The sequence below is a fragment of the Python bivittatus genome, unplaced genomic scaffold, assembly GCF_059951505.1.
Source record: "Python bivittatus isolate LINGU-HERP-01145 unplaced genomic scaffold, Pbiv_v1 ctg000570_np1212, whole genome shotgun sequence".
Taxonomy (NCBI): Eukaryota; Metazoa; Chordata; class Lepidosauria; order Squamata; family Pythonidae; genus Python; species Python bivittatus.
The window spans coordinates 25390262-25495415 of NW_028277097.1; the positions used below are offsets into that span (position 1 = coordinate 25390262).

Genomic DNA, 105154 nt, shown 5'->3' on the forward strand with positions numbered 1-105154 from the left:
TCTGGCATGCAAGATACAGATTAATGAATTTAAATTAAAGACAGATTCCAGTTGACAAACTGCTTGGGAGTAGTAATGAAAGAGGGTGAGCACTCTCATTTCCTGCTTTTGAACACGCAGAAATATTTTTTTCCGCAGCGGTAAAACATTACATTGGATTGTTAGAAGGTTGGTGCATGTAGACATTTTTATATATTAAGACATTTAGATGTTTAAACATTTATCTTTATAATAAAAGCAGGCCTAGCAAATGCCAATATTCCCTTTCCTGTATGTATGGTTAACTGTATTTTAGATTATCAAAAGGTTGCATTCTTGAGGATGAGACCTTTAACACTTTTCAAAATCTCAAGGATGTGTTAATTGCTGACATGGTTTGCCTCTTCCTGACTGGAAAGGCAGCAACTCATGTAAGCAGATAAACTGTCTTGACCTGATAGTCTCTTCTTGTTCAGATGACCCCTCACGAAGAAAGATAAGCGGTCCTGACCTTGTTTCTTAGGGATGTATGTTTACATATGGCTGTTAACACTCAAGGTGATAGAAATTAGTTTACATACAGAAAGGAAGAACCTTATTTGGCATCAGAGAAAGGGGTCCTGGGTAAGGGGAGGAGTATGGATCAAGGTAACTGGCTTTGATTGGATCAGAAAGTCATGACATCTTAACGTGGGTTTGAATGTAACAGAAGGTATATAAGGTACTGTGGGGAGGGGGCCCAGTGCGGTCGCCCACCTAACTGCCTGCTGTCATTGCTTCTGCACTTGGGTGAAGAATAAATCTCCTAACTTCATGCAATTTGTCAGTGTCTTTACTCCCGGCTCAGAAACGGACTTGGTAAGATAACTTTTTCTTCCAACAGGATCAAATGGGCTTTTGGGCTAATCCGCAAGACCTGGTTACAGATTGCATTGTGCCTCAGTCACAGCCTCTGTTCACGTTCCATATGCATTGCTTCAGATCACTTTTTTAGTTTGCAATGAACTATACACTAGACTAAGATATAGTTTTAGAAGAGAATGTGGAGTAGCTAAGGAGTGTGCCAAGGTTGTATACTATCACTTTATTGATATGGAATAAATATGAGAACTGCTAGACTCAAAAAAAAAAAAAATAGAAATTGGAATTAAAACTGTGTCAGCCATCTCAGATATGCTAAGAGCTGAAAGCAAGGAAAACACGTGCAATCTCTTATTAAAAGAATAGAGTGCAAATCCAGTCTAGTGCCAGTATTTTAAAAGCTCAGATTACGTCAACTGGCCATGCTAACCCAGTATGAAAAGGTGAAGAAGCTAAAGTAGTAACAGACTTAATCTTCCAAGGCTCAACAATACAGAGAGAAGATTTTATATACTACATCTATATATCTACGTATGCACATGCACGCACGCACAGAGCTGGACTCCTGAAGTTGGTGCTGATCCTTAGCAACTGCACCGACAGACCTTCTCCAGGGTCATCTGTCCCCACCTGGCCCTTCAGGTCTTCCAGAAGTGCATAATTGAATCCACCCACTTGGCTTCTGATCATCCTCTTCCTCTCTTTCTTTCTACCTTTCCCAGCATTATAGACTCCCAAAGAGGGCAACATCTTCACATAATGTGTCCAAAAAATGATAATCTGAGTCTGGTCATTTGTGCCTCGAGTGAGAACTCTGGGTAGATTTGTCCTATTATCTATCTGTTTGTTTTCTTGGCTGTCCACGGATTCTCAGGGGTACCCTCCAACACCAACGTTCAAAAACATCAGTATTCTTCCTCTCCTGCTTCTTCACAGGGAGAACCACTGCCTGTGTGATTCCGATCTTTGTAGGTATAGACATGTCATGGTATTGGAGTCGTTTGGAGTTGGGTGGCATTAAAGCAAGCAAGCAAACAAACAAGCAAACAGAATGTATTTTCCAAGGCCTTCATTGTTGCCCTACTGAGAGCTGGTCTGCAGGGTATTTCTTGACTCGTTGACGCTCAATCTGACCTAAACAGCAGAAGCTGCCCGCCACCCCAGTACTTTCATCGTTGCCAGCTCTAAGGCTGGTTGCTGTACCTGTTGGTCTTAGTATTTGTTTGGTCTTCTTCAATCATAGCCCCATTTTGTTCTCTGCGCTCCTTCACTTTCATTCCTAGAGCCTACAGCTCATTTGCACTTCCAGCTATCAGAATAGCGTCATTGGCATAGTGCGGTTATTGGTGCTTCTTCCTCCCGTTAAACCACGCTCATCTTCTTCCGAAGCAGGCCCCCTCGGCGCATAGGCTGAACACATCTCAGGGGAGCGCATGCAGCTTGGTCTCCCTCCCTTGCGGCTGGCAGCCAGCCTGCTTTGCCATGTTCCATCTGGATGGGGGACTCCTGCCTTGCGCATCGGTTTCCACAGCCTGCCAGGGTCAAGCACACGCAACAAAAACGTTCAGTGTTTCTCCACCATATTGTTAAGCTTTTTTCCTGAAATTTCAACTCTGCATAAGAAATTTAAGCTTGAAAGTACCATCATTTTAACAGCTGCAATTTGACTCAGTATATTCAAGCACTTTTTGTGCCCCCTTTCATTTTTTTCCCAATAGGAGTAAGATTATTTCTGAATAATTTATAATTTTTTTTTGTAACAATAATTCCTAAATATTTGAAAGATCTATATGCCACTGGCATATTGAGTTAACTAAGTAAGGTCATGACGGAGAGTTCTGACAAAATGTGGTGGTCCACTGGAGAAGGAAATGGCAGCCCACTCCAGTATCCTTGCCAAGAAAACCCCATGGACAATGTCAAAAGGCTAAAAGATATGATGACGGAAGATGAGCCCCTCAGGTCAGAAGGTGTCCAATATGCTACTGGGGAAGAGCGGAGGGCAATTCCAAGTAGCTCCAGAAAGAGTGAAGCGGCTGGGCCAAAGCCGAAAGGACGTTCAGCTGTGGATGTATCTGGAAGCGAAAAGAAGGTCCGATGCTGTAAAGAACAATATTGTATAGGTACCTGGAATGTAAGATCTATGAACCAAGGCAAGCTGGATGTGGTCAAACATGAGATGACAAGATTGAACGTCGACATCTTGGGAATCAGCGAACTGAAATGGACGGGAATGGGTGAATTTAATTCGGGTGACCATTATATCTACTACTGTGGCCAAGAAACCCATAGAAGAAATGGAGTTGCACTCATAGTCAATAAGAGAGTGGGAAAGGCAGTAATGGGGTACAACCTCAAAAACGACAGAATGATCTCAGTGCGTATCCAAGGCAAACCATTCAACATCACAGTAATCCAAGTCTATGCCCCAACCACTGATGCCGAAGAAGCTGAAGTTGACCGGTTCTATGAAGACCTACAACACCTTCTAGAACTAGCACCAAAAAAAGATGTCCTTTTCATCATAGGGGATTGGAATGCTAAAGTAGGAAGTCAAGGAGTAATCGGAATAACAGGCAAGTTTGGCCTTGGAGTACAAAACGAAGCAGGGCAAAGGCTAATAGAGTTCTGTCAAGAGAACAAGCTAGTCATAGCAAACACTCCTTTCCAGCAACACAAGAGACGACTCTACACATGGACATCACCAGATGGTCAATACCGAAACCAGATTGATTATATACTTTGCAGCCAGAGATGGAGAAGCTCTATATAGACAGCAAAAACAAGACCAGGAGCTGACTGTGGCTCAGATCATGAGCTTCTTACTGCAAAATTTAGGCTTACATTGAAGAACGTAGACCACTCAGGTATGACTTAGATCATATTCCTTGTGAGTACTCAGTGAAGGTGATGAATAGATTTAGGGGATTAGATTTGGTAGACAGAGTGCCTGAAGAACTATGGACGGAGGTCCGTAACATTGTACAGGAGGCAGCAACTAAAACCATCCCAAAGAAAAAGAAATGCAAGAAAGCAAAATGGCTGTCTGATGAGGCTTTACAAATAGCTGTGGAAAGAAGGAATGTGAAAAGCAAGGGTGAAAGGGAAAGATATAAGCAACTGAATGCAGATTTCCAGAGAATAGCAAGGAGAGATAAGAAGGCCTTCTTAAATGACCAATGCAAAGAGCACTGAAGCAATGAGCACAAAACTGAGCAAACTCAGGGAGGCAGTGAAGGACAGGAAGGTCTGGCGCGATATGGTTCATGGGGTCACGAAGAGTCGGACACGACTTAACGACTGAACAACAATGAACTTTCTCTATCCCACCCCTAATTCCCAGCCAGCTCCCCCATCCGTTGCCTGTTAGACTGAATAGGAACAGTGCCCATCATGGACTTAAAGGCCCCCATTTTCGGCCTCAGTTGGGACAGCTGCTCGTGTTCCCTTGACCCCCAGCCATACCTGTGCCTTCGAAATGCCTATAGACTTAATAATCATTCTATAACTATGATCAAACATGTATTTTAAGTATTTTTATTTACTTTCCTTTTTTAAATAATAAAGTCTGTTTCTTTGCTGTCTTTTTCAAGTCCATTTATCTTTTCTTCTCCTGAATAGCAGGACAGCCATTCTGCATGCATCCAAGGTCGCCTTCTGATAATTTTTCATGGGGTTCTCCTTAACCGTTCATTCCAGAGCATAGGCGTAATCTCCTACTCTTGAGGCCTGAAGACAATTAGCTTAAGTGTAAACACTTATATCTTATTCCTTCTTTATTAAGTTATTGAAATATCTTCTTTGTAAAGTAGCTGGACTTGCATCCTAGAAAAAATGTATATCTTCTTCCCATTTTATGTCCTCCAGCTCATGAGCCTGATGCACAATCATCTCTCTCACCTGAATGTTGACAATTCTTATAACATTTTGTGATGTTTGCATTCACGTGAGCCCAGGATGTATATTCTGTAAGCATGTTCCATACCTTCTCAGTAAGTTGTACATCTGGTGCAAGTTTATTAATTTGTGGAATATCCTAATAAAGTATTCTTTTGTGTTCTCCTGAATGCCTCTAATCCTCAAATTTACTTGTTTAATTTACTTAAAAGTTTTGTATGGCCAACCCATCTTAGAGCACGACTCTGGGCAGCTCACAATAATAAAACCAAAGAACAGTGAAAGCCACTAAAAATGGTTCTTTGTTTCTGACTGAACATCAGCCACATCCAATGTCATGTTTATATTTTTGAGTTGTTTCAATATCATGATCGTTTCTGTAGTGGTATCATAAGCCTTACCAGCTGTCTGAGCAATCCATGTTTGACCATCTCCTTGAATTGCTTTTTAATATGATCAGACATACTTTCAAAGTCTTTATGAAGCACTGTAGCTGATTTCTCCCATTCTAAGTTTAATTCCTGCTTGAGTCATTCCATTGATTATTGAATTAGGACAATATTCTGATTTTGGTCAGACTGATGTTTAGTTTTCAGTCTGCTCTCTGGAGATCCTGCTCCTCCTCCGTTCCTCCTTTGTTCTGGAGAGCAGTGCCCCTTCAACTCTCTCTATTCCCTTCCCCTTCCTGAACATCTCTGTTAACTATTCTTATCAGCTAGTGAACTTTTTAGCCAACAGATTGTGACATAGCTGGTTCAGGAGGCAAGCAATCAGCTTGGCATGCTACCTTTCCCCAGGGCTAGCTGCTCCCCCATTCCTCAACCTTGTCTAAAATCAGCATCTCCCTTTCCACGGAAGGCTCTAATTTGTGTTGGATATCTTAAGCATTATTTTGCTAGCACATGGAATTAAAGATATTGTACGATAGTCTTGTTTCTTTCATATTGGCTGCTATGTTGTTCTCCAGGTTAGAAATTTTACTCATTCTTCTTTTTCTGTAGAGATTCCATCAATTCCTCTAGCCTTCTGACTTGGAAATGGCCAGAGTGCTGCTGTAGCTTCATCTTCTAGTACAGGTAGTCCTCAACCTATGACCATTCGGTCAGTGACCGTTCCAAGTTACAACGGTGCTGAATGAATGGTTATGATCGGTCCTCAGAGTTCTGGCTATCCCAACACCACTGCAGACATGATTGCAACCTGGGTGCTTGGCAACCTGTTCACACTTACAACCAGTTGCCAATTGCCCTGCAATTGCCAGAAAGTCAATGGGAAAACTGGCAAGGAAGGTCGCAAATCACTGGGGTTAGTTTCTCCCACTTGCACACCCTCTCCTAGCCCCTCTGTGCTTGCGCTGTGCCAGCCATTCATGCACCCCAACACACCCTCCCCAACCCACACTGCACCCCCATGCACTCTCCCTGACCCACATGGAGCCTCTCGCGCAACACTGTGCACACTCCCTGACCTGTGTGGCACCTCTGGTGGACCCCCTTGCATGTTCCCTGGCGTGCATGGCACCCCTTGCACCCTCGCTGACCTTCCCCGACTGACACACCTCTAGCGCACCCTTCACATGCTCCCTGACCTACAGTGCTACTTGTGCACCCCTTCGTACCCTCGTTGACCCTCCCTGACCCACACGGTGCCTCCTGCACACCCCCTTGGACCTTCCCCCACCTGTGACACCTCTCATGCACCCTCTTGCACCCTTCCCAACGCACTTAGTGCCTCTTGTGCACCCTACCTGACCCTCCCCTGCACCCTCCCCACCTGGCAGTGGCCACTTGCCTGCCTGCAGGCCTGGGACTTGCAACTTTTTGCCGGCTTCCCCACTGTCTTTGGTTGTAGGAAGCCAGCAGGAAGTAGCCTTGCCTAACAACCATGGGATTCAGTTAACGATGACAACGGGGACTGCAGGGATTGCCATTGAGAAGGGTTGCGGTTGTGCATTACAGTTAGAAATTCCGGTCTCAATTGCCATCATAAGTCAAGGACTTAGACGTTCTTGTAAGAAGGGAATTGCAAGCTATCTTGGTTGTTGTCAGGTTCAGCCCAAAGAACTCCACGAGACCATGCAAACACAGTTCTGTTGCGTTTATTAGCTTCCACCTCAAGACAGAATCTCCCCAGACTGAACCCAAGTTCCCAAGCCAGCCAGCCACACCACCGTGAATTCCTAAGGGAGGTGCCAGCCTCATCTTCTTGAACTTCCCACGCTCCTGTTGGGGGCTAAGAATACACTTATCTCCCTGAGCATGGCCTTCATAAGTCCATTCCATCACAGTTGTTGGCATATCAACTGTACAGTGTCCGTATACTCCCTTTGTCTTTGGCTTCTTTGAATTAGTACTATCTCTCCATTGGCCTCTTTTAGCAGAGTCACCCGCTGGGGGAGATGGGCGGCATACAAATTTAATAAATACATACATGCATACCAATTCTAGGTTGGAAACGCCTTCTGAGTTTGGGCATATTTTGAAAAATGCATTTTTTCATGTCTGATTCTATCTTTGATGTTTTTACAGATATATATGTAGTCCTCACTGATTGTAATTAGGACCAGGTACTCCATCCTTGATTGTAAGGCGTGACGTCATGTGACTGCACCAACTTACAACAGCAGTTCCAGTTGCTGTCATTAGGCAAATACCATATGGTTGCAGTGTCGCACGGTCATGTGATCACCATTTGCGACCTCCTGCCGGCTCCCCCATTGTCTTGTCAGAAGCCAGCAGCGAAGGTCGAAATGTACCGCGGGACGCTGCAGTGTCATAATTGTGAGCTGGTCACCAAGTGCCTGAATTACAATCACGTGACTGCAGGGATGCTGTGATGGCTGCAATTATGAGGACTCATTGTAAGTTCCCCTCATTCAGTGCCTTCATAACTTCAAAAGGCCACTGAACAAGCGGACGTTAAATAAGGACTACCTGTACTGTCATGCTGCTTCTTGTCTCTTCTAAGAGCTCTCTGAAATGCTCTAGGTTCCTTCCTAAGGTTTTTGTCTTTCTCCGTTTTGGCTTTTCTTCTCAGCAATTTCCACCATTTGTTCTGCATCCAATTTGTTTTCTTCTGCTTCTTTGGTGATCTCTTTGTACATTCATCCTTAACAATTTCCCTGATTTCATTCCACAAGCTGATTCCTTATCAACGGGATTCAAAGCGTCAGTGATTCCTGACGTTCTCACTGAAAATGCGGGGTGTATCCTATTGTGGAAACTGGTTGGCTTTCTGCTGCTTTAGCTGGAACTTGCACGTGAGCCGTTCATGATCTGTTCCACGGTCAGCCCCTGGCCATGTTTTTGCTGTTATAACCGACTCTTCCACCTCCTTGTACCGCTAGAGGTAGTCCTTGGTTAACAACCACTCATTCAGCGATCGCCCAAAGCTACGATGGCGCTGAACATGGGGTACTTATGACCGGTCTTCGGGTTTCGGCCACCCCAGCACCCCTGCGGTCACGTGACTGTGATCTGGGCACTTGGCAACCGGCTTGCACTTACAGTGGCTGCAGCGTCCCACGGTCGGAAGCGGGCAGTAAAGGTCGCAAGTTGCTCTGGTAAGTCTCCCCACCTGGCAGCAACCACCCCCACCCTGCTGTGCTTGTGCTGTGCTGGCCCCTCGCCCTCCCCCACCCTCCAGCAGCTACTCCAAGCCCCACCGCGCTCACGCCACGCCACGCCAGCCACCCGTGCACCCTCCCCCACCCGGCAGCAGCCGCTTACCCGCCTGCCAGTCCGCTTGAGAGCCACCTGGGACTTGCAACTTCCCCACTGACTTTGGTTGTTGGAAGCTGGCAGGAAGTTGCAAAGAGCTCCTCGGTTAACGACCCACGAACCTTGCTTACCGACAGCAACGGGGACTGCCGGCATTGCCGTCGCTGAGCAATGCGGTCACGTCACATCGTGCTTTACGACCGCACGGCAAGCACCGTCGCTAACCGTGGATCCCCTGTGACCTCTCTGCACGCTCTGCCTGGCAACGCTCCCGCCGCGCTCGGCTTCCCGGGCCAGGCAGTCCGACCACGGTGAGTTCCGCGCCTCGCCGCTCCCCGCGTCGGCGCTCCGGCCCCTCGACACGAGCGGCGCGCCGGGCCCGCTTCAGGCTGAGCTTCGCCGCAGGACTCACCCGCCTCCCTCTTCTGCGGCAGCGGCCGGAGGACGGACGGGGGCAGCCGTCCCGCCTCGGCGCTGTCCGTGAAGCCCAGGACCCGCGCGCCTCCCTCCCGGGCGCATCGCGTCCAGGCGGCGCGCCCTCTTCGCTTTCCGCGCCCCCGCCGAAGGGCCCCGTCCCGCCCCCTCCCGCCGCGCCCGGGGCCACTCCGTCCCGCAGGCAGCCTCGGCACCGGCGCGCCCGGAGCCCTGCCCCGGCGCAGCCGCGTCCCGCACGCCGCTCGGCCTGCGCCGCGGGCGCCCTCCGGCGCCGGGCCTTCCAGCCTCGCCCGGCTGGGCCCCGAACCGCCGGAGACGAGGCCGGGCCGCCGGGCCACGGGAGAGGGCGCGCTCAGGCTCCCGGGGGCCCCCGAGCCGAGCGCGCGCCCTCCCTCCGAGGCCGCGCCGGGAGGGAGGGGCGGCCGCGGCTCCGGGCATGCGCCCTGGCGGGCAGGCGCCTCCCGGGCGGGGCGGGGCGGGGCGAGGCCAGGCCAGGCGGGGGCGGCGCGGCCCGCCCCGCCCTCGCTCACAGCCCAGCGCCCGCCGCCGCCGCCGCCGCCGCGCCGCGCCCCGCAGGTAGGAATCCGCCGCCGCGCCCCGGAGGCCGAGCCCAGCGCGCCGCCGGGCGGGCAGGAGGCGCCGGTCCGGCCTCGGGGCGCCCGCCCTCTCCCGGAAGGGCCCGGCGCCCCGAGCGAGGCGGCCCGCAGCGCCGCCGGGCTGCCGCGAGGCTCCGCCGGGCCGCCGCCGGGCCGCCCCGCCCTCCCTCCGTGCCCCGGCGCGCCCGCGGGCGGGTTGGCTCCCGGCCCGCTCTGGGTTTCCGGGGGCGGCGTGCGGCCCCCTCCGCCCGCGGCGGTCAGGGCTGGGCCCGACTCTGCCTTCGGGCCCGCGGGGCCTCGCGGGGATGTCAGCCGCTCCGGGGGGGCGCCGGCGCGCGGACCCTCGCCCCGTGCGGGACCGTGAAGGGCCGCTGCCTCGGCCGCCCTCGCCGCGGAGGGCGCCGCTCTGCCCGGGCCTCCTGCCCGCCCCGCCGTGCGGCTCGCGGCTCTCCCGCCCGCGGGTGGCGCGGGCGCCCTGGAGCTCGCGGCCCGCCTGTCTCAGCCGGCAGCGCTCTGCCCAGCGAGGAGCGGGCGGCGAGCCGCTTCCGCCCCGGGCCCCGCCGCCCCCTCCTCGCTGGACCCGGCCGGGGGCCCTGCCATTCCGAGGTGGGACGTCCAGGAAAACGGGGGCGCGGGTGCGTTGGGAGACACGTAAAAGGAGACACTTTTTCGCCGCCCCCCCCCACTTTGCAGCCCTCAGGCCCCCAACCGTGTACGCTCCGCCCCCCTCGTAGCCCAGTCTACTTTGCAGGGAGGTGGTTGTTGGGGGTGGCAGGAGAGGGAGAACCTCGCCTGCCCCTCGGATTCCAGGAGGGGGAAAGGCGGGGTTTAAATGCTGAGCCGAATGTGAACAAAATAGTCCCTTTTATGGCGCTGTGCTCCTGGGGGGGCTGAGGGAGGGGCATTTCTCACTGGCGATGGGTCTTCGGATGAAGAGATCTCTGTTAGATTTCTGAAACTTTTTTCAAACGAGCACCGTGATAGGTTTATAGCACCAATTGTGTCGTCTCGTGCAATGCACACTCCAGAATTAGCAGGCAAGTGTTTACAGGAAAAAATAAAACCACAAACGGCAGCCAAGGCTGCAGGCTTTGTCAGATGTTTTGGGCCATTTTGACTAAGATAACTGCAGTTCTTTTGAACTTTTTGGAAATGGAGTTGTTAAATTTGGGCTAATCTGTTTCTCTGCAGTAGTCTACTTTGGTTTACCACTTTGCTCTGAGGCCACCTGAGCTTGCTTTGCCAGGGACTCTAGGAAATCAGCAGGACAGCCCCTCTGCCCCTTCCCAGGAGCCTAATGACCCTGGGCTCCCTCTTGCACCCTCTAGCATAGCCTCTAGCATGGCAAGGCAGCAGCTGTGCCCACGTGGAGGCTTCCGAGGTAGAGAATGCAGCCGGCCTTTTCTCCCACCTGGGAGACGCCTTGCAGGGCTCAGCTTGAAAGGGCACTGCCAGCAAGCACAGCTCTGCATCTCCCTTGGTTCTTGTCTTATCCCTGGAGAAGTGGAGTCCCCCCCGCCTGCTGAATGCAGAGCCTGTAATGTCTGCTTCCCTCAGCAACGCCTGGTGTGGGGGACAGTCTCTCTGCCATATAGGGCTGCCCCTAGAACTTGGATTAGAGTGCCTGAGAGATGCAGAGAGGTAGGAAACTCCACGAGCCGGCCACGGCTGGCTGCGGAACAGGGTCATGCCGGAGGCTCCGGAGGGACAGTGGCGAGCCCAGGAGGCGGGGCACCACGCTTCCCCAGGGTGGGGGTTTGCCTCTGTGGGAGAGGGGCATTGCTAGGATTGTGGGTCCCCTTCGCTTTCAGCATCTGACCCAGGAGTAACCCAGGCTCCCTCTCTGTGGCGGGCTGCACCCTTCTGCCATCTGCCAGTTCTTGGTTGAAAAGTCGCTGCCTCCAGATAGAGGCCCTGCAGCCCCCTTGCTGCTGCTGCTGCTGCTGCCGCAGCCTCTCTAGCTGGAGGCCTGGGCCAGAGATGGCTACGAATTCCATATTTGGTAGCAACCGTTGTTGACTCTTTTGCCATGGGAGGGGGACACTTCTAGCCCAGTCCCTCCTCCTGGCTGGGATCTGCTGGTTGCTCATTCGGGCGGGCTGGGATGAGGCACGGCTGAGAGCGCCTGCAGGATTCGTGCTGGGGCCTCACGGCAGCGGGCCTGCAACTGCCGGCCAGCCGGCCTGGGTTGCCTTGTTTTCTGAGGCCGGCATTGGAGGGGCGGTGGCGTACCTGTTGGACCACTGAACGCATCTGGAGTGGAGGAATGCCTTCATTAGGGTCAGCTGAATGGCCCTCTGGAGTGCAGATGTTCCCCCTGTTTCGGGCTTGCCATCCAAGGTGGGGGGAGGGAAGAAGCAAGGCGCGTTGGCCACCCCCTCCCCTCCCCTCCCCTCCATCTTCTGGATCCTGGCTCAGGGAGAGCAGGCAGGGGTTGGTTCCAGAGAGGATGACAACCGTCATGGGGCAGCTTCCGGAGGGAGGAGGTCCTGAGCCTCTGGCTGTTCCTGGGGTCCGGTGCTTCGCTTCCTCTTTCCCTCCCTCCCTCCTTGGGGCACCCTGGAGAGGCACTGGAAGGGGCGGCCTCCCGCTGGGGACCCCTCTGGCTCCGCTGTCCACGGCCGGCCGGCGCCCCTGCTCTGCCTCTGACCGCTTTGCCCTTCCTGCGTACGGAGCGGGAGGGAGCGCCTGCATCAGTTCTCGCGAGGAGGAGGCTGCTGAGGCAGCCATGAGCTGGACAGGCCGGAAGTGAGTGTGCAGCCGCTGAGGAGGTTTGGTCATTCTGTCCTGCAAAGTCAGAGCAGGCGTGGCTGCAGGGCACCATCTACGAGTTTGGAGCAGGGGTTCCCGTCCACCTCTGCCAGCGAGCCCAAAGGCAAGAGATGGGCAGGGGCAGGCCCCCGTTTCTCTTCCTGTTGGGGAGTCGGAATTGGGTCCCAGGCGATCTTTCTCTCCTGTGGGGCAGAGTTAGGGAAAGCCTGCAGCCGGCCGGTCTCTAGCAAGGCCGAGGTTCTGGAAGGGTGCCGCTTCCTGAGAGGTGGAGCTGTGATGGACGGCAGGCCCGGGGCTTCCTGGCGGGGGTGGGGGGGCTTGGAGCGGCACAGCACAGGGCAGGCTCCCTTCCCCCCCATGCAGGGAGGAAGGCGTGGGGGGAAGGGAATGAGGCAGAGCTGCTGGGTTTTCAGCGGCCTGTAAACTCTAGTCCAGGCCACGGGGCGGCAGAGGGCAGGTGGGCGAGCTGTTTCCTGTTGCGTTTCTCTTCTGCGGATGACCCGGGTGCGGTGGCACAGCAGGTGCCTGTGGTTTGGTGGCTGCCGCCACCGCTACCCCTTCTGCCAAGTGTGGCGACGATCCTTGCGGCTTTGGGAAGTCCTGTTCGGGGTCGTCTGCTCCTGCAGATTTAGCCGCTCCCTTTGAGCAACGCAGAAAAGGGTAGGGGGACGGAGAACAGTGGCTTGGCTGGCTTTGGGGGGCTCCTGACACTGGCCCTCCGCCTTGTGCTGGGGCTCTCAGAAGCCTTCGGCCTGGGCACTGCTGGAACTGGGTCCGGCACAGCCGGTTTTGGCTTTGGCTTCCTGGGGAGCCGGAGGGAGGAGGAAAAGGGGGAGATGCCTTGGCGGCTGCCTGCTGCATGGCCCTCTTAGCCGGAACAGGCTTTACTTTTTGAAACTTTCTGTTCTGCCTTTCCAGGGCGGTGAACCAACCGTCAGTTTAAGGCTGCCCTGTGCTCCAGTTCCTCTCATGGTCTTGAAAGGGGGAGGGTTCAGCACCACCACCTTCCTGCAGGCCCATCAGGTGGGCGCCCTTCCTGCTCCAAGGGATCCTCATCCGCCTGTCCCTGTTCCAGGAAGAGCAGAGGGTACTTGGCTCCCCCTTTGCCTTCTGGGCCCCCTGGTTCCCTTCCCTGTTTGGACCCCCATCTTCATCCGCCCCGTTGCAGACAAGAGCTGAGTCTCTATCCGTGCCACGTACTGAAAGGTAGAGAAGGAATGCAGCGAGGCTCAGGGTCCTGCTTCCTCTCTTCCCCTTGTTGCTTATTCTTAGGCTGTTTCATATTTCTGCCCAGACATTCAACGCCCCATTTTTTTTTCAGGCCATTAGATGCTAAGGCTCTACTCTCCCAGATGTTCTCTGGGACTCGAAGTTCATGGACTGAGGATGGATAAACCTGTAGCAAACATCTGGACCGGCAATTTCTACAGATTTACTGGGGGGAAAGATCTGCACTGCATTTTTAATTGAAAACTTCAAAGTAGTTAATGATGTCACAAAAATTTTCAGGACCAGTTCTAGAATTGGGAGGGGTTGTACAATGCAGCTGACCCACCCTTTCCCAGTCTGCGACTGGTGGTGGCTTGGACCCACCCGCGCTCCCTCCACCATTCTTCCACTGCTGGTGATTCTGCTCTGTGTGAGGCAAACTCTGCCAGGCAGTTCAGGTCTGAGAGCCCCAGGAAGTGTTTGTCCTGCTGGAGCCCTGGCCTCGTGCTGCTGGTGCTTGGCTCTGATGGGTCCCAGGGCCCTGGTCCCCACTGCATGCGGAGTGTAGTTTTGATGGCTCTGCCCTCTTTCTCTGGGGCTCAGTGGGTGCTTATGCATGTGATTAATTCCAAGCTAGAAGGTTGGCAACCCCAATTCCCCTCAACGATTTCTGTGTTTTCGTCCTCCTGTGGAAAAGGCCCATCCTCCATAAGAGGGCAGAGGGCAGCGGGTATCCACTCTGAGCAAAAGTGTGAGGAAGGAGGGGCAAGGGCTCCGGCAGGGGGCACTTGACCTGGAGTGGCCAGACATCTGCTGCACGCAGGTCGACCCGACCCATACTCTTTTGAATGGGGGCGGTTCACCTGCCTTTGCGACAGATCAGTGGAGCCCCTGGACTTGCCAAAGGCTTGCCAGGTGCTGCTTCACTCGGTTTCCCCGCTGAGCTCAGAATGCCCTGAGACTGCGGCCCCTCCCTTTTGTCTCCTGCAAGGGAAGGCCTTGCTCTCTTGCAGCAGCGGGGTTCTGAAGCCGGGGACCTCACCAGCTGTGAAAACTGGACCCAGGACCCAAAGAGGTTATCATGAAGCCTTGCAAACCCAATTAATTCATATTCAAAAGGCTGATGCCGTTAAAGTGATGAACGTTAAGTCTCTGGTTTCCAGCATGCCTCTCTGTTTCTGCTATATTTTGACCCCTCCCAGTCCCCCTGCAGAGTCTTGCCCAACTAGAGGTGTAAGGAGGCTGTCTGTCTGTCTGTCTGTCTCTCTCTCTCTCTCTCTCTTTCTAGAAGGCAGCTGTAAGCTGAGTAGGAGACACATGACTTAGTGCTGTCCCATATCCTCCTACAAGCATAAATCCCTCTTCGAAACTGCTGCTGTTACCCGTCCAGGAATGTATCTGCTTTAGGCAAAAAATATTCTGTTGGGAAATCAGGGTGGGGAAGGGGACACTGAGTCACCCCCCTCCATCAGTCTGTGGGTCTTGTCCAGCTCATTCTGCAGTTTGCAAAAAAAACAAACCCTGAATTCGCCAGAGCACCCCTATTCCTCTTCTCCGCCCCTCCCCCCCATTTGAGGCCCATCGTGTTGTTTCTGCTGTTTGCTAAAGGTATTTATATCCTGCCCTTTCATTTTAAGAAAATGACTCTCAGGATGGCTCACCGTCCTTGTGCGTATGCCCAGACACACACGCTGTGTCCCATGCAGTTGAAAATTAAGAGGCCGAAAAAGAGGCGATTTAGAGCGCAACAGGATGCAAACTTATTTGCCTGGGGATAAGTGCAAATCCTGTCGAGGGAGCAGGACAAAAGGTCTTTGGGGACTGCCGAAAGCCAGGGAAGAGTGAGGAGGCAGTGTTTCTGGCGGCCACCTCTTCAGCTGCCATCTGGTAGACAAGCCCTTTTTCTGCTTTGCAGCCCCCCCCCACCCCCGGCAAGCCTGATGCTGTCGCTGGTCCTGTGTTCCAGCCAGCAGCTCTGCTCCCCCAGGTAACAACCCAAGAGCTCCCCGCAGTTTGCAGTAGTGACTTCTGGGGGGTGGGGGCTCCTGAGGTTTCCCTCTGCTGCCTCCTGCGTTTCTTTCTTAGTTCAAGGAGACCCTTCCGGGGTATGGAAACTGCAGCCGGCGGTCTGCTTTTCTCTCGGAAATGCTGGCTGCCACTGACCCTGCGGGCCTTTGCGCCCCCACAGCTTCCCCGAGCCCGCCAGCCCCAAGTCAGTGGCCAGGGATATCTTCTGCCATGGCCCAGCAGGGTGGAACCAACGTGGGCCTGAAGCTGGCACAGCTGAAAAAAGAGTCTGAGGCCGTTCACCAAGAGGTGGCAAGGTGGGCCCCAAAGAGACCCTTGCCGCGTAAGGGTGGGCGAAAGAGATGCAGGTTTAAGCCCGGAGTGCTGGCTCAGCACGGGTTCTCCACAGCAGCTGGTCCTTTTTGTTCTAAGCAGTGACCGTGCTGCTTTAGCATCGGTAGCCGAGGCAGCTAAACCGAGTTTGTCTTGGTTTTGACTCTCCTCCCTCCCAACCCCTGTGAAGGTCCTGATCGCAGGCTTGTGCTCCCGCAGAGAGGTCTTGCCCTGCTCAGGGTGAAGCTCTGACAGTCAGCCCCTTCCGTCTCACACGTAGCTGCTGGGCCACTGCCCCAAACACCTAGGACCCCTCTTTGCCTCCTCCAGTGTCTGGGTGGGGAGCAGAGAGCTTTCTAGAAGCCTTGGCTGCAGGGCACTGCTGGAGGCAAGGGGGGCTTCCGCACATCGAGGGAGGCAGGGGTTTGCTTGGACCCTTAGGTGGGCCAGACACACAGCTTGTCCTGTCTCCATGCGGCGAGGGTCAAACGGGAGGCTGTGGCTGGGGTCACGGGCTAGGGGGCTTTTGTTGTTTGGACCCAAGCTGGCAATTGGTGCCAGTGAAGGTGGCATCCATCTTCGCATATGCGGTGAGCTAGTCTGGGTGCCTCATTCAGAAGTGGGGAAATGCTGTGTCGGGGGGGAGTTGTGTCCTCCCCCATAAGGGAGTCTCTTGTATGATGCTGGAATTCACAAAATGGGGGCGGGCTGGGTGTTAAGTAGAGTCAGGAGTGGGGAACCAGAGAGAAAGCAGGATGTGACCTTGGGCTCAGAGTTTGCTGTTGGCCAACATCTAACTGACTTTATCACCTTTGTGCTGGTCAGAGTTGGCCAGGAGGGCTGCAGGGCCGAAGGAACAAGGGGGGCTGCCCCTCCCGCCCTTTTGACACTTGAAGCGCAGTCGGGAACATGGGTTAGGGGCTGTGTGAAAGCAGCATTTGGGGAAGCCTGATCAGCACAGCTGGAGAATCTCTTCTGGGGACTGGGAAGGAAAGAGCAGAAGTCCCCCCCCCATGTTGGCTGCTGGTGCTGCTTCCTCTTTTGGGGGGAGGGTGCTTAGGCAGAGGCTTCGCCCCTCCTTCCCCTCCCCCAGAAACCACAGAGCCTCCAGCTTCTGGCATTCCTGGGGCTGAGCGAGAAGCTGGAGATGTTTTGCGCCTGGTCCAATGCACCAAGCCAGCCAATGGGAAGGTGGGGGCCTCCGACTGGTGCGCTGCGAGCAGACGTCTTTCTGGCATGCCAAGAATGCAGCCCTGGAATGTCTCCCTGGGGCGGGGGGGAGCAGGAGTGCCTGCCTCCTAAGCAGAGGCCAGGAAGACTCTGGAGCATGAGCAGGAAGGTGCCCCCCCCATTTCCAACTGCCTCTGGACTGGGGTCTAGGAACAGCCAGTGGGTGCAGGAAGGGGGGTCTCAGAGCCCCCAGCTGTTGAGAGGCTGGCTTTCCCTTGGGCCTTTTCCCTTGGGCCTTTCCCTTGCACTGGCAGGGAAGCCCAGGGGCTGGGCCATTCTGGGGTGGGGCAGTTAGAGGATTTGCTGGCTTCTGGGCCAACTGGGGCTGGGGGCAACATCTAGAGGAGGTCCCAGGTGTAAAGGCAGTAAAAGCCCAGTGAAGACCGTACAGCAGCAGCAGCAGCCAGAAGGCCTCACACAGCGGGAGGGCTCTGAGTGCCCAAAGGCTTGTGCCCACTGGGGAGGCAGGCTGCTCCAAGGAAAGCCCCCTTTGGGCCCTGGGGGGAAAGGTCCTCGCAGGGAATTCCACCAAGCTGGTTTCCTGGCTGGCAGCCTCTGCAGTGGGCAGCGTTAAGCAAAGAGCTCCTGTCCCAGTTATCCAGCGCTTGGGAGGGGGCCGGGCGACAGTGGCCTTTGGCAGAGCTGTTGGGTCTTCCAGGGTAGCTCCCTGCCAGGTCTGTGCGAGAGGGTGCCTGCGAAGGCCAACCTGCTCTGCTTTGGTGCCTGCAGGGCTATCTGGGGTGCGTGGAGACCCAGGCCTCCTGCGAACCTTGTTCAGAGTTCCTCTGAGCTGGTCTTTTGGTGCAAAATGGTGCCCGTTTCTGGAGCCATTCAGAAGGGAGGGTCCATTCCACCTGCAACCACAGGCGGGGGTGGGGTAGGTCTTATCAACCCTTGGACTTCCAGGCCTTTCGTGTGGCTTGGCCTGCGGGAAGGGATGGCCCCACCTCCAGCTTATGGTCATCCTGGGATACCTGGCTTTGGGTCCCCCCCCCCAAAATCCAGTCTTGATCTCACGTGGCTTCCTTCAGCAAAGCGTTGGGCCTGGTTTCTGAGAAGCAGGAAGGTGGGGGAATGAGGAAGCGCCTTTCCCACTTTGGGTTTGTTACAGCTGGGTGACCAGTCCCCACTTTGGGTGTCCTCTGAACAGACGCAGAAAAGATGCCCTCGTGGCCAGGCTCCTGTGTGGAACAAAAGCTGCCTGTCCCTGCCCAGCTGCTGGGAGGTGCTTTCTGGGGTGTCCTTGAGGCTCCTGGATGCTTTGGGGGTGAGAGGTGGTGGGGGTATCCCGATGCACCTGGCTGGCGGGTTCCAACTGGGGGAGGGGCCTTGGGGAGGGGGCGTGTCCTGCTTGGAAAGGAAGAGGGACTGGCCTTGGGGTCAGGTGAGAGGAAATGGGCTGCAGCTGCTGGGGCACAGATAGGAGACAGGCAGCCGAGGAGAGCCCTGCCCTGGCACAGAGACCAAGCGGAAGGGCTCTGCACCCGGAGCGGCTCCGAGGAAGGACTGAAAAGGGGTGGGCAGCTGGACGAAGCAGCCGGCAGATTCAGGTACCTGGAGCAGCCCCGTGGGGGGTGCGCAGGAAGTACTTGGCAAGAGAACAGAGCAGAAGTCCCCTGCCTGTTCCATGCCCTGCAAGCTGGGCTCAGGGGGAGTGACTGTTCTGCATGGCTGGGGCAGACCTCGCCTCCCTCACCTGCCTGACAGGTGCCAGTCTGGCTCTGGGCGGTGGCACAGGAGGCCCGAAAGGCGAGCAGGGCCTGTGCTGGTGGGTGAGAGGCATCAGCGTCCGAACTTTGCTGTGGGTAGGGTGGGCCTGGTGGGCACTCCTTGGCAGCCGCCCTCAGAGCCTTGAGGTTCAGAAGGGCATCCCCTCCCTGGAACCCAGCTGCCAACCCTGCCGTCTGTTTAGGCTATAGGAAGGGAGTGGGACATGAGTACAGCACAGTGTTGTGTTGGCACCTCTGCTTCCTGGGATGGCTCCTCTTTTGCATCGGGAAGTACAGCCGCTGCTTTGAACCCAAGCTGGTGAATTCTCCCCTGCCCCCTATCTCTTCTGAGAGGTTGCCAGAGAGGGTCCTCCGTGGCCCCGTTTTCAGGCACCAGCCTCACTGTGCCGGAGGCATTGGAGGAAGTCTTTGGCTGACGGGCCGTGGGGGGTCTTCTTCGATGGCTTGAGCAAGCAAGGCAGGCTTCGGTTACCAGGCAGGGCCCCGTGGCTTCCTTCCTGTGGTTTCCTCTCGCCAGCCATCCTGGGTATAATCTTCCTCCGGCCACCAACCTTATCAGCTGGGCTCCACCAAGATGGGCTTCCTCCTGCGGGCGGGACTGCCGCTTTGGCGTGATGCGGCACATCTTCTCCCCACAGGGTCTTCCTGGGCAAGCACCAGAACTTTGGAGTGGCCACACCCTCACGCTGCCCTTTCCTGCCCTGGGCCTGGCGCCCAGCGCATGGGCGGGAGATCTCTGCACTTCTCCATGGTGGTTGTAGTAAAAGGGGAACTTCTGGGGAAGTCATGGGACAGCCTGGGAAGGGCCTTGGCTTCAGAGGTTGCGCTCTCCTCCTGTTCTCGTCTTGACGGCTGCCTCCCCTTGAGCAGTTGAAGTAACTTGCACCAGGGACCCCAGGGGTTGGCACATCCAAAGAAAGCCGGCTGGGCTTGTTTGTTACTGCCTGAGAATCAAATCAAATCTTTGTTAACAGTCAAAGACCAGCATCGTTTGAAAAGCACTGGACCTCTTCCTGAGGCAAAGGAACCAACCTGTGGAATGCCCCGTGGGATTGGGCAAGAAATTGCAGCCTCGGTCCCCGCCCGCTTGCCCCTGAGGGCTGGATGCAGCCCCACCCCTGCCATTCTTGAGGCTGCCAGTGGGAAAGAAAGGGTTCTGGGTCCCACCAGGTAGAGCTGCAGGACCGTTAAGGCTGAGGACAAGCATGAACCGTTCTGGTAACGGGGTGGCTTTTGCCTGCTTGAGGTGGGGCAGGGCCCATCTGTGTGTGTGCTCACCTCTCTCTCCTCGTGGCACCCAGGGCGCTCCCTGCTCACTCTGCCCTTCTCCTTCAGCAGGTGAAGCAGACGGGACATCCCAGCCACCACCATGGTGGCCTTATCGCTCAAGATAAGCATTGGCAATGTGGTGAAGACAATGCAATTTGAACCCTCCACCATGGTGTATGATGCCTGCCGCATCATCCGGGAGCGAGTGCCGGAGGCCCAAATGGGGCAGCGTAAGTGCCAGGAGCTGGGGGATGTCATCCCCCACAGTTCTCCGTGGGATGTTTTTTCCCTTGGGTTTCTCTCTGCCTTTCCCACACAGATGGATGCACATTTGCTCATCCCTAGAAGCTCAGCCGGGGGGGAGCAGGAGGCCCATACTCCCTTGGGGCTGACCTTGGAGGGCTTCTCCCTCCAATTCCAGCCCTGTGGAGGCCGCATGGTTCATGGAAATCTGCTGGAGGGGAAAGTCAGGTGCCTTTCTTCAGAGAGAGGGAACAGTGACACCAATGCCGCGTACAATCTGAAGAACCGAGAAGACCAGAATGTTGCTGGTCTGCAGCCTTCAGGTTCTGGACATGGAGTGGGAGCTGAGTGAACACTCTGAACTGCTCTCAGCAGGCTCTCTTTGCAGGCAGAAACCAAACCCAGCGTGGGGAGCAGGTCCAGGCGGGGTACCAGGAGGAACTTTCTGAAAGTAGTAGCTATCAGCCAGTGGAACAGGCTGCCACTGGACCTGTCCTCCTGGACTGGACTTTTCAAACAGAGGCCGGACGGTCATCTGTCAGAACGGCTCTAGGGCAGCAGTTCTTAAACTGTTTGACCCAGTTATCCCTTTTCCCAGTTTCAAATAATGTCATTCTTCCCCCGGCAAAAACAGATTCTGATGTTGTAACAAGCATCTTGGCAGTGGCACTCCCAAACGATCCTTGAGTAATTGTTCCATTGTCCCCAGTATATGTCAAACGTTACTCTCTTGGGAGTAATTGCCCCCAGTTGAAGAACCACTGCTCTAGTGGATCTTGTGCTGAGCGGGGGTTTGGACTAGATTACGGTACTTCCCACTTTCAAGATGCTGTGTTCCTCATCATTACTGGTATATTATTTATTAATTTGATTTAGAAGGCTGCCCAACTCCGTAAGACTGGGTGGCATAAAGCATTAAAAAATATTAAAAAACAGACGATAAGAAACACAAAGCCGTCTGTCTGTCTGTCCAGGCAGGCCTTCATTGAAGAAAGACATCTGAAGGGGGAGGAGGATGGGCTGACCAACCAGGTGCTGCAATTGGCCAGTGAGACCGGCCATGCAGGGGGGAGGGGGAAGAGACAGGACCGTTCCTTCTTGCACTTTGTCCCTTGCTCATGCCCCTGCGGCTCGTGAGGCATCACTGGCTGACCTGAAGCCCCCTCCCCAGTGCTAGGGAGATGCTTTGGGGTCAGTCCTGGACCAACCCCCTTTCCCGCTGTTCTTCCTTCAGCCAACGACTTCGGCCTTTTTCTCTCGGATGAAGATCCCAAGAAGGGAATATGGCTGGAGGCTGGGAAGGCTCTGGACTACTACATGCTCCGCAATGGGGTAAGTGCTTCCCTGCAGGGGGTTTTACTGAGTCAGCTGGGAGTGGTTCACCTTCATTCCCAAGGGCTCTGAGTGAGCTGGTGGAGAGTATGGTTGAACGCCCCGATTATCAGAAGCAATTAATGAAGGGCTCATGGCTAGCGGCTCAGTGTGCCCCCCTGAGGCAAGCGTGGTCTTGATCAGGGCACAAGTGCCCGAGGGCAAGGCCGCTGCTCCAGAAATGCCCGCTGGAATCCCCCAGAGTGGCATTTCTGCCATTCCGTGGGAGCGCCGAGTTCAGGGCGTTAGCCAGGTCAGCCCTGTCCAGACCTAAAAATGGGCCATCTGGAGCACCGGGCAGCTTTCAGATCCACAGCCGCTCCGTCTTGTTGTGTGTTCTTTTTAAACTGCACCCGATTTGATTGACTCAGACTCAGAAGAGCCACAAAAGCCCAGGACTCTGGATAGCTGTTGTGTTTTGTTTCTTAATCTCCCTGTAAGGGTTGGGGAGATGTTTTATTTTGAAAAAAACAAGATACAAAAGGGAAATATGAAACTTAAAAGTCTATACGTGTTTTCTATTGCCTCTACCCTATATTCTGTTCTATTATGATTTCTGTATTGTTATGCTAATGACTATTCCTATAACAATAACAATTACTACAACCGTTCAATTACTATTACAGTATTTCCTCTATGTTATACTCTATTGCACTCTATAACCATGTTTTTTTCTTACAAACCCTGTTCTGCCTTAGTTCCTCTCAGGAATTTCTTCTGCTTCTTTCTTCTCTGTTACTGGCCAGCACGTAGAGGATTTGCAACTTTTCACGTTGTGCTTTTATACTTGCACTTTTCCTTGCTCTGCCTCTGTGCTTCTTTTCCACTGGACCAACCAGTCTCTGTGAAGGAAAAACACCTTCTTTTGTTTGCCTGCTTTTCACTGTCTTCTGCTACTGCTGCTGCTTGTGCAGAGCTTCCAAAACACGCATGTCTCCTGTTCTCCTCCCACACCTGTTTCGAGCATAAGCAGCTCTCCAGTGCTGATGCTGGGGAGAAGGCTCAAATAGGAGGGAAGGGGAGGCAGCCCAGGGGCCTGCTCTTCCACACTGCTCCAGATGCAGCAGCCTCCAAGCACCACATCTCCTCTGTGGTCATTACAAATAGAGAGATGGGTCCCTCCTGCATATTGATGGTTCTTACCGCTTGCTGGTGGGGGACCGCTCCAAGCAGGGGGAGAAGCCTGAGCCTTGCAGCATCGCACAGTGGTGAGCCCAAGGACTTGACCTCTGTCTCCCCCCGCCCCAAGCTGGAGCTAGCCACTCTTGGAGGAGCAGGCCCACTCCAGGACAGTGCCCCCATTCCCGACCGAGCCAACCCTGAAGGATGTCGTGGCTGATGGCCAAGGATCAGCCAGTCAGGAGGCCCAGAAGGACCTGGAGAGGGACTCGGTCACTGCCTTCTTTGCTCCCTTGGGCTGACTGTTTCCACCCCCTCTGTTGTCCATACTCTTACCCCCAATTGCGGCCCTGGCATTTCTTGACTCCCCACCCCTAAATTTGACTTTCCAGGACACCATGGAGTACAAGAAGAAGCAGCGGCCCCTGAAGATCCGCATGCTCGACGGGACGGTCAAGACAGTCATGGTGGATGACTCCAAGACGGTCACTGATATGCTTATGACCATCTGTGCCCGGATCGGTGAGTAGCCTGGCAGCTTTTGGGCTGGCAGATGGAAGGGGGAAGAACGAGGAGGCCTTCTCCATTCCCCTCCAAAGCCAGGAGGGACAACCATGCTGGCAAAGCTGAGGCAGGCTGCCAGGTGGCTCTGCCCATAGCTGTGGCCAGGGCTACTTTTTGTCCTCGGCAAGGCTGCTTTGTGCCTCCAGGCATCACCAACTATGATGAATACTCCCTGGTACGGGAGGTCATGGAGGAGAAGAAGGAGGAGCAGACAGGGACGCTCAGGAAGGATAAGACCCTGTTGCGGGATGAGAAGAAGATGGAGAAGCTCAAGCAGAAGCTGCATACAGATGACGAGCGTACGTGAGGGCCGGGTCAAGTTCGCGGGGGCGGTACGGGGCGGCTCGGGCTGGAGGGAACCTCCAGGGCTCTGAATGCCTGCCGTGCCTCCTCGTGCAGTGAACTGGCTGGATCACGGACGCACTTTGCGCGAACAGGGCATTGATGACAACGAGACGCTGCTCCTCCGACGGAAGTTCTTCTACTCTGACCAGAACGTGGATTCCCGCGATCCGGTGCAGCTCAACCTCCTCTACGTCCAGGTACCCTTCCCTCCCCTGCTTCCGGGGCCTTTCCCTCAGCTTTCCAGGCGGGGCACAGCCCCCGCCTCTGCCCTACTTGGGAGACTCTGACCTGTGGGGGCAGAGAGGAGGCTGCTCAGGAAGGCCCGGCGGCGTTTCCAGGGAGGAGCGTGGAGGAGAGATCCCACCCTGCTGATCTTGCTCTTCGGTCCTCAGGCCCGAGACGACATCCTGAACGGCTCTCACCCTGTCTCCTTCGACAAGGCCTGTGAGTTTGCTGGGTACCAGTGTCAGATCCAGTTTGGTCCTCACAATGAACAGAAGCACAAGCCGGGATTTTTGGAGTGAGTCTCTGTAGCTTGCTGGGCGGCATTGAGCCAGGTCCCAGTGGGTCATTTCCCCGGACACGGTACCCTCTGGTTGGAGAGTTCGCCACAGTTCCCCGTTCTCTAGGCTGGGCATCTGTCTGTTCTGCTCTAGGGCTGGGCAGAACAAGGGATTCAGGCTTTGTACGGCCCCTCTCTAACGTGCATCTGAGAATCTCTTTCCCCTTTGGTAGCTTGAAGGATTTCTTGCCGAAGGAATACATCAAGCAGAAGGGCGAGCGGAAGATTTTCATGGTGAGTGGAAGGCAGGGAGACGGCCCTCTTGAAACTGGAGCTTTACTTCTGAAGCGCCTTGGAGGCCGGCCTGGCATTCGGGAGGGTTGAGGGTGTTTGCAGGGGAGCACCTGGCAGAGCCAGCTGAGATGGCGCTGAGGGGCTGGGGGAGCCGGTGGTTTGGGAGCAAGGCGATGCAGCCAGTGGCTCTCCCCCTCCCAGGCCCACAAGAACTGTGGCAACATGAGTGAGATCGAGGCCAAGGTGCGCTACGTGAAACTTGCCCGCTCGCTCAAGACATACGGCGTCTCCTTTTTCTTGGTCAAAGTAAGCTCTGCTTGGGCCCACTTTTGCTCCATCCCCAGACTCCACGGGGGCCATGGGAGGGGCCCGGGCTGTGGTGCAGACTGCTCTGCTCAGAGGCTCTGGAGGCGGGGAGGTGTCTGGCTCCGGTTGGGGCTTGGCTGGGGCTTTCCTGCTCCAAGCTGGAGCGGAGGAGGGGGAGACGCATCCTGTGATGCTGGCACCTCCCTTGCAGGAGAAGATGAAGGGGAAGAACAAGCTGGTCCCCCGTCTGCTGGGCATCACTAAGGAGTGCGTGATGCGGGTGGATGAGAAGACCAAGGAGGTCATTCAGGAGTGGAACCTCACCAACATCAAGCGCTGGGCAGCCTCTCCCAAGAGCTTCACCCTGGTAACCACTTCCCCTCCCAGCCCCTGCGGTTTCTTTGGTCGATGGAAAGGCAGAGTGATTAGCAGGGCGACCTGCTGCAGGAGATACACAGGGGCCGCCAAGTCCCTCCATCCAGCCCCTGAAGCCTACATCTGGAGAGGAGGGGCCGCCCTGGAAGAGGAGGAGCCCACTGCTGGATGCCCCCGTAAGAGGGAATGCTCAGAAAGCACCCTGCCTTCCCGGAGGGTGCGGATTCTGCGTGGGGTCCTCTGGATCCCCAGCTCTCAAACCGGACAGGCGTTATATGCAATGCCACTCCCCCAGAGGAATTGCACTCAGAAACACCCAGTATCCAGTGCAGCTGCAGCGGTCTGTGGGCTGCCCTGCCCTGCCCTGCCCTGCCCACGCTCTCCGGCCCTCCCACCCCTCAGCTGGCAGACCTGCTGCAGAGCTAGGAGGCCCCCTTGCGTCCAGGCACAGGACGAGCGTGCCGGGTGACCTCCCCCTCTTCCTGGCCTCTCACCAAGATGCCGTCTCCTTAGCTCACGCCTGAAGCAGCCTCAGGGCAGCCTTTTGTGTCAGGTGGAAGGGGCGACCGTCTGACCTGCAGTCGGGAGGCGGTAGGGGTGGGATCCGTCTCCCTCCTCTCTGACCCTGGGGCCCCTCTTCCAGGGCGATTCTGTTCTGGGCCAGCTGTCTGCAGAGCTACTGGCGACAGCGGGCGAACCCATCCTTTCCAAACGCACCGCCTCCCCGCAAGCCGTCGGGGGGCATAGGAAGGTCCTGGCTCAGCTTTCAGATCTCCGCACCCGCTTCAGCACGGCTGAACGTGCAGCAGGCTGGCTGGCTGGCTGGCAGCACTTGGTCCTTTAACCAACGTGCCTGAGTGCGGCTGCGGAAGAGGTGGTTTTCGGCTGGCCCGGGAGGGAGGGAGGGAGGGAGTTGCGGGGAAAGGCTGTTGCTCTCCTGGCTGCCCCCTCTGGGCAAGGCAAGCAGCAGGGGCATCCAGGGAGGGGGCAGCAACCCTAGCAGAGAACTCCCCCTCCAATGGCTGCCTTGGCTTTGGTGTTGCAGGATTTCGGGGACTACCAGGATGGGTATTATTCTGTGCAGACCACTGAAGGGGAGCAGATTGCCCAACTCATCGCTGGTTACATTGACATCATCCTGAAGAAGGTGGGTCTCCGGGGGGGTCTGGGCAAGGAGGGGACCACAGCGACCCAGGGTGAGAGGAGGGCTGTCACAATTGCTGCTGCTGCGGTCCGGACCAAGGGATGACCTCGCCTGTGGGGCGGGGTCCCTTCCCTGGCCTATGTGGCTTGAGCTGCTGAGGGAGGCAGTGGGTCCGGGGTCTCTGGGTCCTGGCCTTGGTGAGCAGGGGATAACTGCTGCCTTTCTGCCCTGCAGAAAAAGAGCAAAGACCACTTTGGCTTGGAGGGGGACGAGGAATCCACCATGCTAGAGGACTCTGTGTCCCCCAAGAAGTAAGACTGGCTTAATCAGAGCGGGAGTGGTCTTCTGGGGGGGGCCTTGGAGCTGCGCCTCACAGCTGGCTTGCCTTGTAGGTCAACCCTTTTGCAGCAGCAGTTCAACCAGCTGAACAAAGCCGAGCACAGCTCAGTGGCCCTTCCGGTTATCATACGCCCAGGTGCCAGTGGGCCGGAAAACTTCCAGATGGGTACCATGCCCCAGGCCCAGCAGCAGGTCACAAGTGGCCAGATGCATCGGGGGCACATGCCCCCTCTGGTAAGGGTCCCAGGCTCCAGGCTCAGCTCTGGACCTCCTGAGACAGCTGCTTGCACAGGACCTCAGCGCCACCTGCCACGTGCCCCGTATCCCCTGCTGCTCGGGATTCTCCGCTCCGGCACAGGCCTCGGGGCTTCTCCCGCCCTCAAAAGCCCGGTGTGCTCTTTCTGAGGTCACCAGTGCTGCTTGGGAAACGGGAAAGCAGCCCCCCGTGTTTCTCCCCCCTGCCCAGCCCTGCTGCCCGGGAGGATGGCGGTTTATCTGTCTTCTGCTCTGCCCTGCAGACATCAGCTCAGCAGGCCCTGACAGGCACCCTCAACTCCAGCATGCAGGCCGTGAAAGCTGCACAGTCCAGCCTGGACGACTTCGAGACCCTCCCGCCACTGGGGCAAGACGCGGTGAGCAGGGCCGGGAAGGAGGGTGGCTGCGGGTCTGTCCGGGGAGGCCCTCCTGGAATGACTCCCGCTTCTCTGTTCACAGGCCTCCAAGGCCTGGCGAAGGAACAAGATGGACGAGTCGAAGCACGAAATACATTCCCAAGTCGATGCCATCACCGCGGGCACAGCTTCAGTGGTCAACTTGACCGCCGGCGATCCGGCAGAAACAGACTACACAGCTGTGGGGTGTGCCGTCACCACCATCTCATCCAATTTGACCGAGATGTCCAAGGGGGTGAAGCTGCTGGCAGCCCTGATGGAGGATGAGGGCGGCAGCGGGCGGCAGCTCCTCCAAGCAGCTAAAAACCTGGCTGGTGCCGTCTCGGAACTGCTGAAAACGGCCCAGCCGTCCAGCGCCGAGGTGAGTGGCAAAGGGACTGGACCGGAAGCCGGTCCAAAGGTAGAGCTGGCCCAGGACGCCCCGGCTATAGGAGAGCCAGGGGGCCCGACTGGGGGTCTTTGGGCTGATCCCGCCTCCTTGGCCCAACCCGCCACACGGGGAGGAGGGAGTATTCTGTCTGCTGCCTTGGGCTCCTGCACAGAAGGTGGGTACAAATTAAACAGAAAGGAAATCTGAGGAGGACGTGAATCTGCAGCCTGCCCCCCGAGGTCCCTGGTAGACTCCAGCAGGTGCTGTCCCTTTGTGCTTCTGGCCCTTCCCATATGCGGTGCTTGGGGACAAAGGCGAGGAGCAGAGGCTGGGGAGGTTGCGCGCCCTGAGATCCAGAGCCACTTCCAGGCAGCAGCCCCGGTGAGGGGCTCCTGGGGTTGCTTGGGTTGTGTGGGAGGATTTCTGGTGAGGCGTCCGCTTGCGATGCCCAGGCTCCCTGCTGCAGCAGCCCTCTTCACCTTTTGGAGTTGCTCTCTGAGGGAAGGGGGGGCTGTCGCATCCCCGGTGCATGTGACCAGGCCAAGGGCCGAGAGCTGACGTGGACCCCGCTTCCTCCCTTCTAGCCACGGCAGAATCTGTTGCAGGCAGCCGGCGCAGTGGGACAGACCAGTGGGGAATTGCTGCAGGAGATTGGGGAGAGTGACACCGATCCCCATTTCCAGGTGAGGTGCATGCCAAGAGCAAGGCAATCCCACCCCAGATAGATGGGCTGGCTCAGGAGTGGCCTAAGGGCATCCGAGTCCGTAGGAGGGGAGACTGGGAGAAAAGTCAGCAGGTGGTGAGGGGGAATAGTGGCCCCCTTCCCATCCCCAAAGGGGGTGTCACAAAGAAGGCCAAGACTGCCCTGGGCCCAGGACGTGGGGTACCGGCCTGTGAGTTTCTTAAGCAGTCCGACGTCCGCCCAAGGGGAGGCCCCGACAGAAGGAGCGGTTGGATGGTGAGAGCAAGCTCGCCTTGCCTGGAGGACGTTAAGCATCTGCTGGGGAGGGTCTGAAACTGGGAAACTGCGCGTGGGGGTGGGGTTCGGCAATGGCCTGGATGGCACCCCAACTCCACGCCGGCAGCCGAGGCCCATGGGCTGGGCCCAGAATCTCCCTCTCCCTCTCTCCCCCTCTCCCCCTCTCCCTCTCCCTCTCTCCCTCTCCCTCTCACGTTGCGGATGTTCACGTACAGATTGTGGAGAGCCGGCGCCCCCGGACCCTGTCCGCCCCCGATGCCAAGACGGTAAAAGGGCCAGTGCTGGCCCATGGCTGTGCTCCTTGCAGAGCCCTTGCTCTCTCCACCCACCCCCCAATCGGTGTGCTTGCCAAAAGGGGGTCCTGCACAGCTTTCTCTGGTTCTTCAAAGCCAATCTTGTGCTAGGCTCTGTCTGCTGCAGCCCCCTCACCCACCCACCCACCCACCCATCTAATTCTAAAGTCCCTTGGAAAGCGATCGCAGATCTAGGGCTGGGTGACCAAGTCCCGCTGCTAGGACTCAGTACCTGATCTGACCTGCTTTGTCAGGGGTGAGGGAAGCGGGGGCGGCCTGGCACTCTGAAAATCCAGAGGTAGGGTCCCTTCTGGGTACAGGGGATTTCAGGGGGCCTGGCCAGGCCAGGAAAGGGGACACAAAGTGGGAGGCTTACGACTGGTGCAAGAGGGTGCTTGCCAACCCCTTTGGCCCTGGCAGCCCCCCAGCTGTGGCTGCTTGGACTTGGTGACGGGCTCGGTGTGCAGCGCTCAGCGCCTGAGATTGAGGCTGCTGTTGGTGAAGGTTCGGTACCGAGTGGGAAGGCTGGCCGTAGAAGTGTGGCTGGCCCCCAACAGGAGACCCGGGGGAAGCGCGGCTGGGGTCCGTTCCAGTGGCTGTGGGTGCCTTAGCTTCGGTGGGGGGAGGAGAGAGGACAGACGCCCTGTGCTGGGCTTTTTGCGAGCTTCCTGATTCCCCCTCCTTCCCCAGGACGTGCTGATGCAGCTAGCCAAGGCAGTGGCCAGCGCGGCTGCCGCTTTGGTGCTGAAGGCCAAGAACGTGGCCCAGAAGACGGAGGACTCGGTGCTGCAGACCCAGGTGATCGCAGCAGCCACGCAGTGTGCCCTCTCCACCTCCCAGCTGGTGGCTTGCACCAAGGTGGGTGTTTCCAGCTTGGGATTTGGGTGGTTGCTCGGGGCCAGCCATGGTGGCAGTGGGGCCCCTCTCTCCTTTGCCTGGGCCGGGGGAGCAGGGCCGGTGTCCTGTGTCCTGAGACCTTCTTCCTGCTAAGGGAGACCCACCCTGCTGCCCCAGCACATAAATCGACTCCGGCAGGCCAGGTTTTTTCTCTGCTGGACGGGTTGCCGGAGAGCCTGGCTCCTGACCCCGTGCTTCTTGCTCCTTCCTCGTGGCAGGTAGTTGCTCCCACCATCAGCTCCCCCGTCTGCCAGGAACAGTTGATCGAGGCTGGAAAGTTGGTGGCCAAGTCGGTGGAGGGCTGCGTGGACGCCTCCCAGGCGGCCACCTCTGACGAGCAGCTGCTGAAACAGGTGGGGGTGGCCGCCACCGCTGTGACCCAGGCACTCAATGACCTGCTAGAGCACATTAAGCAGCACGCCACAGGCGGGCAGCCGGTCGGGCGCTATGACCAGGCCACTGACACCATCCTCAACGTCACAGAGAACATCTTCAGCTCCATGGGAGATGCTGGTGAGGAAGCAGCCCTGTCTGCATAGCCCCAGAGTTGGAGGGCGATGCCAGCAGTTGTGTGTTTGATGGTGCCTCAGAATCCGCCAGGAGCATCGCGGCCTCCCTCATGGCCTCTCCTCACTCTCCAACCCCCCAGGTGAAATGGTTCGTCAGGCTCGTATTCTGGCCCAGGCAACGTCTGACCTGGTGAACGCCATCAAAGCTGATGCGGAGGGGGAGACCGACCTGGAAAACTCACGGAAATTGCTGAGCGCTGCCAAGATCCTGGCAGACGCGACGGCCAAAATGGTGGAAGCAGCAAAGGTCTGGCACTTAGTATGCGCAGAGTGGGCGATGAGGCATTTAGGCAGGCAGTGCCCATTTGGCTGTATGGCCAAAGCTGGGCCGGGCAGAAAACGGCCCTCTGTCCTTGGCAAGCCACATCTGGGAGATGGCATACCTTCCGGGAAGGTTGAGGCGTGATCCACCCCCTCCGGGTGAGCTTGGGGGTGGCTCCAGTTCGGAGCAGAGGAATCTGGGGAGGGAGCGTGCCCCTGACAGGGGCCTCCGTCATTCCTGCCAGGGGGCTGCGGCGCACCCGGACAGCGAGGAGCAGCAGCAGCGCCTGCGGGAGGCGGCCGAGGGGCTCCGCATGGCCACCAACGCTGCAGCCCAGAATGCGATCAAGAAGAAGCTGGTGCATCGGCTGGAGGTCGGTCTCGGGGGTGGGCGCTTCAGGGAGGGGCAAGGCTCCCCACTTTGCCCTCTCTTGCCAGCTGGGTCTGACTCGGAAGGCAAGGGGCCCACCTCAGTCTCTCTCTCCAGCACGCTGCCAAACAAGCTGCTGCGGCTGCCACCCAGATGATTGCGGCTGCCCAGCACAGTGCCACGGGGAGCAAGAACCCTTCTGCCCAGCAGCAGCTCGTGCAAAGCTGCAAGGTAAGGCTCATCCTGCCCTGCCCTTGAACTTGGGGCCCCCTTGATTCCTGGCCCCAGACGCAGATGGGGCAGGCTTGTCTTCACCGTAATCTCCTGGTAGAAGAGCGAAGGCCCCGCAGGCGGGCAGGAATTGAGCGCGGTGCTAGTCTGGCTCACCTCTTGGTCACCTGGAGGCAGCCAGTCTGGCGGACGAGCCCAGCTGCTCTGGGCACAGAGGTCTTGGCGGAGGGCGGCTTCTCTGCGCAGTCAGCAGAGCGGCACAGGCAGCAGGGACCTCCAGAGATGCCGGGGAGAAAGGAGGGCGGCTGGGTCCTTGTTAGGCTAGAGGGGGATCGGGGCATGAGGCAGGCTTTCGGTGGGGGGTGGTGAGAGGGGCCCAGAGGCCTCGTATCCCTGAAGGGGAGCGGGGAAGGCCTCCCCCTCTGGGGCTAATCCAGGGTGGGCCTGCAGCCGGGGCAGCGCGGCCAGAGACTTCCTGTCCTCTTTTCTCCTGGCAGGTAGTGGCTGATCAGATCCCAATGCTGGTGCAGGGAGTTCGCGGCAGCCAGTCCCAGCCTGATAGCCCCAGTGCCCAGCTGGCCCTCATCGCTGCCAGCCAGAACTTCCTGCAGGTGAGCAGATGCTCTGGTCCTGATCGGGGGGAGACGGGGTTTATGGCATGCAGTCTGGCAAGCCCGGCTGCTCCGCGTGATGTCTGCCCGTCCCCTTTCTGTTGTAGCCCGGTGGGAAGATGGTGGCGGCTGCCAAGGCTACGGTGCCCACCGTCTCGGACCAGGCCTCTGCCATGCAGCTCAGCCAGTGTGCTAAAAACCTGGCGGCGGCTCTCGCTGAACTCCGCACTACAGCACAGAAGGTAAGGAAGCTCGCCCGCGGGCCTCTGAGGATCGGCCTCCCCCGGTGGAGTCCCAGGAGCGCAGAGGAAGCGCCTCGCCCTGTCCGGGACGGCTGCTTCTCGTGCTGGGGCCTGAGTGGCCCTGCCCTCTTTCCCTGGGGAGGCCCCCTTCCCTTTCGTCAGGAGAATGCGAAACTCCTGGCCTGGCCTTGGCAAGAGGCCCGGGGGGAGGGGTGCTGCTGACAGGACAGGGGTCCTCTTCTTCCCCCAGGCTCAGGAGGCCTGTGGCCCTCTGGAGATCGACTCGGCCCTCAGCCTGGTGCAGAGCCTGGAGAGGGATTTGCAGGAGGCCAAGGCAGCTGCACGGGACGGCAAGCTGAAGCCCCTCCCGGGGGAGACGGTGCGTGGGCAGGGACGTGCAGGCTTAGCACCGGTGCAGGGGAGGGGATTCAGTGGAGCTGAGGGAGGCGGGGAAGACGGGGGTGGCACTTGGAGGCTCCCGGGCCCTTCCTGATGGTCTGCCTGTGCCACAGATGGAGAAGTGTGCCCAGGACCTGGGGAGCAGCACCAAGGCTGTCAGCTCTGCCATTGCCCAGCTGCTGGGGGAGGTTGCCCAGGGCAACGAGAACTACGCAGGTACCTGGTTCTCCTGGGGTCCCAGCTCTGTGTGTGTGTGTGTGTGTATGTGCACGCGCACCCCCCCCCCCCGTCCTGCGGCAGGACACTTCCCTCTCAGGTGACAGGAATCAATCCCTTCTGATTGTCTGGCTTGAGATGCAGGGGGCTTTTTTGGTCCTGTTTCCCTTTGGGACACCCCAGCCCAGATGGGGTTTGCCCTTCTTGGGGTGGGGCATGACCCTCGTCCCACTGCTAGACTCCAGAAGCAGGAACGTTCCTCAGCCATCCAAGAGGGCAGGGCAGGGATGCCCGGTCCAGCCAGCATTGAGGACCCCCTTGCCTCTCCCTCCCCCTCCCTGCAGGGATTGCAGCCCGGGATGTGGCACATGCGCTGCGCTCCCTCAGCCAGGCTGCACGGGGGGTGGCCGCCAACACGGAGGACCCTCAGGCGCAAGCAGCCACGCTGGACTGCGCAGGAGACGTCATGGACAAAGCCAGCAGCCTTATCCAGGAGGCCCGTAAGGCTGTGGCCAAGCCAGGGGATCCCGAGAGCCAGCAGCGCTTGGCCCAGGTGAGCCCCGCTGAGACCTGATTGGGCCCTGGTCTTGGAGGAGCCTCAGTAGGGGCAGAAGTTCCCCCCCCCTCAGTGCTTGGGAGGGCAGGCTGGACACTTTGTGCTCTCTCGGCAGGTGGCCAAGGCTGTGTCCCAGGCCCTGAACCGTTGCGTGAACTGCCTGCCAGGCCAGCGGGACGTCGACGCCGCCATCCGCACCGTTGGCGAGGCCAGCAAGAGGCTCTTGGCTGACTCTGTGAGTGTGAGGCTGCTTTTGGCCTGGAAGAAGGCCCTCAAACCAGGAAGGTGGGTGGCCCTGGGGAGGGGCAGAGCCACAAGCCAGATCAACGTTGGCAAGGCGAACTTCGTTTGGGATGTGGCTGACCTGTGCAGAGAGCCACCCACCACCACCCTTCCGAAGCCAATCCCTTGAGCCCTTCTGCAGCAGCCAGTTTGAAAAATGCCCCCCACCCATCCCATCCAGTTGCCTGTGAGATGCACTCACGCTGCGCTCAGTCCTGGCTGGTCTCAGAGGTTCTCTGAGAGCCCGCTCTGGGCCTGGGGAGTTGGTCTTCTCCACTGGGCCTGTGGAGTAGAAGGCGCTGGCTGTTCTGCTGCTTTCCCCTCAGGGATTCTGGCCCCAGGTGGTGGGAGCCCATGGTCTCCTTCCTTGGCTTTGCAGTCAAACTTTGCTTGAGCAGGGAGATTAACAACCAGCTGGAAAACCGGGCTGTTGGATGCTCTATAGAGAAGCTGCATTGCTCTGGCCGGGGGGAAGGGGTCACGTTCCCAGCCCTGTGGTTTGGTGGCCACAGGGATGGGCTATCCCAGGTCTGAAGGGAGCTGAGATGGAGAAGGCAGGAGAACTGGCGATTGTGACCAAGTCATTCTGTGCGCGTGGAAACTGCCTGGGCTGCGGCCACTGCCTGCCTCATCAGGAGGATATGAGGGGCCCCTGGACCACCGAGCCTGACTCCTCCTCTTTCTGCTCCCAGTTCCCTCCCAGTGCCAAGAATTTCCAGGAGGCCCAGAGTCACCTGAACCAGGCAGCAGCTGGCTTGAACCAATCAGCCAATGAGCTGGTGCAGGCATCACGTGGCACCCCCCAGGACCTGGCCAAGGCCTCCGGCAAGTTTGGCCAGGACTTCCATGAGTTCCTGCAGGCCGGGGTGGAGATGGCCGGGCAGTCCCAGGTAAGAGCTGCGCTGGCGGGGAAGGAAGGTCCCCACTGTGCGTGCAGGAGGGGGCTCCTTGTCCTAGGAGGAAAGGCTCCTGTGTGCACACACTCACGTTTGCACGCATGTGTGTGGTGCGAGAGGCTAGCCGGATACTTGGCTGGGCAGAACTGGAAGGCCTACGCTGCTCCAGGCTGTGCTGGTCCTGCGTGTCCAGGGGAGGTTAGCAAGGAGCTGCCAGGCAGCAGGCCGTGGACCCCTGGTCAAGGGAGCTGGGTGTGCAGCATCAGACCCCGTGACCGGCAGGCGGGGTGAGGCCTCAGACGTTTCAGGGTAGGAAAAACTCCCAGTGATTAGAGATGCAAAGCTGCTCTCCCTCCTGCAAGGCGGTTTCCGTGGAGGGGCCTGCTTGGGGAGAGTCTGAAGGCATGGCGCAGCTGCGGGTGGCCCTGAGCAGTCGTGCCAGAGGCCGGGGTCGTCGGCAAAGGGCCGGGGTGGGATGCAGCAGGGCAGCCGGGTCTCTCCCAGCTCCACCCCGGCACGCTGCTGAGCACAGCGGCGCTGCCCGCGTGGCTGGGTCAGGGCGCTCCACGGCTGCCCCTCTCGCCCAGGGACCAGAGGGCGCAGAAGCAGAGCCTGGTCTGCCGACCAGGCTTCCAGCTGGCGCTTGGGGCCATCGTAGTTTCAGAAGGGCGCTAACTCCCGAGGAAGAAGTGGCAGGGAAGGCGGAAAGCAAGCCTGCGCATGGCTGGACTCAGGCTGCCCTCCCCTCGCGGCTGCCCCCGAGCAGAGAGAGGAGGTGGAACAGCCCAGGCCCCGAGGCTCCAGGGTCACCAGAGGAGAGGAGAGGAGAGGAGAAGGCGAGGGCAGCGGGAGGGATTGCAGTGGGGGCAGCTCAAGGCCAGGTGGCTCCCTCTGTCTCCCCGCAGTCCAAGGAGGCCCAGGCCCAGGTGGTGTCCAACCTGAAGAGCATCTCCCTCTCCTCCAGCAAGTTGCTCCTCGCAGCCAAAGCCCTCTCCGCAGACCCTGCAGCACCCAACCTCAAGAGCCAGCTTGCAGCAGCTGCCCGGTACACAGCCCCCCTCGTGGAGGCGGGAAGCAGGGAGCTGGCGGGGTACCTGCAAAGGGCCAGACGGCCATTCTGAGCTTGGACGCCTGTGGCCCCACTGAGTTCTGGGGGGCGGGGGTGGGCTTAACAGCAGCCTCTTTCTCTCCTCCCGCCCGGCAGGGCTGTGACAGACAGCATCAACCAGCTGATCACCATGTGCACCCAGCAGGCACCAGGCCAGAAGGAGTGTGACAATGCTCTACGGGAGCTGGAGGTAAGCCCGCCTGTCCCTGGGAGAAGGGCAGTTGCTGTGGTGCTGGCTGGGGGGCAGGCAGGGCAGGTCCAGCCTGAGGCTCAACCGGTTTCTCCTCTCCAGACGGTGCGAGAGCTTCTGGAGAACCCTACCCAGGCGGTCAGTGACATGTCCTACTTCAACTGCCTGGACAGCGTCATGGAGAACTCCAAGGTGAGCGGCGGGTGGGTCCGGTGGTAAGCAGGGCGCTGAGAGCTCTAGTTGCGAGGGGCTCTTGAGGCCTTCAGGTCCCCCTTCCCCCAAGCTCAGGCAGGGGTCCAGACAGAAGGAAGTCCAGTTTCTGCTCCAACACATCTGGTGCAGGGAGTCCATCCTCTTTCTGGGTCACCAACTCTTGGAAGTTTTGCAGACCTCTGGGACCTCTTCTCACCCCTTAAAACCTGTGCTTTTTGGATGGCCTGGGCACTGCTCCCTGCTGACCTAGTGCCAGAAGCTCCCAGGATCCACAGTACACCCCCTGTGCTTCCCATGCCTTCTGTCTCCTGCAGGTGCTGGGTGAGGCCATGGCCGGCATTTCCCAGAATGCCAAGAACAGCAAGCTGCCCGAATTTGGCGAGTCTGTCAGCACAGCCTCCAAGGCCCTCTGCGGCTTCACTGAAGCAGCTGCCCAGGTACGAGGCAGGAGCCCCCTTGCAAGGCTGATGGGTGCGAAGCTCCTTGCTGTGGAGGGAAGACGTTGTAGGGACTCTTGCCTTCCCTGCTGTCAGGTCTCCCCCATCCCGTGCTCTGTTGCAGGCAGCTTACTTGGTCGGCGTTTCCGATCCCAACAGCCAGGCCGGGCAGCAAGGCCTGGTGGATCCCACCCAGTTTGCCAGAGCTAACCAAGCCATCCAGATGGCCTGCCAGAACCTGATTGACCCGGCCTGCACACAGGCCCAGGTAACGAGCCGCCCGGGATCTGGGTGGAGGATGGCTGCGTGAGGGCGGGTGGCCTCTTGAGTCAGGCTGTTGAGAGCGCAGCCCCAAAGCGCTGAAGGGCACGACCTGGCTGACCGGTGGGGCTCCTCCCACAGAGGTGGGGGGCGGTCACGTTCTCTTTGTTGCGGGGTGATTCCTGTCTCTCTCCTTCTGGGTGGGGCTAAGGCAGAGGGACCTCCTTGCCTCCCACAGGTCCTGTCGGCTGCTACCATCGTGGCCAAACACACCTCCGCCCTTTGCAATACCTGCCGACTGGCCTCGTCCCGCACTGCCAACCCAGTAGCCAAGCGCCAGTTTGTCCAGTCTGCCAAGGAGGTAGCCAACAGCACAGCTAACCTCGTCAAGACCATCAAGGTACCCCCAGATTCCCAACTGGGAAGATGATACTCAGTAGAGAGAAAAGAGAAGCCTCCATTTGGGTGCCTCAGGAATACAAACCACGCAGAGAGAGAGGTGTGAATGTAAATAGGATGTCCACGTCTTGCTGGATCGTGAACTGAACAGCTGCATTTGCACTGTGTGCTTAACCCATTTTCTGGGTTTGACCAGTACCCTGTACATCTGACAGCTAAGAAAGAAACAGATGTTAAAGAGACAGGTCATCTTGCAAAGAGTGAGGGAAAGTTTCTTGGCCAGATGGGTGGCTGTGAGGTTTAAATGACCTCCTTGCAGCTCCAGGCTGGCTCCCCTCCAGCTTGGCTGTGTGACTGCCTCTAAGCTTTTCATGGGTTGGGGGTCTCTGTGGAAGCAAGAAGTGGGCTCTAGGCTTGGGCAGAGCTTTTCCACTGAGCTGTGAGGTCCGTCACAGCATGGAAGCTAAAGGATGTGGGTCTCCCTGCAGGCCTTGGATGGCGCTTTCACTCCAGAAAACCGTGAGCGCTGCCGCGAAGCCACAGCCCCACTAATTGAAGCAGTGGACAACCTGACCGCCTTTGCCTCTAATCCCGAGTTTGCCACCATCCCTGCGCAGATCAGCCCAGAGGTAGGTGGAGGATGCTGGATGCCTGCCAGTCTTGGCTTTGAGGAGGAGGAGGAGAAGGAAGGGTCCTTTCTGGACAGCCCTTGGTCCATTGGCCCAGAGTGACCCCGTGCTGCTTCCCCATAGGGGCGCAGAGCCATGGAGCCCATCCTTTCCTCTGCCAAGACCATGTTGGAAAGTTCTGCTGGCCTCATTCAGACCGCACGCTCACTGGCTGTCAACCCAAAGGACCCTCCCAAGTGGTCAGTGCTGGCTGGCCATTCACGCACTGTCTCTGATTCGATCAAGAAACTCATCACCAACATGAGGTGGGTGCCCGCTTTTTGCCCTCATTGCCAAGGACCCAGTTCCTTCCCCCACGGAGTTTAAGTTGGGGACCTCAGTCTGAGGCACTTCAGATCTAGGAGAAGGTGCAGTCGAGCCCCTGAGGGCCCCTATCCTCAGAAGCAGAGAGGGAGGCTGATTTCCCTTGCCTTGTGCAGCTGCTGGTGATTCTGGCCCAACCTGGCAGATGTTCCAAATTCAGATGTGCTTCTGCCATCGGCCTGAGGGAGACTGAGGGGCAGAGTACCATTCCCCAGCGCTCTGATTGCCACACTTCAAAAGGGCCAATACTGGTAGTCCTTGTTTAGCAACTGCCTCATTTAGCGACCGTTTGCAGTTATGATGGTGATGAAAAAGTAATTTTACGACCAAACCTCACGTGTATGACCTTCGTATGTCTGTAAAGCAAAGGAAAGCTGAAGTTAGATCATAAGCATAGTTGCAGTTTCAGTTAGTGACCGGTAATTGTGGTCACTAAACAAAGACTACCTATATAGGGATGGGATAAGGGGTAGCCAAAAACGAGCAAGGGGCCGGAACGGCTCCCCAGCAAGAAATGGCTACATCACCTGAGGTTCCTGGGCTTGGGGGAAAGGCAGATACCATAAATGCATATAAATTCTTCAGGATACAGGAAACGAGGGCAGCGTTACGTTTTTGTCCCTCACAGGGTTTAAGCACAGGGTCTTCTGTTGAAACTCAGCTCAGGGAGATCTGGGTGGAGAAATAGAAGCATTCCTTTGTGTAGGACTAAACTCTGGAACCGGGTGCTGATTATCTCCGTGCTGCAAGGCCGGTTTTCAGAACGGATTGGGATAAGTTCATGTCCTGTGGTTTGCCTCGACTTCCGGCTGCTCAGGAGGCCCCCAGAGGAGCCTGACTCCCCTCCTGATGCATCTGAGTGGCCGCTGTGCAGTTTAATAACAGAACTGATGGCGCTTAATTACTGTATTTATATCCTGTTTCTCCCAGGCAGTAGTTAGCGCAATAGCGTCCAAACCAACATACACACAAATAGCTATGATGGAATGAAGTCTGCAGGCACAAGAGCTTAAAAGCTCCATTAGCCGCTTTCTCTTAGACAACCTGAGTTGCTAGAGGGCCCAGAGAATGCTGCTGTGGGTCAGGTTCGTATGGGAGAAGGTTGCCTGCCCAATACCCTGATCCCTACCCAGGTAGACCAGTGCAGAATTAAGGTCAGCGTGGCACCTGTAATAAGGAGTTGGTTTCAGGCAGGCAAGCACAGAGCGGGTTGAGGCAGGCCAGGCATGCATCGTCTGGGCCAGCTCCGAAGTACAAATCGATGCCTGATCGCGCTCTTCGCCTGTGCAGCTGGACTCAGAGGTTTCCCAGAAGGGAGGCCTTGTCAGCTGCTCTTTCCAAGCAGATTCACTTCCTTTCCTGTACCCAGGTGTTCCTTCTTCAGAGAACTTCCAGCTTGCTGAGCCTCAAAGTCAGAGCAGTGGCCAGAAGAGATTGGGGGGAGGGGGGGTGTTTAGGACCCTGCTTTGCGGTTCCCCTTCCTGTTATGTGCTAAACTAGAATGGGTTCTGCTGAAGAGCGGAAGGTGGATGTTGGAGCAGCCAAAAATGGACAAGGATGGGCCCGTATCACTTAGGGGACTTGTAGAATTGCCTGTGAGGTGGGGGCTCTGTACACAAAGGCCCTCTTGGCTGCAGCCACAGCCTCTTCCAGCCACTCCCTGGCCCAGACTCCAGTAGTGTGTCAGGGAAACTAAGGTGTTTCCTCCCCTTACTTTATGACTTTAATGTCCCATTTGCACAATTGGTGAGATCTCCATAGGATTCAGGGCTTGCCACCTTTAGTTTCTTGCCAGTTGTCTGGAAAACTGGCTCCCTTTGAAGTCCAATCGTTAGCAGTACGCTGGCACCTCTGTGGCTGATCCCCTGTGGGGGGTTGGCAGAACTGGGTAAGGGAGAACAGATGAGGTAGCCTGGGATGGGGGCAGCAAGGCTGGGACAGCAGGGACGTGGCTCCACGTGCTGGGAGTGCCCAGGGGTGCACACATGGCTGCCGTTGCTGTCTGCAGGGACAAGGCTCCTGGCCAGCGAGAGTGTGACCAAGCCATTGAAACGCTGAACAAGTGCATCCGCGATGTGGACCAAGCCTCTTTGGCTGCCATCAGCCAGCAGCTGGCACCCCGGGAAGGCATCTCCCAGGAGGTGAGGGAATGCCCCCCAGGCCCTCGTCTCACATCGTGCTCGAGAGCAGCCGGGCTGACCGGCCATGGGAGCCCTGCCTGTTCTGGCTTACGGCCATCTCCAAGCTGGAGGGTCCCTGGCCCATGGGCACCAGAAGGACCATCCCTTTCCAGCAGTGGAGAAGAGGAGGGAGGGAGGGAGGCTGGCCTGCCCCTTCTGGCCAGAGGCAGGGGACCAAAGGTCCTCCTGTGTCAGAATTGGGTTCAGCTCCTGCTGAAGCTTCTGGGGATTCCTCTGGCAGCTGGAGGGGAGTGGCTCCCCTGCCCCAAACTTGTGCTCAGGGCTGTCTCCTTCCTCAGGCCTTGCACAACCAGATGCTTACAGCTGTTCAGGAGATCAGCAACCTGATCGAGCCTGTGGCAGGTGCCGCTCGTGCTGAAGCCTCCCAGCTCGGCCACAAGGTGAGGCAGCCTGGTGCAGGGGAGAGGTCCACAGCCAGCACTGGGCAGTCGCTGCAAACTGGCAGGCGGGAAGGCTGGCAAGGCCACAGGACCAACTGCAGGGATACCTTGCGGTCTGACCTTGAAGAGCCAGTTGGGTCAGACTGAGTCTGGGATGCTGTGGATGGGGAGGAGGGGAATAGGGCTGAGGGAGGCACATCTGGGATCGCCATTGCCTGGTCTCTCAGGCTGCCTGGGCGCTCTCCTCACTACGTAGCAGGGAGGGCCTCTGGGCCCACCAAGTGGCTTTGAACCTCTGCAGTTCTGCATGAAGACAGCCAGCTGCTGTGGGCACTTCAGATCTTCCCCTTGCTCTGGGGCAGAACCAGTCTTCCTGGCACTCTTGGCGTGACGCACTGGCTGGGCTTGCAGGAGATACTAGACCAGGCTAAAACGAGGTTCAGTGGCGTATGGTTCAAGAGCACAGGCCATCTCACGGAGCTGTTGTAGGGTTAATGTTTTGGCCGTGGTCTCTTGTGCGAACACGGTCATTATACCAATAGAAGAGAACCCCAAGGACTCCACAGTCATTGTGTTTTGTTGACTTGGGTTTCGGGTGCCCTTGATTCCAGTTCATCCTCCTCAGCGAACTCAGGAAAGTGGACATTGCTCATCCTCTCCCTGACCCATTTGATCCTGAAAACCATTCTACGAGTGAGGCTAGTCTGAAGACAGATGGCTGGCCCACCAGCATCTTATGAGCTTCTCTGAGTGCCACCCGATTGCCCCGCAGGCCGTCCCCGGATGAGGTCACCTTTGCCTTAGTGTAGGGCTGGCAGTAAGTCACCCAGCAGAAATGCAGCCTTAGGACCCCCAAGTGGGTGGGCTGGTATTCTGCTTTTTCAGTTGTAGCAACTTAGATTTCATTTAAATATAAGGAAAAACTTGGCCGGTGGTAAGGGCCGTGGAACAGTGGGATGGTCTACCTATGGCAATTGTGGTTTCTCCATCTCTGGAGGCTTTTGAGAAGAAGCTGGACTTCGAGCTTGAGAAATGATCTTTTCCTGCTCATGGCAGAGGGTGGACCAGGTGATCCTCAGGTGCTTTCTAACTCTACTCTCCTGTGGTTCTCTGGGGAGGAGTTGGGCAGCTGAAGGAGCTAAGCTGAAAACCCCAGGACTTCGGACTCCAGCTAGGTGGGCCTCAAGCAGTAAAATAGCTGTTTGAGCCTTAATTTGCTTCCTTAGGAGGAGGACTGGGGGGAGTCAAAGAAAATCAGGTCCAAAAAGTGTACCCTACCTCCTCTGGCCCCATCACACTGCAACTAGCCACAGCCCTGAGGGCCGTCTCAACACCTCCCCTTTTTCATTCCCAAGTCAGGCATCACTGCAATGTTTAAACATGGGAAATGACATTCAGGGGATGGCAGGGAGGGTGTTTTGGCTTGTGATTGGCATGGCTTCCCCAGGCGGGGGATGACTCCAGGGCCGGGGGTGCAGAATGCTGCAGGGAGGCTGCCAGCAGAAGGTCTTAGGGCTGGACGCAGCCGGGCCGCTCTGGGGGCTGTTTCACCGCAAGCTGTGGTTAGGAGGCCCGGGGGGTCCTGGCCAAGTCTTGGCCTGCTGTGGTTGGTGAGTCTGCCTGCCGTCCTTCCTGGGCTATCTCTGGAGCCACAAATCCAGCCTATCTCCCATTGCCACACACGCACACACACAGCACTAGGGTGAGATTTGGCACGGCAGGTATTACTGGTGACGGTTCCTGAGCGGCTTTTGCCTGGTGGAGGAAGCCTTAAGGCGAGGCCCTGAAGAAGATTGGAGGGACTCAGTGTGGGGCAGGCAGTGCTGGGATGGGGGGTGCCTTTGGCACCTGAAGCCTTAGAGCCTGCAGTGTTGTCCTCTGGACCAAGCCATACACTGGACCGCTGGCCCTCGTTTGGACTCAAGGATTGGCGGCTTGATTGCCCAAGCACTTACGCGGTTCCTCCGCTCGTCCGTTTGCAAGGGTGTGCAGGCACCCCAGAGAGCTGGCCAGGCTAGAGGGGCTGCCCATCCCTGACCCCGCCTGTGCTCTGTCTTCCCTCCTGCTCTAGGTCTCCCAACTTGCCCAGTATTTTGAACCTCTGGTTCTGGCTGCCGTGGGCGCAGCCTCCAAGATGCTCAATCACCAGCAGCAGATGAACCTCCTGGACCAGACCAAGACGCTGGCGGAGTCAGGCCTGCAGATGCTCTACACGGCCAAGGAGGCTGGGGGGAACCCCAAGGTACCTGGCAGCACCTTGGTCAGTCGGGTGCACGTGGGGCTTTGCACGGGTGTGGAGATTTGCCCAGGCCTGGCACTGCGCATGTACCACCCAGGCTCATGTGGTGGCTGCAGCTCCTGCCAGGGTGTGACATGGGCCTCTCTCTGCAGCAAGTGGCTCACACGCAGGAAGCCCTCGAGGAAGCTGCGCAGATGATGAAGGAGGCAGTGGAAGACCTCACGGCTACCCTGAACGAGGCAGCCAGCGCCGCAGGGGTGGTAGGCGGCATGGTGGACTCTATCACGCAGGCGATTAACCAGGTGAGCAGGGAGAGCCACAGTCCTGCTCCTGAGCACCACTTCTGCAGGGGCAGGACGCCCTGGGCCCCTTGGCATTCACTGAAAGCTCTGGCTTGGGGGACGCCTCTTCTCTAGGGGGTCCCTGGACTTGGCACCAGGAGTTCCTGCTGAACCTTCCTCGAACTCCCTTGAGAATTGGCTCCCTTGTAGAGGCAGCCGGGAACATCCAGGGGTGATCAGGAGGGAGCCCGAGTGGTTCAGGTTGGACCTGAAAGTTCAGGAGCTTGGCTGCTGAATTTTTTGGGATGCTGAAGAAGTCCCCCCATCGGCCAGCTTATCTGCCCGCTCCCTCCACCAGTGCAATCTTTGTGTCAAGAAGGAAGGCAGTGGGTGGCTGGGTGGGAGGGACCCCTCCTGAGAAGCAGAGCAGCAGCCTTCATGCTGGGCTGTGAGACAGAGCTGTCTCTTTCTGTTGGCGCAGCTGGACGAGGGCCCCATGGGAGAGCCCGAAGGCACCTTTGTGGACTACCAGACCACCATGGTGAAGACTGCCAAGGCCATAGCTGTGACGGTGCAGGAGATGGTGAGCCGGTTGGGCGCCCTCTTGGGGCTTCATGTGCAGGGTCGCCACAGAGCCAGGCCGACTGGTTCCTGCACTGGCCCCCCTCTGGAGCCTGGGCCAGATCCTTTCTCCCCCATCCCCCTTCACTGCCTCTTACCTTTTACGCTGCCACAGGTGACCAAGTCCACCACCAACCCGGATGAACTTGGCGTCTTGGCCAACCAGCTCACCACGGACTATGGGTACCTGGCCCTACAGGCCAAGCCAGCTGCCCTCACGGCGGAGAACGAAGAGGTGAGGGAGGCCGTGGCTCAAAAGGCGGGTGTGAGATGTGGGGGTGGAGAGAGCCACGGAGATGGTCTGGCAAGGAATGGGAACAGAAGCTGTTCCAGAAGCCCTGGGAAAGGAGAGGGCGCCAGGCAGGCTGATTCCCTGGGGGGTAAGGGGGAGGGGAGGGGAGGGGAGGCTGGCAAGGCTCCCTGACTTGAGTTTGCTCCGTAAAGTACCTCTGCCCTTCCTGTGGAATCCGTATCCTGGCCTGGGCTGATGGGCATAAGAGCTGAGGGCAAGGGAAGCATCGGGGCCCCTTCCGTCCATGGTGGGCCTGAGGTAGCTCCTAAGTGCACCTGTTGAAAAGAAGCAGGATCGTGTCCTCTCCACCCGCAGAAGGGCACTGAGAGGGGCCTGGCAGGGAGTGACCCTCTCCTGAACTTTATGCTTCCCTCCAGATTGGCTCCCACATTAAGAACAGAGTGCAGGAGCTTGGCCATGGCTGTGCCGCGCTAGTGACCAAGGCTGGAGCCCTCCAGTGCAGCCCCAGCGACGCCTACACCAAGAAGGAGCTGATCGAATGTGCCCGCAGGGTCTCTGAGAAGGTGACTCTAGCCAGACCCCGGGCCTGGGAGCAGAGAAGTCCTCCTCCTGCCCATGCTTCCCCTGGGTGCACACTGGGGGTCAGGTCCACGGGCTGTAGCGGGGTGTCCTGCCTTTGCTCCTCTGCAGGTGTCACACGTGCTGGCGGCCCTTCAGGCCGGCAACCGGGGCACTCAGGCGTGCATCACAGCAGCCAGCGCAGTGTCAGGCATCATCGCAGATCTGGACACGACCATCATGTTTGCCACGGCTGGAACCCTCAATCGCGAGAACGCAGAGACCTTTGCTGACCACAGGTGGTGCTCCTGGGGGTGGGTGGGACTCCGCAGCTGCCTCATTGGGCGTGGCCACCGCCAGCACGCTCTGAAATGCTCTTTTCTTGTCAGGGAAGGCATCTTGAAGACAGCAAAAGCCCTGGTGGAAGACACCAAGGTGTTGGTGCAGAATGCCACCGCAAGCCAGGAGAGATTGGCCCAAGCTGCCCAGTCCTCGGTGGCAACCATCACACGTCTGGCAGAGGTGGTGAAGCTGGGAGCTGCCAGTTTGGGCTCCGAGGACCCAGAGACTCAGGTCAGGGAAGCAACTACTGGCAGGTAGGCATCCTGGGCTGGTCCTGGTGGCTCTGCCTCACCCTGCCCTTCTGCCTGTGCCCAGGTGGTTTTGATCAACGCTGTCAAAGATGTCGCTAAAGCTCTGGGAGACCTGATCAGCGCGACCAAAGCTGCTGCTGGCAAGTCCGGAGATGATCCCGCCGTGCACCAGCTGAAGAATTCGGCGAAGGTCAGGCACAGGGTGGAGCAGGGAGGCCCAGCGGAGTCTTTCCGTTGGTGGCAGGGGGAGTGCGGCACCGCACAAGGCAGGTGGGAGACGGGCCAGCCAGCTGGTCCCCCAGCAGCTCTCTGGCTGATCGTCGGCAGGTGATGGTTACCAACGTTACGTCACTCCTGAAGACTGTCAAAGCGGTGGAGGACGAGGCCACCAAGGGGACCCGGGCGCTGGAGGCCACCATTGAACACATTCGGCAAGAGCTGGCGGTGAGTGCCACCCAGTCCCCTGCACCCACTGACTGCCAGCCTGCTCCCCCAGGCTGACTCCTCCTCCTCCTCCTCCTCCAGGTGTTCTGTTCCCAGGTGCCCCCCGCCAAAACCTCGACACCAGAAGACTTCATCCGCATGACTAAGGGCATCACCATGGCAACAGCCAAGGCAGTGGCAGCCGGCAACTCCTGCCGGCAGGAAGACGTGATAGCCACGGCCAACCTGAGCCGTCGTGCCATCGCAGACATGTTGCGCTCCTGCAAGGTGGGGAAAGGCCCTTCGGGCCCTGGGACCATTTCTCAGGAGGTGCGGTGCATGGGACCTCGACTGGTCACGAACAGAGGCAGAAGACCCAGTGCTTGGAGGCTCCCTCTGGAATTGCCTCTGTTTGGGGCCCGAGGGGTCCTGCAGGGTGGCGCGCTCAGGCGGGCTCTCTGGATAAGTAATGTCGGGGGGGGGGCTGGAGAAGGTGGGCGTAGCTAAAAGCTGGCCTCGGCAGGGGAAGGTGACCCCCCCCGAGTCAGCCCTCCAGCTGGGCTCTCGCAGTCCTTCCCCAGGGAGCAGATCCATTCTTCCAGGGGGCTGCACTTGGAGAGTTCCCGGTAGGTGGAGGGCGGCCCCTCTTCCTCCCCGTGTAGGTGGGGCTGGCGAGCATCCACCACTGGGCTGGAGCTTCCTCAGGTCCTCTGCCTTCCAGGAGGCCGCCTGCCACCCAGAGGTCAGCAACGAGGTCCGACACCGAGCCCTGCGCTTCGGCAAGGAGTGCGCCAGCGGCTACCTGGAGCTCCTGGAGCATGTCCTGGTGGTAGGTGCCTGGCACTCCCCCCACCCTCAGCAGCCTTTGCTTTCCTCGTCCCTCCTCTCCTCCTCTCCTCTCCTCTCCTCTCCTCTGCCCAGCCGGTGAGTACGGCATGCGCTGCACATGGAGGAATGCCGCAGGTCCACACGGGGTGACCCTAGCGAAAGGGAGGGGTCGGCCCCTGAGCCATTCGGCATGGGGGGTCAGGACTGGGCTGAGGGCGACTGCCTTCCCCCTGCAGGGCAGGACGCTAACCCCCAGGCCTTTTGGTGTGCTGGTCTTTGCACCGCAGGGGCGTGGCTAGCTGGCGGAAGGTGGCCCCCGCGTGCAGTGCAGCTGACCTCGCTCGGGGAGGGCGTCCTCTGGTTCCACGTCCCTGCTCGGCCAGGGTGCTGAGGGGCAGAGGCAGCACCGGTCCTGTGGGCCGGGGGAAGCACCATGGGACCCTGCTGGTGTTTCGCACACAGCTGGAGGGGCCAGCGCTCCCCAGTAGCGCTGTCGACGGGCACACCAGCAGAGCCGGACGGGTTGGGCAGAGGAAGAGGCCACTTTGAAGCCCGAGGCGGGATGCCCAGCCTGCCCCTCAGGCCTGTGCAGCTACTCTCTCTCTGGGGGAGCCCAGATCTTCTCCGCCTTCCCTTTCCTCTCCAGCCCCTTCCTCCTCCCGTTATCTTTCCTCCCAACGGCTCTCTTCGCCCCCTACCCCTCCTGAGCAGCCGGCAGCCGCGGGCTCCAGTGGGCACCGAGGGGCCTTGGTTGTGCGCCCAGCGCTGCTCCTCCTCCTCTCCTCAGATCCTGCAGAAGCCAAGTCACGACCTGAAGCAGCAGCTGGCCGGGTACTCCAAGCGGGTGGCCGGCTCCGTCACGGAGCTCATCCAGGCAGCCGAGGCCATGAAAGGTCGGTGGGCCACGTCCCGCCCTCCTACTCAGAGGGCACCCTGGTTGCATTCAAGCAACACATCTCTCCTTTTTCTGGGTTTTCACAACACGCTGGAGCGCAAACTGATCCAGTGGGCTGCATTTACACCACATGGTCAGCCAAACCTGCAAAAACAAGGGGAGATGTGGCCAACCAAGCCCTTGGCGTGAGCGCCACTGGGGCACTGGTGAATCGCTGCTGCTTATTTAAGACGGGAGGTAGCGGAAGGACGGAGCTGGGAGTCGGGCATCGCCTGCATCGGCCCAGACGCGGGCTCTGGACCCCGTGCCCTCTTGTCTCCTCCAGGGACGGAGTGGGTGGACCCCGAGGACCCCACCGTCATAGCCGAAAATGAGCTGTTGGGGGCGGCCGCTGCAATTGAAGCTGCAGCAAAGAAACTGGAACAGCTGAAGCCACGAGCCAAGCCCAAGGTGGGCCCTCCCCCTCCCTCCTTCCCCCTCCCCCCTTACCGAACAGAGCATGGGAGTCGCTGCCAGCTGAGATCTGCCGGGGCAAGTGTGCCCCTCCTTGCCACCACCATCGTGGGATGAAGAGGGGGCCTGGCCCCCCTCGCCGCACCAGAGCTGCCGGCGCCACGGACACCCTGGGTCAGTCCCTCTCAGACATGCAGAGGGGGCCTGAGCCTGTCGGAGGACACCAGCAGTTCCCGTCCAGCCTTGGCTTGGACACGCTGACGTTACGTGGCCTGAAGGTTCCCCGTGCTGGCTGGGCTTCCTCCTCTTTTGGGGAATGAGGGCATTTTCTTAGGAGAAGCTGGACCGCAGGAATGGGCGCGTCTGGGGCTTCTTTGTACTCATTCCAGGAGGAGCGTGGGAGCAGAACCGCTCCCGCCTGCTCAGAATCCCAGGCCCAGAGAGGTTTTCGGGGGCCCGCCCCCTGCCTTGCTGAGGGTCCTCTCTCCCTCCAGCAAGCAGACGAGAGCCTGAACTTCGAAGAGCAGATTCTGGAGGCAGCCAAGTCCATTGCCGCAGCCACCAGCGCGCTGGTGAAGGCGGCCTCTGCGGCCCAGAGGGAGCTGGTAGCTCAAGGCAAGGTGAGTGGGGGGCGCCTGGGCAGGAGGCACCTGCGTCCGGCCTCGGGCCGACCCCCGGGCCCTCATCCATCCTGTCTCTCTGCCTCTGCCAGGTGGGCGCCATCCCAGCCAACGCCCTGGACGATGGACAGTGGTCTCAAGGCCTCATTTCAGCAGTGAGTATGGAGGGGGCTGTTGAGGGGCCTGTCCCCCCGCTGCACTGCCTCTTCTCAGTGCTCCCACTTTGGAAAGGGGCACTGGATGTGCTTAGAATGACGTCCTTGTGTAACAAGAGGGAGGCAGATGCCTCTGGCCTCTCTACTCTGTCCAGTGTGGGCCACCAGTCAGGGGACCTTCTCCGGAGCTCTTGCGCAGAAAGACCGTAGCTCTGCGCTGGCCCCCAAGACCCCTGAGCTGCTTGGCAGGCAGGACTTGCAGCTCCTGCCCTCCCACCCTGCGGAGCAGAGCCCCGTCAGCATGAGCAGCGGGGGACTAGGAGTGCTCCGGGTGGAAGGGAGGCTCCCCGGGCAGCGGCCGCAGCTTCTAGGGGCACCGGTCTGGATGGGCCCTCCACGGCCAGTGGCAGTGCCCCAGCTGCCGCCATCCACCCCTCCTCCTCACCCCTCCTTCGCCTCCCTTCTTCCCCTGCCCAAGGCCCGGATGGTCGCTGCTGCCACCAACAACCTCTGTGAAGCTGCCAACGCGGCCGTCCAGGGCCACGCCAGCGAAGAGAAGCTCATTTCCTCAGCCAAACAGGTGGCGGCCTCCACAGCGCAGCTGCTAGTGGCCTGCAAGGTCAAGGCAGACCAGGACTCGGAAGCCATGAAGCGCCTGCAGGTGAGCCTCCTGCCTTCTCCTAGGGGAGGGCCGAGCCTCGCCAAAGAGGCAGCGTCCCCTTGGCTCTCTGGGGGCAGGCGTGCTCTCTGTAGGCACAGTCCCGTGCCGCCAGCGGTCTTCTGGGCCGTGCCCTGAGGAGAGCAGCCGTCCGGCCTCTGCGTGGGAAAGAGGTGCCCCCGCCCCGCGCTTTGTGGTGCGGGTGGAGCTAGGGAGGTGGCTGGTGCCGAAGGCAGGGGGGCCCGGTCTGTGTTTGTGTTTTTGGCAGGTATGTGTTTATATCAGAGCACAGCAAAAGATGTGTTTTGCCCACAACAGCTCTGTGAGGTAGGCCGGGCCACGCGGGCATGAACTGGCCCAGAGTCCCCTGCGGGGCTTCTGGGTCTCCACGTCTGGTTGACCCTAACCACTAGACCTTGCCAGCTCCCCAGCAAAGTGCAAAGCTTGCTTGCTTTTTTGGAGTTCGCCACCCAGACAGACTCCACCTAAGTCCCCTCTGCCCCCTAAGAGACCCCTGCCACATCCCCACTTTCTTTTTAAGGAAACAGGTAGGTGAGCAATGGATGGCAGGGGGGGGGCTCAGAGGCTGCCTGTCCTAAACGCCTCAGAGGCTGCCTGTCCTAAAGGAAGGGCTAAGCGCTCTCCTAAATGCAGGCAGAGAAGAAGCCGCACAGATCTGCGGGACGGGGGGCTGGGCTCAGACCAGAAGAATGACCCAGCCGCCCCCTCCCGTGGCACACGCAGAGGCCGGCAGGACGCGGGAGGGCCGGGCTGCTGCTTCTGGAAACTGTGAGGGGGCTGCTGCTAGCCCTAACCCTCCCCCCGCCCCCCTTTTCATTTTCTGCTGGGAACCCTAACCTCACCAACTTGGGGGTGCCCATCTTGCCAGACAGATGTTTCCCAAGAGCTGCTGCCAAAGCAACGGTCAAATAAGCAGGACTTGAACCCAGGCCAAGAAAGCAAGTCCCTCCCTAGTTCACAAGAAGATAAATATTTGTTTCAACTGATTGTTTTATTGTACGCTGCCGGAATCACCTCTGTGAGATGGGTGGCTATATAAATTTGATTAAATAAATAAAAGGAGGGGGAAGCACATTCAGACTGGCTGACCTACTTGGCCTTGGCTTCTTAGTCTGGCCTGCCTTGAAAGGCAGGCACCCCAGAAGCCGGCCGCTCCCCATGACTCGTGCTGCCCCCTGCCAGTTGGGGGAGGAGCAGGCCCATCTGGAGTGAGGGTCCCACCTCCGTGGGTGGAGACCCTCCCTGTGGGGCAGCTGCTGTGCTGCCTGGTGGCCGGTGGGCCTCTGCCCGCCCTGCGGCTGGAGGGTTGCACTGGGAGGGATTCCTGCCAGGAAAGTGGAGGCCTTGCCTGCTCAAGAGGGGGCTTCCTGGGCACGTTGGCGGCTGGCTCGCCTTGCGCCGGGCTGTTTCTGTGTGCGGTTCTGGCAGCCGGGCAGCTTGCTTCTGGCCACCCATCGCTAAGTGGACTTCCTGCAGTTGTGAGCTAAGTTGGTCAAGCTGGGGGCAGAGCTGCCATCAGTTTCCCTTCCCTCCTGCCAAAAGAGGGGCTGGCTTGCCAGGAGGCGTGCCCGCGTTCCCCCTGATTCCGAGGGCCGCTGTCGACCTCTCCTGGTCTGATGCATGTTGGCAGCCCAAGTTTGGGGCCTGGTGGACTCGGTTGGGGCTCAGCCCCCCTCTGACTTGGGCTGGGGCTCCTTCCAGCCTCTCCCTCATGTGTGGTGGTGTGATTGCTCCAGCCCCGGTGCAGCCTTCCAGCTGGAGACGAGGAGCAGCGCAACTGCCCGCTGCTCCCCGGCCCAGACCTGCTTCTTCGGCAGAGCGACCGATCGGCTTGCTTCTTACACAGGCTGGAAGGTTCTCCCAGAGACGATTGGGGCCCTGGCTTTGCCTCCCCAGCGTGGGTTTGCCCATGCCCTGGAGGCCCCGGAAGACCGAGGCCATCCCGGTGGGTGACCCTCCTCCCCCTCCTCCTGTCTCTGCCAGGCGGCCGGCAATGCTGTCAAGAGGGCATCGGACAACCTGGTGAAGGCGGCGCAGAAAGCTGCCGCCTTCCAAGATGACGAGAACGAGACGGTCGTGGTGAAGGAGCGGATGGTTGGTGGGATTGCGCAGGTAGGGCCCTGAGAGGGGGGTGGAGCAGGGCCAAAAGGGGGGCTTCCCAGGGGCGAAGCACCCTCAAGGCAACTGGCTGCTTCCTTCTCTTCAGATCATCGCTGCCCAGGAAGAGATGCTGCGCAAAGAGCGGGAACTGGAGGAGGCACGCAAGAAGCTGGCCATGATCCGGCAGCAGCAATACAAGTTTCTCCCCTCCGAGTTGCGTGATGAAGGGCAGAACTGAGCTGCCCCACAGCCTTTCTGCCACCTGCCTCTATTTAATGCCAACCCCCAGCAAGGGCGGCCACCCTCATATCCAGGCCCCTGCGGGGGCCCCTGCCACTGGGACCACAGCTTCTCATGCACGAGCCCTGAAGCCTTCATGCCGTACTCTGGACCACCCTCCTGAGGTGGGGGCCCCCCTCCCAGGAGTTTTCCTTGTGCCTTGGCTGCTTGCTCAGCCTGAGTGCCTTGGGGGGCTGTAGTGCCCCTCATGGGGGAGCCCCCTTGGGGCTGTGCAATCTGTGGGGGCATGCGTTCCGCCCACCCCTCCCAGCCTCTGCATCTCTGCACATTTGCCTTAAGGGGGGTGCTGGACTTGTGGTGGTGGTCCGCCCGCAGCCCGTGGCTGGAGGCCTGGGTCTGCTCTCCCTCTTCTGACGCTGCTCTTCAATTCCCAAGTGCCTGCCAAGACCCCCGCAGCCCTTCCCAGCCACCAGCATCCCTTGGGCTCCCCCCATCCTCTGAACCTCCTCTGCGGCCTGTTCCCCAACAGCAGGAACTCCTCTTTCCCACACGAGCCCCCGAGTGCAACTGTGCTTGACTGCATTTTTGGGACCCTTCACAAGCTGAGGCTTCTCACCTCTTTGTAATTTTGATACATCAGTAAGCCAGGGAATCCAGGGATGGGAAGTGGGAAGGTGGAGGGAGGGGGTCTGCGTCCAAGCACCTCAGGATGTCTGGAAAGGTCTGGTCTGGAATAAACTGGTTTCCCTACTCTTCCACCTCTCTGTGCAACCGGGCCTCGGAGGGTCCTCGTGCCAGCTGACACAGCTCTAGGGCTTTGAGGGGCACGGGGCTCTTGGCAGCAGCCCCGGCCGGCTAGGGAGGGGTCTGAGCTGTGGGGCAGAATTCCTCGCTTGCCTCAACACTGCCCAGCCCTGGCTCTTGCCTCGCTCTAGAGAGAAGGGCATGCTCAAACAGCTCGCAGGATGAGGGAGCCCAAAGGCCATGGCATTGCTGGTGGCTGTGGCGTCCCTGACGTAGAGGATGGGTGCTCGTTCCTTGCCCGTGCCCGCTTGTCAGCCTCCCTGTGTTGGCTTCCAGGGCGATGGGCTTCTGCGGGTAGACCCCACGGCACACCCCAGCGACACCACACGGCCTTTTTGAGGAGGCCTGCTGGTGCAGGTGGCCCAAGTCCTCGGCTGCCCCACAAAGCGGCCGGCGTGGCTAGGCTGCGGCCTGCTGGAGCCTTGGCCCAGGCTCGGGTTTTTCATAACTCTCTCGCTGGCTGAGAGCAGAGGGTCCTTTTGGGGTGGCCCCAAAGAGCTCAGCCTCGCTTGGGCACCCCCCTCCCCAGTTGGACCTCAGCTGCCCGAGATTGCTGCCCTGAACTCCTGCGAGCTTGCCACCTTCCCTGCCAGGCCGCTGCCTCCTGTGGTTCCTCCCGGGCGTCTGGATGCAGTTCTGTCTGCAGTGCTCCCGGTGCGTTCCTACAATGGCCTGTCCCTGGCTATGGGTGCCCCGATCTCGCATGGCAAGAATGCCAGGCCTGGGCTGGGAGAGCCAGGGCTGGTGACAGGAGGGGGCCGCTGCCAAGCCCGCCTCAGAAGAGGGCCAAATGGGCCAAAGGAGGACCCAGAGCGTGGCCATGTGACCGTTCTCTGAGCAGGCCCTGGGTGGGGCCTGCCGGCTGCCAGCCCCTACCAGAGTGGGAAACGGTGGTGGTGATGAGACGCCCCAAGGCTCAGCGGCCACTGCCGCCTTCATAGGTGAGCCCCTCCCTGGGACTGGGAGCCATTTCTGTCCAGCTGGCTTGAGCTGCACCCAATGAGGAAGGGCAGATTCGGCAGCGGGCAGTGCTTCTCTCTGCGGGGCCTTCCCGGAGAGCAGAAGATGCAGCCTGGAGAGGCCTCCACAGCCGTCTTGCCAAAGAAGCAACTCCAGCCACCAAGTGGGCTTCCAGAGAGTGCTGCGGGCATGTCGAGGCCACAGTGGACTGTGGGGCTTGCGCTCCTGGGAGTGCAGGGGCCGTGGTTCTGGGGGTGTGCAAGTAATATTGCACTGCGTCCTGCCGGCCTGCAAAGCCCCGCGAGCCCAAGATCGGGACGGCAGAGCCAGTCCTCCCACTGGCCAAGGCTGCAGGTAAGCGCCTCCTGACCACCCAGGGGTCCTCCGCAGTTGGAGGGTGATGCTGAGCGGACTGTGCCGTCACTCTGCCCCCCTAAACAGGCGTGGTGGCTCTTTGTCAGCCCTGAAGGAGCTCCACTTCCAGTTCTGCTGGAACGAGGAGAGGGCATCCGGATTTCAGGCAACGTTCTGTGCTCTGCCACCCTCACCGCCTAACCACCCCCACTGTTGCTTCCCTGTTATCACAGCAACACCAAGCTGTGGGGCTACCCAGCATCCACCGAGTAGCTGAGCACCCTTAGCAGAGGTGGGCCTGGGCAAGAGGCCACGCTCTTGGCAAGCAGAGTTGCCCTAATCCCCAGCTGCCAGCCCAGAGCCAGAAATAGCCTCTGGGGCTGATCTGATGGACAAGCATCAAGGAAGGCACCCCCTTCCTGATCCACACCTGTTCCTGGCCCATCACGCCAGCGAGAATTAGCAAGCAGGCACCCAGGCCCCACAGCCTTTGGACTGCACGGAGGGAGGGATGCGCTGTGCCTCCCTGCACCTGCTGAATGAGCCGTTCATTGCCAGAGAAGCTGGGGCAAGGAGGCCATGTTTGCACAGCATGCCCATGCAAAGCTAAAATTAGCCAATCTTTTGTGTCCTAACCTAGAATCCTAGGGTTGGAAGGGACCTTGGAGGTCTTCTAGTCCAACCCCCTACCCAAAGCAGGAGTCCTCATACCATCTCGGACAAATGGTTGTCCAATCTTTTCTTGAAAACCTCCAGCAATGGAGCACCCGCAACTCCGTGAGGCCGGCTCTTCCGCTGCTTAATAGTTCTCACTCGGGAAATTCCTCCTTATTTCAAGGCTGGATCCCCCTTTGATGAGCTTTCACCCATTGCTTCTTGTCCTACCCTCTGGTGCTACGGAGAATAAATCGAGGCCCTCTTCCCTGTGGCAGCCCTTCAAGGATTGGAAGACTGCTATCATGTCTCCCCTCAGTCTTCTCTTTGTTAAGCTAAACATACCTAGTTCCTTTAGGTGTTCTTCATAGGATTTAGCCTCCAGACCCCTTATTATCCTTGTTGCTCTTCTCTGCACTCTTTCTAGGGCCTCAGCATCTTCCTTGTATTATGGTGACCAGAACTGGATGCAGGATTCCAAATGTGGCCTCACCAGTGCAGTGCAGAGCAGTATTGACACTTCCCTTGATCGTGATCCTATCCCTCTGTTGACGCAGCCCAGGACTGTGTTGGCTTTTTGGGCAGCTGCAGCACACGGCTGACTCATCCTTAAGTGGTGGTCCACTAGGACGCCTAGATCCCTCTCGTAGGCACTACTGTTGAGCCAGGTACTGCCTATCCTATACCTGTACATCTGGTTTTCCCTGCCTATGTCCTTGCTTTTCTCTCCACTGAACTGCATCTTGTTGGACAGGGCCCAAAGCTCAAGACTGTCAAGGTCCTTCTGAATCTCAAATCTGTCTTCCAAAGTATTAGCAATTCCCCCCAGCTTGGTGTCATCTGCAAATTTGATGAGCACCCCTTCAATCCCCTCATCTAGGTCATTGATGAAGATGTTGAAGAGCACTGGGCCCAAGACAACCTTGAGGTACCCCATTGCATACTTCCCTCCACATAGATGTAGTTCCATTAAGGACCACATGCTGAGTGCAGTTGGTCAGCCAACTGCAAATCCATCTGGTGGTGGTACTGTCTATCCCACACTGTTCTATCTTATCAAGAAGTAGGTTGTGGTTGTCTTTACCAAATGCCTTATTAAAATCTAAGTATTCTATATCCACAGCATCTCTTTGGTCCACTAACTTAGTCACTTTATCAAAGAAGGCAATAAGATTTGTTTGGCATGACCTGTTCTTAACAAACCCATGCTGGCCTCTAGTAATCACCTTGTTCATTTCTAGGTGCTCACAAACCCACTGCTTGATTACCTTTTCCAGGATTTTCCCAGGTATTAATGTCAAACTGGTTGGCCTGTAATTTCCTAGATCCACTTTTTCCCCTTTTTAAAGATTGGAACCACACTCTTTTCCAGTCCTCTGGCAGTTCCTCTGTGCTCCAGGAGCTCTCAAAGAGTTCATTCAGTGGTTCTGAGATCACATCTGCTAACTCCGTCAGTAAATCAGCATTCTGTGTAAATAAATCAGCATTGCACTGTAAAACGAGATCTTTGACAGGAGTTCTGTGTGGATGGGATGACCTGAGCATTGCAAGGAACAAGGCAGGTGCTGCTCTGTTATTAATTGGGGTTACAGCCCATCTTTCTACTCCAAAAGGGAACTCGAGATGGCCAATGTAACCATGGTGTGTGCTGTGGGGACCTCAGTGGCAAGGGCCAAGGGAACCTGCTCTCCCACGAGAGAGAAACCCGGAAGAGAATGAGTGACCGGTGGTAGTGGGTGCCCAGAAAGGCTCTTTGGCAGGTGTCCCACCTGGGTGCCTTTCTGAGGCATCCAGAGTCTTGGAGGCCATGGCCACCTCCTTAAATGGTATCTAGAAAGCCGTTGGCAGCCAGTGTGGATTTGTCTGTGTGGGCATAAATTGAAAGTGATTTTACATAATGGAACCTCGCAGGTCATATAAAATGGGGGACATAAAGGAAACACAAGAAGTTTTCAGAAGAGTCTCCAGATAGAAACAGTTTGACAGAACAACTGTCAGCACGGGAATGAAATCCAGCAGAAAGGGAGGACAAACCCCACAGGCTCCCAGTTTAGCAGCTGTAACACAGCATCCGCTTCTGACGGCAGTCAGACTCCAATATGAAAGTGTTTTTCACGCCAAGCAGGCCAAAACCTGGAACCCTGAAGAGAGGTTTAAGAATTGAAAAACAGCTCATTTGTTACAAGTATTGGGGCCTTCAGAGACCAAAGGCTGGTCTATTCCCAACTCGTGTATGCACAGTTCAATTTTAATGAGGACTTTCCAGGGTCAGAGGAAATAAACTCTTTTCTGCAGTGCCCTAAAGTAAAGGAAGCCACAGAGGAAGGGAGGGAAGGAAGGAAGGTGGGAAGGCCGGCAGGCAGGCCGGCCGGCCGGCCTTTGGGGACAATGACCACCCAGTGTTTCTTACAAGCGTGGAGGCAAGACCCCAACTGCTGCCGCAGCTGCACGATTAAGAAAATGCCTTCCTTCGTCTTCCTCCTAGTCCATTGGCGCTCACCAGAAGAAGATCAGCTCCAAGATGGCTGCGGTAAGAGGTGGTTTGCAGAGTTACGGACAGTATGTGAACTACAATATTTCCAGCACTGGCTGGATGAGCACGTTATAGTCCGTGCCTCTTGACCATCACAGCTCCTCTGTGAGACTCCTCTTGAAAAGTATCATGAGGTTGCAGTTGGTGCAAAATGCCACAACTAGGCTGCTAATTTATCCGCCTCGGTTGCCAGTCACCTACTGGACAGCAGTAGGTGACTGCTGAAGCAGCTGAAGCTGTAAGTTGCTTAGGCACCATCATCTGAGTTAGGATATCATCAGCTGAGGGAGCGCTCCGGCCACAGTGAATCTGCCCATGTTTTAATGTTTCCCCAGTTACTGGAGCTTTCAGTGGTCAGCCTGGCCTTCTTTCATCTGATATGGAAATATTTCCTCTTGCAGTCCCAGGTATCCTCAAGAAATATTTTAAATGGTTCTGTTGGAATCAGCTTTGTTGTTAGCCATATTTCTAGAGCCCATTACCTTCACTTTCCAGAATATCTGACATTTGTGTGTGTCATTGATTAGGGAGTCTTTTTTATGCCGCCTCTTTATGTTATCTTTCTCTAATAAATCTTTGTTTTCTTTGTCTTTTAGCATGCTCATATTTGCATAAAAGTTTCTCTTGCTTTCTGTAAGTTGCTTAAATAAATGTCTGGCCTCTCCCATTGAATTCTTCTCTCTCTCTTTGCAATGCTTATTTAGATATAACAACTTGTCTGTTCTTGTTCTTGTTCTTCCCTGAACCTCAGGGCTTCGTTGGGCAAATGTTTCTCTGGCTCTGCTCCTGATGCGATGTCACCCCTGTTCACAAGATTGGCGGCTTTCCCCAGACATCCCTCTGTCTCAGGCAGGCACGGAACTGAGTGCGAGATTGTCAAAGGGGGGGCACTCCAGAGGAAGGAGATGGCGCTCCCCTTTACGGCTTTCCCCCCTTTTCTCTCCTTGCCAGGGAGGAGCACAGATTGCGGGACCCCTGGCTGCCCCAGAGCTAAGGCAGCCCCCCCCCCACTCCCCAGCAGCTGCTCCAAGGCAGGAAAGCAGGACCAGCAGTTGTGCACGCAAAGGGCCCCACTGAAAGAAGGTTAGAGACCACTAACTTGCTGCTACAGCTCTGCCATCGGCGTTACGTTTGCTTTCCTCTTCAGCCGTTTTCAGTGTGGCAGCAGAGACTGTGGCCCCCTTGCCGTTTCTCCGCTTGCCTTTCAAGATGCGCTTCTTTGCCTCGGCCATACTGATGCCACAAATTTAAATTCGGAGTTTCGTCGGTACTCTGCTTATCACAAATCTATTCTTTACTTTCATTACAGAACCACATTAAATATTAATGAATGTGTATCTTGATGGTTTAATAATTTCATTGGTTTTCTTTTGTTACTTTGCAAGAAGAAGTTCCTGATCTGAATTGCAATCAGCTCTAGGTCATGTTCCTGCTGACTGGATACATGGAACTTCTCCACCATGGCTTGCAGAGTGTACAGTCCATCTGATTTCCCTACTGTCAGTCCAGAAATTTGCCGGTGTAGTCTTTTAGTTGTTGGACAAAGGTATTGATATTGAACTGTCTTGGAAGAATTCTCTCCTCTGCTTCGGGTGCAGCCAAGATGGCGACACACTAGCAGCCCCTGAAATAAGCTGCCAGCTTGTGACTGGCCTCACCCTTCTGGCTTAGTCCTACGGCCCAAAAATGCCATCCAGAGGCAAGAAAAGAACCCAGACCAGCCCCAGTATCGTTACACTTACAGTCCACAAACCCAGTAAAGCAGAGAAATAGATGAGGATTGACTCCTACCTGCCCACCACAGAGACAACTTCAGGATCCCCTTCACCCCCCAAGAATACCACAGTGCAGAAGCCAGTAACAAGACAGCCCTCCTCCTCGACCCTCCAAAGCTTTAGCCCACATCACCCCCCCGGAGCAGGGAGGAAGCAGCGATAACCCCCTGGAACAAAGTCTCCCGCACCCCCCACAACTCCATTACTCAACCTTTCCGAGAGGTCCGCCTTTTGACTGCAGAAACTCTGATTTGATTTGATCTCTCCTGCTTTATTTCATACATTGAGGCCAAACGTTCCCATTTCCCATGCTGTTTTACTTCTTGCTTTAGAACTCCAATCTCCTTAGTATGATGTCCCCCCGGCTCAAGTTGTGTCAACAAGGTGTTGCAAGACCCCACAAAACTTCAAACTTCCTTTGCATCTGTAGTTGGAACAGAGACGTCATAGAATTATAGGGTTGAAAGGGACTTTGTTCATCATGCCCATACCCAGTGAAAGAATCCTGAGACCATCCCAGAGAAATGAGTATCCAATTTTTCTTACAATCCCACAACATCAGGAGACACACTGTTCCACAGTTTAACTTGTACAGTCAGGAAATTTCTCCTTATCTCAAGTTTAGACCTCCCACTTTAAGCTTCCATCCATTGGTTCTTGTCTTATCCTTGGGTGCTCTGGAGAATAAATCCACGCCCTCTTTCTGTGACACCCTTTCATGAATTGGAAGACTGCTATCATGTTTCCCCTTAGCCGTCTCTTCTTTAGACCGAACATAGCAAGTTCCTTTTCGTAGGATTTAGCCTCCAAGTCCCTAAGCGCACCATGTCCGCAGCATTCCCCTGGTCGTCTCATCTAGTCACTCTGTCAAGAAAAGGTAATTAGATGTGTCAGGCGTGGCTGGTTTTTAACAGATCCATGCTGGCTTCTGGAAATCACCATTGGTTCTAAATGCTTGCTAACCTACTGCTTGATGATCTTTTCTAGGATTTGCCCAGGAATTGATGTCAAGCTGGTCTGTAGTTTTCTGGGTCCACTTTTCCCCCTTTTTAAAAATACTGGAACAGTGTTGCTCTTCTCCAGTCTTCTGACACTTCCCCTGCACTCCAGGATTTCTCAAAGATTTCAGTCAGTGGCTCTGAGGTGACATCTGCCAGTTCCTTTAACACCCTGGGGTGTAATCCAAAGCAACTAACTCTTCTCTCACCAATTCCTTACCTATTTTGATCTGAATTTCTCTCCTGCTCCCCACAGTTTTGCTTCTGACAAGTTGGACTGCAACAATTAAGCAGTTCAGCCTTCTCCCTGTCGTTGGCTACCATCTCACCATCTTCTCCAACCAGCAGATTGACTGCTTCCTTAACTTTCCTCCTGTTTCATACATACCGAAATAACTTTTTTTGTTATTTTTGGCAATCTTGGCAAGCCTTAGCTCATGCTGAGCCTTAGCCTTTCTGACCCCGTCCTCACAGATTCAGGCTATTTCCCAATATTCTGCCTTTGCTATGTGCCCCTCTTTCCATGTTTTAAGCTTGCCCTTCTTGTTTCTCAATTTATCAGAGAGACCTTGGTGCAACCACACCAGTCTCATCAGGTGTTGCCCACTTTTCTTTCTCTTTGGTACTGCTTGTGTTTGGGCCTTAATTGTCGCATTTTTCAGAACCTCTCAGTTCTCCTGAACTGTTTTTCCCTTCAAGATCTCCATCCATGGAATCCTTCCTACTTTTTCCCCTTAGCTTGTTGAAGTCAGCTCTCCTGAATTCTAGAACACTAATCTGGCTATCTTCAGTGCTCCTGCCTCCAATATGGTGAACTGCAGGATTACATGGTCACTCTCTCCCGAGGCTCCTACCACTTCCATTTCTTCAACCACCTCTTCCCTGTTAGTAAGTATTAAGTCTAATACTGTATAGATGATCCTCTAGTTCCCTTCTCCATCTTTTGGATGATGAAATTGTCTGCAAGGCAAATCGAGAATGTGTTGGCTCTCTCCCTTGCCACAGAGTTCGAATCCCAATGGATGACAGGGCAGTTGAAATTCCCCTTATCACAGCAGTGTGTTTCCTGGATTTCTTGGCTATCTGGTTTGTGAAGATTTCATCTATAACTTCTGCTTGGTTAGGTGGCCTAGGATACAAACGCACAATGTCGTTTTTGCTTCTTTTCCCCTTAATATTCACCCGGACACTTTCAGCAGGGCCTTTGTCCTTGAGGTCATGAATCTCCATAGAGATGTAGTCATTCTTTACATATAATGCAACTACACCTCCCCTTTTGTTGGGTCTGTTTCTTTGGAAAAAATTATATCCTTCCAGTATTGTATTCCAATAATGAGATCCATCCCACCGTATTTCAGTAACCCTCACAACATCCTATTTGCTCTCCTGTATTAGGACAGTTCTGCCTGTTGGTTGCCCATGCTCTGTGCATTGGGGCACTGCCATCTGAGTCCTTTAGCACTACCCTTAAGTTTCTCTGCTGCATCTCCTGGCCTCTTCTTAAGTACTCTTACCTCTTTACCACTTCCTTCCTTGTTGTAAGGGTTACCGCCTTTGGGTGTGGTTCTCGGTAATGGTCTCCCACCCCCTCCAGATTTAATCAAAGCCCTCCAGGTGACCTTAGCGAGATGTCTTCCAAAGACATCCTTCCCAGGCTCTGTGAGGTTTAGCCCTACTCTCAGCAGAAGCCCTTCCTGTAGGTGGTGAAGACCGTGGTCCAGGAAGTCAAAGTTATCTCAGTTACGCCATCCCTTCAGCCAGCGATTCACCTCCGGATTTCTCTGCTCCTTTCGTGGGCCGTGACCACCAGATGGAAGTGCGGGCGAAAACACCACCTGGGCTCCAAAGACCTTTGCCTTCCTGCCTGGCTCCTCGATGGAGGCCCCTCGATATTCTTCCCAGGCTCTTTCTGGCAGTGCCATTTGTTCCAACATGAAGCAGAAGAAAGGGGTAGCGGTCAGTGGTTTGATTAGTTGGGTGAGGCTCTGTCACAGCCTGGGTCTTTGCACCTGGGAGACAACAGACTTCCCTTGATATCATGCCTGGTCTGCAGATTGCCAACTCTGTTCCTCTCAACGAGTCACCCATCCCCGCCACACGTCTTTCGCTCTTGGGGGAGTCCCTGGGTTCCTTGTCTCTGTGGCAGCCTGCCTTTCTCTCCTTCCTCTTCTTGGAATGCTGGGTGGCATCCCTCCCGCAGAAGCCCAGAGTCTTCCTCCAAGCGGAGAGCCTGGAACTGATTGCGTCATTGCACTGACAGGGAGTGTCAGTGTCAATGAGTGTCAGATGAGCCCCTCAGGTCAGAAGGTGTCCAATATGCTACTGGGGAAGAGCGGAGGGCAATTCCAAGTAGCTCCAGAAAGAGTGAAGCGGCTGGGCCAAAGCCGAAAGGACGTTCAGCTGTGGATGTATCTGGAAGCGAAAAGAAGGTCCAATGCTGTAAAGAACAATACTGTATAGGTACCTGGAATGTAAGAACTATGAACCAAGGCAAGCTGGATGTAGTCAAACATGAGATGACAAGATTGAATGTCGACATCTTGGGAATCAGCAAACTGAAATGGATGGGAATGGGTGAATTTAATTCGGGTGACCATTATATCTACTACTGTGGGCAAGAAACTCTTAGAAGAAATGGAGTTGCACTCATAGTCAATAAGAGAGTGGGAAAGGCAGTAATGGGGTACAACCTCAAAAACGACAGAATGATCTCAGTGCGTATCCAAGGCAAACCATTCAACATCACAGTCATCCAAGTCTATGCCCCAACCACTGATGCTGAAGAAGCTGAAGTTGACCGATTCTATGAAGACCTACAACATCTTCTAGAACTAGCACCAAAAAAAGATGTCCTTTTCATCATAGGGGATTGGAATGCTAAAGTAGGAAGTCAAGGAGTAATCGGAATAACAGGCAAGTTTGGCCTTGGAGTACAAAACGAAGCAGGGCAAAGGCTAATAGAGTTCTGTCAAGAGAACAAGCTAGTCATAGCAAACACTCTTTTCCAACAACACAAGAGACGACTCTACACATGGACATCACCAGATGGTCAATACCGAAACCAGATTGATTATATACTTTGCAGCCAAAGATGGAGAAGCTCTATATAGACAGCAAAAACAAGACCAGGAGCTGACTGTGGCTCAGATCATGAGCTTCTTACTGCAAAATTTAGGCTTAAATTGAAGAATGTAGGGAAAACCACTAGACCACTCAGGTATGACTTAGATCATATTCCTTGTGAGTACACAGTGAAGGTGATGAATAGATTTAGAGGGTTAGATTTGGTAGACAGAGTGCCTGAAGAACTATGGACGGAGGTCCGTAACATTGTACAGGAGGCAGCAACTAAAACCATCCCAAAGAAAAAGAAATGCAAGAAAGCAAAATGGCTGTCTGATGAGGCTTTACAAATAGCTGTGGAAAGAAGGAATGCGAAAAGCAAGGGTGAAAGGGAAAGATATAAGCAACTGAATGCAGATTTCCAGAGAATAGCAAGGAGAGATAAGAAGGCCTTCTTAAATGAACAATGCAAAGAAATCGAGGAAAACAATAGAATGGGGAAGACTAGAGAACTCTTCAAGAAAATTGGAGATATGAAAGGAACGTTTAGTGCAAAGATGGGCATGATAAAGGACAAAAAAGGCAGGGACCTAACAGAAGCAGAAGAGATTAAGAAGAGGTGGCAAGAATACACAGAAGAACTATACAAGAAAGATCTTAATGTCCCTGATGTCCACCCTGGTGTGATCACTGACCTTGAGCCAGACATCCTAGAGAGTGAAGTCAAGTGGGCCTTAGGAAGCATTGCTAACAACAAAGCTAGTGGAGATGACAGTATTCCAGCTGAGTTATTTAAAATACTAAAAGATGATGGTGTTAAAGTGCTGCACTCAATATGCCAGCAAGTTTGGAAAACGCAACAGTGGCCACGGGATTGGAAAAGGTCAGTTTATGTTCCAATTCCAAAAAAGGGCAATGCCAAAGAATGCTCAAACTATCGCACAATTGCACTCATTTCACATGCTAGCAAGGTTATGCTCAAAATCCTACAAGCTAGGCTTCAGCAGTACGTGAACCGAGAACTACCGGATGTACAAGCTGGGTTTCAAAGAGGCAGGGGAACTAGAGATCAAATCGCCAACATTCACTGGATCATGGAGAAAGCAGGAGAGTTCCAGAAAAATATCTACTTCTGCTTCATTGACTATGCAAAAGCCTTTGATTGTGTGGATCACAACAAACTGTGGCAAATTCTTAAAGAGATCGGAATACCAGACCACCTTACCTGTCTCCTGAGAAATCTGTATGCGGGCCAAGAAGCAACAGTTAGAACCGGTCATGGAACAACCGATTGGTTCAAAATAGGGAAAGGTGTACGACAAGGCTGTATACTGTCACCCTGCTTATTTAACCTATATGCAGAGTACATCATGAGAAATGCCAGGCTGGAAGAATCACAAGCCGGAATTAAGATTGCAGGGAGAATCATCAACAACCTCAGATATGCGGACGATACCACCCTCATGGCAGAAAGTGAAGAAGAACTAAAGAGCCTCTTGATGAGGGTGAAAGAGGAGAGTGCAAAAGCTGGCTTGAAACTCAGCATTAAAAAAACTAAGATCATGGCATCTGGACCCATCAATTCCTGGCAAATCGAAGGGGTAGAAATGGAAGCAGTAACAGACTTCATTTATTTGGGCTCCAAGATCACCGCAGACGGAGACTGCAGCCATGAAATTAAAAGACGCTTGCTCCTTGGGAGGAAAGCTATGGCAAGCCTAGATAGCATATTAAAAAGCAGAGACGTCACCTTGCCGACAAAGATCCGCATAGTCAAAGCTATGGTTTTTCCAGTAGTAATGTATGGCTGTGAGAGCTGGACCATAAAGAAGGCTGAGCGCCGAAGAATTGATGCCTTTGAACTGTGGTGCTGGAGAAGACTCTTAAGAGTCCTTTAGACTGCTAGGAGATCAAATCAGTCAATCTTAAAGGAAATCAACCCTGATTGCTCATTGGAAGGATTGATAATGAAGCTCAGGCTCAGATACTTTGGTCACCTAATGCGAAGAGAGTTCTCTTTGGAGAAGACCCTGATGCTGGGAAAGATTGAAGGCAAAAGGAGAAGAGGACGGCAGAGGATGAGATGGTTAGATAGCATCACTGAAGCAATGAGCATGAAACTGAGCAAACTCAGGGAGGCAGTGAAGAACAGGAAGGCCTGGTGCAATATGGTTCATGGGGTCACGAAGAGTCGGACACGACTTAACGACTAAACAACAACTGACAGGGACCACCTCCTGGCTCCTCGGTCCTCCTGGGGACAAGCAGACGGCTTTCCTCCTCCCTTTTTTTCTGTAGTCATGTCTCCCTTCCTGTGGGAGGGGTTAAAACACCCATTGCCCTTTCGTCTTTCTCATTACAGGGTAAAACCTACTGTATAATTTGGTAGCCAAAGGGCAAGGGAACCACTCAGCGTTTGCTGGAGGTTTGGAAAAGCCTGCTCAGACTCTGCTTGGTTTTTAAGGAGGGCTGACAAAAGGTCCTGCATAATCAAGAATCCAGAATCTGCAGTGCTCTACTGTTCCCAGAAACGAGTTGATTTAAAGTGGTTGAGAAAAGTAACCTAATGCTCTGCTTAATAGGCTCAAGTCAATGCCCTCATTCGAGAATGTGGCCCTCCGGGGAGACAAAATGGCAGCTTTTACAAATTAGCTTTTTGCCCCCTTTTGGCCAGGAATGTTAACAAGGCAATAAAGTCCTCTGGACAGGCGGCTGAATCCTTGATACCACCAATAAATCACTGACCTATTGAACAAGGCAAGAGCCATAAGGGGGAGAACTAGGACTGTTCAGTCCTTCCGTGAAGCAGCAGGAGACCCAGCAGGCCTTTTGCAACAGCCTCGGGGCTTGGGTAAGGGTGTACTGGTCTCCGTCACATGTAAATGCAAACAGACTGAGAATCCAGGTGCGCTGGTATGAGGAAAAGGTGGGACATCAATCCACCACAGTGAAGAAGGTGGCTTTGGGGGATGGCAGCTGGCTTAGCAACACTGAGAAGGCCTGTACATCTTGCACTAACCTCCAGGGACAGGGATTCTGGATCCTGGATCCCGGCTTCTTCACAGGCAAGATCAGAGTGTTGCACGGGCTGGATGAGCGGACCAAAATACCTGCTCCAAAAAGGAATGTATGACTGGGTACATGCCTTCTACTGCAGCTCAACAAGGCATGCTGGGGTTCCTGAGGCAACTGGACATCAGGTTTTAATCAGACCCAAGCCAGGTCAGCAGATTTAATAAGGCCACAACTAGATTTAGAAGTAGCCCAAAGCTCTTGTGGAATGCAATTCAGAAGCAGATCTGGCAAGATACTACACTTAGAATATTATACACAATTAGTTTTCCAAATCATCTACTGCTGTATCATTGATTGATTATGTGCCATCAAATAGTTTTCGACTCCCAGCAACCACATAGATAGATTTTCTCCATGATGACCTATCCCCAGCCAGTTCTTCCAGGTCTCCCCACGGTGCACTCATCGCCACTGTGTCTGAGTCCGTCCCCCTTGCTGCTGGTCGTCCTCTTCTCTTTCCTTCCACCTGGGTTGATTTGTTCGATGATCCATCGGTTTGTTTTCTTGGCTGTCCATGGTATTCTCAGGAGTCTTCTCCAACACCAAAGTTCAAAACAATCACTGCTCTTCCTCTCCTGCTTCTTCAAAGTCCAAATCTTGCTTCGATAGAGGGTCACAGGGAATACTGTGGCTTGTACGAGCCTGACCTTCATAGGTATGGACCCATTGCAGCATCTGATTATCTTTTCCAAGGCCTTCGTGGCTGCTCTACCGTGTGCTAGTCTGCGGTATATTTCTTGCCTGCTTCTTCCTTTACTGTTGATGGTTGACTCTAAAAGGTAGACGCTCTCCACCACTTCGATACAGGTAGCCCTCGGTTACAACCCTAATTGGGGCCAGAATTTCCATCACTAAGGGGAGCGGTTGGTAAGCAAAACCTCACAGGACGGTGCCACTTAGCAACGGCAGTTCTGATCGTTAGGCCAGGACCGCACAGTCGTTGGGCCAGGGCCGTGCGCTTCTCCTGCCCTGCACAAACTGCTTCTGCTTCAACTCCCCCCACCAGCCCACTTCCCCCCATCCCTGCCCTTTTGGCCACCCTTTTGGCACTCCGCCATCCAGCCCTGCTGCTCCCCACTGCTGCCCCCAGCCGACCTCTGCCATCTTCTTCTTCCCACTCGCTGTCCCAGGATCCAGGCACTGGGTGAGGGCACAGCCTCAGGACACACGTGGCAAGTGCAGCGGGGTGGCGGAGCCTCGTCTGCCTAAGGGAGCCTGCCAGGAAGAAGGCAGCAGGGGAGGCAGGGCAGCAGTGAGGGTGAAGGAGCCCCGTCTTCCACCGCCAGTGCAAGGAACAAGCAGCCTACAGAGCATGGAGTGCGCAGTGGGAGGGGCTGGTGAGGCACGGCACAGCATGGCACGCTCCGTCGCCAGGTGAGGCAGGAGAGGTGGCAGCGGCAGCGGCAGCGGCGGCTCCCCAGGCGAAGGTGGCCACTCTGCAGGAGGCACTATTTGGGATGGCGGCAGGACTGGAGGAAGCAGAGGGATGAGCGCTTCCTGGGGGTGCAGCACATGCTCTGTAGCTTGCAGCTCGCATCAGAAGTGCTCCTGGAGAACGAGGGGTAGAAGTGGAAGTGAGCCCAGGGCGGATGGAGCCAATCTGCAGGCCTGGCCTTCCTCCTGCGAGGCCTCGCGAAGGGTCAGCGGCTTCCAGCTGTGGGGCAGGGGCAGCAGGGGTGGCAGGAGTAGGTGGCAAAGTGCAGGGCAGACAAAAGGGGGGAGGTGGAGGGGAGAGATAGGCAGATGGGGGGGGTTGAAGCAGAGGCCGTTCACGCAGGAGAATGTGACCGTGGGACACCGTGGCTGGTTGTAAATGCGGGCCAGTTGCCTAGTGCCCAAATTTTAATAATGTGATTGCTGGGGCACTGCAACAGCCAGAACTTTGAGGACCAGTCGTAGCTACCATTTGTTCAGCCCTGTCGCAAATTTGAATGGTCGCTGAGTAAGTGATCATAACCTGAGGTCTACCTGTATCTTCATTGTCAGTTCTAAGGCTGGTGGTTCTGCCTGTTATCAGTCTGCTCTTCTTTAATTTTAGTCATATGTTTTCCCTGTGTTCTTTGACTTCCAGTACGAGGACTTGCAGATCCTTTGCATTTTCAGCTATCAGGGCAGTGTCATGAGCACAGCACAGGTTACTAATGTTTCTTCTCCCAGTTTCAAAAACGCACTCATCTTCTTCCAATCCAGCTTCTCTTAATATCTATATTCCGCACATGAACTGAATAAATAAGGGGAGAGTATGCAGCCTATCACCAACCTGGAGCCAATCTGTTTCACCATGTTACTGCTGTATCAAGCGTAGCCAAAATCTGATTTTGATCCTTTAGGCCAGAAACATCTATGAAGACACCCTCAGGAGTGCAATACAGTTTAATGCCCAATAGCAAATCTCTCCCCAACAAATTAACATCCAAATCTGTTCCCATCAACAAGGAATGAGTATCTGACAGAAGTCCCATGGTGACAGGAAATTGCTGTTTCATGATGTTGGTATTGTGGTGCCAGAGATCCGGATGGTGAAATGGGTGTGCATGGAAAATCTGTCTGCTCCTGTCTGATCCACCAAAAAGAAAGCTGGTCCCCCCTTCAGGTAATGTGCAACTTGGGGGAGAGCTCCATCAACTGTTTTTGTGGCATCATACCCCCAGGGTATCCCTGTGGCTGAGGGGCAAGCAGAGGCAGAAAAGATGGGGTACAGGAACCCGACTGTTCTGGCTGCTGTGCCAAGGTTGTGGTCCCATTTGAGGGGCTTCTGCTCCTAGGAAACCAGGGCAATGCAGTTTCCAGTGCCTGGTCTGCCCACAATAAAAACACATGCTGGAGTGTTGGGGCCAGCAGCATCTGCCCACATTCCTATTCCAGTTGGCGTGGTCCCTCTGCTCGTTCTCCACTCTGGACACTAGGAAGTTCTTCCTTCTCTGTGACTCCCCGGCTATGCCAGGCACAAAAGAACTTGCTGGTACAGCTGTATAATGTGGTCAGCTGCTGCTAGGAGCGCTCTCTTTCCTTCTGCTGCCATGCCACCGCTGCAGTTTCCAAGGTTCTGCAGACTTCTGGCAGCGGCCCATCCTCAAAGGCACTGGTGGGCACCACAGGCATGCTGGTTTCTGGAGTATAATTCCTGAATGTTATTCAAGGTCTGTATCCGTCTCCAGGGTGGCAAGTGCTTATCTTGCACCAAGCTGGCTTCCCTTTCGCTGCTGAAATCAGCCTGGTTCAGCTCAGCTTGGATGGCGGGACCCTGAACTGGCCAGGCTCCTCCCTCTGCCAATGTTTCATCGGATCCAGATTCACGGTACAGCCCAATAACTGATTTGCATCTGCCCATGTAGGGCAATAAGTCTGGAAAATGATATCCGCTTCCTGTTGGAACTTTCCAGAGTCAGGGTGTGTAGAAGGGAAATTGCTAGACAAATTACACAGATCTGTGAGGGCCAGGGACCACGCACTTACTGAAGCCCCGGGGTTAGGCGCTTGCCACATGGGCTTCAACTGTAATTCAAAGGGTCCAGGAAGCTCTTCTGTGCCTGGCATGTAACCCTCTGGGGGACTGCCATGGTTTGCCCTAGGGAACATTGCGCCCCATCTTCCTCAGGTGCTTCACCTTACCCAGACTGCCGGGGACACCCCTCAGCTGAGACTCCTGCTTCTTTACCCTTGCAGTGGACTCCCATTTTTCAAAAGTAGTCATCATTTTCCTACCAGCCCTTTGAGTCATCAGTTCCCCTTTTAAGTGTTCTAATTTCTCCAGATCAAAGAATCCCACTGAAGGAAATTGCAGCAGAGCTGAAGATCCTTCAGTCCACTTATCCCAAATGAGCAAAAATGGCTCTCCGTGCACCGTGTGTACATGTCTCATATGCTAGGCACCCTCTGTGCTTTTGGAACTTGTTTGTCCCATTATCCCTAGCCTCTCCCCTGCACCTTACCCTACACCGACCCATATGAGACATCCCCTGTGTTAGTCAGGATGTCCCACCACACGCACACCTGTGCTAACCCCTCACTGTGCAAGTTACCACATTCTGCACCAGTGGCAGCCCCATGTAGAGCAGGGTGCAGTAACTGAAGTTGGATTAAAGCACAAGTGACTGTGGGCAGCCCTCCTGGTTAAGGGACGGTTGCAACTGGCATACAAGATTTTGTATTTGTGCAAAAACCCTCCTGGAACAGCTTCCGCCTGCTCTTCTAAGGTAGGAGAACTCCCAGATTGCGGACTGCTCTGATAGATGTAGTATAACCCTGTTCCAGGTTGGATGGAATTTCCCTGGAACGGTTGGGCCGACAAACGAAGGCCACTCCACCTCGGGATCCTGTTCCTCTCCAACCAGACTATGGCAGTCCCCAGGCCAGGCACTGGGTCAGCGCTTCCACATCACTGGCTTGCCCCAGTGCCAAGATTTACAACGGGGTGACATCAGCTTACTGATGACACCACATCAACACCACGCCATGTGGCTTCGTGGAGATGCTGAAAAGGAACGGCGGGGGGGGGGGATGAGAAACCCCCGAGGCACTCGAGGAGGAGGAGAACCGCTGCAGAATAGCTGTGCCCCGCCCCCCATCCTGCCATCCCAATGCCTTGCAGACAGCCCAGAAGGATACTGTGGTATGGAAAGCCACCAAGAGTTCAGGGAGGACCAGGAGGGCTGCCCCCTACTTCCAGTCCCAGTCTCTCCAAGGATCTCCACAAACACAACCAATGTAATTTCTCTGCTGTACCTAAACCCTGATTTAAACCTTGACTCTACAGGCCCAAATAATTTACTTCCTCTAACCCTTTACAACTTTTTCCACCAAAAAAAAAGGTTGGAGACCGTTCTAAAGTTGTCCCAAGCAGATCGATGTAAGGCTTCTTGAGCAGGGGGAACAGAGGTGACAGAAACACCTCCTCACTCAATGAAGCATCGATTACTGCTTAGATCCAACCTCCTGCCATCTCATGGGAGGTCTTAACCAGCCGTGTGGAGTGGGATACACCTGAGAAGTGGCAGAATGATCCACTTCCTCAGGATTCACAGATTCAAAGTGAGCCCAGATTACTTCACAAGATAAAGCACCAGTCTTCTTTATTGGCACTGTCTAGCTATAGTCCAGCTCCTCTAGAATACGAGCAATTTGGGGTGCAATTCTGAATTAAAGATTCAGATGTCCTTTAACCCAAATGGTTTGACTCCAGACCCATAGCCGAGCCACAGAAGGCCACAATTTATGGCCACTAATGCAAATATGGAAGAATTATCTAAGATCAACACCATTTCTGTAGCTCAAGATGGCTTACTCTGGATTCCTGAAGACTCATGGAATGCAAAGTTAGTCCTTAAATTGAAAGTTGCCAAATCATCTAGCAGAGCTCAGAAGGTAGCTCCGCAGGGGCAGACTTCACCCAGGACATAACATCATTTGGGCATGTCACAGGCAGGTTAAATTCTGGAGATACAACAACCCAAAGGCGAGTTGACCAGGATTAAGAGCAAAGTGTAAGACATGGAATAAAGGTCAGAGATCAGGTTCTGCTTGAACGTCCTAAGAACAGCGCAGCAATGGAACCCGTGTCCAGAGGAGCTGGTGGAGGTGGTGGTGGGCCCTTTGGTGAGATACATTCAAGTGGAAGCTTAGCGGCCAAGTCTTGTGGATGCTTTCAGCTGAATTCCTTGCTGAGCAGGGAGTTTTATTCCACAGTCTCAAGAGCCCCTTCTAATTGTAGGAATCAAAGATTCTAAGCTTTAATAAGGATATGCTAATTAATAAGCAAAATTGGAAAGTATATAAACACATACCCATACTTAGATTTAAGATCAGACAACTTAAGCTGTCATTGAAAATGTTTATTGCATCAAATTTCAAATAGGACATAAATTCCAATTAATTTGGGGAAATTTTCTTGAATAATCTTAAAGTCACAGAATAATGTGAGCTTCCACAAAACTGTAATACAGAACTTTTCTGCATTTTATTTTTTGTTTTTAATTTGTTCACTTATTTTTTTCTTAAATTTTAATTAATATTGATAACATTACTTCCCTTCAAGGCATGAAGGCTGCATTTCTACCACACACAAATCAGGCTAAAGTTGGGTTTGGTGGATTACGATTTGGTTGGTGGGGGAACCAGTCCATCATGCAATCCACTTCTTTGGAGAGAAGTTGATTTCAAAGATACGGTGCTGTTGGCCAGGAAAGTATCAAGGGCCCAACCCAAAATGTGAGGGCAAATGATAGCTACTGGTCAGGGGGCATGCTCACGTGCCCACACATCCAAAAGACACACCTGATCACACCTGTAGTGGTTCACCTGCCTGGCCTCCAAGATGACTGTGATTGTGTTTGGAGCTGTGGGAAGAGCGTGTGAGATTAACGCTCATCGTCTGTGGCTCTTCTGGCCCAGGGCCTCAGGATATTCAGGGTTATGCTTGGGACAAAGCCAGTGCCAAGGCACCCCAGCGGGGACCTCTCTCCACATATTGCAAGAGCACCAGTCCCAGCCAGGCCCGCCTTCCTTCTCCCTGCGGTGCTCCCGCTACACGGACATCTCATGCCTTCAGCTCCCTCTCACCCAGAGCTGCCTGGCAGCTGAGAAAATGGGTCCAGCTGGGGTTCCTTCTCCTCTCTCGCTCCTCTGTATGTGACCACCAAAGAGCTAGAACCCGATGATTGCAGAGGGTGGGCAAATCCCTTGCAGCGACCCGGAATGAGAGAGAGGCGACAGGCTGAGCTGGGCCATCGGTCTCAGCTGTGGGGCTGGAAGGGCTGCCCCAGCTTCCTTCCTCATGACTCTGTTTCTAAAAGGCTCTGGCGCTCCTCATCGCAGTGGAGTCTGGAGGGAGGCTCTGGGACAGCCAATCAACAGCCCGGAAGATTTAGTTAAGTGGCAGCTCCACCAGTGCTGGAGAAGCCATTCAGACCGTGCCCAGGTGACCCTGCCCAGCACTCCCTGTTTCGACGCGTGCCTTGGGATTTGTCAAGCTGTTCAGCCGGATCTAGAGGTGGCTTCACTTCTGACCCATGGATTAGCCACTGAGAAAAGTGGCTGTGCTGGGAAAACCTGGGTGTAAGGCTTGGCTCTGCCACCCAACTGGGAGTGGCATGACTGAGCTGGGACGCTAGAGGACTATTACTGTGCCTGTGATTCTGCCGTGGGCGGACGCTGAGCCCCACTGCTGCCCTGGCAAAGCCCTTCCTTTGGGCTGAGGCAGCCCCCCTCCATCACCTGCTGCACTTCAAGGCGGGTGCACTGGACTCCCAGCCTTGCACATGGGAAGGAAGGTATGAGGGGCATGAAAGGCCGGGGCCTGGCCCCACGCCTGGCTTCAGGCAGCCTTCTTGCCTGCCCCTTTCCACCTGACAGTGCACCAAGACCAAGGCCTGTCGCCCCTTGTACCTAGCCGTGGTGCGTCACTGCTCTGCCTTGCCCCTGACAGGGCGTCAGGCATAAGTCCCCTTCTCTGTTCCGGGACTAAATACGTGGCTCTCCAGCCACCTCTGAGTCAGCCAAAGGCCACGGCAGTGTGGCCCCCATGGCCAGCCCCTACTGCTTGCCTCTCTCCGGGGAACCTTTTCCCCCTTGCCTCCTGCCTTGGGTGTCCCTTCATCTCGTTCCCAAATCCCAGCCTGTGAGTCAGGTCCTTCATGGGCTGTGGGAACCCAGGCTCTTGGCTACTTGATGTGCATGGCAAATACAGGAAAGGAATCTATTCAGAAACCAGGTTGTAAGTGTTGTGTGGGCACAATATCAAAGGCTGCCTAGGGGAGGGAGATCCCTCCAAGAAAGGATGCCCTACACGCAAGCACGCACCCACGCACGCGCACACACGCGAGTTCCCCAAATCCAAAGCTCTGGCGCAGCCCTGGCACGGCTGGATAGCTAGGGGTTCCGGGGAGGGGGAGCTGCGGTCCAGGCTAGGCGTTGGCTGGGGGCTTCACCTAAGCCGCGCGGGTGCCTGCCACGCATGCCCTGCCTCCCGGTTCCCGGTTCCGGTGCTTTTGCGCCGAGATGCAGAAGCGGGGAGACCGTAGTTCGGTCGCGCGGTGTCGTGGGCTGCAGAGAAATCCGGCTCCGCGGGGCTTAGGTGCCTCCAGGCCGCTCTGACTGCGGGGAGGGGGTGCGGGAATGCCGAAGCGCTTACAGCCAAGCGGGGAGAGACGCGCTGCCCGCTGGCCGTCTGCCTTTCTCTCTCCGCCCGCAGGCCGGTCCGAGTTTGCCAGCTTGTCCCTAAAAGGTGCTGCTTGGTCGGCGGGGGAGGGACCGGCCCCTCCCCGGCTTTTAGGCAGCGCAAGAGGTCCGGGGCGCCCAGCCAGCACCCGCCGCTCCCGGCTCCACTCGGCTCTCTCGCGCCTCCGCCGCCTTCTCCTCTTTCTCCATCCGTCCGTCCCGTCGGCCTCGCCGCCGCCGCCGCCGCCATGGAAGCCATCAAGAAGAAGATGCAGATGCTGAAGCTGGACAAGGAGAACGCGATAGATCGAGCCGAGCAGGCGGAGGGCGACAAGAAGCAGGCGGAGGACCGGTGCAAGCAGGTGACTCGCCCGTGTCCTGAGGCCCCGGGCCCATCCCGAGCTTCTGTCCTGGGGCACCCCGGCTCCCCAGAGGCCCCTTAACATTCTTCCCTGCTGGGGACCTGGGCTCAGAGACCCTGGGCGCCCTTCAGAAAGGCGAGGGACGCTCTTGTGGCTCCCTCCCACCCCGCTCTCCTATGGTGGCGGGGGTCCAGAGGGGCACCCCGTGGCTCTGAGTTTACAGTGGTATCCGGTAATCCAGACGGGTGCCTCCTCCCCGCTCCCCCCCCCCCCGCCCCCGTTGGAGCGTCTCCTTCCCACAGCTCCCATCCTGGGCAGGCCCTGTTAGCCTCGCTGGTGAGCAGCAGCGTCCTAGCCGCAGCCGCTCCTGACTCCCTTCCGCCTCTTCCTCTCTTCGTCCCTCTCTCCATAGCTGGAGGAAGAGAAGCAGGGCCTGGAGAAAAAGCTGAAGGGAACCGAGGATGAAGTGGACAAATATTCCGAAGCGGTCAAGGAGGCGCAGGAGAAGCTGGAGATGGCCGAGAAGAAGGCGACCGACGTGAGTCGGGCGAGGGCTGCAGGGCGTGGGAGAGTGCTCTCTGGGCAGGGGTCGAGCCTGCGGGGCGGGGTAGGCTGGGGCGCACTGATGAGCAGCGGCAGATGAGACACGACGCCCCCACAGGTATTCTGGGCGCGTTAAGCCCCGAGCAGCAGCTGCTGCCTGCAGCACCGGGGAGGGGCCCTGCAGCGGGTTCCACGCAGGGTGGGTTGAGCCACCCGAGCTTAAGAGAAGCGTCGCTGGGCACCGTGCCAGCCACCCGAAAGCTTGTCGTGGGCCAGCAGTTACTCACAACCCTTGAGCCCCCTTCGCTGTTCCGCGCAGACCGGCTCTGACCCCTGCCGAGAAGTTCCGCAGGTGGCCGCGGGCTGGTGGCTGAAAGACAAGACACCGGGGAAGTCCCGGAGCAAAAGGGTCTCTGGCCAGGCCGGGGGAGGTGAGGTGGTGGGCCAAGCCGAGGAAATGGCAGCTGCGGGTAATATTAAAGCCGAGCCTTCGCGGACCGCCAAGGGCATTTGGCCCCCTATAAATAAACACTCCTTTCCGAGCCGGGCCCATGTCTCAGTGAAAACCAATCCAGGAAACTTAAGGAGCTGCTAAAGCGGAGCCGCTGCTTGGAGAACAGCCAGGGCACACCCTGGCCATCAAATGCCCAAGCGACGAGCAGGACCAACGACTGGGGAGCCAGCAGCCCCCCAAGGACTGGGGTGGGGGACCTAGCAAGAGATGACGGCGCCGGTGCCAGAAGGCTCTGGCTGGCCTGCTGGTTTCCTGGGACCCAGAGGGCGAGAGACAGAAGCGCTGTGGCCCCAACTGGTCATGGCACCCCCAGTCCTGGCTCGTGGGCCAAATAATGCTGCGGAGACTGGCAGGTGATGCGGGGGCCCTATCCAGAGATGCTCAACGTGCCGGAGTGGAGAGCCCTATTCACCAGGAGCAGCTTGATGTGGCCGCCTCTGCCTCTCAACCCACATGCTCTTCCAAGCTGGTGAAGAGGTTCCCACTGGATGAGCCAGACTCAGCCGCTGAGATGTGCTAAAGGATCCCTCCTTCCAGCTGCCTCTCCGGCGACCTGACTCTGAGAAGAGCCGGTTCCCTGCACTGGAGCAGCTGGAACCACCAGCATCAGATAACTCCTTCTCCAGTGGCAGCTGCTTTGGAACTACTGCCCCCTTGCCCCAACCCCTGAGAACACAAAGTGGCCCCAAAACACCCCCCCCCACTGAGTGCTCTTCAGAGGACCCCCACACCTCCTGGGGCCAAGATACACTTGACTTTAGCTAAAAGGCTGAGAAGCGATTCTTGGGGCCAAGGCCTCCAGCAGAAGCTCTGGAAACAGTGAGCACTGCCCCCTCCTCCTCTCTCTCTCTGCCTTTGCTCATATTTGGTGATTCCCTGAGGCAGGAGGAGGAGGTGGGGCTGACACACAGATGGGGGAGGAGCAATGGCTTGGAAAGCCCAGCCGCCTGGGTGCTCCCTCACCGTGGCCCCATCTCCTCCTCCTGCACCCCACAGTCCCCGTGTCCTCCTTCAGCCCCTGCACAGAATGCCGCCTCCCACATTCTTCTGGTTCCAGTATAATGCTGCTGGAGTGTTTGATTTTAAGGAAACTAAAACTGAGCACAGAGACACCTGTACTCTGAATGTCTTAAAAGGTGTTCAATAACTCAGAGCAAGGATCAAGCCAGTGGCAGGAGAACTAAATGGGAAAGGTTGCTCAAGGTGGGTGGAAGTTCCTAAGGAAAAGCAGAACTGCAAATAATTCCAGGGAGGAGAAAAAACAGAAGACACTAAAAGAAGCCAATGGGATTACACAAAACATGTAATAAAGATCTGAAAACAAACCCACAAGCAAACCATATACAGGAAATGGAGAGAGACCCAGGTCACAAGGAAGAGGACAAACGAGCAGCCCTGAGCTGCATGTCCGCTGGTGTCAGGAAAGCAAAATCTCAGAAAGAGCTGCATTTAGCAGAAGATGCTCAGAAAAAGGGCTTTAGTTCCATCCAAGGTAAAGAGAAAAGAACCAGTCCTGCAGCTGCTCAGTGAAGGAGGCAAACCCCTGACAGATGACAAGGCAGCGGTTCCCATCTCCTGTTTCTGTCTGGTCTTCTCTCCCCCCCAGTGTTTGCCATCAGAAATTCTGAAAGTGGGGCTGATGGGCAGGAATGAAGCTTGAGATAGAGAAGCACCAACCAGAAGGATGGCACCCCAGGGGACTGGAGAACTGATGCCTGGGGAAAGACAAATATCTCTGTCCTCAGAAAGGGGAGGACAGCAGTAAACCACCGACGAGGCTGTCTGATACCTTGGAAGACAGGAGAGCAGTTCATCTATCTATACGCATCCTGAAGATGATGTGGTAATCACCAGAAACCACCATGGATTTCTCAAGTAAAAATGTTGCCAGATTACTCTTACTCAGTGTTTGATCATGTAACTTCCTTAATAGATTGTGGGAATGTTTAGTTATAATATCAGTTGATTTCAGCAAAGCATTGGTCCCCCCACAACATGTTGACTAGCAAACTGGTTAAGTATGGCTTGGGTGGCCTTAGAATTAAATACATACATAGCTGGCTTGAAAACAATTCTTGCAGCATGGTTATCGAGGCTTTTTCATCAAATTGGAGAGGAATTACTTGGGTGCCACAAGGGTCAATCCTGGCTTCTCTACTCTTCAATATTTTCATTAATGAGTCGAATGAAGAGGTGAAGGGAATGGTTATCAAATATCCACAGCTCAGCTTTGGATGGGATAGCTAATACCCCAGAAGACAGAAATGATAATCAAAATTATCCTCAGAGGTTGGAGAAATGAGCTAAACAGAATGAATTTAACAGAGACCAGTGCCAAGTTTCTTCAAATGCAGTGCCAAAATTCATCAAATGCGCACACCCCTGCAGGATGGGGGATACCCGGCTTGGTAACGGTACTTGCAAAAGAAATCTTGGACGATGGATCAACTGCACCTGAGTTCGAGGCAACCGTGTGACGTGGCTGCCAGGATGAACGTCACAGGAGGGGATCCTTGGGCTGCTGGATTGGGATCCCAGGTCAGTTGCGTTCAACCATCTCAAGCGCAGTTTTGTACTTTAGGGACACTGAACCAAAATTGCCAGGGAGAGGCCTGAAGGACAGCCCTCCTTTCTCAGGCTTGTCTTCTATCTTTTCAATCTGTTGGACATGTCCATTTGTCCACAGCACACAACAGCCGTGCCTCCGCCCCCCAGCCAGCAGTTGATGCAGATCCAGCTGCAGTCAACCCTGGGTGGCTGGGCTCAGAAGAGTGTCACAGTTCTGTCACAGTTTGTGACTCTGAAGAGCATCACTGTTTGTGTTTGGCCCCGGGAAGCAGCTGAGGCCAAGGCAGGCTGGGCTTGGCATGGTGCCAGGATGGCAGGAGGACCCTTGGCAGTGGACTGTCTTGGGCAAGAGTGGCATCAGGCAGGCCTAGCCAGGCTGCAAAAAGGAGAGGACCAGAGGGCGGGAGCTGAGCAAGCGCCAGACAGAGGAGCAGGGAAATGCAGTGCAGCAAAAGTGCAGCCAACAGATAGAAAGGAGGGTGAAAAAACCCAGGTGTGTTATCCCTGATCAAGAATCAACCAGTCTGAAGCTGAATTCCCCTGACTCCCGCACAGATCCCTCCCTAGGACCAGCTACGGGGAAAGATATCATTTTAAAAAGAAGAGTGAGGTTCAGCCTGGAGGTTCAGCATGATCCAGGAAACACGTCCTCGCAAACCCTTCTTCCTGCAAACTCCTTCACAGTGCTGTACGGGCTTGGAATCCATGCCCCAGACGGACCCCCTGCCCGTCCAAAGCCAGGATTCCTGCACTGTTTCAGGCCAGGGACAAAGGGCGGAAAGCAGGCCCATCCAGGCTGATCCGAGTCTGCCAAGGAGCAAAGGTTTGCTGCAAGTTTGTTGAGCGGATGGTTGAGAAAAGGTCGTTTCCTGTAACTCTGGAGAAACAGACCCTCCCAATGGGACGCTTAGAGCTGCCTTCTGTGGGCTGACAGAGTCACTGAGTCTGCTTCTCTCTCTGCCTGCCTGCCCACCCCTGCAGCACGGCCGCACCCCGGTTTGCCTCGGGAGTCTACATGAACTTACACAGCCTGGCTTCCAGCCGCGGAATCCCTGGCATCACAGACCTCCCACCACACACGCACGTGCCCGTTCGTTTTCACCGCCTCTGGCACTCAGTGAGGCAGAGGGCGCGGTGGAGAAGAGAGGAGAGGAGAGGAGAGGAGAGGAGAGGAGAGGAGAGGAGAGGAGAGGAGAGGAGCTGTCTGGAGGCAGACTCCCATCTGCCACTTTTTTAAGCTGGGGAAGTCACCAGCAGAGTCACATGTCTGAGGACAAGTCTGAACCCATCCGAAAGGAGAGACAAACCTCCTTCCTTCAGACAGCCGGGCACGAGGAAGAACAGGAAGACGACAGCCAACAGGAGACCATGCAAAAACTGCCACATGCTGAGCCCAAGAACATTCGAAGACCCAAATTCCTTTCTAGAGTTTCCGTCTGCCGCTTCTTGTAAGGCAGGTGACGGTGCCATGCTCAGCAACTCGCTTGGGTATTTGGAGGCACTGGAGGCCGAGAATCAGCTGTTTCAAGGGTGCTGGTTTATGGTCCCTGGGTCTGTTAGAGCAGGAGACAGGGCAGGTGGATAGTGTCTGCCTCTCGTCAAGCCACTAGGTGGCGCTGCACTTCGTTGGAGGGTGAAGGCGGACCCCCCTGGGCAAGCCGTGGGAGGCAACATGTGCTCCTTCGGGATCCCCACCGATGCGACTTAAGGCCTTTCCGGGCGGTAGGTCATCCTGGGGCTCAATAAGTCCTGTTGTTCAGCGAGAGGCAGCGGGCGTTCCCTTCCCCTGCCCGCGGGCGGCTCTGGAGCAGCTCTACCTTCGCCCTGCTGCCTGCGCCTGGCCTTTGGCGCGGAAAGCCCCAGCTGGGCTGGAACCACCGCTCCCGGTGGAGGCGGTCGTCCGTCCGGAAGAAGAGCAGCCCCGATGTCGCCTTAGAGCGGGCTCTTTAAGAGAAGGCCGGGCCAACCACGCTGGAGGAGGTGCACGCTGGGCAAAGCCGGTGGGGCGGGGGAGGAGGAGGAGGAAGAGGGGCGGCGGCGGCAGCGGCGGCAGCAGTGCGAAGGGCCGCCTCGCTCCCCACCCTCCGCGCTTCTTCCTGCTGGGCGGGCGGGCAGGCGAGCGAGCGAGGGACAGAGAGACCGCGGGCCGAGAGCCCCGCCAGCTGGCCGGTCAGTCGATTCGCTCCGCACCCGCTTCCTCGGCGCGCCCCAGCAGAACCCCATCCTCTCGTCGTCCGCCCCGCCCGCCGGCAACCCTGGGACCATGGCCGGGGGCAGTTCTATTGAGGCGGTCAAAAAGAAGATCCAGACGCTGCAGCAAGTGGCGGACGAGGCCGAAGCGCGCGCCGAGCACCTGCAGCGAGAGGTGGACGCCGAGCGCCAAGCGAGGGAACGGGTGAGCGGCGCGGCGCGCGAGTCCCGAGCGGCGCCGGGCTCCGACATCGCCCCCATCGCCCGCCGGCCCCCCGCGTCTCAGCCGCCCTCGTGGGGCTGCACAGCGCGCCTCTTGCACGGGGCGCTCCAAGCATGTGCAGAGCGCCCTCATGGCCTCGGCCGCCCCGGCAGGCCCCGAAGCCGAGCAGCAGGCGGCTCTTTCGCGAGCAAAGGGGCCCTTCCCGGGACTCCGGGGAGCTCAGGTTCGGCAGCTCCAGCGGCGTGGGGGTGAGGATCGCTCCTCTTCCTCCCGCGAGCGGCCTTGCCCAGGTGCGCCGCATCCTGCTGCCCAGGCTGGCGCGGCGGCTCCTCCCCTTCTCCCGAGCGGAGGAGGGAGGAAATTCTTCCGTGGCTCGAGCGGAAGCCCGCGGAGGGGAGGGAGCGGCGCCCTTCGCAGCTGGCCTTCGGGAGGCCGGCGCTGCGCCTCTGCCGCTGCCTCTGTACGCCCCGCGCGCGGCGCCTTCGCCCGCTGGATGGGCCTCGGGATGGCGGGAGAGCGGCCCTCTGAGCCAAGCGGCGGTCCCCGGATAAGACCGGGCAGGGAGCAGGCTGGCTGCCTCTGATTCCAGCGGGGGGCGGCAAGACGCTTTTGCCGGCAGAAGAGCGCCCGGCTGCCCGAAGGCTGGCTTCTGCTTCCCACCTGGCCAGTCGGCCTCCGGAGCTTCTGGGGGAGATTGGCCAGGAAACAGACGGTTTAACGTGTGTCTGTGTGGAGGGGGGGGGCAGGCTGTGGTCGTTCAGTTCACAAGGGTGGAGGCGAGGTCCTCGAGGCTTCCCCCAGCCAGGTGGAGGAATAAGAGGGGCTGGGGTGACCCGACCCACCCTTCTTTCTCCCCTCCTCACAGCCCAAGGCACCAGGATCTGGTGGTGTGCCATCTGCAGGGCCTCTGCTATGCAGTGAGGCTGGGTCACCCTGGCAGGTCCAGCATCTTGTGCACCAGGAGAATGGCTGCCAGGCAGAGAGGGAGGAGGGCTGCTTGGCTGAGTGGACTTTGAGGGCCTCACTGTCTTCCCTTTGCAAAGGCCTTCAGAGCCTCTAGTTCAGTTTTGCCTGCGCTTTCCTAGTGCTGTTGAACTGCAGCCCTCGGCGTAGTTCAACAGCATTAGCTCCTGGGGACGTGGGAGGCCCCTACCCCCTCCCCAGTGGCTAATCCAGACTTACTGTGGGTCTCCTAGGATCCAAATGCCTGTCCTTCCAAGCCCTGCTGATGTTGCCAGGAGGAGAGCCAGGCTCTCCGTGCACTATTCCCGCATGCAGGGCGTGAGAGAGAGGCTCTTGCCAGTTCTCTGCATTGGGCTGTGGTGTTCCAAGGCATGCTCCCTTCAGAAGAGGCTTCAGTGGCTCGGGAGGAATTGGCTCACTCTTTGCAAAGCCACCCCATGGCACCGAATTCCCGTGTGCGAATGTTGACAGCCCAGGGCTAGAGCGGCCTCTCCGCATGCAACTGCAGGATGCTTCTCTCCCAGCAGCAGATCCTGGGAGAACCCATGTATGCCGGGTTGGGCTGGTTGGACTTTTTCTCTTGTGACATGGGCTAGCAGTGCTTCGGACTCGGTGAGCTGTCCACCCCTTCTGCCCTAGGCCTGGGTGCTCTGACGGTTCCTCTCCAGCCCAGGCCTGGTTGCTTCAGCCTAGGATTTGATTGCCCCCCTCCGTCCTCCCGCCTCCTCTCCTTCCTCTCCAGCATGTTGTGTCTTGCGCCAGTTTCCTGCCTGGCACACTCTCCTGGGAAGTCTTGGGAAGAGGCTGCTTTCCTGACCTTCTGCCTGGCCCAGGACTGTCCAGAGAGGCCTTCAAAGACACCTCCCCCCTCCCTTCTTGGGCCTCCCCCATACCAGTGGCAGGCTTGACCTGGCAGGATGCTCCACCCTTGCCTGGAATGTGTGGAGGGGGGCTGCGTCGCTCCTCCTTCCCCCTGAGTGTGGAGGGAGGAAAGCCCACCTCCATTGCTTTGCAGCTGCAATAAACAGGAAATCCTCCCCCCACCCCCCAGCTCCCATTGTCCTTCTCCTTTTGGGAATGAGCTGCTCTGGGGCATTCCTCCAGCTTTAGTCAGCAAGGCTCCCTCGGCTGGCTGTCGGCTGGCTGTCGCAGCCTCCTGCTGCTGCTGCTGCTCCCTCCCCCCCCCCGCTGGTCTTTGCAGGCCCTGCCTGGAAGGGCCTGTTGGGGAAGGGACCTGGAGTCTGGGGTGGTGTGTGGAAGCCCCAAATGCTACTCTGTGGGGCAATCACTGCACTGCCTTTGGAGCTCCTTTTCTAGGATAAGAGTCTAGAGTGTGTGAACGGGGTTGGGGGGGAATCTTTTCCTTCTCCCTAACGTGTTGCCAAAGTTTGCCATGACACTGCTGTGCTCAAAGTCCTCGATGTTATCTGCTCCTTTTTTATTCATTTTAGTGGATTCCTGTATCATTCCAGTTCCCAGCAGTCTCCAAGCCTGCCACACCCCAAGTGCTGGAGATCATCTCTCACATGTGCTCCTCCTCCTCCTCCTCTATGGAGGGCCTGCTGGGTGCCAGAGGCTGTCCAGAGTGGCTTTAACAGCTCCCCCCCCCCCAGCAGCAGCAGGTTCCCAGTCCCAAGACAGGAGGTAGGATCAGAGAGAGAGAGTGTCAAGGGGGGGCAGCAGGAAAGTCAGCCTTGGGCCACCAGACCAGCTAGCTCAGCGGAGGCTGAGGAGCCCTGGAGATGGCTGCCCTGCATGGGGGGCGTGGAGCGTGGCGGACAGGGATGCATGAGCACAGACTTCATGCCCAGCAGAAATGCCCCTTTTTTCTCCTGCAGCCGTGCTTGTACACCCAGGTATTGCCATACCCCACCTCTCAACATTCCCTGTCCTGCACTTCTGGGTGGCAGCCTCTGGCTCACGCCAGGGTCTTCCTCCTTCCCTGTCCGCCAGGCCTTCCTTCCGGCACAGATTCTTCCTGCTTCCGTTCCCTCGGGGCTGAGCCATGTGTGGACACACAGATCCCTGACCCAATTTAGCAGGTGGGGCAAACACACCATCGTTGCTGACCAGTTGCGGTGCTCCATACACCCAGCTGTTCAGAGGGCTGGAGGCTCCACCCCATCCATGAAAAGAGGACATTCCCTGATGTTTGCGAGGACCAATAAAAGGCAGAAGTGTTTGCTTGGGGAATTGGGTCCCAGGTTATTTAAAGTTTCTGGTTCATAAGGTCTTGCGGATGGTCTGGGAGTGAATAGGCTACCAGGGTCTGTCCCTCTGCACACCCACATGTGTAGGTGCACCAGGCTCCCAGTCAGCAGCCTCCACGCTGATAGCTAGAGTGGCTGCACATTGTGGTCCTCTGGCTGTGACCTTGCAGTGGTGCTATTCCATTGTCGCAATATCTCTCCAATTCCTCCCCTTTCTCTGATTCCCTCTGCCATCCTCCAGAAAAGGGTTCCTGCCTGTTTTTTCTCATTTCTAATTGAAGGACAACCTATAAATCAATTAAATCAATAAATAAAGGATGGGAAAGATCTCAGAAATAGGGAAGGATCCACCCAGAGGACTATTTCTTTGGGTAAGCTGAAGCAGAATCCATCCAAGTTCTGCAGCAGGAGAAAAACTGTAGAGGTGCCAAATCCTGGGACATGGGGGTAGCGGGGTGCTGGGGCATTGTCAGACCCTCTAGGTAGACCAGACTAGGAAATCAACTTCACACGAAGGCTAAAACTACTTTGAATGGCTATAATAATAGAATCTTGCGAGCCTGATTGTGGGGTACCTCTTTCCCCTTCTTATACTCCTGTGAATTAGGGAGATGTCTGTCTGAGCTCTTCTGAATATTGTCAGTCTGTTGTGGACTTAAGACATGTTTCACCCCTTGCTGCTTTGGCATATCTGCATCAAGGTCATCTTCATTACTCTCTACAGGAATGCAGGCTTGGCACGATTGAGGCTTGCAAAGCAGGGGCAGTAAGGAGTTCCTCAGCCCATTCTGAGGCCGGCCCCTGCTAAGGGAACAGAAAAGGGGGGAGGGCTGCCCTCAGGGTCAGGGCTGACATTCTGGGTGTAGATCTAGGTTTAATCCTGGAAGTTTCTCTGCGGAGGGCAGAAAATAGGCTTCTCTGGGATCCTGTGGTGCTGTTGTGGCCCATCAGAAGGAACCTTGCCGGGCAGTTTCCAATGTTCCTAGAAACCAATCACCTTTGGGGCATCTCTGGGGTGGGACTGGTATTTGGGGATGGAATGGTCAACCTGACCTGGATCAAGGCTGGTGTTGGGGTTCCTGCCTGGATGGGGCAGGGGAAGTGACTTTTCTGAATTGTGAGTTGTGATGAGACCAGAGGGGCGCTCTCTGCAGGCTAAGCCTTAAGGAGGGGCAGTGTCTCATCTCGGGGCACTAACTTCTTTGCAGGCTGAGTCAGATGTGGCATCTCTGAACCGCCGTATCCAGCTGGTGGAGGAGGAGCTGGACCGAGCGCAGGAGCGCCTGGCCACCGCGCTGCAGAAACTGGAGGAGACGGAGAAGATGGCTGATGAGAGTGAGAGGTAGGACTGATGTTCATCTGGAGATGAGTGAGGATCCTCAGTCATGTGCTTTGATTTCTGTTCTCCTGCAGGGGAAATGTTTCAGGGAAGTTTTAACTGGCACTCCATTTGGAAATGCTGGTTAGGGTTAGGGTCTCCCTGAAGGGTGATAAACCCACATGAAACTGCAGGGCTCCTGGGAAGAAACCTGTTTCCAGGAGAAGGCATCTGTAATCATCCAAGTCAGGTCCACGGTCTAGCCCCATTCTGCCTGCCTAGCTGGCTGCAGAGAGCTATGTGGGATAAGTGGAGATTCCTGGACTTGAACCAGGGCTTTTTATGCACTGAGCATGTCCCATGAGATGGGGTCAAAGGCGAGGCAGGAGCTGTGGGGACTGCAGTCGAAGCCCAGGGGACCCCTATCCAGAGGTTGGGCATTCCTAGTCCAGGTTGTTAGCATGGCAGGAATGAATGGCAAGGGCAGAGTGGGGTCATGTGTGCAGATACTGGTATAGAAGTTGTGGTCAATGTGAAGGCCAGTTCTCAAGCCCTAGGAGCTGCGGGAGAACTCTCTTGACTGCCGGTTGTTCCCCTAGAGGCATGAAGGTCATCGAAAACCGTGCCATGAAGGATGAGGAGAAGATGGAACTCCAAGAGATGCAGCTGAAGGAGGCCAAGCACATTGCTGAAGAGGCAGACCGCAAGTATGAGGAGGTGAGCCATGGCTGGGAGAGCGGGAAGGTGGCAGTGACCATGGCTGCCTTTTGGTGGTCCAGTCCTGCCCACCTGCCTGATGTTGCCTTGCTTGTCAGGTTGCCCGTAAGCTGGTGATCCTGGAGGGTGACCTGGAGCGCTCCGAGGAGAGAGCCGAGGTGGCCGAGAGGTGAGTCCGGCCAGCTCCTCCTCCTGCCCTGGGGGTTGGGGTATAGGAGGGAGAACGTGCATCAGGCCATTGTTTGGGGGAATAAGCCTGCTTCCCTCTCCCTCCCTTCCCTGACAGTGGGGGTAACACATGTGGGAGGGGGACCTGCCTCTCTCACAGCCCATTAGTTTCCCTGCTCCGTTTTTAGAAAATGTGCCAAGCCGTGGCCCCGGGGGTCCACCCCTTCTGTCCCATGAGAGCAGACCTCTCCTCCCCTCCCCCCATTCCCCTCTGCCGTGTAGGGGAGTTATGGCCAAGGGCCCAGGTGGGACTGGAAGGTAGCCCCTGCTACCCCTCGTGAGGGTGGGGCCCTTGTTTGCAAGTGGGGCACGTCTGGCATTTCTGTGCATGTTTCGCCCTTCCGCCTTCTCTTGTCCTGCTGTCAGGAAGGAAGACTGGCTCCCGCAGGGTCATTCCAAAGCGTTTTTCTTTCTCCGTCTTAATTGAGGACCTGGTCCCTAAGGTCCCTTCCAACCCCATGTCCCTAGGAAGGAGCAAGAAAAATGGTGCTGATAGGTTGGCTCTCCAGAGGAGCCGGGTCGCTTCTCTCTTCCCGTGTTGGCACAAACATAATTTTTGCCCCTTTGAGCTCTGTGGACAGCCCATCCTCGGCATGCGCTGCGGGGGGCCAGCCCCGGCTGTGTGGACCACGTGGGCATTCTCCTCTGGCTAATCCTTGCGTTGCCTCCCCAGCCGTGTGAGGCAGCTGGAAGAGGAGCTCCGCACTATGGATCAGGCCCTCAAATCCTTGATGGCTGCAGAGGAAGAGGTACTGAGCAGGGGGCTCTCTGCCCCTCCTCTCTCTCCTCTCTTTCACGCCCTTGCGCGCTCTCTCTCTCCTGCTCCTCACCTAGCCCTCGGGCCTGTCTCCTCTCTTCGGCCTCATCCTGCTGAGTTTCTCTGGCTGGCATCTGCCTTGGATGCTGCATGCCCCCGGATGGAGCCTTGGAGCCCGGCTGCTTCCCTGCAGCAGAGACGGCAAAGGGAACGTGTGGAGGGGCTGCTTAGCCCGTTTCTGCACCCCCCAGCCCAGCACGGCTGCAACGGCGATAACCCCTCACTGCTGTTTGGGGTTGCTTCTCCTGTCCTTGCAGGGAGGGCAGAGCAGTACTTTAGGACCAGCTGGGGAGGGGGCTGGGCAGACCCTTCGGGGACCCACAGGCAGCCTTCTCCCAGCAGAAGCAGCCCCTCAGCCTGCGTTGCCCCTGGGAAGCGGGCAGCAGCCTTTTCTCTCATCCTCCGTCCTGTGTGAGCAGCCTCGAGTGGAAAGGCAGGCTGTGCACCCACTGAGTTGCGGGCAGTCGATGGGGAGGGCGCTCCCCAGAGCCCCCTGTGCTGAGCCACAGCCGAGCCGGCTGGCTTGGGAGAGACTCAGGGAGAAGGTTCTGCCTGCGGATGAGAGGCCGGCCAGCTGGCTCGCAGGGAGCAGCAAAGCCCGGCGTCTAGACGGCCTTGCCAGGGACGGGCTCGAGCACAGAGGGATCCCAGCTTCTGGTGTGCCCTGCCGCCCAGGTGGCCACCGTCTGCAAGAGAGGAGTCTTCCCTGCGCTGCCAGCCGGTTTCCCTACGCCTCCGACTCCAGCCCTATGGGAAAACGTCACGGTCCCGCTTCCCGGGAGGTGTCCCCCTTTTCCTTCAACTGATTCTCTCCTCCCCCATTTCTCTCCCCTCTCTTCCTTCCTTCTGTCCTGCTACTGCCTCTCTCTGTCTGGCTGGGACACAGTAAATGTGGGGACCTTGAGGAGGAACTGAAAATTGTCACCAACAACCTCAAATCTTTGGAGGCCCAGGCTGATAAGGTAGGGGGTGGGGCCAGGCTAGCAATAGGGCGGGGCGGGGTGGGGCGGCCCCTGGAGGTGGGAGGGTCTCTCCACAGCGCAGATGCTTTGCTAGGGAATGCCTGTGGCAAAATGGGGCTGGGGGCTGCTGCTACGTCTCGTGGTTTACCCTCCTCCCTCTTTCCTCCCCCAAGTATTCCACCAAGGAGGATAAATACGAGGAGGAGATCAAGCTGCTGACAGACAAGCTGAAAGAGGTGAGGGGTTTCAGGAAACGCTGCTCCTCCTCGAGGAGGAAGAGGAGGGTGTGCGTGCATGCAGGGACTGAGACTCCTGCTCTGGGGGGCCTGCCGGCAGCGCTCAGGGTCCAGACCTTCACAGGCGGAGAGGGCAGGCTGCCGATGGCCCCGGAAAGCGGCGGCTGCAGCTTGCATGGGAAGAAAACAGTGGCCACGCTGCAGCACCCCAGCAAGGGTGCTCCCAGAGCGATGGAGGGTGGAAAGGGAGGGCCCCCTTGCCGGGGATCCCACACCAAGTCTCTCACGGGGGGGGGGGGCTTTAGACAGAGAATCCCCTGCATTGATCTCCTTGGCTCCTATCTTCTCGGTTGCCATGGTCTCCTTTCTGTGGTTGGGCTACCCGGAGCCACTGCTCTTTATTCCTCCTTGCCTGACTTCTGCTGGGGGGAGGCTATCCCATTCCCCGCCCCCACTCATGAGCCTCTAGTCCTTTCCAGATTCTAGGCAGCTTACGTCCCTGTGGGCACGGTGGGTCTTTCCCCCACGGGCAGCGGAAGCTCTGCCTTCTCCGCTGAGCGCTCCCTCCCCCCCCCGCCAGATCTCTCTGGAAGCACAGAAGGGTGCCAGCTTGGCAGGGAGGCTCTCAAGGCCCCGGGGCTTCCTGGCCCAGAGAGGGACTGTGGACAGGCAAGCAGGGGGTGGCGGAATCAGGCCCCAGGCTCCTCTTTGACATGGTTTGGTCCTCGCCCTCACCTTGAATGGCTGGGCACTCATGGCTGAAATGCCAGTGCAACTTCTTCCCCTGTCCCCCAATATCAAGGTGTGCTGGTCTGCCATTTGGAATGGCAGTGGCGAGGGGAGGGGAGGGGGCACCAGATTCCTGTTTCTGAGTGGGGCGCGTGTGACAGACCATAGACTGGCAGCGCCTGGAACCATAGCTGTCCATGCACTTATCCTCCTTAGCATGACCCTGCCCAGATTTTAATAAAGGGCAGCGGGGGGCGGGCGGGCTAGGCAGAATGAGAGTCGAGGGAGGGGAGACAGAGGGGTCACTGGTCTGCTTTGGGGGTTCAGAGGAGGCAGAATGGGAGGCAGGAGTGCCCCTTTCTCCAGTGGTTCAGGGTTGCTTCTGCCTGTAAGGGCATCTCCTTTGTTTCTGGGCCCTTGTAAATCTCCCCCGCCCTTGCCCCTTTTCTCCCTGCTCCCTCTCCCCAGGCTGAGACTCGGGCAGAGTTCGCTGAGAGGTCTGTGGCAAAGTTAGAGAAGACCATTGACGATTTAGAAGGTAAGCCCCCCTCCTCCCCCCGACTGTTTGGCCCGCAGGTGGGTGGAAGGGTCGATGCCCGCAGGCGGCTGAGTGGGGGGCTGTGGTGAGAGATCAGTGCCGCTGTGCGAGAGTCTCCTCCCCCACCTCTTTTCCTTCCTCTCACCTTCACTCTTTTCTCCCCCCCACTGCCTGGCTGCGTCTCACTCCCTGCATTACGTCCACCCTCCCTGCACGCTGGCTGCAGACGAGGTCTATGCCCAGAAGATGAAGTACAAGGCCATCAGTGAGGAGCTGGACAATGCGCTGAATGACATCACTTCCCTCTGAGCCCCAGCACGGCTTCCCTCCCCTGCCCTGCCCTGCCCTGCCTTGCCAGCCACCCTCTTGGCACCCCCTCCTTCTGCAGATGCACTGCCAGCTCCCTTCCCCTCCCCACACTTGTCCAAGTGCACCCCTGGGGGGGTGGGGAGGGCTTTCCATGGGGGGCGGGGATTTCCCAAGTGCCTCTAGCGCTGCAGTATTGGGGGGCTGGCTGTGCTAGCAAAGCAGCCTGCCTTATGTGGGGCAGGGGGAGCTCTGTGGGCCAGGAAGAGGATCCTGCTTGGGTGGGAAGGAAGGGCCGACAGGCAGCTTAGACCCCAGGCCCCTGCTGGACCCTCTCAGCTCTGCTTGTCTGTCCTTGCCTTTCTTCCGTGGTGCCTTCCATGTTCTTCTGTTCTCATCTTCTTCCAGCCTTCGTTTCAATAAACATCTCTCAAGCTCTCCTCCTCTCTCCATTTCTGCCTCTTCATTTAAACACTCTGGTCGTGCCCATCGCTCATCATGCCCGTTGGACCTGCCGCCCCCTCGCCCCTTAAAGTCAAGCGGAGGCCGGGGAGTAACAGAGCCAAGTTTCCTCGCAGGCCCCTGAGGTCGCACGTTCCTCTGGCTTGGGAACAGGTTTCCAGGCACGGGGGGGGGGGCGAGCCCCCCTGCCTCCCTCGGCTGAGTGAGGAAGGGTTAGTAGACGTTGGCCCTTCATTCACCCGGCTTCCAGGCAAAGCGAATGGAGCAGCTCCGGGTCAGCCTGAACTCAGCAGTCTGCCGGGTGTGCCAAAAGCGGGGCCAGAGCTGTCCTCTCTCCTGCAGGTTCAGCATCGAGGATTAGTCAGTGCTTTTCCTGGGGTGACACCCTGCCACCCCGCAGCAGTGTCTGCATTAAGAATGTGCTCCCCTGCCTACCTCACCAGGCAGATGTTTCTTGCTTCTGTGCCCGCACTCGTTCGAGGAGAGCCAGGCGGAAATGAGGGGGTGGAGTTGGCTTCCGCTGGATGTCCCGGGACAGCAGCTGCCTTCTCTGGTGGTCTGGGAAGAGGGTTCGGGGGATTGAGCACTCGGCCACCCTGTTTTCCAGTTTCTTCTGCACTGATGGCTGTGTCTTCCTTCCTTCCTTCCTTCCTTCTCTCTCTCTCTCTCGCTGCTGCCACCACCGACGTCTCTGCCTCTTCTCTAGCACGCTCCCAGCAGGAGGCAGAGAAAAACCGTCTCCTTGCTAGAGAACTCCGGCTGGTCCTCAACGGCCTCCACAACTGAGTTAGCGTCGCCCTGCCCTGCCCTGCCCTGTGACATCCCCTTTCCTGGGAGGGTGTTTCCTTGTGTGGCCGAGGAGAAGGTCCCTCCTGGCCACATGGGTGGGTGGGGCTGCAGCAACACTCTCTGGGGGGAGGGGAGGCCAGGCAGGGTGGCGCCCTCTGCCTGCTGGGGCTGTCCCTGCAGGAAGGAAAAGGGTTTGTGCCCAGGCTGCGTGCAGGAAAGAGGACAAGCCTTTGTCCGCCATCTCCCTGGCAGCAGAGGCTTAGGGGTGCCCAGGGATGGCCGGTTTATTGGGGGGACTGCTGCTGCTGCTGGGAACTGGGAGGAGTTGAACGGTGAAGAACCTGGAGGGCCCCAGGGAGCCTCTCCCTGGGCTAGAGAATCCCAGGCGGTGGGGCACAGTCCTTGTTAGCAATGCCTCCCCTCTGTCTTTCCATCTCCTCTGAGCAGTTGCTGCCCTCTCAGTCTCTTGGCACCCTCAAAAAGCTGTGATGCATTGGCCTGGCCCTCTCTTTGCGACCAGATGCTCACATCTGGGCAGCCCCATCCCTATTTGCCTGGCATTCTTGTAGCGGCTACTCCTGTTGGGAGGTGCATTCTTGTACAGGAGCAGCTGGACTGAAGTACCCCTTGGGTGCGTGTGTGTCTGTGCGTGTGCCTTCCTTTCTTCCTCTCACTTGGGATGGTCCCTCGATCTGGCTGTGTGTGTGTGTCTGGGTGCGTGTGCCTGCCCGCCTGCCTTGTGTTTGCAGAGAACCTGGCCAGTGCCAAAGAGGAGAATGTCAGCATTCATCAGGTCCTGGACCAAACTCTTCTGGAACTGAACAACCTCTGAGGGGCTGAGCTGTGCCTCCCCCACTCCCACTGCTCCCACCTCAGCTCTGGGAGGAAGGAAGACCTCCTGCAGCCCAGGCTCACGCCAGTCCCTGTGCAACTGTGCAACGCCTTACCTTCCAGTGCAGATATTAAAGCAAGCTGAACAGCGAGGGTGGCATGTGCCGGTGTCGTCCTTGGGGAGGTGCAGTGGGGCTGGGTGGGAGGGGGCTTGGGGGGGTGTAGCTGTTTCATGATCTGGAGGGCTGCTGCCAATCTGCAGGGTGGGCTCTTGGCTCTTGTGTGGTCAACAGTTGGCTGCATCGTGGTGGCCGGTGCTACCTGTGCCATTGGGAAGAGGGCAGCTTCGGGCTTGTGAGGCAACAGAAAAATAAGACTTGGAGGTCCTTGGACCAGCTACAAGATGAAATGGCTGTTAAAGCTGTTCAAGTCCTGTAAGCCAGAGCTGGTGTTCTTGGCTTGATGCACGAGAAGTTCCTGTATGCGGAGTCCAACAAACTTCTTGCCATCTCATGCCTTTCAGGGTTGGGATCAACCTGGTGTCCTCCTCCAACTGGAATCCTGACCTACCTTTAATAGGGCAGGCTCTAGCTTTCGCACTGTGGGCCGTGAGGGTGTGGCTCACCTCGGTGTCCTCCAGGCCGCAGCCGAGAAATGGTTCTGCTCCGGTCTTCCTCCAGGGAGCAGATGCATTCAGGTGACTGGTGTCCTCTTGCTAGCGCCCTTCCCCTCTCTTGCTGGGGAAAGGCTTGGGGTCCTTGCGGGGCAGCCCTGCAAATATATCCTTGTGCTCGAGGAGGGTCAGCCCCCTCTTCCTTCCACACAGATGAGAAGTTGCCCTTCTGGGGAGCACAGAAACGGGGTAAGAAAGATTAAGCCAAAAGGCATGAGATGAGAAGCCTAGCTAAAACCGATGTATGGCAACACCGTTCCTGCTCCAGCCTATCCTTGCACGGTGCCCTTGTTTTCCCTGGAGACCCCCCTGCCCTGTGAGCGTCTCCTCACCTCCATCCAGCTGTGACTTTCTTGGTCTTCCCCTTCCCGCCCGTTCCAAGGGGGCTTAAGGGCCTCATGGCACCCAGCCCCCCCCCCCCCCGTGCATTCAGTGAGGGGAAGGAGCTGCAGCTGCTGCCTCCTTTCATCCCCAGCCAGTGGCCAGTGTGGCATTTGGGGAGGGCCCATCCTGCTCCTTTCCAGTGCCAGGGGCTCCTCCCCTGGTGACCTGAGCCGCTGAGCAACAGCGTGCTTGTAACTGGCCAGGATTTGCCAAAGCAAGCAGAAGAGGATTGAGCAAGAAACGATGGCCAATTGCCCGCTCCCCTCCCAGAATCATCATCATCATCATCATCATCATCATCATCATCATCATCATCATCATCATCATCATCTTATGGTTGGTTGTGCAGTCAGCCAGATGTTTAGATTGGATTTGGCATTTTAAAAATAATGTTATTGAACATTATATAAAACATAAAATTAATACAGAAATCAAATACAAAAATAGACTAAAAAAAAAAGACAATGCAAAGAACCCCCTCCCCCACAACCAATAGATTTGGCATTTTTGTCCGCCCATTGAGTCCCTCCCAAGGACCTGGGATAGGCAGATGGTGTTGCTGGATGGGGCTGGAGGTGTCGCAGGCTGGAAGCTGTTCTGAGTAAAGTTGCCTTTCGCAATGGTGGTTGTTCATTCGTTAAGTCGTGTCCGACTCTTCATGACCCCATGAACCATATTGCGCTAGGCCTTCCTATCCTTCACTGCCTCCCTCAGTTTGCTCAGTTTCATGCTCATTGCTTCAGTAATGCTATCTAACCATCTCGCCCTCTGCCATCCTCTTCTCCTTTTGCCTTCAATCTTTCCCAGCATCAGGGTCTTTTCCAAAGAATCCTCTCTTCGCATTAGGTGACCAAAGTATCTGAGCTTGAGCTTCATTATCAGTCCTTCCAATGAACAATCAGGGTTGATTTCCTTTAAAATTGACTGGTTTGACCTCCTAGCAGTCCAGGGGACTCTTAAGAGTCTTCTCCAGCACCACAGTTCAAAGGCATCAATTCTTTGGCGCTCAGCCTTCTTTATGGTCCAGTTCTCACAGCCATACATTACTACCGGAAAAACCATAGCTTTGACTATGCGGATCTTTGTTGGCAAGGTGACGTCTCTGCTTTTTAATATGCTATCTAGGTTTGCCATAGCTTTCCTCCCAAGGAGCAAGTGTCTTTTAATTTCATGGCTGCAGTCTCCATCTGCAGTGATCTTGGAGCCCAAATAAATGAAGTCTGTTACTGCTTCCATTTCTACCCCTTCGATTTGCCAGGAATTGATGGGTCCAGATGCCATGATCAACATTTTTTAATGTTGAGTTTCAAGCCAGCTTTCGCACTCTCCTCTTTCACCCTCATCAAGAGGCTCTTTAGTTCTTCTTCACTTTCTGCCATTAGGGTGGTATCGTCTGCATATCTGAGGTTACTGATGATTCTCCCTGCAATCTTAATTCCGGCTTGTGATTCTTCCAGCCTGGCATTTCTCATGATGTACTCTGCATATAGGTTAAATAAGCGGGGTGACAGTATACAGCCTTGTCGTACTCCTTTCCCTATTTTGAACCAATCGGTTGTTCTGTGACCGGTTCTGACTGTTGCTTCTTGGCCCGCATACAGATTTCTCAGGAGACAGGTAAGGTGGTCTGGTACCCCTATCTCTTTAAGAATTTGCCACAGTTTGTGGTGATCCACACAATCAAAGGCTTATGCATAGTCAATGAAGCAGAAGTAGATGTTTTTCTGGAACTCTCGTGCTTTCTCCATGATCCAGCGAATGTTGGCGATTTGATCTCTAGTTCCTCTGCCTCTTCGAAACCCACCTTATACATCCGGTAGTTCTCGGTTCACGTACTGCTGAAGCCTAGCTTGTAGGATTTTGAGCATAACCTTGCTAGCATGTGAAATGAGTGCAATTGTGCGATAGTTTGAGTATTCTTTGGCATTGCCCTTTTTTGGAATTGGAACGTAAACTGACCTTTTCCAATCCCGTGGCCACTGTTGCGTTTTCCAAACTTGCTGGCATATTGAGTGCAGCACTTTAACAGCATCATCTTTTAGTATTTTAAATAACTCAGCTGGAATACTGTCATCTCCACTAGCTTTGTTGTTAGCAATGCTTCCTAAGGCCCACTTGACTTCACTCTCTAGGATGTCTGGCTCAAGGTCAGTGACCACACCAGCATGGACATCAGGGACATTAAGATCTTTCTTGTATAGTTCTTCTGTGTATTCTTGCCACCTCTTCTTAATCTCTTCTGCTTCTGTTAGGTCCCTGCCTTTTTTGTCCTTTATCATGCCCATCTTTGCACTAAACGTTCCTTTGATATCTCCAATTTTCTTGAAGAGATCTCTAGTCTTCCCCATTCTATTGTTTTCCTCAATTTCTTTGCATTGTTCATTTAAGAAGGCCTTCTTATCTCTCCTTGCTATTCTCTGGAAATCTGCATTCAGTTGCTTATATCTTTCCCTTTCACCCTTGCTTTTCACATTCCTTCCTTCTACAGCTATTTGTAAAGCCTCATCAGACAGCCATTTTGTTTTCTTGCATGTATTTTTCCTTGGGATGGTTTTAGTTGCTGCCTCCTGTACCACGTTACAGACCTCCGTCCATAGTTCTTCAGGCACTCTGTCTACCAAATCTAATCCTCTAAATCTATTCATCACCTTCACTGTGTACTCACAAGGAATATGATCTAAGTCATACCTGAGTGGTCTAGTGGTTTTCCCTACATTCTTCAATTTAAGCCTAAATTTTGCAGTAAGAAGCTCATGATCTGAGCCACAGTCAGCTCCTGGTCTTGTTTTTGCTGTCTGTATAGAGCTTCTCCATCTCTGGCTGCAAAGTATATAATCAGTCTGGTTTCGGTATTGACCATCTGGTGATGTCCATGTGTAGAGTCGTCTCTTGTGTTGTTGGAAAAGAGTGTTTGCTATGACTAGCTTGTTCTCTTGACAGAACTCTATTAGCCTTTGCCCTGCTTCATTTTGTGCTCCAAGGCCAAACTTGCCTGTTATTCTGATTACTCCTTGACTTCCTACTTTAGCATTCCAATCCCCTATGATGAAAAGGACATCTTTTTTTTGGTGCTAGTTCTAGAAGGTGTTGTAGGTCTTCATAGAACCGGTCAACTTCAGCTTCTTCGGCATCAGTGGTTGGGGCATAGACTTGGATGACTGTGATGTTGAATGGTTTGCCTTGGATATGCACTGAGATCATTCTGTCGTTTTTGAGGTTGTACCCCATTACTGCCTTTCCCACTCTCTTATTGACTATGAGTGCAACTCCATTTCTTCTAAGGGTTTCTTGGCCACAGTAGTAGATATAATGGTCACCCGAATTAAATTCACCCATTCCCATCCATTTCAGTTCGCTGATTCCCAAGATGTCGACGTTCAGTCTTGTCATCTCATGTTTGACCACATCCAGCTTGCCTTGGTTCATAGATCTTACATTCCAGGTACCTATACAATATTGTTCTTTACAGCATCGGACCTTCTTTTTGCTTCCAGATACATCCACAGCTGAACGTCCTTTCGGCTTTGGCCCAGCCGCTTCACTCTTTCTGGAGCTACTTGGAATTGCCCTCCGCTCTTCCCCAGTAGCATATTGGACACCTTCCGACCTGAGGGGCTCATCTTCCGGCATCACATCTTTTAGCCTTCTAACATTGTCCATGGGGTTTTCTTGGCAAGGATACTGGAGTGGGTTGCCATTTCCTTCTCCAGTGGACCACATTTTGTCAGAACTCTCTGTCATGACCTGTCCGTCTTGGGTGGCCCTGCACGGTATAGCTCATGGCTTCATTGAGTTATGCAAGCCCCTTCCCCACGACAAGGCAGTGATCCATGAAGGGGTTCGCAATGGACCGATGGTGATTTTGTCCATGCTGATGGTCTTCAAGGGGTGTTCCAGATGTTTTGGGATGGCACCCAAGGTGCCTATTACTTCTGGGACTATCTTTGCTTTCTTTTGCCAGAGACGTTCTATTTGCAGGTCTCTGTATCTTGTGATTTTCTCCAGTTCTTTCTCTTCTCTTCTGCTGTTTCCAGGTATTGCAATGTCCACTATCCTGACTTTTTTTGTCTTTCTTATCAACAATTGTTAAGCCTGGGGTGTTGTGTGGCAGGTGCTTGTCTGTTTGAATTCTAAAGTCCCAGAGCACTTGAGCTTCTTCCTTTTCTATTACTTTGTCTGTTTTGTGGTCCCACCAGTTCTTGCTTGCAGGCAAATGGTATTTCTCACAGATATTCCAATGCGCCGTTGTTGCTACTTCATCATGCCGTTGTTTGTAGTCAGTCTGTGTGATCTTCTTGCAGCAGCTAATTGTTTCTTCAGCTTCTTTGTAAAGGCGGTATTTGCTGCCTGTTGCTGTCTTCTCAATTCTGGCTTTATACGCATTTGTTAAGGCTTGGTTTTGTGTAGCTAGAGATAGCCCCTCTTGTCTCTTTCTTCAACTTGCCTACTCTTAGCCATTGCCAGGTCTTGTTATCTGCTTTGCCTGCTAGTTTTTTTATGTACTGGCCATGTAATACTTTGCCTTGCTATGTCTCTTTTCTGTTCTTCATTTGGTCTTTCCTACAGGCCAGTTTGGTCTCTCTGGTATTCAGTAAGCCTTTATGGTGTACTAGCTTCAGTGCATCTTCTTTTTCCAATGCCCTTTTTTCTTCTTCAACTGTCTGGTGTACTTGCAACATTCCATGCCCACCTATGCTCCTTGGTAAGTAGAGTCTGTCAATGTCATTGTGTGAATTAAGGGCATGATTCATTGTCATTATTTCTCTGGTCTTACTATCCAGGGCTTTTAGTTCAGCTTAAGTCCAGTCCGCTATTAGAGCTGTGTATCTAATGACTGGAATTGCCCAGGTGTTAATCACCTTGATGGTATTTTGCTCCACGGAGTTTGGACTTGATCTTCTTCACTGTCATGATGTATTCACTCCTAACCTTCTTCTTGAGTTCAATGTGCTTCATGTTGTCAGCCTGAAGGATACCAGGTATTTGTAATGATCTTCTTCATCCAGACTCTTTATGTTATTTCCATAGGGCATCTTGATTCCTTCAGTTTTCACTATTTTTCCCCTGCTGATGGTATGGGTGGCACATTTGTCCAGTCCAAACTCCATTGCAATATCTTGGCTGTATATTTGGACAGTGTTGAGCAGCGATCCCATTTCAGATGTTGTTTTTCCATACAGCTTCAGATCGTCCATGTAAAGGAGTGGAATGGCCTGGCAGATGTTTTCAACGTTTGGGTCAGCCATGGCCTGACTTGTTCAGTATTGTTGACAGAGGAATCAATGCAATGACAAACAGTAGTGGTGATAGTGAGTCTTCTTGAAAGATTCCTTTCTTGATGTTAACCTCTCCCAGGCTATCACCATTGACCAGCAACTGTATCTTCCATTGTGCCATTGATCTTTGCACAAAGTTTCTGATGTTTCTATTGACTCTTGTTATTTCTAGGGACTTGATTATCCAGTCATGTGGTAGGAAGTAATCCAAGCTACATTCAAGTTGGCCTTCCTTCTCTTACAGTTTTACAAAATCTTCTTGTCAATTAGGAACTGATCTTTTGTTCCTCTGCTGTTTGGGCATTTTCCTTTCTGCTCAGATGGAAAGAGCTTGTTTTGAAATAGATGCTGTTGGACTGCATCAGCTACAAAACCAGTTAGTAGTTTGAAAGTTGTTGGTAATTGGCCTGTAGCTGCCTGGTGCTCTCCCTTTTGTTGGATCTTTCATTATCAGGTAGGCTTTGTCAGATATTAACCAATCTTCAATTTCACCTCTTTGCAGTAAGTTATTAAACTGCTTGCCAATGAGTAGGTGCAGACCAGTCAGATGTTTTCAACCAAAAGCCATGCAGTTCATCTTCACCTGGTGATGGCAAGTTCTTGATCTTCCTTGCCCTTTTCTCCACCATTTCTGCTGTTATTACAAGTTATTCATTTCAGCTTCTTTTTTATTCTTATCCACCTCCTTTATCCAAGCTGCAGTCTTCTTGTATCTGGGTTGTCCCATAGCTGCGCCCAGAACTGCACTGTTTCTTCCTTGTCAGGTGTTGGTTCATTGCAGTCTCTCCATTGATGGATTGGTAGAAATGTTTCTGATTCGACTGAAATTGGATATTCTGCCTATAGTGTGCAATTCATATCTGCTGATCTTCTTGGCTATGGCTGTTATTTGCTGCTTTATTATTTCCAGTGTTTTCTTGATCTTCCTTGTTTCTAAGATTATATTTCTTGATTAGGTATTCTTTGGTCTTCTTGTTCTTCAGCTTCTTTTCTTTCATCTGTTCTAGCTTGCTTGCATCTGATCTTAACATGCTGATCTTGTTTTCCAGCCTGATCTTCCATTTTGGTGGTGCACTGTTTGGCTTTTTTTTCTTGTTTGTTGATTTTGCATCCAAGGTACTGTACATTAGTTGGTTTGTTTCTTGTAGTGAGCTGATACTTATATTTGACATTACAGTATTGACATCTTTTAATACCTGTGCTATTTCTTCGTAACAAGCTTCAATGCAGGCAACCTTATTCTGTTGTTTTTGTGCTGTTCTAGATGCTCAGTTATTTTTTGTTTCAATTCCTCTTGTTTTTTAGTTAGATGGCTTTGTTCTTTCTGAAGAGAAGGCAGAGGAGAGGGTACCTGGTTTGGGAATGAAAATTATTCAATAGCTATCTTGGCTTCCTATACTGCCAACTCCCCCGACTTTCCTCTACAGTCTGAGCTATTTCTGGCAAGATTTCGATTTTTTGCCCTTGGTAGACCTTTGCAGTTCTTCTAGTTCTACTTCTGTGAATACTTTATTTTGTATAATAAATCAACATTTATCTGCTAGCCTCTGTTCTGTTATTTCTGATTCCGGATGTTGTTCTTTCCAGAACTGGTAGATTCTTTTCGGATATCCTGTTCTTGTTGGACTTGATTTGTAACAGCAGACAATTATTCCTCTGTTTTCAGTCTTCATATATTTGCGACGGGTAAGCAACTTTTCTTCCAGTAGTCCTGCAGCTGCTGGCCCTGATTGCTTAGCCGACATTCCTGAGTCCTGTAGCCCACTTGTCACCAGATGTCCAGGAATTAGAACACCTAGTGCGGTCCTTGTTGACCCGGGTGACGACCGATCCAGAATAGGTTTCTGTAAAGTAAACCTTGCCATATTGTTTATGGGAGAGGCGCTCTTCGCCTGGCACCTCTGATGACACCTGTTAAGCATGGTTGAACCTCTGGCATAGCTCTCATCCTCCTCGGAGCATGCAAGCCCCACAACCATATCAAGATAGTGCCTCATTGGGGTATTATCATTATCATTGTCATTATTTCCTGCCTTTGGTATGTTGGCATATGGCTAGTAATATGTTGCAAACCAGCAAGCGCATCCACTTTTTGCTTTTGGTGGGCACAGTTATATGCCGTACACTCATGCTCCCCGTCAGAAATAAGGGCATGTCAAAGGAAGCGAAAATGACCATTAGGAAAATGGATCCCTGTCTCCTTTGTAATATGGAAGTGAGTGATGGATATGCAGGGATGCGTGTCAGTTGAATAAAGAGGGAGAGGGGTACTTAAGCATGTGGGGTAAAAGAAGGGAAAGGGTCAGGAATGAATGGGTGGATTGAATTTAAGTCATGAATGTCTTAGTCATGTTATACATGAACGTGGATTGAATTTAAGTCAGCGACTGGTTTGAAGAAGTATGTTGAGTCATAGGGAATTAATAGACACTGAATTGCAAAGCAAACATAATGGAAGAAAACACTATTGGAAGGAGTTGATGAGATGTTCAAAGAGAGGTGAAAAATGCAAAGAGCAGAAAGGAACATATGGATCTGGGGGGTGCAAGGGTAGCTTGGAGGGTAGAGAGATACAGAGATGTAAAGTCAATGGTGTTTGTAAACTTCCTTATCTGTTTCTCATGCCTTTCATTTCTTTTGCTTCCTATTTCTTACTCATTGTAATACAACTTACTGTGAAAAAACAGTGTGATGGCTATGTACAAAAAGTACATGAGAACTTCATCACAGGTTTGTGATGTGAGGTATTCCATTCCACAATGACTTTGAGCCACTATGTGTCTGCCATTACATCAAATGTATCCTTTATGTTAAGGGACTGCAACTCCTGAGATCCAAGGTTTTCTGCATGCATGTAGCACCAGTAACAGTGTGCAGACAGAGCGAAGTGAAAAGTGGTCCCATCACATACAGTCACTGAGACATGTGGGTACATGGTTTGGGATGACCAAAAACCGTTTTGGGATTCAGAGGTTCACAGGCTAAGTTCTGCCCATTTTATTCAAAATTAACTTGGTGTCATGCATGTACAGAGAAGTTTGGACCAGAAAATATGCCATCCATGGAACAGTGTCTCAGACTTTTCTCGGTGGCAGGTGTTTGATTTGGGGGCCAGAAATTGCTTCTATGTGGAACCCCATTTACTTGTTTCTACCTATCTGAAGTGTTTGTCCCAAACTTACTAGTATTATGGGCACACTAAAAACGTATTATTATACTCCTATTGAGATCCCTAGGATAATAGGATATATTGAAATAAGTATTTCGATATAGACAAAGGAAGAAATCAATTAACCCTAACCCTGTATGACGAGCAGACAGTCCTTGGGTGAAAGGGGTGGATTTTGTCACCTCATGGGTTGTTGTGGTGGGAGAACAGGGGGAGGAAGGAGTATAAGGTATATTCGCTGCCTTGAGTTATTTATAAAAATAACAAAGGCAAGATAAAAAATCTAAAAAAAAAATCTTTGGACTAGACAAGATGTAGTTCCTTCTCATGAAGGACCATCTGCCAGGCACATGGATGGCCCAGAGCTGCTGGTGGGCTGGAACACCCCCAAATTCTGCTTATCATATGGAGGTGTTATGATGCACTACATCTACTTTTGCAAAGATGTGCATGGGATGTTTCTCCTCTAGCGATAAGCATAGTCTTTTCTCCCTCCCAATTCAGGGAGAGCCATTAGGTTTGCAGGGTATACTTCCCAAACCCTACACATCACTCAGACAGTACTATGGCCTGGATTTTTACAACCCTCTTCGCCAGAACAGGATTGGTTCATTTGTGGCTCAGGCTGACCTGCAAATCCAAGGATCTGGGTTAAGTAAGTGGTTACATAAAAAATGGAGCGTTGTGTAGAAACAAAGCTTTTTCAAGGGACACATGTATTTATTTGATTTGGAAGCTGTGCAATTCCAGAATGACTGGGCAGCTTACAGCTAAAGACATAGACGAACTTATGGGTCCAGTGAACCATACGTCAAACGACCAACCAGGGCTCCACAGCAACCCTACCCCAATGGGTTTTTAAGAGTTCTGGAACATTGTCGGGGGGGGTCTCCTGGGGGATAGCATTCCAGAGGGTAGGTACTGCAACACAGACAGCACACCTCCAGAGTCCCAATAGATGCCGTTGTTTAATCAACGGGACATAGAGTGCACCAATTCTGCCAATCTTACCAGGTGGGCAGAAATCATGGGAGAGAGGTGGTCCCTCAAATAGCCTGTTCCTTCGGCACAAAGAGCTTTGTAGGTGATAGCCAGCACCCAGAACTGCACCTGGAAGCCAACTGATCACCAGTGCAGCTGGGGGAATAGTGGTGTCAGGGCATATTGTGGCACGCCCGCTACTGCTGAATTTTGTAGGTTTCAAGTGGCCTTTGAGGCCAGCCCCAAGTAGAGCACACTGCAATAGTGTAACTCTGATCAGGGTGTGAGTGACTGTCTGAAGGACCTCCCAGTCCAGAAATGGGTGCAACTGGCATAGCAGATGAAGCTGTGAAAAGGTTGCCTCACCCACAGTGGCCACCTGCTGTGTGAGCAGGAGTGTAACTCCAAGATACTCCCCAGGCTGTGCACCAGTCTGGAACGGGAAGTGCAACCCACTCTAAGACTAAGCATCCAAGAGTCTCTGTTGGCCTTCAGGGGCTCTGCTCCACAAGGGATGGTTGTGAGACCCTGTTCCTGAAGCTGGGTTCGCGAGAACAGCTGGGGTGGTTGCTGCTGTTCCAGCCTCCCTGCTGCGTAGCAACCTCCCTGCCTGAGCTGCTGGAGGCCGTCGCAGGGCTGGCGGTGGAGTTCCCCAGACTCGTGGTGCTGGGGGACTTCAATTTGCCATCCCTGGGAGGCAGCTGGGGAGTTCATGGCCACCATGGCGGCCACGGGCCCGTCCCAGATTATTCGCGACCTGACTCGGGAGAGCGGCCTCACACAGGACTTGGTTTTCTTGTCGGAGCAGTGGCAGCGTGATCTGAAGGGGGAATTGCATCTGTTCCCCCTGTATTGGTCTGATCATGCCCTGGTAGCCTTGAGATTCTCCTATGCCACCCCCCTCCACAGGGAGGCAGGACCCATTCGATTGGTCCGCCCCCGGCGACTGATGGACCCAGTGGGGTTCCAGAGGGAGCTGGGGACTATACCTGAGGATCTGCTGCATGGTCCAGCAGAGACCCTGGCCACCACCTGGAATAAGGTGCCTGAGCCCTTGGACAAGATTGCGCCTGTGCGACCTCTCTTGATCCATCAAATCCGATGCTGCCCGTGGTTTACAGAGGACTTGAGGGTTCTGAAAAGGATTAAGAGGCATCTAGACCGCCGCTGGAGGAAAACAAGGACCGAATCCAACCGAACACAGGCTAGAGCCGCTGTTAAGGCCTACCTTGTGGTGGTAAGAGCGGCGAAACGTCAACATTTCTCCACTCTCATTGCATCTGCAGAACGCCGCCCAGCGGCCCTGTTTAAGATCACCCGATCTCTTTTGGGAAAGGTGGGCCCAGTGACCCACCTACAGAGCTGCCTAGAGGAGTTTTCTGGGCATCTGGCGGATAAAATCGCTCGGATACATTCCCAGTTGGATACCAAGCGTGTGGCGTGGCCTGTGGAGATGCCTGGGGTATTACCTACCCTGTTATCCGGAAACAGTTTGACCCTGTTGGACCTGAGGAAGTGGACAGGGTCCTCTGGGCTGTCAATGCCACCACTTGTCAATTAGATCCAAGCTCCTCCTGGCTGGTTAAGGCAGCTCAGGAGGTGACGTGTGGGTGGGTCCAGGCAATGGTGAATTCATTCTTGATAGAGGGAGTGTTTCCAGCGGCCTTTAAAGAGGCGCTGGTACACCCCTTCCTCAAGAAACCATCGCTGGATCCCACCGTCCTGGACAATTTTCATCCAGTCTCCCACCTCCCCTTTTTAGGGAAGGTGGTTGAGAAGGTGGTGGCGTTGCAGCTCCAGAGGATACTGGACGAAACAGATTATCTGGACCCCTTCCAGTCAGGTTGCAGGTCCGGATATGGGACGGAAACAGCATTGGTCAAACTCATGGATGATCTCTGGCGGGAGCGGGATGGGGGTAGTGCATCTACCCCCGCTCTTCTTGACCCCTCAGTGGCTTTCGATACCATCAACCATAGTATCCTTTTGGGTCGGCTTGGGGAGTAGGGGGTGGGTGGAACTGTCTTGTGCTGGTTCGCCTCCTTCCTCCAGGACCGGTCCCGATCGGTGTTGATAGGGAGTGAGAGGTCCGGCCCATGGCCCCTCCTTTGTGGGGTGCTGCAGGGTTCAGTACTTTCCCTGCTCCTTTTCAACATCTACATGAAACCACTGGGTGAGATCATCCACCACCATGGGGTGAGGTATCATCTATATGCAGATGATACCCAGTTATACATCTCCATCCCAGGTGATTTGAGTGATGCTATGACCACCCTTTCGCGGTGCCTGGAGGCTGTGGGGGTCTGGATGGGGAACAACAGGCTTCAGCTGAACCCTGGTAAGACGGAGTGGCTGTGGGTTGGGGCTCCTCTGTATCTGGAGGTTTACCATCTTTGGTTCTTGATGGGGTAGCACTACCCCAGACAGACCAGGTGTGTAACCTGGGGGTCCTCCTGGACTCACGGCTCCCGCTTGAGGAGCAGGTGGCAGTCTTGGCCAGGAGGGCCTTTGCTCAACTCTGTGTTGTGCACAAGTTGCACCCTTTTCTGGAACCGGAGTCCCTCCAGTGAGTCACTCATGCCCTAGTCATCTCCTGCATAGACTATTGCAATGCGCTGTACACAGGGCTACCCTTGAAGAGTATCCGGAAGCTACGGCTGGTTCAAAATGCAGCCACGCAGGCAATTTTGGGTGCCCCAAAGTTGGCACATGTAGCACCTTTGCTGTGGGAGCTGCACTGGGTGCCAGTTTGCTTCCGGGTCCAATTCAAGGCGTTGGTTATCACTTTAAACCCCTGCATGGCATGGGACCGGGTTACCTGAGGGACCGCCTCACCCCCAGTATATTGACCCGTCCCACCCGGTCAAGCAGAGAAGGTATGCTGCGGACCCCCTCGACGAAAGAATGGGGGCTGGCGGGGCCCAGGAGAGCCTTCTCTGTCGTGGCTCCCCCCCTATGGAATACCCTCCCCCCAGAGGTGAAGCAGGCCCCTGCTCTCTCCACCTTCCGGAAGGCAGTCAAGGCCTGGCTCTGCCAACCGGCATGGGGCGAGAAGAGGGGCAACCAACCCTGGGGCGGGGCCTAGCACCTTGAAGATGCTCCCGTACGTTAATATCTTTCCGATCGCCAGCACCTTGGAAGATATTATACATGTATGCATGTCTTTGGTTTTATCGTATTTTTATACTGTTTTT

At 55.3% G+C, this 105154-nt stretch overlaps 4 protein-coding genes across 19 annotated transcripts; all 4 read left to right on the forward strand.

The window, feature by feature from the left end:
* Window positions 1–9327: 9327 nt before the first annotated feature.
* Window positions 9328–14855, forward strand: LOC148214347 (uncharacterized). The gene is made up of 3 exons (XM_088153004.1): window positions 9328–9341; window positions 9424–11827; window positions 13178–14855. The coding sequence occupies exons 1-2, from the start codon at window positions 9328–9330 to the stop codon at window positions 10379–10381; spliced, it is 972 nt and encodes a 323-aa protein (XP_088009130.1). The 3' UTR covers window positions 10382–11827; window positions 13178–14855.
* TLN1 (talin 1) lies at window positions 9344–57578 on the forward strand. 2 transcript variants are annotated; one of them, XM_088152617.1, is made up of 56 exons: window positions 9344–9467; window positions 20104–20267; window positions 21515–21612; window positions 23163–23292; window positions 23481–23633; window positions 23734–23876; window positions 24072–24199; window positions 24415–24475; window positions 24677–24781; window positions 24993–25148; window positions 26202–26303; window positions 26535–26611; window positions 26693–26873; window positions 27158–27271; window positions 27354–27671; window positions 28265–28363; window positions 29643–29810; window positions 30068–30362; window positions 30499–30665; window positions 30925–31053; window positions 31167–31280; window positions 31778–31891; window positions 31999–32133; window positions 32384–32512; window positions 32646–32748; window positions 33093–33301; window positions 33420–33539; window positions 34279–34476; window positions 35388–35527; window positions 35687–35780; window positions 35883–35972; window positions 36308–36430; window positions 36555–36698; window positions 36930–37091; window positions 37579–37719; window positions 37843–38024; window positions 40091–40223; window positions 40562–40663; window positions 42735–42905; window positions 43055–43204; window positions 43665–43766; window positions 43920–44039; window positions 44474–44620; window positions 44748–44914; window positions 45005–45188; window positions 45273–45398; window positions 45536–45652; window positions 45734–45919; window positions 46353–46460; window positions 47247–47352; window positions 47680–47804; window positions 48302–48427; window positions 48520–48582; window positions 49061–49243; window positions 51245–51373; window positions 51468–57578. In XM_088152617.1, exons 2-56 carry the CDS (start codon window positions 20138–20140, stop codon window positions 51597–51599), a joined length of 7629 nt encoding a protein of 2542 aa, XP_088008743.1. In that variant the 5' UTR covers window positions 9344–9467; window positions 20104–20137; the 3' UTR covers window positions 51600–57578. The 2 variants fall into 2 exon arrangements, with proteins under 2 accessions (XP_088008743.1, XP_088008744.1); XM_088152618.1 differs by having other exon boundaries at window positions 9378–9467; window positions 20107–20267.
* A 16513-nt stretch (window positions 57579–74091) lies between these two features.
* On the forward strand, window positions 74092–91629 carry TPM2 (tropomyosin 2). Of its 15 annotated transcripts, none has more exons than XM_088152624.1 (9): window positions 74092–74333; window positions 74746–74871; window positions 84753–84886; window positions 85462–85579; window positions 85678–85748; window positions 87511–87586; window positions 87760–87822; window positions 89020–89089; window positions 89804–90603. In XM_088152624.1, the coding sequence occupies exons 1-9, from the start codon at window positions 74220–74222 to the stop codon at window positions 89926–89928; spliced, it is 897 nt and encodes a 298-aa protein (XP_088008750.1). In that variant the 5' UTR covers window positions 74092–74219; the 3' UTR covers window positions 89929–90603. The 15 variants fall into 15 exon arrangements, with proteins under 15 accessions (XP_088008750.1, XP_007444110.2, XP_088008758.1 ...); XM_007444048.2 differs by lacking the exon at window positions 89804–90603 and adding an exon at window positions 91396–91629 and having other exon boundaries at window positions 74093–74333; XM_088152632.1 differs by having other exon boundaries at window positions 74093–74333; window positions 90564–90702.
* LOC148214348 (uncharacterized) lies at window positions 80502–84746 on the forward strand. Its single transcript, XM_088152990.1, has 3 exons — window positions 80502–80661; window positions 80898–81090; window positions 82786–84746. The coding sequence occupies exons 1-3, from the start codon at window positions 80502–80504 to the stop codon at window positions 83561–83563; spliced, it is 1131 nt and encodes a 376-aa protein (XP_088009116.1). The 3' UTR covers window positions 83564–84746.
* Window positions 91630–105154: the final 13525 nt, after the last annotated feature.

What these genes read in the sequence shown, in the direction of transcription:
- TPM2 (XM_088152624.1), top strand. Translation starts at nt 74,220, where the DNA reads ATGGAAGCCATCAAGAAGAAGATGCAGATGCTGAAGCTGGACAAGGAG. An exon ending in CGGAGGACCGGTGCAAGCAG is followed by an intron (nt 74,334 to 74,745) that starts GTGACTCGCCCG and finishes CTCTCTCCATAG; the next exon opens with CTGGAGGAAGAGAAGCAGGG. An exon ending in CAGACCGCAAGTATGAGGAG is followed by an intron (nt 85,580 to 85,677) that starts GTGAGCCATGGC and finishes CTTGCTTGTCAG; the next exon opens with GTTGCCCGTAAGCTGGTGAT.
- TLN1 (XM_088152617.1), top strand. Translation starts at nt 20,138, where the DNA reads ATGGTGGCCTTATCGCTCAAGATAAGCATTGGCAATGTGGTGAAGACA. An exon ending in CGGCCTGCACACAGGCCCAG is followed by an intron (nt 36,699 to 36,929) that starts GTAACGAGCCGC and finishes TGCCTCCCACAG; the next exon opens with GTCCTGTCGGCTGCTACCAT. An exon ending in TCACGGCGGAGAACGAAGAG is followed by an intron (nt 44,040 to 44,473) that starts GTGAGGGAGGCC and finishes GCTTCCCTCCAG; the next exon opens with ATTGGCTCCCACATTAAGAA.
- LOC148214348 (XM_088152990.1), top strand. Translation starts at nt 80,502, where the DNA reads ATGGCCTCGGCCGCCCCGGCAGGCCCCGAAGCCGAGCAGCAGGCGGCT. An exon ending in CCGCGAGCGGCCTTGCCCAG is followed by an intron (nt 80,662 to 80,897) that starts GTGCGCCGCATC and finishes GAGCGGCCCTCT; the next exon opens with GAGCCAAGCGGCGGTCCCCG. An exon ending in CAGGAAACAGACGGTTTAAC is followed by an intron (nt 81,091 to 82,785) that starts GTGTGTCTGTGT and finishes TATTCATTTTAG; the next exon opens with TGGATTCCTGTATCATTCCA.